The 108,897-nt window shown below is 46.7% G+C and overlaps 4 protein-coding genes across 5 annotated transcripts; 2 read left to right on the top strand and 2 right to left on the bottom strand.

Annotated features, from left to right (window-relative positions):
* Nucleotides 1-12,874: 12,874 nt before the first annotated feature.
* GOSR1 (golgi SNAP receptor complex member 1) lies at nucleotides 12,875-45,217 on the bottom strand. Of its 2 annotated transcripts, none has more exons than XM_051636208.1 (9): nucleotides 45,164-45,217; nucleotides 44,686-44,794; nucleotides 43,056-43,143; nucleotides 42,809-42,916; nucleotides 41,636-41,727; nucleotides 41,097-41,171; nucleotides 26,019-26,048; nucleotides 18,702-18,784; nucleotides 12,875-17,032 (listed from the first exon to the last, which is right to left on the bottom strand). In XM_051636208.1, the coding sequence occupies exons 1-9, from the start codon at nucleotides 45,192-45,194 to the stop codon at nucleotides 16,908-16,910; spliced, it is 741 nt and encodes a 246-aa protein (XP_051492168.1). In that variant the 5' UTR covers nucleotides 45,195-45,217; the 3' UTR covers nucleotides 12,875-16,907. The 2 variants fall into 2 exon arrangements, with proteins under 2 accessions (XP_051492168.1, XP_051492167.1); XM_051636207.1 differs by having other exon boundaries at nucleotides 44,680-44,794; nucleotides 45,164-45,216.
* Nucleotides 45,218-46,474: 1,257 nt separating this feature from the next.
* Nucleotides 46,475-73,282, bottom strand: CPD (carboxypeptidase D). The gene is made up of 21 exons (XM_051636206.1): nucleotides 72,609-73,282; nucleotides 69,916-70,163; nucleotides 62,117-62,259; nucleotides 61,222-61,391; nucleotides 60,264-60,631; nucleotides 59,655-59,846; nucleotides 58,602-58,769; nucleotides 57,323-57,432; nucleotides 56,936-57,038; nucleotides 56,339-56,481; nucleotides 55,598-55,767; nucleotides 54,722-55,033; nucleotides 53,348-53,543; nucleotides 52,943-53,078; nucleotides 52,011-52,160; nucleotides 51,503-51,598; nucleotides 51,350-51,414; nucleotides 51,056-51,187; nucleotides 50,515-50,700; nucleotides 50,098-50,197; nucleotides 46,475-49,455 (listed from the first exon to the last, which is right to left on the bottom strand). The coding sequence occupies exons 1-21, from the start codon at nucleotides 73,277-73,279 to the stop codon at nucleotides 49,229-49,231; spliced, it is 4,086 nt and encodes a 1,361-aa protein (XP_051492166.1). The 5' UTR covers nucleotides 73,280-73,282; the 3' UTR covers nucleotides 46,475-49,228.
* Nucleotides 73,283-80,510: 7,228 nt separating this feature from the next.
* TMIGD1 (transmembrane and immunoglobulin domain containing 1) lies at nucleotides 80,511-83,875 on the top strand. The gene is made up of 5 exons (XM_051636085.1): nucleotides 80,511-80,589; nucleotides 81,563-81,841; nucleotides 82,333-82,611; nucleotides 83,442-83,545; nucleotides 83,843-83,875. Exons 1-5 carry the CDS (start codon nucleotides 80,511-80,513, stop codon nucleotides 83,873-83,875), a joined length of 774 nt encoding a protein of 257 aa, XP_051492045.1.
* A 1,540-nt stretch (nucleotides 83,876-85,415) lies between these two features.
* BLMH (bleomycin hydrolase) lies at nucleotides 85,416-103,566 on the top strand. Its single transcript, XM_051635913.1, has 12 exons — nucleotides 85,416-85,519; nucleotides 85,753-85,950; nucleotides 86,333-86,442; nucleotides 87,001-87,142; nucleotides 88,369-88,457; nucleotides 89,702-89,794; nucleotides 93,573-93,728; nucleotides 94,203-94,361; nucleotides 94,452-94,519; nucleotides 94,807-94,924; nucleotides 97,195-97,261; nucleotides 102,562-103,566. Exons 1-12 carry the CDS (start codon nucleotides 85,507-85,509, stop codon nucleotides 102,711-102,713), a joined length of 1,365 nt encoding a protein of 454 aa, XP_051491873.1. The 5' UTR covers nucleotides 85,416-85,506; the 3' UTR covers nucleotides 102,714-103,566.
* Nucleotides 103,567-108,897: the final 5,331 nt, after the last annotated feature.

Here is a 108,897-nt window from a genome sequence, read left to right as displayed (position 1 = left end):
GGCTCATCTCCCTCACCCTGTCAGGCTTCAGTTTAGGGCCTTCCAGCAGAGGCACAGAGGAGTTTCAGTTCCTTGCACCCCTCACATGCTGTTCTGCATCTCTGAACATCTCGGGCATCCCTGGAGCTGGCTGGGGTCAGTTCCACAACACAAGTAGCATTATTTTTTAGTGTTTTATATTTAACATAACAAAAAAACTACCTGTGCTCCTCCCAGTCTGCCTATCCCTGCACCCTGCCACATCTTCCACAACATGCAGCTCCTCACCATTTCCCACAGGATCCCATCCCAACATGGTCCCTCAAGCCTCCAAGCAGCCCCATCCCCTCTTGCCCTTCTCCTTGCCACGGTTGTCCCTGGGGTTGGTCCCCTGCCTGGCCACCCAGACTATGCAAAGTTTCATGGCCTGTCATTTTATCCAGGCTTTGTAGATGGCTTCTGGCCATATCCATTGGCTCCATGTTGGCTGAGCCTCCCTCTTCCATCAAAATGTTGGGCACAATTACCTGACCTAGAGCAGCACTCCCAGTCTCGCTGTTGTCTCCAGCTGAGAGCCTGAAAACAGGGTCTTCCAGGACACTTCTGCTTCCTACCACCAATCTCCCAAAGAAACCCCCACAACCCACCTAGATCTTAGACCAAATGTTTCCAAGGGCTTGTCTACATGGAGAATCTACTGCACACCATCAAAACCATCACAACATGGTCACCACTTGGCACCAGCTCCTCTTCTGGAGCAGGTGTGGGGGTAGCACAGGGCAGGGGTGCTCTGGAAATCCACCCTGGAACTACCCTGCAGTAACTGATGGTCCAAGCCATGGGCAGCACTGGGAAAATTTTCTGGTCACTTCTTTGGTTGCTCCTCTTCAACGTGTCTTCTTTTACTAGACATTGTTTTCATCCAGGGGGAAGAAAGCCAAAACCCCTGGACACACTGTTAACATTTTTCTCTGCATCAAAAGGGATTCCAGGACCTCAGAGCAATACCAGATCACTACAGCACTTTCTTGGGCTCCATTCCCACCCAACCCTTTGCCAGCGCTTGGTTACAAACTGTTGGCTTCTAAAATGGACCAAAATTTGTCACTTTTCTTTGGCAATTAATTTTTTGTGAGCTTCAGGAAACAGAAGCCACTGAGCTCCCACCTGCAGCTGCTGCCAGGGTGGCCCTGGGCACCTCTTCTTCCCCAACTCACCACAAACCCTCCCTTGGAGATTCAAACTCTCATCTTACGGTTGATGAGATCCCATGAAATCCCCCAAATATTTCCTTTTTTTTTTTTAAATTAATTTCTTTTTAAATTAAACTAAATCCCCCAAACATTTCCTTCTTTAGTGCTTGAACCCCAAAGCTGCTTGTTGGGAAACACAAGGTGTTTTTTGCTGAGCTGGGTAGGGGCAGCTCTGCCTGTCCCTGCATCTTCTGCCCTTTGCTCTTTGAGCTGCTGAAATTCAGCTCAGGGGAAGAGCTGAGCAAGCTCTTCCTTGGGCAGGAAGAGCTGAGGTTCAGGGAAAACTGCTGCAGTGAGTAACAGCACATGAGAGCACCGAGTATGTATTAAGTAAGAATGTAAATGCTCATTTATCATTAGGTAAAGCCTTTGAGCTCAAGTGCTTCATGCATTTGAAGGCCTGATCCTCCCCACACCCCAGGAGGGGATGAGCAGGACACTGCTCCCACTGCACGGGTGGCAAAGCTGCTCAAGTCACACACCCTGTGCAGCTCCAGGAAGAAACTCGCTTTTCTTTCTCCCCCTTAATAGAGTCTCTGAGTATAAACCACACAAACCACACCTAATCCCTGTCTGAGGACAGATTTCCTTTGCATCTGATTTTTCCCAAGGCATCTAGGCCAACACACACTCCAGAATGGGCTGGGATACCTGCAGCCGTAGGAGCCAGGGGGTTTGTGAGGCAGCTGCAATGGTCCTCGCCAGGAGAAGCCCAAGGCTGGTGAAGCACAGAGCAGTGGAGGTACCAGGATTCATCTGAGTGCAGGAGAAGGCAGAAGCTTTCCTAAAAAAAACCCCATGGTGATGGTTTGTTGCATGCACCCAGACGTGGTTTGTGCCTCCTGCCACCAGGCTGCTGAGGCAACTGCTTCTCCTTTCACTAGTATCTATAATAAAAAAGAAAGAGCAAGACACCTTCCTTTCATTTCTAATCTTCTGATTAAATACAATTGCATGGCTCTGCACTCCTGTGTACAGCTTCTTGGTTCTTCTCCTGCACTTAAATCCAGGGGAGAGCCCCTGACAAAATATTTTCTCTCCCTGTAACCTGGACCTCTGAAGCTGGAGAAATAATCTCCCCAGGGTATCTGGCAAGTTTCTTCTCCCTGGTCACCCCCAACCTCCCTGTGCACTTCGCAGCCTGATGTTTTGCAAAGGTTTTGCCACGGGATCCTTGCTCTCCACATCCCACCCAGGTTATCCCAGCCCAGCTGCCTGTTTGGCCCTTTTGGGTGCATTACCTGGGATCTGCAAAGGGGGAAGCTGCAGACCCCCCAGTCCTGGATGCACACCTCACCTGTGATTGTGTTATGAGGAGTTGAATCATGGCAGAACTTCATCCTGAGGCCACCAGGTTCCTCCTTTGGTCTGCAGCTGGGGAACAGCAGCATCCCTTGTGATTCTTGGTTGACTTGTTCACCTGAGCACGTCTTGCTTTCCACAGCCAGGCCCAACCACTCCTCTCCTTAATTTGGTTTTTAGCACATGGGAGGGTGATCACAAAAAGTATGTCATGAAAAGCCTTTCCTCTCCATCCCCACAAACAAGCCCTATTGCTCATGTCACAGCTGCAGCCTCCTCCAAGCACACACGCCTGAGCTGAGTTTCATGAGTTCAAAACTCTAACAGCCACAAAATTCTCAGGGTCTGGCCAACTGCTACCCCCTGCTGAAGGACTGGTGAGAGATCCAAGCAATGTGGTGGCAATCCAGCCTTACCTGACAGCAAAGCTGAGCTGGTAGGAGGATGGCTTGCTGAAGAGATGGAGAAGGTGGGAAACATCTCTAAATCTAAGTTCAAGTAGGAGTGACGATCGACAAGTGTGAGGTCTTGGTGGGTTATAAATACATGGTTTGTGCTGCTTGGGAAGAGTCTGTGAGCAGACCTGGTGGCTGATGACACCTCTCTGGCTTTGGTGTCCCTGGGCTCCTCTCGCCAGGGTTTGGGGGAGAGGCAGGGCTCTGCAGGGCAGCAGCAAAGACCCCTTGCTGGGTGCAATGCCAGATCAAAGGCTTAAGCTGAACAGGGATCAGCTGCTGCCAGGCAGAGGAGCTGGCTGGGTGTCACAACAGCTCCTTGTGGGATGTGGTGACCAGTGGTCAGGAAAGGTCTAGCAGGAGTCAGCTGGTCACAGTGACACGCTGGCTGGTACCTGCCCAGGGGCCTGCAGAGGAGACCAAAGGGAGGAAAGAAAACAACAAAAGATTTGATTTCAGAGCTTGCTACGTGATGATGGGTTTGCTTTTTCTGGTTCCAATTTATCCCTCTCCCAGTCTGTGCCAGTTTAATGGGCTTTTCCATCAGCATTTCTCCTCTTAAAGCAATGCTGGAGTCTCTCAGGCTCTTCTCTTTAATCTGGGACAAGTCTTGTTGGCACCATGGCTGGGCTTTGCTGAAAGGGGTTGTGGAGGGGTGGGGAACTTGCCCCTCTAAGGCTCCAACCCCAGCAGGTACCCAGCAGCTGACCTTCCAGACCCAGACTTCTCCATGTAGACAAGGGGAGGAGAACCTGCCTTTTCTTATGTTCAAAACTCCATTTCCATTTGGTCTGAAGCCAGGGAGAGGCTGCAGAAATGCACCTGCTGGGCTGGTCCCACGGCTTTTTCTTTGTTTCCCCCTGACCCCCCCAACCTTGCCCTATCACCTGTCACTTAGCACAGCCCCAGCCAGGGCTCCACACTCCAGAGGAAACTATTTCAGATTGAAGGTGGATTTTCTTTCAGCAAACACCCTTGTGTTTTGGCAAAGACAATTAGGTTTGGACTGAAAACTCCTGTGCTTGGGCACAAGCCAAGGGGGGACGGGGAGGGGAGTGGGGAGGGGCAGCCTTTTCAAAGTGGGGATATTTGTAAAGCATTTGCTGACACCAGTAGGTAGCAAAATTCAAACCTATTAACGCCCATCCAGGATAAGAAACATCACAGAGGGAAGACGTGCAGGACTCACCAAGGCAGCCCTGACACCACTTCAGAGCAGGTGTCCTTGTCAGATGGTGCCCAGGAGACCCTTTCCATGGAGGTGCAGGGTTCATCCCCACTCCCCCCGGCCACAACCACCATCCATGCACTGGTTCCTCCTCTTTTGAAGCCCAACTGGAAGAGCCATGTGTCACCCCCAGCATGAGCACATCGGGGCGCTTCTCTTTGCTGATAAGTGTTTCTTTCTCTGCAGGATGGTGTGGTGTAGCTTCTATACTTTCTTTGTATTTCTTGGCATGAGAAAAAAAAAAATAATTAAAATGTAACATGCATGGTCACAGCTGAACTTGTTTCTTCTGTCTAAACGAGCAAAACAAAAATTCCAAACATCTCATTTCCCCACGAGCAGGATGGGATGGGGAGCAGCCACTCGTTGCTGGCCCCGCCACTGCAGTTTGGTCAAGTCCAAGAGAACAAATGCCAAATCTGCTCAAAAAAACAGAATTATTGGTAGAAACCATAGATTTCAAGTGTGAATAGCAGTATTTGGTCTCCACTCAACAAGCCTAAACTCAGGCTGCTCCTGGGAAGCAAGTGCTCTAAAGAAGCGTCTTAAGACAAGGCTTGAAAATCCAGCCATTACCAGACACGTGGGCATTAAGTTTTTTCTCAGAAGGAATTTTTCCAACCAGACTGGAAAGCTGTTGACTCTGTGTAATCACTCCCAGAGTCTGTTCCTGTGCAACTGCACACCAGTCAGCCAAGGCTGCTGAGCTGTACTGAAGATGAGTTTCACAACAACCTGGTCCAGCTGAACCCCACCAGCCTCCTCCCGCCACAGCCCCCGGGAATGAGCAGCAACACTCCCAGCCCTGCTCAGCTCAGAGAGAAGACTTGCCAAGCTGAAGATGAGGTAGTTGACTTACAGAGCTCTCGCCTCTGTAGTGATACGCTCAAGCTGCCCAAACTTCAGGGTAGGACTCTTGGAGCAAGCCCAGAGGAGGCCACAGAGATGATGGGAGGGCTGGAGCAGCTCTGCTCTGAGGACAGGCTGGGAGAGTTGGGGTGTTCAGCCTGGAGAAGACTCCAGGGAGACCTTAGAGCACCTTCCAGTAACCAAAGGGGCTACAGGAATGTTGGGGAGGGGCTTTTGACAAGGGGGAATGGATCAAAACTGGAAGAGAGGAGATTAATGAGACATGAGGAAGAAATTCTTACCTGTGAGGGTGGTGAGACCCTGGCCCAGGCTGCCCAGGGAAGCTGTGGCTGCCCCAATCCTGGCAGTGCTGAAGGGCAGGTTGGATGGGGCTTGGAGCAACCTGGTCTGGTGGGAGGTGTCCCTGCCCATGCAGGGGGGCTGGAATGAGATGGTCTTTAAAGTCCCTCCCAACCCAAACCAGCCTGTGATTCCATGACTCCAGGTAACACAGACCTGCAGCTTCCTTGAGGATGACTCCTTCCCCTCCCAGCACACACAGCATGAACATGGGCTGCAGGAGTCACCACCAGTAGCAGAGATCACAAATGAGACATTATGGCCCCAGAGCTGGTATCAGACACAGCAATTCCACTTTCATCTGTGTCCATGAGGGACAAAAGAGAGATGTAAACCCTGGGCAGGTTGGCAGCCCCGCTGGGTGAGGCAGCAACAAACATTCTGAACAGGCAGGCCAGGAGCGTGTCCTGCCGATGGGATTCCCTGCAAGGCAGGGGTGGTTGCTTGGCTTTGGAGTGGTCAGAGGCATCAAGGAGCACTGAGCCACCAGCAGAGCCAGGTGGAACCTGCTCCTCTGCACCCAGAGCAGCCCCAGGGACAATAACAGGGTGAAAAGATCACTCAAAACCACCTCTGGGGTCCAACCCCAAATCCTTTGGCCTGTGATGTGACACCGTGGAGCTTTGGCCTGCCTGTCACTCTCATTTTCCCTCTTCTCCTTTCCTAGGGATGCAAGCTGCAGGGCTTTTTGGGCAGCAAAAACCAAATAGGTGGGGAAACTCCCCAGGCACTCCAAGCCAGAGAGGATGCAGATTAAACATTTGCAAACTCCTGAAAAACAGACCTGGTTTCCTCGTGTGCATCTCAGAAAATGATCAAAGGAGCAGCAATTAGTTCTTCTAGACCTGCAGTTGCCCACAGCCCAACCCCTTCTGCCAGAGCTTGTCTCGATATTGAGTCTGTCCCTGAGGTTCCCAGGGTCCAGGTACATGGCATGGGGACAGCTCTGCCCCACAACCAGCTCTGCCCCACAACCAGCTCCCTGCAGACTGAGCTCTGCCTTCAAGAGCCACCAGCCATGAGCAGTTGCTCACAGCCCTGCAGGCCCAGACTTACACCACCCCACAGCTACTCCCCTTTGCTCTGAGGTCAGGCACTGGAGGAGACCCATGTTACTCAGCAACAGCATCTCCTTCCTGCCCCTGCTCACCAGGAGGGCCAGAGGCATCACTGGCTGCCCAAGAGCCCTTGGCAACACCAGCACGAGCACAGGAGAGGTCCAAAGGGCCACCTTTCTTTGTCCTGGTGCAGAAGCAAAACTTAAGAGGTTTAGAAAAATTTCAGTGAAACTTACTTTCCACTCTTCAGCAAAGGAATTTGTGGTTGTGATTGGTGGCACCCAGACCTGGTGGTCCTGGCAGGGAGAGCTTTCGAGGAACAGATGCAATTGCATCCCCACACCATGGCTGAGGTTGCTTTAACCCATCTTTGGCCTTCAGTGCCTACTGCTTCAAGAATTCAGCTGGTGAGAAGGCTGAGCAGGAAAGAGCAGGTTTTGCCCTGGAGGAGGAGAATTCTTCTGGCATGAAAGACCCCTGCACCATGGAGAGAGCTCCCTTCAGTGGCAAGATTCCCCTCAGAGCATCCTGACCATGTCACCAAAGCTGGGCAGATGCAAGCTCCAGGCTTCAAAAACTGAGGCTGACAGCCTCTCCTCTGATGTTTCACTAAAGAGCTGGGAGTGCCAAGTGCTTTAGCCTCCTGTTTTATTAATATGCTGCTCTGATGGGCTCATGTATTATGGATGGGCAGAGGAACAGCGAGAGGTTTACATCCAATTTCCATGTTGTGTGTGTTTTCTGCTAAACACCACAGGCTCTACCTCCACCTCCAAATGTTTGTCCTCACTGGTGAATTTGCATGAGCTTTGGGGTTGAAGCAAAGGACAAAAAGTTGGTCACCAGTTCCTTAACTGGTTTCCATGCAGGCAGGAGCTGTGCATTAAAAGCACATGGAAAATGTTTGCATTTTCTCTCTCCTTCCTAACACTGCTGCTGTGGAAGAGGGAGCAGCTAAAGGGCTTCCTCAGGCACCTCAAAGCCTCTTAGTCAGCTGTGTTTGAGGTGAGTGAGCCAGAGCCCTGGGCTGCAGCACCTACGTGGGCAGCAGCTTCATGCAGCTCCTCCAGGAGGGATCCGGGAAGGCTCTGGGTTGCAGAATTGCAACAGCAAGACCCAGAGATGAGGAACACTCCTGGCTCTGGTACAGCTCACTCTGGTCTGCAAGGACACAGGGGGCCTGTAGCCCAGCACTGGGCCCAAAAAAGGAATAGATTGCCCCCCAGACTTCTGTAGGGGTTAACAAAATATGAAATCAGGGTGTATGGAGGGAGCCTCCTTCACAACTTGGAGTTAACCAAACACAATCCTGGCAGGTTCCAGTAAAAAGCAGAGGAAAATGAAATCTGACTTGGAGAGGGTGCTGGAAGGCTCCACCTTCCTGTTGTCCTGCCCAGAACCTGCCTTCCTGAGAGCAGATGAAGCCTTCTCTGCAGCACAGCTCCTGCCTCCAGCTCAAAGCTGCTGCTGTTCCCCTGCAAGCACAGTCAGAGCGACACAGCAACAGCTCCCACGGCCAAGCAGCTCCTCAGGAGTCCTGCTGAGAAGGTAGATGTTTCTATCACACCTCAAACTCAGGTTTTTTTAACCAGACAAGACACATTCGACATACTGTGCAAGGTTAGGATTTGTACAAAGGCAAAGAGGAGATCCTGGCTTGCACACCTGGGCTTGAATTGCACCAGCAGATCAGGGCACTGCTCAAAATGAGGACCTCTCCTTGATGGTGGTTACTCTGCTGGATCCTTCAGAAGATAAAATCTCCCATCCTGCAATCTCTAAAATACCTAAAATAGAGGAACGGGGATTTCTCCCTGGGTTAAGCTACCTAGTTTATATGCTAAAAAAAAACCCCAACAACCCAAAAGACAACTGATGGCCCTTGTCTCCAGCTTAGCTGCAATGTTAGATGCTATTCTTGGCCAGGAGCTGCTGAAGCTTCTGCAGCTTGAGAAGTTGTTGCTTTAATAGCACACAGCACAGAACAAAGGGAAGAAGGAAATCTTCCCAGCAAAATGCCTCCTTCTGCTGAGCTGGCTGTACCTCCCTGCCTCTTGGAAATGTTTAATTACAGGCTGCAGGTTCTAAAGGGTTTTCTTCCAATTATTTGTTCTCAGGTCCAATTTCATAAAACCTGTATTTTATGCTCCCCTCCCAGCAAGGATCGATGCAAACAGATCACTTCATCAATGCCAGCTGGGCAGGAGAGCAGAGCAGCACCTCACCCACAGCCCTGGAACTCATTCTGGGGCTGAAGCAGCTGCCCCAGGCACACAGCAAACCACAATAAAATTAAAGGACCGTGGACAAGACCCAGTAGCTTTCAAGCTCTAAGGGATGCTCTCTACCTACCTCGATTTTTGACTGCAAAACACACAGAAGGTGTAAGCTGAGGCTTCCCAAGAAATGAGTTAACAACTGGAACAGGCTCCTCCTGCCCTGCCCAGGCCATGACTCGTCTTAGCCCCTCCTGCCCAGAGCTCCCAGACCATGGCCAGTCCAGCACTCACCACCCAAGAGGTGAACTTCTGCTCACAGAAGGGATTTCACTTCAGAGTCAAGGAACATCTTCCTTGGGAAGCACAGGAGCTCATTCCCCTGGGATGTGGCCCTGCCTGTGGTCAGCCCTGAGGCTGGTGGTGGTGCAGGCCATGGCCAAGCTCACAGGGCACTGCCAGCAGGGCCAGCTGCCCGCAGCAGCACCGGGTCACCAGAGGCCAAGCAGGTACACGTACCTGAATGAATAAGACCTGGATGCTGAAACCCCCACAGCAGTGTCCCTCACACCCCTCCCTTCCCCTCCCAGAGGCACCACAGCACATCTCGAGCTGAAGCCCCCCTGAAGTAGCACAAGAAAGGATGAACTGATCCCCAAAATGCTTGGGGGTTTTTTTTGGGTTTTGTTTGTTTTTAAAAAAACTTCATCTAAGCCTGAGCACAGGCTTGAAAATTATTTACGTTTTCTGAAACGTATGGAAATGCAGGAAGAAGAGGCCAGCAGATCCCCCCAGCCCTGCTGGGAGGTACAGACACAAGGTGCAGCTGCTGCCTGAACACAAAGAGCTGGTTTATCTCGGGGCAGGACCCCAAGGGCTGTGCCCCAGCCCTCCCGCCGCTGCCTCCTCCCAGCCTGCATCTCTTTACATAAGCAGTGCAGGCTTTTATAGACCTGACTCACAAACCTCTCCACCTCAGTAATATTTTAAAGTAAATTTAGCACTGGTGATACACGCCTGACCCAAAGGGAACTCCATTTATAGCCCAGCAGGGAAATACCCACGTATGCCCCCTCCTGCACTTGGCCTCTGCGCTCGGGCGCTTCTCTTGCAGCAAGGAGACAAAGCCCAGGCATCAGCTCAGAGAATCACAGGCTGGTTTGGCTTGAGAAGGGACCTTAAAGATCATCTTGTTCCAACCCCTCTGCATGGGCAGGGACATCTCCCACCAGCCCAGGTTTCTCCAAGCCCCATCCAACCTGCCCTTGAGCACACCCAGAGATGGGGCAGCCACAGCTTGTTTGGTCAAGCTGGGCCAGGGTCTCACCACAGGGAAGAAATTCTTCCTCATGTCTAACCTGAATCTTCCCTCTTCCAGTTTAAAACCATGCCCCTCATTGGTCTATCACCACATGCCCTTGTCAAAAGTGCCTCAGCCTCCTTGACACCAGGAGAGGTTCACAGGCTCTCTCCCTTCTTCAGCACCATGACACAGGTACCCACCAGCCCCCAGTGCTGACAAGGTCCTTGCACAGTCCAGTTACTTTTTAAAATCATAAACAATTGTTTGAGCTTTGACAGCCAGACCCACCAGGGCTGTCTGCTCAGCACTTCCACAGCTACTCACCATTTCTTTTTACACCTGCAAATATTCCTGAGCATCCTGCAGAGTTTTAAAAAGTTCCCTTAAAAACAACCCCACCAAAATCTGACATCTCAGCAATTTCACCCTGTGAGAAGCCAGCTCAGCACAAGTCTGAAGCCAGATGGGTCTGCAGCAGATGACACATGCAGGCACAGGTACCAGCAAACATCTTAAGTTCCCACTCTAGAGCCAGGAGCTCTGTGGGACTCTGCAACCTGCAGTGAGGAGCTTCTACTTTTCAGTGCACTTTTAGACAAAAGGTGAAGAATACTGTCCCCTCTTCCAAGAACCTTGCATCAGATGGATAGTATTGGCAAGGGAGACAGGGAAAACCAAAGCAACATCTGAAGGTATTAAATCCAAACTGTTTACAGCATCTGAGGAAGCACAAGCTGTGCTCCTGCACCTAAGAAGTTATCAGAGAATTGCCAGCAAGAGCTCCAGGTGTGGGTTCCATCCACAAGCTTCACATCACCCTGGGACAGCCTTTCTGCACTTCAAAGGAAGGACAGATATTTTTTTTTTAAAGAAATTAAAATGGTGAGACAAAAAAAATTGCAATGTCTGGTGGATGCCAAACAGGCAACAAGGGGGGAGAATCTGACAGGCAGCAAGTGAGCAAAGAAAGGGAAAATAACATAAGATAAAGGGACATGTTGGCAGCAGACCCCTCAAAATCACACCACTGACTGACAGAGGATTCACAGGGCATGAAGGTCAGAAGGTAACCAGAAAATAATCCCTCATGAGGACATTGTCAACACTGCTCCAAAAGGGACTTTGGCAGCCAGACCTCTCCTGCAGCACCATCAAAACTGGGTTAGCAAAACCTCAGGGTCCCATTAGGAAGAGAGAGCAAGGGGGGCTGCAGGGACAGGGAGACTGAACGAGGGACGAGCAGCAACACACACACTTGTCACCATCCCAAACAGCTTGCAAAAAAGGGAAGATGAAGGCAAGAGCAGGCTCTGAGCACTTCATGAGCACAGCCCTGACACCCAGGGACCAGCCCCAGCAGCCCAACTTGTGAGCCAGGACAGCCCTGCTTTGGATAAAGGGCTGCCATTCCAAAATGGAAACACCTGCTGCCAACATCCAGGTTTTCTATTAAAACATTCCGAGCTCCAGCCCGGGCAGCAGCGCATCTGCCACCTTCACAACAAAGACACTCCTGTCTCTCTGCCTGTGACTTTCTCAGAGAGTGCTCTGCTCCCTTTCAGCAGGAAATCTGCTCATGGAATTACACCAGGACCAAGGAGTGTGGCTCATCCATAATGCAGGAACACCCACTGAGCTGGAGCTTGTCAGGAAGGACAGCAGCTCAACATGAACAACAGGATTCTGGGAGGCGGATGGTTAAAAATATATCTTATGCCTGTGCCACTATAAATTATTGACTGCACAGGGAGCTGGAAAAAAGGATTCAGCTCCATTAATAATTTATTTTCTAATCCAACTGAAGATGGAATTTTATGCACCACTTATTACCAGCACTGCTGGTAACACTGGAAAAACTAACTGCACTTCCCACTGTCTGAAACCAGAATGGCCTTTCCATTTTCAAAAGAGTTTTTGAAGTTTCCTCTCTAAATTGAAGCACACAGTCCAAGCCCTCCCTTGAGGACACATATGGTCACTCCTGAATATTTAGTAGGTACATTAAGGGTACAGAAACCTCTCTCTGCTTTCAAGCAGCATTACAGGCACAGCACGACAGCTCTAAAATGAAGGGAACCACCTCTCTCCCCTCGGAGCCTTATGCAGACAGACAGGTATCACAGTGCCAGGCAGTGTTCTTCTTTGAGAAAATAAAACTGAGTGGCACTGGAAGATTTAGCAGCAATTGCACAAACACCAGCTAGATGGGTCCTTCAGGCACGACACTGCCTGAACACTGGAGGGTGGAGGTGGGTCAGACCACAGCATGGCTGGAAAACTGCAGGGTAGGACAGCAGCTCATGGGGTTTTTTTACAATTGCTTGTAGCACGATCAAAGTATCAGCTTATTTTTGGTGGTTTCGATTGGAGAAGGGGAAGAAAAGAAGGTTCCAAACTACTGAAAACTATATGAAAAACTGTGTTAAAAAAGGGGTGAGGCACCTTACGCTAAGAAGGCTCTTCAGATCATCAGCAGCTCTGGTCTTCACTTGAGAATTAAATGTCTTATACTATGGATATATATAGAAAACTTTTTAGAGCTTACCTGTAAAGAACACCATCCTTGCTCCATCTGTCAAAGAGCAGCAGGAACAGAGTCATTACTATATTCAGACCCTTCCAATCCGGATGCTTGAAACAGAAGGGGAGAAGAGGAGTCCAGGTCTGCACAGGCAGGCAGGAGGAACACATCCTGCCAAGCTCAGCACTTTGGGTCAGGAAATGCTCCATCACAGCTGACATTTGGTACAAAAACGGAGAACACACTAATGTGTATGTTCACTGACAATCCCAAACCAGGATGAATCTTCTCTGCATCCTCCAGGAAGTTTAAGTGGGCAAAGACTGTCATGGGGAAAGAATCAAGCACCCTGCTTAGAATTCTAATTTATTATTAAATTACATATCAAAGCTTTTTTTTTTTTTAAATACATACAGAGAATGCACAATTGGTGAGAACAAAAATAATTACAGGTACAATAAAGGAAGTGTCAAGAAGTTCTATGAAAAGCAAAACATCAGAAAGTGCAATCAGTAACTCATTTACAAGGGTCTGGACTGGGATATTTTGTGAGAGAGTTTTAATTTTTTGTCTTGAGTGTTTGTTTCAACTGCTTTCCTCACTCAGCAGCAGAGAGACCAACAACCATTTCTGTATTCAGATCTGGAAGCATCACCACTGGTTTCAACCACCCAGTCACCAGGAGAGACACAGGGCACCACTTGCAGATGTCACCTAGAACGTGGCTCAGTTTGGTCTCAGAATGAGACCACTGAACTCCCCTGTCCCCACATGGCTCTGCAGAACCACAGCTCTGCAGGCTTCCATAATCTGATGCTGTTATAAGGAGTTTCAGAATTATTTCCTCCTTCACAAGTGATACAGCTGCTCCCTCTCCTTCCTGTTTCAAACGAAAACTTCGGGGGGGGGGGGCAAGTAAAAATAGGAAAAAGATTACACATCAAGTGGTGTTGGGAAACAAGCTGCAAGGTTGAGAGTGAAAATAGTCCCAACTAAATGAGTTACTCAATCAGAAGTGGGGGACCTGACTTTGCTCCCTGAGTAGCACTTCTGGGGGAGCTTCATGAACCCAGCTCCTCAGAGGAGGCAGCCCCAGAGAACAAGCTGTCAACAAATTTATCTGAAACATCACCTAAAAATCTACTTTTGCTCTTTTGTTTTCAACATCCAGCAAGGAACTGACTCTTCTCACAGCACTCTTGAGGCAGTCCCAAAGAAAGGACTTCTAAAACTACTAGTAAAAAATTCTAGCTGGTTTTTCAGTGCAATGAATCCAGCAGGAATTTAAACCCCACTTTGATGTCTAAAAGCTCCCCAAACCAATATTAGTTAATAAAAGTATTGTGCCTTCCCAAGAAGAGCAACTCTCAGTGCTTGGTGCTACAGCCATGGAGGAGAGCAGAGCCCTGTCTCCATCCAGGTTCAGGGCTGGGGAGAAATCATGGCTCTGGCCACACAAACACTCACTATTAACTGAACACTCCATGCTGGGTGGTGCTCAAGGGCCATTCCTCTGCTCTAGCAACCAGTTCTGGAAAGTCAGATCAACGTGTAAAAAAATAGCCTGCAAAGAATAAAAACACTCATGTCCATGTGAAGAGGGGCATCGAAGGGTATCGCTACGATCCCTCATGTTCCAACCCCGAGCCAAGGGGTTGCTGGACAGGTTTAAAACAGGTGCTGGTGTATTGGCAACAATCAAGGAGAAATATTTTCAAAGGGTGTGTGGGAAAAGGTGCCCTGCAGAAATATGATGGATTTCTCACTTCATTTGTATGGCTTAGCAATCATTTTCTTAGCGCAATCCTGTTTGGTTGGGTTATGAAAGTGCAGCCTGGCCAGGAACTGCAGAAATGAGAATTCTTTAACCACTATTTTTTCCTTAGAGCAAGAGAAGCCACACAGAAATAAAACCTTAAGATATTTAGCAGCAGGAGACATATAAACCTGTATGTTAGGGTTTGAGATTAAATCCTACAATCCACTGCTGGGTCCATTTACAGTCCTTTGCCCTGACTACAGGTCCGTGTCACTGGGGATGTGCAGGAGAACCAGGAATTCTCTGCACACACCTCAGAGAGCAGAGCAGCAGTTCTGCTCACACTGCCAGAGGACCACAAGGAGATGATGAAGGGGAACCTACAAGGTTGATTAAATGTATTTTTCAACAACAAAAAAACATATGAATAAAAACCACGGAGGGGTAGCCAACACCAAAACCATTTCCAGTAAAGCTTTATCAGAGATAATTCAGCACATTTCCATTGCTTTATACTAAAATATATCAGTTCCTCCATAATATTTTCATAACATGAAAAATCAATTATGTTTACAGATTCATTATCATCTACATGTTTTCCATAGCAGCTTTGTCACACAGTAAGATTAAACAGATGCACCAAGTAATCGATTAAGTCCAGTAAAAAGACTTGTTATAAGATTAAATAAATGAATTTATTTATGGTACTGCAGCTCTTATATTGCCAACTATATAGCAACCAAATCCTACAAATCCTACACAGAAGCACAACTGCTGATCTGGGTCCCTTAGGGTGGTGGTGAAATCAAAGAAAAAGCATCAGGGAGAAGAGGTTTGATCTCTCAACACACAGGATTCAGTAACAAACCTCCTTTATCCATCACAGTTTTCCACAAACCCCTTTAATAAACACTCCATTTCAAACCAGCAACATTCCTAAATCAACCAAATCATCACCCTTTATTTCAAATGCAAGCCTGACAGTTTTACATGTACTAATAATTTCAAATGCTCTCTAATCCCAACGAGAAGATGACTGGTTAGAAGTCTTGGTCGACCTCTTGGCACAAAGTTATTAATCTGCAAACGAGCCTTCAAATTCATACAAACATTTTAGGTGCAAGAATGTGGTTTTTGCACAGTACACAGGCACAAGTCTCTATTCCCTCCAACAGGTACTTCACAGACACTATAAAAAGCAGTAAAAAATTGTGGTCATCCCTCTAGGCTCAGCTCCAGAGGAGACACTGGAGACTGTCTGACATTTGTGGGTACTGGCATATGTGAGATCTGTTAGGAGCACTGCAAATTCATTGTGAAAAGAGTTAATCAAGTTCTTAGAAAGGGATTTCAGTGCCTCAGTTTGAATGGGTTATGATATGACAGATGGAAAAGAGCTGTTGAAAGAGCAGAAAAATCTGTAATCAGTGAACCTGCAACACCAAAGCCATTCCTGACCTCAGCTTTGCTTAGAGACACAAACACATCAGGATTCATGTTGCATGTCTGGACAAAAAAGAAAACAACAATTTCCCTCCCCCAGATAATAGTAAATAATACTTGTTGTACATTCATACATTCAACTCTTTACAACGAGGAGTTATGTCCAGAACTTCTGCACACAGACACACCTGCCTCAGGTATAACCATCATCACTTCCAACTGACAGTTCAGATTATATCCTACTTACAGTGTAAAAATATTAATGTTATTAGAATAACTTTATCTAAATTACAATATAGACTTCTCAAACTGCTTATAAGGTCTTTTTATAAAGACCTTTCTGATGTCAGCCAAAATCAAAGTATTTACACCCAAAAGACTACTTTTAGGTGGACTCCTGTTTGGTCACTTTTAAGATGACTGAACACTACAGTAAACAGCTGCTAGGACCCCATGCTCCCTTTTTCCAAAGGAGAACTTGTTAGTTCCTTTAAAGCCACAAGAAACCTTACAGATCTTCCTCAGAGGGCAGTTTATTCATACTCTGTGCAAAAAGTGAACTGAACAATCCTTTTTTTTATTATTTTCTTTTTTAACTTTGAGGAATTTGTGTGAAGCACAATTTCCACAGCACAAATTATGCAGAAAGAACTTGTATCTCAACCAGGAGTTAAGAAAGAATTACAGAACATGGATTTAGTAGGGAAGCAAACTGATGGCTTAAAGCTGCAATATTCTTCTCACAGGGTGAAAGTGTTCAGTACTGTGCTTGGCCTAGAGTGGAAAATGGCTTCCAGGGGAGTTTCCACCTAAGCCAAGTGGTACAATCTTCTTCCACTCACCAGCCAACAACAAACCTCCCCAGCGCCGCTGAGCACAGAAACCGATCTGATGAGCTGTCCCATATTTACTTACCTTGCAGTGAGAAAGTGAATTAGAGACAAACAAATCCCATAAAATTTAACCAAAGGAAGATGGAACAGCAGGGAAGGAGAAACACTGCAGCTTCAACCCAGACCCAGCGTGGCAATCTACCATCAGAAGCTCCAGCCATGGTGCTGGTGCTCCCAGCCATGCCGAGCGGGCTGGTGAAGTCTGTCGCTTCCCCCCCTCACTTTGCTTTGCCTGGGGGGGCAGGGATGGTGGTGATGAGTTGAGCAGAGTCCATGGGGGAACATCCATCAATGAAAAGCATAGAGCAGCAGTAAGATGGTACAGATGCCAATAATGCCACCCAAGATGAGGGAATCTCGTCGTTTCCGAAGGTTGATGCGCTGGATCAGGCTGTTCACTGCTGGAAACCGATCTTGGAGGAGTCTGAGTTAAGGTGGCAGCAGCAAACAGCACCTTCACCAACCCCAATTCTGTAGGTGGAAACCCCACTACTGCAAGAAATGCAGAACTACTCCCAAGCTGGAGAAAGCAGATGCAGCAAAAAAAGAAACAAACCCTGACGGATAATTAGCAGGATTACAACCGTACTTCACTAATGACAATCAGAGACATGAGAACAGAACAGCTTTGAGTTCACATTTACTGATCACTCATGACCTGATCACCTAAATTCCCAGCATCTGATACACGTTAATCTCCAGTACGTGAGGCTTAGTTACTTTTCATCATTGTGCTTAAATGAGAATTAAGAAAAAAAATAAATGGGGCAGTTACATAAAACATCTGCAGAATTTATTTAATGAAATTCTGTGACTGGTGAAGGAAACAACCAAAGGCATTTGACTGAGAAAATCAAGCACGTTGCATGACTGTGCTCTGCTCAAGTACAGCACACAAGGAAGATCTACTGCTACTATAAAATCATAAAGCTGTAAATCCATCTTTAAATGTACAAAATACAATTGCCAACAAGATAATCAGTTTCAGAGCTTTGTGTCTTTGGAACCAAGAATCTTTTAAGGTCAAAACTTATTTAATCTTTTAAAGCTGAAGCTTATTTAATCTTTTTTTTTTTTTCTTGCCAGTTGCTAAGAACTGTAATGAAATTTATGGATTTCCAAGATACATGTCTTCAGGATGGAATCTGTAATCCAATGATGCTAATGTTGTTCTTTGGGCCCTTATGACAGAAAGGAAGGAACAACGGGATAAACTACAAAAATGCATGATCTGACAGTCTGGCACATCCCTCAGCCACGAGCAGAGAGTATGAGGAGAAACCAACAAGAAAATCTTCAGAGAGTCATAGAATCAGAGTGGTTTTGGTTGGAAGGGACCTTTAAGATCATCTAGATCCAGCCCCTCTGCATGGGCAGGGACACCTCCCACTAGACCAGGGTGCTTAAAGGCCTGTCCTACCCGGTCTTGAACACCTCCAGGTACAGGGCAGCCACTGCTTCTCTAGGCAACATGTTCAGTGTCTCACCACCCTCACAGGAAATAATTTCTGGAAGGTGCTATAAGGTCTCTTCAGAGCCCCAACTCTCTCAGCCTGTCTGCATAGGAGTGATACTCCAGCCCTTGGATCATCTTCGTGGCCCTTCTCTGGACTTGGTCCAAGAGCTCTGTGTCCTATCTTAACACCGACAAGACTGACAAACAAGAGGACACTCTGATCATGAATACTCTTAGCTGTGAATTGCCATAGGCAGCAGTGTATGCCAAGCTGCAGCTCTCGACACTCTTGAAAGCAAAAGTAAAATAAAATCACACTTATTTTACAAAAAACATAGAGCAGGGAAGGCCATAAAATGCTGTAGCAGATCTCCACCTGAAAATTAAGCTACCTTGATATATATGCAGTATTCAAATTTTAGTACAAACAACCTATTCACCACATAAAGATGCTGCAGTCAATTTATCAAGTGAGACTGGTTAAAAAATGGTCAGTTTGTCACTAATGACAATACAGGTCATGCAGCCACGGACATTGCAAAGCATTTCGACCCCCAAATGACTGTGACAAATTGTACTGTACCTCTTCTCATGCACTGGCAGCACAAATGTTTAGGAAAGGATACTAGCCAAGGTATTCATCTTGCTTTGTATTGACTTCAACATCCCTCTCTGGGAAGTCATATTTTCTTTAGTTGCCATGGCAATGCTGGAGAAAGGAGAAAAAAAAAATAAGAGCAGATCAAGTTGTTGGTGCTAAGAATAATCTCCAGCTAAAACAAGGGGAAAACAAGCAGGCAACATTTGGTTTGAGAACAATGAATGAGGTGAAGCAACATGAATGAAACCACATGTATTTTTTCTATTGGTATCTTTTACAATTAAACGACTTATGTTTTCTCTAAGCCACCAGCCACTGAACACCCTGTGATGCCTTCAAACAGGCAGGCTTTTGGCATGTCTCCTCTAGCCCAAATAAATAAAGGTACTACATCACAAGCAGACCTAAAGATACTCTTCTGGCTTAAGTTTTAAATTTAGAAAATGTGTTTAATCACAGAAGCCCCATGCACACACACAAGTTATATTGGCATATTTATTTATTAAACATAGAACTGGAGCTCCTGATGTTTTTATAACAAAGACCATTTGATACATTTTATTTCAAGTTTCTCCCTGGACAAAACAAGCACTGGCTTCCCCACCAGGACACCACAGCCACTAGCACAAGGATAGCTGGTATTTAGCAGAGCCAACATAACCACTGTACTTCATGACTTAAGAGCAAAAGGTACCACAGATCACAAACTTGAAGAAGGAACCAGCCCAGATCAATCATCCCTAAAGTATTTTTGGAGCAGTGAGTTCCTTTGGGCTCCCTTCCATTATATCTGCCTACTTCAGCTCCTTGATACAGAATCTTCAGTCTTCCTATGATGTGTCAGGCAAACTTTAAGAGGAAAAAAAAAAAAAAGGGAAAAAGAAGGGGGGGAAAAAAGAGAGAGAAAAAAAAAAAAAGACAAGTAAAAAATCTACTGCCACCTCTTCAGGTGAAGGCTGCCTTTTCTAACTCTGGTTTTGCTCATAAAAACTAGAAACTCATCAGGCCAAAGCCCAAGTGTTAGGAGGGGTATGACTTTGTTTTTAGCAGTAGCAGAACACCCTGCAGAGCCAGACAAGTTCACCACACAGATATAAGTGAGACAGGGGTGACAAGGGCCACCTGACAGCTCTTGCAGCTTTCAGGTCACAGAAAAGACTCTTCCAAAAGCTTTATCCAGCAATTTCTTTTAAATAGAACAATGTGAATTGGCAGGGCAGATCAATCTATGACTTTAAGGTTATATTAGCATTCTGTAAAACTGGATGTGCACTGGGAAACTGGAAGTTTATCAGTCATATAAAAGGAATATAAAGTTTGGTAACATGTAGGCAAACCCCTGACATTTTCAATCTGTAAGAACAGATTTAACCTTTAACTGAGAAGAACACTCAGGAAATTTTGAATTACTAGGAACCAATTTGAAAAAAAATACTTAAAAATGTCCTAGCTGTACACTGGAAAGGTTGCTCAGTAACCTAAAGCTTCTTATCTTACATCCCCATGCTGGCTTAATACTTGTCCAGATGAAGTTTTAATACAATATTTCTCAAAACACTCCTGAATTGAATCACATGTTTTCATAAGATGCATCCAATGGCTCATTAAGGCATCCACTAATTTACAAAAGTGAAAATACAAGATAACTGCCAGAATATAGTGTTCCTGAGACACTTCCAAAATACCTTTGGAGATGGTTCTTACAGATTATCATGGAATACAAGGTTCCTGGCTCTAATACCTGAGTGAAACTGTCCACTTAATATAAAAAAACCCCCATGTTTAAGTTTACAGATTCAAAGATTGGAATCCTCTTCATTTCTTTTATCCAGTATTTTGAAAAAGAATTAGCTCAATGGATTTTACTGAAAAGCTCTGAATAAAAACAATGGCCATGATTACCATTTTGAATATGATACAGTCCAGTAATGAAATGTAATTGTGATATCCATGAACAAGAGTTTAACTGGATTCTAGCTACCATTAACAAGTCAAAAGGCAAGTAAAAAGTTCTTCATGTATAATTTCATCACTCAAAACAGGAGCCGGTTTATCTAAATGCAAATGAGACTATGAAATGTAAGCCCTACCAGAGCACACACAGCTCCTGGGGACTAGTCTGGTGACTGGTCTGAATATCCCAGATTCCTCACCTCCTTCATTACACAGTTTTGGTTTCATTCCCATCCCCAACATATGCTCACTGACTTACTGTTGCCATTTCTCCACTGACAAACGCATTTTAAAAAATACTGTTAATCATATTCTTCCCATTCACAATATTGGCCCCATTTAGTTAATCAGCACCAAAACTTGCCCAGATCAAGGCTACATCTTTTTTTACATTTCAAAGCTTGTATACAACATTTAAGATACAAGATTAAGTGCTTGTTACTGGAATCAAGATGACCCTGATTTACTGTTTCATTTGGAAAGGAGCATGAACTATTCTCAGTGCTGCACTGGCTTGAACTACCAGAGTTGGGTGTAAACCAAGTTTCTAAAACCAGATGGCATTGTGCTCTGTGTAGTTAATAGTAAAGCACTGCTGAAGTACAAGGTTCCAGACTGCTGCATTATGAGTTCAACCTCTTCTAGGTAATCCCAAGGTCACAGCCACAAAGAGCCCACCCATCTCTGCCACAAATCAGCAGGAGTATCTCAAATTCCTCTGCTTGCAGCCTTATTTCCTCAAAATTTCACTTCTATTTGAAGCTTGTCCTTGAAGGCTCAGCAGGGCTGGGGGTATGCAAGCAACCACATTTCTCTTCAAAAGTAAAATAACTGATAACTACAGATAGTTTGCAGTTGGACTAGATTATTTTAAAGGTCTTTTCCAACCAGAACAATTCTGTGGTTTTCATTGACATGAAGAAGTACAGAGTAACAAACACTTCCAGCCCTTATCATAGTCAAACTGCCCTAAAATAGAGAGATACTTTTAATGCTGCTTGGCTTGGAAACAAAGTGCTTTGCTTAGACCAGTGGGGTATTTTCACCCCACAAAGCAGCCATCCACATGCAGTGCCTTATCAAGTGCAAAGTACCAAAAAGTCAACTCATTGCTGAGACAGCTCAGCCAAATAAGTTCAACTCAGAACCAAAACAAAGCTCTAAAGGAACGAGACATGTTTGAAAAATCAAGAAATTCATGTATTACTGGAACTTCTGCTTCATTCTGTACTCCATGAATCATACTTGCTCATTTAAATTCATGACAACATCTATGAGCAAGGGAATGGACTCTGTGACTCTGCATAGAAATGCAAGATCAGGTTGGAAATTGGTAAAAATTCTGATCATATCACTTTTTCTATGCACATACATATGTACAGAGGTATCTGTATCTATAAACACACACGTGTCTGTGTGTATGCACACACACACACACACACTTTCAGTCCCCTTCATTGTGTCTTTTGATGAAGGCCAAGATGAAAACAAAAGGAACATTTTCCCAGAAATGCAAGTGGTTTTGCCTGGACACTCTGACAAGGTTCTTCTGAAAAGGAGCCAAGACTCAAAATCCAATCCATGCCTTTCCATTGTGTAAAGTCAAGACTCAATGCAAGTGAATTTTCCCCTTTTATTTAATCCTGATTATTACCTAAATAAATGCCTCAAATATATAAGGAGACAGGTATTTTAAAATTAAAGGTATGGCTTTAGTCTGGCTTAAGAGTGGAACTGGAGTAGTCCAATCTATTAATATACAAACACTGTCAAATCAGCCTATGAAACAATCTTACAATAAACCCCTAATAACTTCTCACACTGTACATGCAAACCTATAAAAAAATTCAAACTGAGCCAATCTAAAAATACAAGTTGTTGGAAAACAAGAAATAAATGGTTTGCTATTTTGGAGAAGTGATACTGTTTGAAAATGAAAACTCGAGAACACCAAACATATTAAGCAAAATTTATGCTTGTATTTAAATCTGGCCAAGAGAAGTGAACACTGTTCCAACAGAACTGCAGTACAAAGTATCACATCCCACTCATTTCTGGAAAGAAATCTGCTGCAGTAAGAACCCATCTCATAGAATTTGTTTAAAAATTGTTTTAAAAGTTTAGTACTAACAAAACATCTGGAATGGCAGCCCTGGTCCTCACTTCAGTTACTGCATCATAGAATCATTAAATGGTTTGGTTTGAGAGGGACCTTAAAGATCATTTAGTTCTAACCCCCCTGCATGGGCAGGGACACCTCCCACCAGACCAGGTTGCTCCAAGCCCCATCCAACCTGCCCTTCAACACTGCCAGGGATGGGGCAGCCACAGCTTCCCTGGGCAGCCTGGGCCAGGGTCTCACCACCCTCACAGGAAATAATTTCCTCCTAATGTCTAACCTAAATCTCCCCTTTTCCAGTTTTGATCCATTAACTCTTGTCCTCTCACTACAGGCCCTTGAAAAAAGCCCCTCCCCAGCTTTCCTGTAGCCCCTTCAGGTGTCCTCGTGCACGTCTGTCTGCTCCCGTGGAGAAACCACACACAGGAAGAGTCAAGCTCTGCACTTCTGTGGTCTCTTCTCTACTGCAAATTAGAGCAAGGGTTTCACAACTACTGCTAACTGCAGTCTCTGGCAATGGGGTCACTGGTGTGCAGCCTGACAACAAAAGCCTCCGCACGCACAGAAAAATGCTTCCAGTGTTTAGAATTGCTGCTTAATAACAATGCCTAAAAAAATACAAAGTCATGTCTTGACTTCCTGAATTACACCCAAATAATGAGTAACAAGCTACAGCAGATGTAAACCTTGAAGACAGAGTAGTGCTAGCAGCCAGAAAAAGCTAATTACATCTCACTTCACTCAGGAATTTGCATTCAAACAGCTCCCCTTGCACAACTCCCTCTTTTCTTGGTTTACAACAGATAAAGCAATAGAGAAATTTACCCAATTTCTGATTATACCTAGTAAATTCACTTGAAATGCAGCAGGGTTCACCACCAATTAAAATCAAACCTGAACACTTGGCAATTACAGGGAATAACAGGAGTATAACAAAAAAAATTCACCCTGTTTCCAACAGTGTCAGGATGGAATTATAATGACATAAATGAAATCACATTTCCTACTCAACGTTGTTACCGAAACAACCTCTTCTTCTACACAAAGACAGGTAGAACATTTTTGGCAACAACTGCAAGTTAATTTACTACAGATAATAAATGGTGTGACAAGGAGTGCTGAAATCCAGCCTCTTAAAAATCAAAGTTCATTTATTATCAGAAGGAATGCTGCCAGCAGAGAGCACCAAGGAGCTCTGAGCCCAGCGGGGCGGCAGGGATCGCTGCGGGACACGCGCTCACTGCGCAGACACTCCATTTGTTGTCACCCATGGGACTGCAGCTCATGCCAAAGAAACTCAAACCAGTTTTAAACTCACCAGGACACCCCCTAATGGCACCGTGGAGCTCCTCAGTAGAATCATGGGTTTGGGTTGGAAGGGACCTTAAAGATCAGTTAGTTCCAACCTCCTGCATGGGCAGGGACACCTCCCACCAGACCAGGCTGCTCCAAGCCCCATCCAACCTGCCCTTCAACACTGCCAGGATTGGGGCAGCCACAGCTTCCCTGGGCAACCTGGGCCAGGGTCTCACCACCCTCACAGGTAAGAATTTCTTCCTCATGTCTCATTAATCTCCTCTCTTCCAGTTTTGATCCATTCCCCCTTGTCAAAAGCCCCTCCCCAACATTCCTGGAGCCCCTTCCGTTACTGGAAGGTGCTCTAAGGTCTCCCTGGAGTCTTCTCCAGGCTGAACACCCCAACTCTCCCAGCCTGTCCTTAGAGCAGAGCTGCTCCAGCCCTCCCATCATCTCTGTGGCCTCCTCTGGGCTTGCTCCAAGAGTCCTACCCTGAAGTTTGGGCAGCTTGAGCGTATCACTACAGAGGCGAGAGCTCTGTAAGTCAACTACCTCATCTTCAGCTTGGCAAGTCTTCTCTCTGAGCTGAGCAGGGCTGGCAGTGTTGCTGCTCATTCCTGGGGGCTGCGGCTGGAGGAGGCTGGTGGGGAACCTGGGCGAGTGTTGAGGTAGCTGCCCTGTTGTGAGCTCACCCCTCCCTTGACTCCATTCCCTTGCACAGGGTAAATCATCACATCGGGTCACTGATCACATCAACACAGACTCTCAATTTCTCTGATCACACATAATCAGGAGGTGAGAGCACAAATGACAAAATACAAGCCATTTTGTAGGACATTAAGCTTAATAAATCACCATATGCTGTTAAACGCTCTAGTTACTGGAGTGGCAGCAAAAAGAGATTTAACAAACGTTGAGCATTTTTATGAGATGGAAAAGTAGGGCTACAAGCATGGGAATAAAGGAGAGGAGTTTTAATCAGGAAAGGACTAGAACCCAAAGGAAAACAAATATTCACAAGAATTGTGCTACATTTGCCAAATATCTTTACAAGGCTGCGGTGAGGTTATACCCATATTTTCAGACATTATTGTGCTGACCACTTCTGGTTCATCACTTGCACATGAATGTGGTTTAACACATTCTTCCACCATGTTAATTATACTGGGCCCACTGTATATACTTAAGCCAGCCAGCCCTTAATGGACTCAGAGCCCTGCTGCAACTCTAATTACTCTTCGTGATCACTTATGCCAGTACATGCATTATCTGAAAGCCTATCTTGCTTGCTTTCTTTTTTTTTTTTTAAAAAAAGCAATAATCTAAAATTTAAAAGCATTAAATTGGCCACTCTGACTTATTGTTTGCAAAATCCCAGAGCCCAGTAGAAGATTGGGAAGGGCACAAGATGATACCAGTAATTTTTGATGCTACGGTTCTAAAATTTCTAGATCAGTTAGAGAAGGTATCATTCAAGTATTCAAACCACATTAAAAAAAAAACAAGATAAATAACTATCCAACAGCAATAATCTCTCACATCCTTGTGGAAAAAGCCCATATCTGTACCAGCTGCACACTAGGGTGCTGTATATATTGAAAGATTACAGAAAATCATGCTGTGGAAGAGTGATACAGTGAGAAGAAACAGCTTGACTACTGGAATAACCCTCAACAGCTCAACATGAGATTCACTCTGCTCCACCATCCCCTTTGTTTTTGCAGGGCCTGTTCACCTCGGAACAGAAACCTGAATTTTCCAAGCTAGGATAAATTAAAACCTTACACAACACTATTATGTCAATATTGAATGGAAACAAAAAGACAAAACCCACCACCACTTCACTGTGGCACTGCCTGTGAGTGGCAAACAATACAGCTATTGTGTGAGTAAAATGACTGATATCTTTGGACACAATTCAACATAAACACTGATTGTAGAGAAAATAACAAAAATTAATAAATTAATCCCTACCTTATTGTTTCTTCTATCAGTCGATCTGAGCTGAAAGCCAAAAGAAAAAAATATGAAGTTAAAAAAGTAATAAGCACTATGATTTTAGATTATTAAATCAATGATTGCCATCATACAAACCTTAATGAATCTGCCCTTAAAATGTCCTATTTCAGGGTGTTGTCAGTTTTGCTACTGCACAGACTTACCTGGTAGATACAATGAAAGACTTTGGAGAAGCTGCACACAGTGTCCTCCAGAGCAGCATCTTCTAACTCTTTGCCAGGGCAAATGCTCAGGAGAACACAAAGTACCAAGAAGGCCCAGAAAGTGGAATGTGCTCCATGATCCATGGCCAATTAATGTGAACTGAGCCCAATATGTGTACCAAGTACCCAGGACAGTTTGGAAATGAGTATTAGAGAAGGACGTACCTAATTTTTTTACACTTTAATCCTGGCCATTCCTGCCCACCCTTCAGAAGAAGCAATTAAAAACAAAAGCTGAGGCTTAGTTCCAGGTAATAAAATCTCAAAACACTGTTTCAGGGCTAGTTTACCAAATGCTGCTTCATGGTGGTTAACGAGGCAAGTTCCTTCTACAGTCATACCAGTTGGATGAGAATAAAGTGATGCTTAAGGGAAAGGGAATCCACACCATCTGTAGGAGAAAGACCTTGATACTATGTGTCCTTCCCCCTCCCTGCCACCCATTAATGGAGCTTCTGTGTAGCATGGCCAGGAAACAGAGGATCTAAAGCACCACATCACAGAGGGAACATTTCATCTACTAAAACAGCGTGCAAGATTCAGATGACAAACAAGAGCCTCAGAAGACTTGAGCAATTTCTCTTTTTCTGTGCTCAGCTTGTTACAGAGAAGGTTTTTAATCACTATTTTACAGACAATTATAAAATCCCAGGAAAATATTTTCTTTTTGCAGCAATCACTGTCTCAAATGTACCACTGACATGGAATAGGCGACTGCATCCCTGCTTCCCATCCTGCAGAAACAAGGAGGCATCCCTGCAGCTGCTCCCCTTACCCCCCCCACGCACACAAACTCTTGTAGAATAACTGAAAAAAACCCAAGTGAGTTTGCAGTTCAAAAAGGACATCAATCTGACAGAAAGACACTGACAGGGCATGACTGTCTTCATCTTCCATCCTCCCTGTTCCAAGTGTTTTTGCCACCTCAGAGGGAAGGTACCAACAGCCTCCGGTGCGGCACAGTCTGCTCTGACTCAGCCCGAGCTGCCCAATTTGGAACTTTTCCTCTACCCACAGGAATTCTGGAGATCCCCCCCAGCTGGGAGCCTGGGAAGGAGCACGCTGGGCAGTGTGCACACACGTGTGTAAACTGCATGGGGGGGGTGGGGGGAGATGTTAACAGAATGTCCTTGTTTGTCTGTGAAGAGGAGTGAAAACATGAAGGTTGCTATTTTGGTCTAGTCCATGGCTTGAAATATGGAGACAGCACAGAGAGCACTAAAAATATTTTTGCCCACTTTTGAAGTTGAGAGGGATGCAACTGGGGCAGCAAACACTGAAAGCACTGGAACTGGAACATTTCTTTCTGCTCCCTAAACAAAGCCCCACTCCAAAGATTCACATCAGTTGTGAGTACTTTGGTTTAAACAAATAAAATCAGTTTCATTCACTCCACGGTGTTTATAACCACTGGCACCGAGAAGGAAACCACCATGGCTGTGTATGGAATGATGGAAGCATTCTCAGGTCTCACAGGATCTGACCATGTCCCCAGGGGCAGGCAAAAAAGTGATGCATTAAAGATTTCTGTAACCATTGATTCTCAAAGATGTAAAATTAAACTGCAAATGGGCCCTTTGGACGTATCATCTCTCCCAGACAAGTGTATGAGGTGGGCAGTGGATAGCAAGAAACAAACTGTAAAAACATCAGAAAATGGACTGAAAAGCAAGAATGGTGCCCAAGGATGCACCATTTTCAAAAAGATTTTGTTTCTTTAAGAAGTATTAATAACAAAAAAATACTGGGATCCTGACTGGAAATCAGTTACACTTAAAAAAAATCTGTGGAATAAAACCTAGTAAAAAAAACCTACCCTGAAAAAAATCATCCCCAGCATTACTAGCTCTTTGTCCATTTAACTGATGAAATTACAGTATTTTCATGATGATGAACTGAAGATGACAGGGAAGTTGAACACGTTTAGAGACCTTAAGTGAACTAGGATGTTCTCCAAGGTTTTCAGAGCACAAAAATGAAGCTTGCCAGTTTTTAGCAGAGACATGAACTGCTTTTTATGTTAGAGAAAACTCCAGTTAGGCTGTTTTATTACTTAATCAGACATAAACACAGAAAGTATTAAAAAGCTTCAGACTCAATTATGATATAATGCATTATTTTTAATCTATGTATTCACACATATAAATATAAACCCTGGAAAAGTATCTGTCTGTAAAATGATGACAGGCAGAATAGGAATGTATAAACCCAGTAACAAACACTCCTCAATACAAAAAAACAAGGACATCAGATGCAAATGCCAACACAAGGTATTTAACTAGCATCTGAATTCACAAGATCAATGTTCCTCAACATACAGGGAGGTCATCCCAACTATTTAGAAGGATGAGATGCAGATGAATTTCCTTCAGGACTGATGTACAGGTACAGGCAGACCAAAGTAAATCTTTTAAATACACAGCTGGGAAGCACAGAGGTTTACTAATCACAACTTCCAGTATGTTCTTCCCACTCCAAGGATCATCATCTTTTAATACCCCTGAAAGGATTTCCAGAAATGTCTCTACCCATGAGCCTCCAGCAGCTGAACAGACCCAGCAGCAAATGGCAATGCCAGGCACTGAAATTTGGGTAAGGGCAGCATGAGCAGGGACATTTTCTGGTACAAATCTGCCCATTAGAATTCCTCGGAGTTCTATTAAGTTTAGTACTTCTTGCAAAAGGTCCCAAGGGAAGTTTTGCAGATCTCTATTAATAACCTGTTTTACACAAACAGAAGTTGTTCTCACAATTATGAATAATGTTCATTTCAACTGTTTAAAAGAATAAAAAAAAACTTGCACATTTAAAACGCTACAAAAAGAAGCTCTTACAAAGGGGAAAAAAAAAAAATCTATTGACTTTGTTCTCCTGCTTTCCAAACACTGAACACAAAACCAGTGGATTTACCTTCCAAGCAAGCAAATACTGGTTATGAGCAACATTAATCTGATTTGCCATCTGTTTCTATAAGCTTTGCATTTTCACCTGTCGAGACAGACGGTGCTTTGACAAAGGCATTTAAAAATACTATCAGAAACAGTGGAAGGTGCTGAGGCAACCACCCCCTGTCATACATGGCAGGACTCCAGCAGTACCACTCATGCCTACAAAATAATCAGGCCTCTGTGCAACTGCTGCCTGCAGAAAAGACTGCACTGCACAGCTTGTCATTTAAATATGCAGATAGGTAAATTAATCCAAAGGAAAAATTTAGTTTAAATATGCCCCTAGCACAGAAAGGAAGCCTGGACATCATGTCAAGCTCTTATAGCTCAAGAAATTATCTTATTTTCTTTGTTACCTTTTTTTTTTTTTAAAAGTAAACCTCTATGCCAGTAGTTAAAATTCAGTAATACAGATGATGACTTAGGTGAGGAATTGGCTTCTTCCATATCCATGCATTTTGTGGCTGACTTATCAGCTCAAGACCCAATACCAGCACTTGTCAGAGAAAAAGATCAGAGCAGCAAGACTCCCCTGCACACAACTCATTTCACAAAACACTTGATCCTTCAGATAAAATAAAGGGCAATATTGTCAGGAAGAATGAGCTAAAAGGGTTAGGGAAAAACCGTCTATAATAAACTAATAGAGCCCTTGATAAACATTTTCTTACTTTCTTAAAGAATAATTACAGAAATAATAATTACACATTGTTCTTTCTCTTAACTGCAAGACTAATCAAGGGTTTCAGCTCTTTCAAACTGCCTGCACTAAACCTTTTGTGTTTTCAGCCCTGAGCTTCCAGGAATACAAGTATTGTAAAACATACTTAATATTCTAATACAAATATACAGATTATACTGAAGCAAATCAGACTTACAGTTATTTCCATCATAAAAATCAGTCCTAACATGAATGAAAGACACATTGTGCACACAAACACCAAAAAACCCAGCTCCAATTTATTTTTTCTGCTTGCCATCAGGATAACCCAGCATTTAAAAGAATTATGAAGACCATGAAGCTCTTCACAAACTTAAGTAGAAAAACATAAAGCAGGACACTTTTTCCCCAGATTTTAAAAGACTCATCTCATGCTTGATTCAATTCATTGTCAAAGAGGGAACTGCACTGGATCTGCTTAGCTAGATTGGACAGTCTCCCAGAGTTGCTAATGAAGACAAGGTCTGGTGTAGGTGCCTGCTCACTGACTGGGACCCAACACAAGAGAATGGTGAGAAAGTTTATAATAGAAAAATGATAATAGAGGACTGTGTAGACACTCAAAATTTGCTCCTGTGTTTTTACAGAAGAGCAGACTGCTCTGCCATGACTGCACAGCATGCACCAGCACAGGGAGGAAAAGCAAAGCACCAAGCTCACATTTCCAGCATGAGAAGAGCTGGCTGGCCAAAAACAGAGCTGGGAGGTAAAACAGGCATTACCTTATCAGGGATGAGCAGTCTGCCCACAGACACCATTCCAAAAGCAGAGAAAGGTTCAAAATCTGATGGAAAATGCTATTTAATGTGGGTTCCCTTTTATACGTTAATGAAAGTTTCTATCTGGCTGCTGAGGAGATGCAGGGTTTTCACACTTCCTATAGCAGTGGGCTAAATGAAATGAGAGCCTATACCAATCAAACACAAAAAATAGCACAAACATGAGCATTAAGTCAAGGGATGGATTTGCTCCAAAGGAACAATACCTGATTAACAACATCACACTTACAAACTCTGAACATGTAAGTAAAGCTTATTTCTGCAGAGCATTCTGCTGGATAGTCTGACACTCAGTAGTCACTTCCAGCAAGAATGAGAAAGGGTTGTAAAATGGGAAAAGAAACACAGTAGCACAACACATTGCTTTTAACCAAAGCAAGCTATTTGTTAACTCCAGAAGGAAAGGCACTGGAACACAACCCATTGCTCTAGGCAGGAGTTAACCAATGTTATTTAGTGCTGAATTTCTTTCCAGATGGTTCACATGCACCTTGTGTATCAGAAAAAAACCATGCAGGAGACATGCTTTTCACTGTAGGGAACAATCTGCCAAAGGATTTCCACCAAAATTAACTGGTTGTCCTTGGTGGGGAAAACTACTCTCTCCAACCTGCAATCCTATGACACAAAATTCACTAAAAATTTGACTCTTAGCTACCTCACCAAGTAAATATCTCAATAGCTTATCAATTCCAGCAATCTGGACTTAGGACAAGCCAACCTAAGTACTTTCTTTGCACCTAACATCTGCAAACAGGTCTACATAAGCACCACAACCAATAAAAAAGATTAGTTGTTCTAACTTTGTTTAAAGAACAATTTAATGGATGCAAGCAAACACCAAGAGATGCTCTCCCTTTGCAGAGAGATCCTTGAACCCAGGGATCCACCTTCACATGGCTGAGAACACCAACAGGTTATCTTTCCTGGATTTCCATAGGACACAGTCTGCACCTCCACTGAACTCCATGGACATGCCTGGGAACTGCCAACAAAGTGAAAGAAATGTTTCTGCAAAAAGAGGAGTTAGCCAAGAAAGCTCTTTGGCACATAGAAAAAAACTGCTGGGGAGAGTGCCTGATGCTTCAAGGTCCCAAGAGGGTCAGCAACAGCAATACTCCTTCCTTTACAGCTAATCTATAAGGAAATAAGAGCCTTCTCAAGCACCTGCAGTATACAGTTTACCTAAAGAATGCAGTTAAAAACTTAAACCAAACCCAGCTCCTGTTGCCTAAAAGAAGTGCAGCAGCTGGTTGCCTACTAGCACACACAAACCTGAAGCCAGGATGGCACCACCAGCCACATCATGAGGTTTCTGGAGGCTCTCTCTTCATGGTTGTGAAAGTTCCTGGAGAGATTGACCCTGCCATATAATTGCTCCATATTACCCATAAGAACAAAGTTAAATGAAGCGAGGAGGGCAGGTCTTACTGTAAGTCATTATCAGTAACCACAACTGTCAGAACAATTCCAGTAACTTACTAATGGACTCTATCGGCATTTCCTCAAATTTTACACGCTGCACACAGACCTGGCACTGAGCAGGAATGCTGCTTTCATTACCCTGTCTGGTTTAAAACACAGAATTTAGATTATACCTTTAACTAAAGGGGAAAACCCCTCAAAAACCAAGGAACACAGCCTTTGATATCCACATCGGATCAGGCAAAAAGTGAGCTCTGTCAAGACAAGCTGCACACACAGACAAGACAGATGCACAACTTACAAGAAACACAAGACATTGATCATCTGCACTGAAATAAAAATATTTGTGGCACTTTTCTCGCTCAGTGGTTTCTGACTAAAGCTAGAAAAATTGTCCTACTACTCACATACTTGTAAGTAACCAAGAATAAAGGCAAGGGGAATGTCTGCCAAGAGCTTCATCCCATAAACAACTTGGTAATTAATATCTTTTTAATTTCCAGTGAAACTAACAAAGAAATGGAGTCAGAGTTATCCCTGTGATAACAACCCAATTTTAATTTTGTATGAACACCTAAAATACCCACTGATAGAATGATATTCTGCTGCTTAACTGCATTCTCACCTGCTGTAGTTTTGAGGGTTTGTTTGGTAGATACAGAAAGCTACCTGGCTTCCAGCCAGGACTTGGCCAAGTACCTAATGCTCCAACTATCTACCTGCCTGTTCATTAAGTTTCAGAAAAAGATTCTTGAAATTGCATCGCTCACTATACAATATAATGAACACCTGTGGTTCAAAATTTAAAGTGCACACTGCATTTAAACCACCTACAATCCCAATTCAGGATACAACTCATTAATGGGTGAAGATCTCAACATTTTTCTTCTGACCCTGTGTTCTTGGGCTTGTCTTTTTAACTAAGGCTGAACAAGCTGCACCCTTCCAGAACTCAGACTCTACTCCGTATAAACAAGCCTCTCAAGTGAGAGGAAAACACTCTGTATCTTTCACTTGACAACAAAACTAAGGTCCTTGAAACATTCTAAGCAAAATTGTATTATCAGGCTGAAACAGGTATGTTTTAGTGGGAATTTGGATCTAGTTCTGCTTACCATCATGGATTTGGTAGAAAGGATGTATCCTCAGCAGATGGGAGTCGATGCTTTTTATCAAACCACTGGGAAGACATTTGCACAGCCTGCCAGTCAGCAGCCAAGAATGATGAGAACCTCCTTCTGATGCATTAGTGCAGAGGTTCAAATTAAATCAAGTCAAGAATGACATTTATACAGTAATATAATAACCTTCCAGAGGTACACTCTGTATTTCAGAGAAATGGAAATAGTCACTATTTAACCTGTCCATACACATCAAATGAAATTCAACAGCTTGTTTGTACTGGAGGTTCCAGTAGTAAGCACTTCTGACCTGGAAGAATAATGCAGCACACAACCATGCTGACCAAAAAACTGACATGTTGCATTAGAATAGTAAGTGGTTCTCAGATTCCACAAGATAAATCCTATAAAACTCCACATTTGTTGATTCTGTTGAAAAGATGCACCTACTTTTCAGAACCAACCCATGTAAGAAGGATTTCAGCACTTGCCTAAGTCCTAATTTCAATACAGACCTGGGGGGGAGGGGGGAAGCTGTCCTAGTTAAGAAACAGTGTTGAAAGCTAAAAACAAATAAAATATGCACTGACTTGTTTATTTCTGAAACCAGCAAGAAACTTCAGAAGCAAACACAGGGCTCTGAAGTTTGAAGTGTGGTTTTACATCCCTCCTTCTCCCCAAATCAAGGGCATTGTCTTGCTTCTAAGGTCAAGCCCAGAGTTGTAGTCCCAGCCACCCTTTTCCCAGGCTACACCCAGGCAATCTTTCACACTGTGCTGTCAAGAGTTTGTCCTTCCGTTTCTGCAGATGTTCATACAGACCCAGGAGAGCTTCTGGAGCCTCTTTCCTGGGGGTGTGTGGAAGATCATGCATAACCCTTCAGATTTTACACAGATGAAAAGCAAACAATGAGTCTGTGGTTTTTAATGCCAGCATCTGTGTGACTGTCACCTTTGTCACCAGGAAAATTCAGTTTTGTGCCAGAAGTTCCAAAGGCAGCCCTCAAACTCTGTTTGGTGCATGTGTGTGATGGGTTCATTGTTTTTTTTCTTTGCCCCCCCCCCGCCTTCAAATATAATTAATTTTAGACATTCTGAACTATAAAAGTATCACAACAGCCACCAATGTCATGAGTATTATTGATTACAGTAGTTTTTTAAGCAACCCAACTATAAGGAAAGCATGCAGATAAACCTTGCGGGACAAATATAATCTTTGGTTTAGTGTTTTGGGGTAGGTTGGGTTTTTTTAAGTCCTAAATGCAGCACAGGAAGATGAAAAGCACTAGTTGATTTTACTCTAATGAAGCTCAAGCTATTTTTAGAGGGAAAACCTCTTAAATCCTGAAGTGCTTGGCTGATTTTCACATTCTTTTATTAAGTTATTTATAAGTAATAATGATACCCAGGAGAGCATCTCCCTTCATTGCCTGCAAGCTTTGAACCTCACCAAATTCTCATTAAACTACTTCAATAACTTGCTCTCACAGTCATATAATTACAGGCACATAAAAGGCAGTGAAGTTTTTGTGGTTTTTTTTCAGAAGACATGAGCTGTCCCCCTCACTGAGTAGTATTTACTATTAAAATAAGAGAACAGTTAAGTTGTGCTCAGTCTGGTGTTGTATTTAAGTATATGATAAGTTCCAGCCTTATATTCATTCTGAGACAGTTACAGGGGAAGCTGATCCAGCCACTCAGGAAGTGGCCTCATGTCATTCTGCCATAAATCTTCAGGGGACAGAGGCTCTGCCAGCAGGCTTGGAGATAAAACCCATTCAGTTCCATGAAGCCATAAGGCTCAAGGAAGGAATCATTGATGCATAACTGCAATCAAGAAAACTCTGCAGCAATAGGAGACAGAGCAGAAAGAGAAAACAGGATTGTATTTTGAACCAGGATTGCAGCACAAGTCGTTATGCATCTCCAAGCAAGCTTTTGCAATACCAAAAGCCTTCCTTTCTTCAAATCTGTTCCCTGAAAACCATTTCACTTGTGCTGCTGCTCAGACAGAGCATAGAGCCCTGCCCAAAAAGTCCATATCATGGATACCCAGTGGTGAGGCAGGCAGAGGAGATACTGCAGTCCTTCTGACTGGCTAGCTGAGGCCCTGCCATGCATTCCCAATGCAACAGTTTCCCAAACTTCCTTATTCCAGAACCAAAGAAAACAAGTCAGTGTCTTTACCAGTGGCAACTATTGCCAGAGCTCTTGCAATGAATGGCCAGCAGAGAAACACTGTAACCCAGATTCTTCAATCCCTCCTTGCTGCATCTTCCAGCTCAATAAACAAAGTGCTGCAGCCTCCCACTTCAGCCTGTAGCCAAATCACACCGTATTCCTGCTGCCTGGCAAACAGGCCAAGCCAAGGCCACAGAGGCTGTCCCTTCCTAGCAGATCTGCTTTGTTCTTTCACAACTGCTCTAAAGCAAATCATTCATTACCAAGTGCTGTTTCAGTAAAAAGCTGTATTAAAATTAAGGGAATGGAACAACAAGAACACCACATTCCGCTTGACAGGGACAAAACCTAAGTTTGATTTAGAGGCAAGTTTTGCAATTAAAAAAAAACCAAAGAACTCAACCCTTACTGGGCCTGACTGAAGAGGAGCTCAGCAGTTGTGAGGCTGCAGATCAGGCAGCCAGGGAAGGGGCTCATCACACTCCTCCTTCCCTGCTGCTTCCTCAACCAACCACCTTGGGAAAGAAACAGGAATTGATGGATTAGCCGTTTTTCCTACAGCCTCCTCCTTTCCAAGAGAAGATGAAGATGATGCAGTGGAAAACCCAGTGTCAGCTGGAGCAGTTACTGCCCAGGCATCTGTGTGTGTGTCCATCTGTAAAGAAAGGTGATGGAAGGAATGGAAGGGGAGACAACAGCAGTTCTCTAGAAGGTCCACTGCAATGCACAGGAACCTGAGCAGCAACAGCAGTGAATGGAAATCAGGGGGTGCAGAGCAGAGAACAGGGATAAGAAAGAAAAGGAAATTAAGTTAAGGTAGAAAACTGGTAGCTTTTCCCCAAAAGATCAACACATCTATGATCAAAAACCCTGCGAAGCATCTCAGCATCTCCCCGAGCTGACTAATCCGTGCAAATCAGTACTGAAGTGATAATTTGTAAACAACATCAATATTTAGAGTAAAAGCAGTCAACAAGTCACTCCCTCCATTAAGATCTGGACTGTTTTAAGACCAAAGTTTGAAAGCAGTTTCCTGCTGATTATTCTCTGCTGAACGTGGCCATTTCAGCCCAAGCAACTACAGGAAATTTGAAAGAGTTCTGGCCAAAAATGAAATACAATAATAACAGACATAAAAAGATGTAGTACTCCAGAATACCTCACATATATGAAGTACTGCATGAACACTCACTTATCCTAATCATCTCCATGAATCAGATATGTATTATTAATAGCACCATTATGCAACTGCTGCAGATTCCTGTTATTTCATTGCTCACTCCTCTTATTCCTCTTTTCTCTTCCACTTGCAGCACACAAGCCTCTCCCATTTGTTTGCTCTTCATTTTCTCCTTCAAATGTTACCATCCACTTGCTCCAACACCCCTGCCCTCTCTCTCTTCCCAGTGCTAACTTGGAGCAGATTGATCTCCTCTCCCTGCATCCCTTACACCTGCTACTCTATTTCAGCTGTAACTTTTTGACTGGATAAACTGACAGCCTGCACAGCAACACTCACCAGAAACATGCAGTCATCTGACAACAATTAAAATTACAGCTAATGATTTCTGCACCAGCACAGGCACCTGCTTCACTACCAGCCCCTTTTTTTGGAAAGGAGCAAATATCTATAATTTTTGAGCACTGGGGCTGAGTAATAAAGCAATGGCCCTACAATGGCAGAACAAATCTACCACAGCAACTGCTGGCAAGCACTAAGTGGTTTAGTTTTCATCTAGTTTTACAAAGAATTCATCATAGATAATAAAATCTGTAATTTCCATCTGAATCTTGGAAGCCTTCATCAATTTTTACACAAATCCATCAGTATCACTTGGTATATCATTCACACACAATGCAAGTACTAGCACAAGGGAAATTTTCAGTCACACACACAATATTGCAAATTTAATCAAACACATTAGTCCCTTCTCTGCTGACTTAGGCCATAACTCATCAAAAACTGCAGAACTTCCCAGGGCAAACACTAAGTTGACAGGACTCTTTCCCCTGAGGCAGCACTTTTCAGTTTGAAAAATGCTAAGGTAGATCTATTCATCAAAATTGTTTTCTTTAGATGGAAAACAGTATTACAAGAAAAAGGATGACTTGTTTACCTCCCTGGCCAAGAGCACATTAACAGAAAAGATGAGACAAACACCTTTAGTGAATGGCACAGACCCGAGAAAACAAGCATTCACAAACCAACTGCAAGCATGACTGAGCCAGATTTGGTGCTTCTTTAAGCATCTGACACCCCAAAAGATCTGAGGCATTAGGTAGAAATATTAACAGAGCACTGATATTCAACTAGACCTGTCTTCCAGCCCCATTTTAATTAACAGGTGTCAACATTTTTATTAAAAAAACCCAACAAATAGGCATTATTGGTTTTCTTTCCAGAGGCTGATAAAAAAAAGATATCCTTGCATTATCTGTATAGAATTTCAGTAGGAAACCGAGTGACTTGGAAGCTTTATGCCTCCTATCCACACAGTCCATAACATTTCTAGACAAATCTCCTTTCCCAATAAAACTCAGAAACAGCTGATCTACAAAATGAACCAGCAGCAAAGCTTTCAGTCCAAGAGAAGAGGAGGGGAGGCTCTGACCCTGCCAGGAGGGGGCTGTGGCAGTGCAGAGCCCCTGCCCCCAGCCCAGGAGTGCCCAGGCAGCACCCTGATCCCTGCAGGTGCACAAGCCACTTGTGCCAGCAGCACTGACACAGCAGCCAGCCCCACCCAGGGAAAGTGAATCCAAATGGATGCAGGATCCTTGGGGTTAATGGATAGCAGCTTTCTGTATTAGACAGAGCAGTCTGCTCAGCACTTCTTCAGCTGCTGTACCTCCCTAACACATGTTGGATCCTTTAATTCCTCAAAATTTTGTACTCGGGTGCTTTGTTTCCCCTTCTGTGATGACCAACATTTCAAACATTAACACAGACTCATTCACCTTCACTCTTAGTCCTTCCAGAAGAGATGATGTTCAAAATGTGACAGAAAAATAAAAAGGGAGATTTATTGTCTTATTCCCAAGTGAGCTCCCCCCACCAACAATACTGCCCCAGGCTCCCAACGTGCTTTTTTAAAGAGCATCCATGGAAAATCAAACCAAGAGTAAACTCAGGTTTCTGCTTTATCCTGCCTCACATGGCAGTGCTTAAAGAGAAAGGCTGACAGATGAGTCTGGTACTCAGCAGTGGGGAACAGCTCATATAGGCTTCATTATCAGATCATGGAATAAATGTGTAGTAGATTAAATTACTTAATCCCATAAATTAAGCAGAGTTAAACCAAGTGAACCCTCCAATATCCAGTATGAATCTACCACTCCTGGGACATTATTTCATGACTTTGCAGTATATAACAATACACTTGCAACGTTTACGTTCCCAGCTCCATTTATCAAGCTCTTGTCACAGGTTCCACAACTCCACAAAAAATACATTTGAAATTTTACTCCTGTATCTTTGTGACACAAAAGTTGTGGCTGCCCCATCCCTGGCAGTGTTGAAGGGCAGGTTGGACAGGGCTCTGAGCAACCTGGTGTAGTGGGAGATGTCCCTGCCCATGCAGGGGGGCTGGAACTAAATGATCTTTAAGGTCCCTTCCAACCCAAATCATTCCATGATTCTATGATGACCATGTGTATCTCCTAGTCCCACAGTTCTGCCCATTAGCACCACAATATACCACACTGCAAATAAGCAGCACCAAGACTCACACAAAGCCCCTCAGCTTCTCCTAGGAGCATCTTTGGTGTAACCTGCCAGCTCCTAGTGATTCCTTGGGACCTTTTGCTTTTACAGCTTTTGTCATTAATAACTCATTAACTGCTTTCTCTGAAGTTTCTCTTCAATCACTTCCCCTGCCAGTATCTCTTTCTGAGCTTACTGATTCTGGATTCAAATGTTTTGAACATCTTGCAGGCTTTGACTTCTTGCCAAGGTTGTCTTCTGCTACACCAGATTTCTCCATACACCTTACAGTTATCTCCTCCTTGCAGCAGTATTCCATGCTCAGATTTGGGCCTGCTTCCTAAAGATCCCTAACTCCCACTTATTTCTTGTTTACTTTCTCCCAGTGTCACAGCTTGTTTGTTTTTTTTTAAAGTCTTGACATTTCCAAATAATTCCCCAGAAGATGGTTTAATTGTTTCTCCAACTGCTTTATCTATTTTTCATGCATTTTTATCCTATAAATATACTGAAGGGTTGAACATGTTTAAAGAGATCAAATTAATCGATGCCTCAAGGAATGCAAGGCTCAAATTTTGAACACATCTGCCAGACAACATTTACAAAATGGTTTAATTTCTTCTCTTTCCATTGATTCAAACTTTTCAAAACAGTGTATTCACGGGAACATCAGGTTCTTAGTACATTTTACAACTCCAGAAATATTTTATCTGTAGCCTTCTTCAATACTAAATGTGTAAAAGTATTTAGCACCCCTCCAATAAAAAAAAAACCCACACAACAAACCAAAAAACTTCAAAACACAACATCTAGAAAGCATCAGGTTTACTTAGATTAACTGACTTGGATGCTTCAAAGTACATTTCAGGTCACATCCAACTCCAAAAATATTAAGATTGAGGGTTTTTTTCCTGGAAACTATTTCCTGATCATGTGTGTTTAATGATCAATTCAACCTAACAACAGTTGTAATTCAAGCTTTAAATAAATTAATTTCTAAGTTTTAAAGATATTAAAGAAAACCAAGGATGAAGTGGTGACAAACCACAACCAAAAAAATCTGGTTTTACTTCCCTGTAAAAGCTTTTTGTGCAGGTCTGGTGAGAAATTTTAAGTTATCTTTCAAAAAAAAAAAAAAAGGCCACTTGAGAAAGCCACAGGTCATTTTGTATTTCTTTCATTTTCCAAATGAGAGCCTGCCCTCTTGTGTGAGACTGAGGTTCAGCACCACACAGAGGCAGGAAGACCAGCCCTGCTTCTGGCTACTTAGCAAACATGAACCTTCCAGTGCTTTTTTTTATTGGATTGTGCAGCTTCTGCTGAACAAGGAACACATAAAGCAGCTCCCTAATCTAATGCCCTCTCTGCAACATGAATAAAGTGATTTCTAGTTTGCTTGTTATCTTGGTCTATAAATTAAGAGTCAATTTGGAAATATTTAAGTGCAAAGGGAAGCAACCAATTCCAAAATTACATCACCTTTTGGACAAACCCAGAGATAACATAACAAAGAGGGTTCTTCTCTGCCCGACTGTGACAAATAAAGGAGAAAATGAAAAACAGGGAATTCACTGGGACTTTCTGTTTTGTTTTTAGCCCTTACCCCAGTTAGTGAACTCTACTTTCTTAAGAGAGGAGGCCAAGCACATCTGAGTCACAAGTAACTTGTGAAAGCCACTGATGTCACTTAGTTTTGTCAAGATCCAGAAATGAAACCCACTCAAACCCATCCTGCCTCCTGCCCACAACAGGCACTTCACAGCCAGCACAAGCTGGAAATGTTAATCCAGCTGCCCCAGCAGCAGCACTGCCACAGAACACCCAGGGCAAGGCATTCCCTGTGGATACCCACAGCCAGAAAGGGACAAGCTTTCAGGTGTCTTTGAAATTCAGAAGGTTTCATCCCCCAGACCAGCAAGGCCCCTCAGACCCAGACAAATAACCAGTAACACCTACTTTCGAAGGTGCTCGTGTTCCTTCAGGAATAGTTCTGTTCTTCTGTTATTCACACCAGACCCACTTTTATATGACCTGAAATGTAAAAAAAACCCAAACAGTAAGTATTGGAAAATGTTTTTTTCTTGAGACATAGATTAATCATTAGATCAATCACAGCATCATAAACAGGTTCAGGTTGGAAGGGACCTCAAAGATCATCAGGATCCAACCTCAGTGTGTTTCTTAACTGATGTAGATATCTAACATGCTTTGTTACTCCCAAGTGACCACACAGAAAAGTTCCAGACCGTTTTCATGTGATTTGCCATAGCTTAACAGCTTTTCTTTAAAACCATTCCTTTCTTTTCAGTGAGTAAAACCAAACCAAAACAGAATCTTATCAGGACTTTAAGAAAAGCCATCAATTCCAGTAACTTTTTCCTTCATTTGGAGTGCAGATCAATAAGCTCTGCCAGGTGTTCTCCTGCAGGAGGGTTTCCACCTTCTCCCTCTGAGGACAGTCCCATCCCATGGCTGTAACACACACCACAACTTACTCTATATCTTTTCTTACTGATCCCAACAGGTTCTCCCTTTCTCTTATTGCCAGGAAGTTTGCTTTGGTTTTGTGGAATTCGTGTGTATAATCCTGTAATAAAACAATTATTCCAAACTTAGGATCCCGAGTTCAATTTAACAACACAATATACTCAAATAAGATCCAACCATCTATTGAAATGCTTGCTGCTTTCCAACACAATGTGCAAAACCAGGGAATTAACATAAAAAAGGCATGGAAGTTCATGCAAAGAATTTTTAAAGCTCTCTGCTCTTCCAGTAGGTGTTCACTTTTGCTAGCTAAGGCCACAGAGTGAAAGCCACTGTAATTCCTTCTCCCAGTTTCACACATCTTCACCTTATTTGGCATGGTGAAGAAGTTTATTTTTTGTTAAGTAACACCAGATGAAAAAGGAGTATTTCCTGAACTATGAAAATGACCTTATAATTTTCAAGTTGCAATTTTACATGTGAAAAATTTCAGGCAGCTAATGCTGCTTGAAAAGCAGTTTAACTGGCAACTAGTGTGCACCAAAAATCACTGTGAACATTCAGCACCATTTTCCACATGAATACCATGGCTCTTACCAAACACTAAGCTTTTTACTTTGTGTTCTGCACAGATATGAAGCAGAAACCCAACTGTGTATAACCAGTCAGATAAAATATGCATTTTTAACATTACTATGCCATGAAAACACCACCAGCTTGAAACACAGTTGATTTATAACACTAACTAGTAGCTTTAGCATCACATTCCCTTCAGCTCCCTCTAGCTGTTTAGGTAGTTTGACAAACATGTTTTCTTATCTTAAATGTGATGTTTCCTCTCCTATTGCTACATCACAGCCCACGCACGTAGTAATTAATTTAATTCAATAATTCAAAATAATTCATGAGTCCCTCTCATGTATTAAAAACACCTACATAAGACCATCTGCTTTACTGCTGATTCTCAGTTAGGTGCCAGTCACCAATACCACCATGAAAAATGCTACTTTTTCAACTCCAGAGATCACTTCTTGGGGCGCCCGGAGAGCAGAAAAGCGAGGTGGGATGGGTGGCATTTACATCTTCTGGTAAGATATTTAAGGACACTGTGATACCAGCACTGGTCATAATTCTTCCAAACAAAGGAACAAACTGCCAGGAAGAAGGGCACGTGTCTGTACCTGCAGGATGTCTCTGTGGCGCTGCAAGGTGTGCATCAGAGCAGCATTCAGGGAGGGAACTCCTGCACTGTTTGTGTATTCTGCCATTTTGTCATTTATTCCAGTCAGCTGGAGGGAGGGAAAAACACAACAAACCCATGAAATGGATTGTTCTTTGTGAGAGAGCTACAATGCCCAAGTATCTCCTCCCATTCCTCACAAAACCTGCAGGGTAGTTTTTTCCTGAAGTAAAAATCACTTGAATTACCTTTCCCAGGAGTTGTTCAATCTCCACAGCCATGGTCTCAAACATTCTGTCCTGGCTTGATCCATTTAAGAGAGGAGTTGTGTCAGAGCTAAAGAAAAAGAGGAGGAGCAGTCACTGAAAAGCACATTAGCTTCTCATGAATGCAAGAAATCAGGACATATTAAGGTCAGGTGTTGGCAAGCTCCACTACCCAGGTTTCCTAAAGAGATTAATTAAGCTCAGAAAAAAGTACATTTCCTTATCACACAGGCCTTTAGCTCTTATCTGAGCTAACGAGACAGTATCAGTCAGGGAAAACAGAATCTCTCCTTGGAAAAGATTTGTCTACTACCAGCACACAAGTAGCACCAATGCTTCCAGAACCAGAAATTAATGGAAAGGTTCAAAAATTGATTCAACCCTTAAATTTAATAAATAATCAACACACACACCCCCTCTCCCCAGCTTCTAAGCTTGATTTATCTATGGGCAGGAGGGAGCACTGCACTATTAGCACATTTCACCACCCACATAATTACACCTTAATTACACAACCCACTGACCTATTCAGCAGTCAGGGCTCTGCAGAGCAATGCAAACCATCCCATTTATCACAGTTTCATCCAGCACACCTGCCCTCTGTGCTTTTTAAGATAAACTAAAACCACAATGAAAAGCTCCAGCTGAGCAACAGAACAGAAGCACAACACAGGGCAGGCCACCCTGCAGAAGTGTGGCAACTAGCCCCTCTCAGAGGCTACTCTTTGCTTTGGGAAACTACTACACCTAGAGTAGACAGTAAAAGTAACTAAAATAATGAGACTATGCAGCAGGTAATACCATACAGAGCCAGAGATGAGAGACTAGGACACTGATTCAAGAGTAACGTGATCGTTCATTCCTAAGGCTCTCTCAGGCTTCCTGAACCAGCAATTCATGGAAAGGTTCAAAAATTGGTTCCATCATTGAACTAAAAAAATACTAATTACAGAATACCAACATCCATACACACAGCAGTCACAGCTGATACACAGTGTTGTGACCCACAGTCCAGAAGCAAAGGCTGGCAGTTTTCAAAGTTTGTGCACAGAGACAGAGAAGTTGATAATTAGTGCTGTGGAACTGCAGGGAAGACCTCAACTCTTGACAAGTTTTATCCTACTCATTCTTCAGTCAAGCACAAACCTGTCTAAAGCAAACAGGAACTATTCACATGCACACATTCAGGTGTACACAGATTCGGTTCAGGTATGTAAAAACATCTATAGAGTTCTCACTACTAGTACTTATCTCAGCAGAAAGCCAGACAGCAGCAGCTGCCCCTCCCGCAGGAAGGGCTGGTCACCTGCACAACCCTGCAGCAGTCACAGCTGCTCAGGGCTCCACTTCCCTGCTCCCCTGATACTGAAGTCCCTGAACACTCCCCGCTAGTTTAATAAAACTTAAAAATTGGACAATAAGCCGATATAATGTGCATTCAAAAGTCGGATCGCTATTGCACCAAGACCAACGCCAGCATCAAGAAGTGCAGAAAGGAGCTTCCTCAGAAGCTCAGCAGAAAAGCCACAGGTGGGACCAAGCATCCAGCACAACACGAACCCAGGAGCACAAGCGGCGTTTAAAACAGAAAGAAACGGGCTAGTACCTATACCTGTCGCGCCTTCCGTCTCGGCTGCTGCTGTAGCTGGTGCAGAGTTTGCTGAAGGAGACCAGCTTCAGGTCCAGCTCGTTCTCCAGCTGCCTTGCCTGCTTCCTGAGATCTGCAGGGGCGGCCGAGAGCGGGGACCAGTCACGAACCCGCACCCCGACCCCGCGGGGACGCGATTTCCCGGGGGGGGGGTTTCCCGGGGAAGCGGCGCAGACGGCTCAGGAGCCCCGGCGAGGGGAACCCCGCGGGGAAAGGGGGGGAATGAGGTGAGCAAACAGAAAGCACCCGGGGCCGAACGCCCTGTCCCACAGCACCGGCCGGGGCCGCCCCCCTCCCCGCTCCCCCCGCGTCCTCCCCGCAACCGGCGCCTCGCGGCTGAGGGGCCTGAGGGCAGCGCCGGCCTCGCGGCGGCGGGCAGCGGGGCCCCGGCGGCAGCCCCAGCCCGCCCGGGAGGGCCCCGCCGCCCCCAGGCCCCACTCGCCTTCCCAGTAGTTGCTGCTCCCCGCCGCCATCTTTGTTGTCCGACGTCAGCCGCGGCACGGCGAGCCCGCGCGGGGCCTGGCCAGAGCGTCTTCCCGAGAGCGCGGCGCCCCCCCCCCTCCGCGCGGCGGGCGGACCTCCCGCTGCGGCGCCCCCTGGCGGCCGGGCGGTGCCGCGCCACGGCGGGGGCTGGGCCCGATCCTGGGGCGGGGCTGGGCTGGGCTGGGGCTGGGCTGGGCACCCTCCTGGGGCTGGGCTGGGCTGGGCTGGGCTGGGGCTGGGGCTGGGGCTGGGCTGGGCTGGGCTGGGCTGGGGCTGGGCTGGGGCTGGACACCCCTCCTGGGGCTGGGCGGGGCTGGGCTGGGCTGGACACCCTCCTGGGGCTGGGCTGGACACCCTCCTGGGGCTGGGCTGGACACCCTCCTGGGGCTGGGCTGGACACCCTCCTGGGGCTGGGCTGGGCTGGGCTGGGGCTGGGGCTGGACACCCCTCCTGGGGCTGGGCGGGGCTGGGCTGGGCTGGGCTGGGCTGGGCTGGGCTGGGGCTGGGCTGGGGCTGGGCTGGACACCCCTCCTGAGCCTGGGCTGGGCTGGGCTGGGCACCCTCCTGGGGCTGAACACCCCTCTTGGGGCTGGGCTGGGCACCCCTCCTGGGGCTGGCGCAGGCACCTGGCGTAAAACACACCTTGTACATGTATAAAGCAGCACCACTAACACTGGGCAAGGGCGCCCCGCGAGAGCCAGGCCTTGAAGGCAGCCATTCATTAAGGTCTCATGTAAATCACACCTTGAGGTGCATACAGATAATTGGACATTGTGAATGCACAAGGTGATAAAGAACCACAAACTAGAAGATCAACAGCTAAACCAGTCTTGGGCAGTGAGAGCTGTAGAACTTGGTATTGTGTCCTTTAGAACTTAGCTCATTATAATGTCATTATAATACTAAAAATCACACCCCCAGGTCAAAAAGACCCCTGCCCAGGTGACGACCCTTCTCCTGAGCATGGGTGGTAGCAGAAATACAGATGTAACCCTATTATAATGATATGTAAATCACTAACTGATCACTGTGAGGAGGAGGGACTTGGAAACTTACTAACTCTATAGTTTTGTGTATAAATGTGTCATGAAAAATCACCTTTGGTGTGCTGGATGTGTGGGAAAGCACCAGGCACTAAATAACAATGTCTCCTTCCTAAATGTAGCCTCTTTGTCTGCATTTTGGGAGCCAGCATAAAAGCTAAGAGCTCCACTCCCCTCTCAGCCTCGAGCTCCAACTCTCCCTTGGAAGAAGAACGACACAACCCAGGTGGACATCAAAATAGCTTTATACAGATTATTGGATCTCAGTATACAGGTAAAAAACAGAGGGCCTGGCTGAGGGCAGGGCCAGGCCTCACCTCCCACCACCCCGTCCCGCTTCCCGGGGAAGGAGATTCAAGTCCCTTTTAAAAATGTACATTTGAAGGCACAGTGCAAGGACCGACACGCTCTGGGGACCAGCTCCTCACCAGAACCAGCTGGGGCAGGGCTGTGGGTGGACAGACAGACAGACAGAGGGCAAGGGGAGGTCGTCCTGCCCCCCAAGACTGGCCACAAACAGCCCCCGGGCCTGGCTCTGAGCACAGAGCCAGACACCCCCACCTGGTCCTGCTGCGTAGAAAAGTCTCACACATGTGCAAAACATCTCAAATCCACTCACCTTAAAAATACACACCTACTCCAAGCTAATTGCAAAATGCCCTCCGAGAGGGACAGGGCTGGCTCCTAACAAGACTTATTGCTAGTGGGACAAAGCAAGGCCAGCTCAGTCCATTACCTGCTGCCAGTGCAAACCAAGCCCAAACAGAGCCCCAAGACCTGTTTGCAAACTCAACTTTAACATGAAACCCCAGCTGTGTTTCTTGTTAGAGCCCCCAGAAGCAGGCAAAGTTGGGAGATGAGGCAGAGTTAATGCTCTTGTGTGCTGCAGCCCCTTACACGTGGAAAAGGGTCACGGACTGGGCTAGAACCCATCCCCTGCTTGGCATGATGAGCTGGGAGCAGCCACGGGGATGCTCATGGCTCCTGCAGAACAGAGGCAGCAAGAGCAGCTCTTTCACACCACAGGAAGGTGGAGCAGGAGCACTGGAAATGCTCAGACTCATCTCCCTGTTCCCAGCACCCTTCCCCAGCCAGACCTTGTCACATGTTTCTTGCAATGAATTCCCTGTGGAACAGAGGGGGTGGTGTACTGGTGTCTGAGGGTTCCCTTTGTCCCCCCAGATGGCCAAGATGACTAGCGTGGCAGCCTGGGCCCACCCAAGGGATGAGGAACAGCTCCATCCTCAGGTGACATGGCCCAACAGCCTTCAGCAGGGAATCTGCTGCATTGTTCCCCCAGAGGAGACCAGGTCAGAGCCCTGCAGAACAGACCCCATCACACATCCGGGTGCAAACCATGATCAGGTTTCACTAGTGGACCTCCCTGGGCTGCTGAAGAACAGATCAGCACAGGGCAGATGCCAAAGATGCTGCACCAGGTTCCTGCAGCCCAGAGCAGGGGTTAGTGGGGTAAGAATTCGAAAAGAAATGAGCAGCAAGAAAATAAGTGCCTATTCTAACCCCAGGCTTCTGCCCAGAAAGCAGAGGATGTCAGAAATACATAAAGGCTTTGGAAATCAAACATTTCAGCCATTCTTCCCTTCTGGACATCCCTTCTACTCCCCACAAATCTAATGCGTCTTGGGGATGCACACTGCAGCTCCTACCCAACGTCCTGCCAAGTGCTACAGAACAGAATTTGGCTGCTTTCCCCTTCTCCCTCAGCTCAGCCCTCCAGCCCTGCCCCCAGGCCCCGCAGCAGGGACACAACTGCAGAGACACAAGCAGGTGGAGCTCTTGCTCCACCTTCAGGGATGCTGCAGCAGCAGAAGAGCCAAGCCCGCAGGCTGATCTGATGTGTCTACCATCCCAGAGCCTTATTGAGGTGTTTCCAAAGTGCTCTGATCACTCAATGGTATTAGGTGGACAATGGCAAATGGTGCAGCTTGTCTTCAAAAATCTAAGACTGAAATTGGGCCATGGATACTCCCATGACCTCTCCCTGCTCCTCCAATAACGCTCAAGTGGTCAGATGTTACTGTTTCGTCCAGAACAGTGGTGGACTTGAGCAAACCAGATCAGGTGGAGTCAGTAAACCATCTTTTTTCTACAGTATCCACCACGATCAGTTTATCCAGTTGCTCAGAACAACCTTCAGTTGCTCCTTCAGTCATGGTGCTGTTGTACTGCTGGCAGGAGACCTCAAAAACCAAGACTACTACACAAACGAGAATTAACTGGGGGTGATGGGGATGTTTTTTTTCCCCAGAAGTGAGGAACAGCAGTACTGCAGAGCTGGCAAGACACTGAACTTTGTCAGAGTTCCCTGACATTTGCTCCTTTCTCCCGCTCACGTCAAGAATGGATGTCATCTCCCCCAGCTTTCAGAATGCCTGAAACTAGCAACACATTAGAGGTGCTTCACAACCACTGCAGACCATAGCAGGCCCCAGCACCTCATGGTGGGGAGAAGCTCCAAGGGAGCAGCTGAGAACCAAGTACAGTATTTTTCCAAGGGCTGCTCTGCAGAACGTGGAGTCAAGTGAAGGGTCTAGGCTTCCCCCCAGTAGAGAGTGGGAAACATGAAATCAAAACAGGTAGAGAAACTGCTTTGGACTGTTGTACCTATGACCTCATGCAGGTCTTGGGGCACTTCCCCACCATCTGCTCACTGTGCTGAGATGCTGGGGAAGTGCTGGGAACTCTGCCGGCCACCCTGTTAAGCTGCCTCTCAAACATCATGTGAACCTCCAGATGACCTAAAAATGTAACAAGCCACGTCCTCAGCCTGAACACAACCTCCTCCACCCACTGATTTGCAGGTAGGTAGGAACAGAGCAAATAGCAGAGGGCAGTGGGGAAGGAGCTCCACACCTCTGGAGGACACATCCTGCAAGCCGATGTTTCAAAACTGAACCACAGGGATCGCCCCCCACCACCAGGTCTGGTCCATGGGAACCTCCTGTCATGCCCTGGAGGTGTCAGTGTTTGCTGGAGTACAATGTTTCTTCTTCAGTGTCCGTTTCATCCTGAAATTCATGGCTCAGGAGGGACTTCTTGGAGCTGGTGGACATCATGCGGATTTCGTCCTCGTAGTCGTCGTGGTGCTGGCGGAGGCGGTGGAATCCGTCCTTGTGTCTGTTGGACTTGATGGAGCAGACACACCAGATGATACAAGCCGTGAGGACCAGAGCAGACATGCTTGCAGCTGCCAGAAAGGAGACATTAATGCCCTGCTCCTCCACCCCAGAGGCTCACAGCCTTGCCACCATCTCTCTTCCCAGTCACAGCTGCTTTCCTCACTTCTCCGTGTCCCTCCTCCTTCCTCCTTGGCCACAGGCAGACGTGCCACAAAGAGCTGCTCCAAGAGCAGGACTGCAGTAGCTTTGTTTTCTGTGCTCACTATCTAGGGTGGCATCACTGAGCTCCTCTGCAGACCACTGGGTAGAAACTCTGGCCTCCCCAGCAGCTGCCCCCTCAACAACAAAAAAATATAATCTCTTGATGCTGACCTGGTGCCACTTCATTCCAAGAAACCCTGAGGAAGAAGCACGACCTCCTAGCTTCCAGCTCCACTCAAAAACAGGCTCTCTCCATTCCAGGCATCTCAAAGCCCACCCAGAACCCTGTAGACCCCTGCCACATTCTCCACTTTCTTCCCTCCACCCTCTCTCCTGCCAGCCCAAGGGTTGTTGGACCAGTTTGCCTGGACAAGCACGTGTTCAGAAGGGAAAGCAGGAGATGGCTGAAGTCCACAGGCTGCTTTTCCAGATCAGTGAAGAGAAGGGCCATTGTCAGCACAAACCACTAAGAAAGCAAAGCTCAGAGCTTTGATCAAGTGTCACTTTACCTGCAACAGTTACAATGAGCTCCCTTGGCAGACCAAATATCCTGTTCTCCATGTCAAATACGATGAGGACAGAGCTAGGTGCATCCTCACGTACAAAGACCTGCAGAAAGATACCAGAGCTCAGACTGTCTCAGAGCTTGCACCTCTCTTAGGTGTCCAGTCAACAGAGGTAACTTGCTGATCAGGGCAGGACCAGGTGGATGCCACAGACAAGTGCAATGGAGAGAAAAGTTACTGCTCAAAATAACCCTGCTAAGCTGGGAAATTCTTCTCCCTCCAGTGTAACAAGGCAGAAAAGAGCCTCCCTGGGCATGTAATCAGCAGCTAAACAGCCAAGGAGGCAGAGCCCAAACCCAAGGGGGTGCCTTTATAGGGCAGGGAGGGTAGAAAAGATCCCCAATACAGACATTCACATACCTTGACATGTTTCTGCTGGTACCCATCAGCTTTTGCATAGATGCTGTACAAACCTGGAGCCAAGAGCACATGGAAATAGCCACCTTCTTTAGTGGAGACCTTTAGACCATCATTAAGAACAATAGTAGCTTTAGAAATTGCCTTGCCACTCTTGTCTTGGACAAAGCCATGGATTCCCTTATGAACCTGAAATAAAGCATTTCAAACACTTCACATTCTGATCCAAGTGTTAGGATCTAACCCACCCCTCCGAATGTAGCCCTTTCTCCACCCCCAACCCCCACAATAAATAAAAGGGCACAGCACTGCAAGGGCTGCTCATGAGGCAACACTGCACAGATGTTTAACTCATGTCAACATGTCCTGGCCACTTGCTGCCTCTGTTCAATCCGTTCCTCACACAATCTATGACCATCTGTAATTACAGAGCAGTGACAGAAACACCAAGACTCCACCACCCTGATCCCTTCTTCTCCTGCTCCCCACCCAGCCCCACTGCCTTTGCTCCTTGCCAGAATTCCCTCCCACAGACTCAGCTCACCTCCACCAACATGCTCAGGAGAGATTTCCTGTGGTCTGCCCACAGGCTGGGAAGCTGCCCTGCACTGGGGAAGTAACAGCAGCTGGTGTAAACAGTGATCTCAGGACAGTGACCAAACATAACGCTGAAATCCTGCAAAAATAAACCAAACAAAGCCACAGCTGGAGAGCTGGTGTTTAAAAAGCTTTGCAAAGTGCAGCGGGAGGTGGGGAAGTTTTGCCCAGACATCAGAACAAATATGCTTTTTAATGCTTGCTTAGCAGAGGTGGAAAGCCTCGTGCTGTGCCAAAGTACCTTCATGCTTCCCAGGTGACTGTGCCACTCGGAGCCACGGATCACGCCGCCAGGAATGTTCTCATCTGTGAGGGCAGGAATGCAAAGTCAAATTTGCTCCTAGCAGGGTCTAGCACAAGCTGATGAGGGGTTAAAGGATTCAACCAAACATACCTGACTTATTTGGACAGCCCGGCTGGCCCAAATGCATCACTGGATGGTTGTTTGCATACAGAGAGGCCAAATGCTTCAGTGTTTCTTTGTTCTCCACTACAAAGAGAAAAGCAAGACTTTGAGAGCGTGACCCCCATTCACCGGAGGGGCAGATTCCCATCCCATCCCCAGGATCATGCATTAAACAGTGACACACATTGTCTTGGGGGCATTCCAGATTTTCTCTAACCCTGAGAGGTGGTATCACAAGCTTTATATCACCATTGGCCAAGTTGAAATACTGCTGTAGGAACAGAAATGGTCAATGTTCTGATCCCTAGCTGAACCCTCTGAGCTTTACAGCTTTACTTAACAGACTGTCAGCTCCAGGTGCCAAGGGCTGAACACAACAGGAGGCCACAGAGCACCACCAGCACAAGAAGCTCTCACACCACATGGTCACATCAACTTCTGCAGAGACAGCCCGAGGGTAACTGTGTGTGCAAGGCTCTGGAGGGGTTAGTCATACCTGTCTGTGCTGGCTTGTCGTATGGGTAAGTGACAAGCAAAGATCCTCCATCTAGTGCAACAGAGAGGCTGAAATCCTGCTTCAGTATCAAGTTCTCTATGATGGCTTTGGTCTCAGGCTCTCGTGTCGCCGAGTACCGGGAGTAATTGCCTGTAAATCAGAACAACAAATGGAAAATGGAATTGGCAACAGCTTCCTCTGCTATTGGAGAGGCCAGCAAAAGCACATTCTTTATGTCTGAAATTATGTCTGCTGCATGTATGAAAAGGTATATGTTAAATCTCAGCAGATGCTGATAGATCAAGTAAAGCACCCAGTCTACACTACCCATGGGGGGAATTCATCCGCAAAGCTAAACACAAGGGACAGGTTATTTCCCCAAGCTACTTCATGCTGTGATGCAGAGAGTGTCTCGTGTGTTTGCTCTCCTCAATGTCACTGGAGTGACATTTTCTTAAGAAAGCGCTTGGAATGATCCCAGCCAAGCCTGGCCAGAGAAAACACCTCCTCCTCAGGAAGGGTGGGCACAGCACTGAGCCAGTGCTATGGTAGTTTCAGGGGAACCAGCAAAGCATGGAAAAAGAAGCCTGTTTCCAAGGAGCATGAACAGAGCGGATTTTCCAGAAATGAGGGGTTGAAAGAAATCAATTAACAGGAAAAATACATGAGGTGTTACCCAACCTCTGGACTATTCCTAAAAAGCTCTGCTTCTTCTTTTCCTTGCAAATAAATGACTGCAAATTACCATCTGTAAGGGGGATGCAAGCTTGAGAAGCTTCCCAGCAGCTGTGCTGCCCAGGCCCTGGGGCAGGAGTGCTGCTCCTTTTCCAGCTAGACCCAAATGACTACACCCACCCCCAGAGCAGCCAGCAAAAGACTTCTACAGCAGCCTGCACCTTCTAGAGGCACACTACACATCTAGTTTGCTTTACTTGTGAAGTCTGTGTCCAGATCTCTGCCGTGAGCGTTGGTCCAGCCTATCCTGGAGGTGCAGCCTCTCTCCTGCGCCACCTCCCGCCCGTCGGGGTTCAGGGAAGGCACAATCACAATCCGTGTTCGGTCGATCAGCTGAGCAGAGGGAGGAGAAGCAGCACATCAAGCACAATTAGCAGGGTTCAATTCTCTGTACATTTCGTCCACCTGCATCTCATCCCAGGAACTGCCGACTCAATTGGTGCCAGCGGTCGGAAGTTCCCACTGGTCCCATGGATTTCCTCCCCAGGACATGCTGGGTCACTGCCACCCCCTGCTCACAAGACAAGTCTCTCCCAGTGAGCATGGTCTTCCCAGGAGTCAACTGGAGGGCTCCAAGATGGTCCCCTGCATTGGTTTCTCACCTTTGTAACTGCAGCATTCTTCTTGTAGTTCATACAAAGAAATTCTGCCAGTGCCAGGAGCAGCTCTGTACCAACGGGAGCATTTCCATGAATACCAGCAACAAAGCGGATCTTTGGCTCTTCAGGCTCAGACTGGTTGGGCTTGTTGGAGATTTCGAGGGACCAGATCTGACGGAACTCAACGCTCTGACCCAAACTGCCAAGAGATGAGAAACCAGAGCTCAGAAACAGAGCCTGGAGAAATCCCAGGGTGAAAAGGAACTGCTGCCAACCCCCACGAGGAGGCTGCAAAGACAAGTGACACACAAAACACAACCACATCACGAGAGAAGATTTGCAGCAGCACTGAACCAAATTCACAATCCGGTTTGTGAAACACAAGCATCTGGGTAAGAACGTAGCCAAGTCCAGATGTACAGCACACCCAATGCTCCTTATATCTCTGTATATCCTACAACATCTCATGAATGTGGAACTCTTAAATGCTTCTGTGCATCCAGTATTTTTTTTTGTTTGTTGGGCTTTTCTTCCTTCAGAGCAGGATACATCTGGACATCAAACGAATGTATAAAGCACCCAGCCCAGAGGACAAAAGCAGGCCTGTTTCCAGCCATGCAGACGTTGTTGCTACAGTCCTGCCATGAAGTTAGCAAACTGAATGCAAGCAGAGCAGGGAACACAATCAGGGCTGATGCAACTGGACAGACAATAGAGGCTACAGATCAGAAAAGCAGCTTTGGCACCAGCAGGGACAGCACATGAGCACGTTGTGCCTGGTAACAACAAGCAAATGAGGTCCCAGGACAAAGAGATTTGTGCTTTCTAAAGCTGACAGAGGGTAAGCACTGCAGGTCACAAAGGAGAGCAGAGGGCTGCAGACAGCTGGTCTGCTGCAGGAGGGCAGAGACCTTGGCTCAGGGGCAAGCTATTGAATTAAAATCTAAAGGCAGCCAGAAAAAAAAAAAAAGAAGGATAATTTAAGATTTGTAAAGTTAAACTTGATCACTTTTGCTGAAGACTCTTTAGTAGGGTGGATGTCAGACAGGATTTGGAAAATGGAGGAAATAAAGAAACAGGTACTTGCAGAAGCCTGGGGTATCAATGCCAGGAATATCACCAGGCAGCCCTGGGGAACGAAGAGCACCCCAGGTTTAGGCCAGTAAAAGGACATCTCAGGGAAAAGCAGAGAGATGCACCTGTGAGTCCCTGCAGGCTGCTCTGCCTGCACAGCCGGGGCTCCCTGGAACTAGGGGGCCACAGGGGAAGGAGGGACAAGCTCCCCAGCTCTGCACCGAGGCCACGGCTCCTCATCTCACTGCTTCCCTGCCACAGGGAGCTCGGGAGGAGCTGAGCACTGCTGCTGGGAGTGGTCACCTGGTGAGATTCGTGATGTGCGGGTAGTTCAGGTAGAGACCTCGGAGGAACTCGGAGAGGTCCTTGTAGGGGCGGTAGCGGTAGGGAGAGACGTCCCCCGAGGAGGCAAGCAGGAGGTGTTCCAGGCCGTTCTCAGCAGAAAGGTCTTTGATGAGGGTCTCAAACTCCTTCTCGTTGGGGTCGCTGGTGTCTGGGGTGTTCAGGACTGTCACCTTCCCCTCTTCCACTTTGGCGTCTGTCCGTGAAAGGCTGAAGTTGACTTGCACCCCACCTTTGCTGCCAACTTCCACCATCTTGGTGACTGGATCATAGCTACCCAGGGGAGAGAAGGCAAAAGGAAACGTCAGGGATTTAAGGTCTCACACTACAAGCCACCCCTCTGCCTGACTAGACACTCGCAGGGAACTGCTATTGCTCCCCAGCCAAAAGTGAGAAGCATAAAAACAAAGAGCAAGAGCACTTGAAAGGCAGAGGAATGGCAGGACAGGGAGCAGGTCAGGGCCCAGCAGAGCTGCTTTCAGCTCAGGTGGTGCAGGGTTACGTGGCAGACTGGCAGGCCAACAAGTCAGGCTGCTTTAACCCAAAGGTTTTGGCAGCAGTTGAAGTGATGAAGTCACTTCTGTGGGCAGCTGCCTGCAAGAGAATTTCCCCTAAAGACACTCAGTTATCAGGTCCTTCCAAACAAGGGAAGATTTGGGTTGTACAAAGCACCAGGTGAGTGGTCTTGACATCAGGGTAGCACCACACGGCTAACTCTGCAGAGGCCAGAGGGCAGGAGAAACACCCATGCCTGCACCTGCAGCAGGCAAAGGTGATGGGACTGCTCCTGACTGGGAAGTCACTCATGCAGCTGTTTGCTCCTCGTGTCACACTCACCCTCGAGCAGATGCTGTGATTTTGTAGATTCCCTGGACCAAGAGGCGCCAGTAGTCTCCATCCTTGTAGGTGGTCACGGGGTGGTTGATGTCAGCAACACTGACGGTGGCGTTGAGGATGCCCCTTCCATCCACAGCATCCAGCACAAACCCCGAGACACCACGATGAATCTGTGCATGGACCCAGAGCTCTGCTGAGCACCCATCCTGGCTCCACCTCCCACCACACACATGACCATGGGATCATCCACACCCAGTTCCCAGCCCAGAAGCACAGTGTTTCCAGAGGAGCAACATGTTCCAAAAAGGTTCAGGTTAGACTGGCCAGCAGCTGGTGTGGACAAAGATCACCTGACAAGTACAATGAGTAATTGTCTGGCCCAGGGTGCCACCACAGCACTCTCTGCTCCACACCTTTGTTTGCATGCCCCAGGTGCACAGCACCACCACCAGCCCCAACTCAGATGGGAACAGCACATAAAGGCCACTCCAGCCTAGGGAAAACCACAACAGTGGTAAATAAAAAGCCCACATCACCTGGCTGTTGTTTCCATAAAGATCTCTGGTATGCTAAGAAGGAGGGGAGCAGAACTGCCAAGACATGTTCTCATGGGGATGATTTCTGTGGAGCAGGTATCCAGTCTGGCCAGGAAGCAGCACTCACTTCAGCCCACAGATTAACCTGTTCATTCTGGCAGATCTAATGCCAACCCCACAACTGCTCAGGGTCAAAGTGTCTCACCTGCTTCATGAACTGGAGGAGCGACCGACGGTTCTGCTCCCAGTACTTGGGCAGCTCCTCAGCTCTTGGATATTTGACACAGCCCAACTCAATGGTCACTTCAAAGCAGTTGGTATGCAAGTAATTCCAGTCTTGCATCCCACCTACAATGGGAATGTGCAAAAAGTTTTGACAAGGTCTTCCAAAGGGAACTGTACTACAGCTCAAAATGAAATCACATGGTAGAGAAAGATGAAGTCAAAAACCCACCACCTGCATTTCATAGCTGAAGAGAAGAGGCTTTCACACAGAGCAAGAGTCAGGCTTCAAAGGGATGCCAAAACAGCAGACAAATAACCATCCTTCTTGTAAATACCTTTCATGCTAATACACTGCTGTAAAATTTTATGAAACCATTTTGCCAGAAAAACTAGGCTATAAATTCCTTCCCCCAGGAATAACTTTATCTGGGTACATTATTTAAAAGGTTATAAAAGCAACCTGAGTGCAGTTATCCAGGCTGACCAAACCAGACTCCATGACTGAATAGAAATTCTTTAGGCTGCAGAAATGTTAACTTGGAGACAAACAGTGCAAGAGATTTAAGGTCTATTTTACCTGGAACGTTGTACCACTGAGCCCCATTAGTGATGCCATGTGGGAAGTACTCAGTGGGGTACATATCCTTGCAAGGGCTTCCCTGATACATCTTCCTGTTTTCCTAAAAAACAGGATGCAACATGTGAAGCTGAGTCTCTGCACTTTGCTGGCACTTCTGTTCTAACATTACTCACACACATGGGGTGATCAAACAGAGGTTCAGGCAGGCGTGCAGCACAAACAGGTTGCACCCACACCCCACCCCATGGACACCCTTGTTCTCACCCTCATGGACACCAGGTGCCCATAGCACCTGCACCCTCCTCCACTGGCCACTCAGGAGGCCCCCAACATCATCAGGAGTTAACCCAGCAGGATGTGCCTGTTTTCCTGTTAGAGCTTTACCTTGGAGTAGGAAAGTGCCAACTGCTGAAACACAGCATCGTCTGGGGACTCACTGTATATGGCTATTCCTTGTTCATCATCATCAAAGGGGTAATTAACCACCAGAGAACCTGCAGGGGAAACAAGTTTTGACTCGTACTTGCATGATTCCCAGATGATCCCTCACTCTAACTGGGAAAGTTTTCCTTTGTCTCCAAAGAGTGCCAAGACTTCTGTTTCTCAAGAACTTGGCATTAAACAAAGCATTAAGCCCAGTAGCTGGAAGTGACAACAAAAGCACAGGAAGAGATAAGACCACACCCTGTTAGGAAGGTGAACCCAAGGCATGACACATCAAGAGTTTGGCTCTAACTTGCAGGAGGGATGAGCACAACCTCCTAACAACCCCTTTCACAGAGGAGAGAAAGCGAGGGGAGGGATTTCCTAGGACATACATGGTGCCCTTGGCTGTTGTTTTTCAGCCTCCTGGAGTTCATTGTGCTGGCAGATGACAACATCTTTGGCTTACTGGAGCTTTCCCCAAGCACATTGTACTAACAGTAGCACTGTGGAACCCCAGACACCACCACTGCAGGAGACTTGCCAGCTCCCTCATACCCACACACAGTTACTTGTGCACTGCAACATCACACATGAGAGCACAAAGCAACCACCTGCAAGTTACCACAGCTACAAGGCAGCAGACCAACTGTCTGGGGAATACGCTGTAATGCAGAGACTTAATTTAGATCACTCCAAAAAGATAATTAAATTACAGCAAGTTTCATAGTTCCATCAGGCAGTTCAAGGCAGGGAACCCTCAGGATTAGATCTCATTCCCTTTATTTTATAAATACCATGGAGCCTCCAACAGCTAGAGCATTATATCACATCCCTGCCCCAGCTGCTGAGCAGCCACTGACAAGAGCACACTGCCACCTCCCACCAGGCCATGAGCCAGCTGCTCCCCAGCACATGTGCTCCCTTCGGAGAGGTGGTTGTGAATCCTCCAGGCAGCCTCTGCAATTCCCTGCAAATGTACCTGGGGACACAGTTTTCACCCTCTATTTTCAGCTTCGGATCCATCCTCCAGAAACATCAACAAACAAAAGGTTTGGTTCACTCTTTGTGTGGGGCCATTGGAGATGGCCTTGGTTCCTGCTGCAGGAACCCGGCTGCCTCCACTTCTGCCATCTCACAGCAATGCCAAGGGCAGAGAGCTCTGCCAGAGCCCCTCAGCTCACACCTGACACCCCTGCAGCCTCAGGGCAGAGGAAGGAGCTGGGTCTGGCTGCCCTACCTCCGTGCAGGTTTGCTGAGAGCACAAACGGGTAAGTCTTTAACCAGGCCATGACCGCGAGGGTTTCTGGCTGTGGAGGGTCGGACACATGGAAGAACTGATCCGGGAAGTTCCGGTTCAGGTCGTAGTTGTTGCTGTTGTTTCTGCCAACGGTACCTCCTCTGTCTCCTGAAAATTAAACACATGTTCAAGCTTGCACCCTATGCGAGTTCCCACGTCAGTGCAGAGGCTTCATCATCTTAACCACAGAGCTTATAACTACCAATTCATGGAAAACAGCAGAGAACACAACAGCGCTGGTGTCCCACACCCAGAGCGACAGGACCCCCACTCTCCTTCAGGGACAGGCCTGCTCTGTGCACAGGGCTGTCCCAGGGCCCTTCCAGCCCGTGTCTCAGTGCCAGCCAGACCACAGCCTGCAGGAAGGCAGTGAACCATGAACCAGCAGCCGGATGTCACGACCGCAGAAACCTCAGAGCTCACCTTCTCAAACCAGCTGGACAAGTTCTTTGTTAAACCCAAGCAGAGCTCTGCTTCCAGAAAATCCTTCTGGACAGGCTTTATTCTGCCAATCCACAAGAGCCACGCCATTTTAAGGACTCCCATGAAGGATATTTTTGCCAATTTCAACATCACAATAAAAGTTCATATTATCCTTGGACAAGTGCTCTGCAGACAGCCTGGCTCCCACATCACATGTTGCTAAGAGCATGGACCAAAGCACAGCACATATGAGCTGTGTCAAAGGAATGTCTTTTTTTTAAAAAATAAGCCTAGGAATAGCCACAAACCATAAGGGGACCCAAAGAGGGGCAGCATATAGCTCTGCTGAAGCATAGGAGCTCTCTCTCCAACAGCTTCAAGCACCAGTTGACCATCCACATCCTGCAGTGTGGGGTCTGCCCACTTGTCCCACAGGACACACCAAGCCCCTTCCCAGCCTCCCTGTGTGGAGACCACATCTGCTCCAGATTTCTCAGAGAGCACCATGAACTCAGAGGCTTGTTCTCAAAGCTAGAAACCCCCTAGATGTTTCAGCAGAGACAGCAATACCTTCCTGGGACTTCTCGTAGCCATCAGGGTTCATGGATGGCATGATGTGGATCCGTGTGTTCTGGACCAAGTCAGTCACTTCAGGATCTGTGCCAAAGTTCTTGCAGAGGTACTCAATGAGGTTCAGGAGAAGCTCTCGCCCCACAACTTCATTCCCATGCATGTTACCAATGTACTTGAACTCTGGCTCACCTGAGGACACAAGGAGACCATTATAACCAGTACATTAAAGCTTGGAGACATCTCACCACTCTGAGCATTGCTCTCAGGCCTTTCTACAGGCTGGAGGGCATTAACCTAGAATTTACTCTTCTGTTCCCACAACACCAATGACCCCAACAAGGATGAACATTGTTGCAGGGAAGTTCCTTGGCCCTTCTGTCCCAGAGCTTCCCAACCAGTGTAGCTGTCCCCAGCAAAGCTCTTTAATTCACACTACTGCCACACACTTCACCTGCTCCGTTTAGAACGGACGCTGCAAGGAGCAGCAGTTTCTCCTCAGACAGGTGCCAGCTCCACGCTCCTTTTAGCTCTGCCCATGGAGCCTCCCAACACAAAGGGTCTGTCACTTCCATTTGTGCTTCACTAAAGAGGATGTCCCCAGGTTACCTGCTTCGTGGACACCAGGGTTGTCTGAGATCTCCATCACGTAGAGCTCCCGCAGCTCCACGGACTTGCCGGCAGAGTAGAGGCGGGTGATGGTGGGATACTGGCTGGCGTGGCGCCGCAGGAAGATCTCCATGTCGGAGAAGTGGTGGTGCCGGAAGTCCACGGGCTGGATGGGTTGATGGAGAGAGGTTGGGCTTGGGGCCTCTGCCTGCACAGGGGTAGGGGTGACGGTAGAAACAGGAGCGGGTGTTGCTGTGAGCGGCGTGACATTGAGAGCTGGTGGCACCAGGGTTGGCTGCAAGGAGAAATCCACTTCTGTTGCAGCTCCCTCCTTCACCTCGATGTTCTCTTTGGTTACTGGTGTGTACCTGTAATAAAAACAACTGGCTTCAGCAAGGGGGCTCTGCAGAACAGAGGCCAAAACCCCCTGCAGCCTCTGCGCCCCTCCAAGCTACTCCTCCCAGCCCAAACGCACTGGGGCGTTAATGACTATGGAAAGATTCACTAGTGAAGAAGCCGACGGGATTCATCCCATCCCACTGCCACCAGACCCATCCATGCTGCTGCCACAAAGGCATGAGCTCCTGTTCACAGACTCAGCAGGGAAGGTGCCACAGGGCTAGCCCCGGGGCAAGCTACACATTCACACACAGGCTTGAAACAACACAAACTCTTGCCAAGGTGACCCTACTACACTTTCTCCCTTTGCCCAAAAAGTAAGATGCAGTTTGATACAAGGAATCAAAGAAAGGTGACAGAAATGCTGTGCATGCAGCAGCACCCTGCTGCAGCAGGACATGGGGTGAACAAACTGCTGCAGCTCTAAGCTGGAGTCCTTCACTGCTGCAGCTTCCAGCCAAACCCCTTAAATACACAACAAGATGCCTTGAGGGAAGAAACCAAGTGAAGGAACACAAGCAGTTGGCAGTGTGGACACAGGCTGCCACAGAGACATTACCCCATCACAACTGCAGTCACATTGTAGGTCCCAGGCACGAGCAGCCGGTGGTAATCACCAAATTTGCCTGCTGTGATGTTATGAGCAATACCAGCCACAACAATGGTCGCGTTCTCCAGGCCAGCTTCAGTGACTGCGTCCCTGACAAAGCCTTTCACACCAATGTGCACCTGAGGAAAACAAGGCAAGAGCCTGGCTGAAGACAGGCAACATCAGGGGAACCGTGTCCTCACCCTGCCCTTCCCCAGAGGCACAGGAGAGCTGCCAGGCAAAGACATCCAAGGGCCTGTGATCCAGACAGTGCTTGGCCAGATGGCAAGGGCAGGAATTCCGGCACTGCACTGGGAACACACCAAGATCCCAGAACTGGTCCTACCTAACAAATCCTGCACTTCATCAATGTGGGCACACAACACCACCAACTTAGCAGGGTTACAGGCCATACTGAGGCACAAAATGCAGCTGCCTCCCTTCCTAGCCTAAACTGTCCTCTCCTCAACTCGTACACATCTGGACATCTGGAGACAGCCTGGCAGAGCACTCTGCAAGACAAGGGCTCTGCAGTGCTCACGCTTTTGAACATCAGTGGAGATGCACAGCACAGAGGTCTCAGAGGGACTCTGCATAGTGACAACTGCACTGATCAGTCCCTCTGTTTAACACTGAACCCCAGGGGTTCCTTGGAGCACAGCTCTGCTGTCCTGGAGGATGTGGGAACTGCGGCAGAACCACAGAGACACACAGCAGCTTTGTAGCCACCAACCTCTGCGCAGCAACTGCAGCAGTTGTGTTACCACAGGCAGCAAACAAAGCCACAAGTGCAACTGAACCTGGTGCTCTCAGCCCACCAGGGGTTTCAAGGCTCCTACCCCACGCCCATCCCAGCCAGCACTACCTTCTCAATGAAAGCAAGAAGGGACTCCCGGTTGTTCTCCCACTCCTGCTGAAGCTCAGAGGTCGGCGGGTACTTGCAGCAGGACAGCTCCAAAGTGATCTCGAAGCAGTTGGCCCACACGTAGTTGTAATCCTGCATCCCACCTGAGAAAACGAGGCAGAGACATGTCCTAAGAGCAATACACAGACACCTCTCCACAAGACGCAGTTTCCCTGTCCTTCAGATCCTCTGGCATCTCACCTCGATGCCCCCCGAGCTCCAGAGTGAACAACCTAAGGAGAAAAGTCAGATCAGATCATGGTGAGAGTCTCTGCTGGGAAGACTGAGCTGTTTCTCCCAGTAACTGGCACTCTGGGCCATTCAAATCAGTCACAGACACTCCAGAGATGACAGTCCCTTCAGTCTCACTGCTCTGCCAGCTGAACTCAGCAACACAGCACTTGGAAATTCATTCGGGCTCATTGGACAGTGAAGACATTTTCCAGACCCTACAAATCCTGGATGGGAGGGCAGGGACACCAGAGGCTGAACATCTCTGCTGCCAACTCCTTTGCTCTGTACTCCAAGACAACTTTAGATTTGGGAGGTTTTCCTGCAAGTTACTCTACTCAAAATGAGTTTCAGGCCCTGATGTAACAGGGCACACCAAACTATCAGCCTGGGAGGTGGCAGCTGAAATCTGCCTGCAGGATCAGTTCCAAGGACCACACAGCTGTTCTCCAAAAGAAAACCAACCCTCTTAGCAAACTCTAAACAAGATGAGGGCAGTGCTTCCTCAGCTTCTCTTTTCTTCCAATTCCTTATCTGAAGCTCTCCATTTACCTGATGTTTAGAGCAGCTCTAGCATAAAATCTGACAGGGTGACAGCACACAGTGAACTATGGCAAGTCACCATCAGAGAGCTCTCCTCTTGATCTGGGAGGGCAGTGATGCCTCCCTCACTGCTGAGGACTCCTGTGAGGAGTCCTGCAAGATGAGAACAGGACACAGGAACCTCCAACTGGGAAACTTGCTCTTTTCACTAAGCCCTGTAGCCAAGTCACCAGCCTCCTCCCACATTTCCTCTTACACACCACAGTTTCGATTATTTTAAGGCTGTTGCAGCACCTGGGGACATCTTGCCAGCTTAGTGTAAAACCAGCCCAACCTCCAGCAGTACACAGAACTGTTTCCCAGTATTAAGCTCATCTTGCTCTTCCCTTCAGAGAAACCACAGCCACTGCTAGGAATCAAAAAGGTCACTTTGTTCCAGCAAACGTCCTGACCCCATTTGCTGAACTTTACATTCAACCCTCAGCAAGCAAACCTGTTTCTCAAACAGGAACAAACCACGTACCAGCAGGACCCAAGGTCCACAGGTATCAACGCTCACAATCTGGAGCTCAGGCTTCAGCATATTGCTGAAGACTGCAAATGTTCAGCCCTCTCAACACTCCCAGGAATCTTCAAGAGCAAAAAAGGACATTCCAAAACCACCACAAGCCTGTGAAACAGGTTTCAGATTCACCCTGACAAATCCCACCACATGACTGTAGCCAGATGTCGTGACCACATAAGAGGCTTGTTCCCACCACCACCAGCAGAACAGGCAGATGTGTCAGTATGGAAAACACACCACTCTAAGTTTTCTGCATACTGATGGTATCTTCTGCATTATACAACCTTATACAGCTACAATCCAGGCAGCCTGACATGCCACAGCCTGGGCCACTCCTTCCTAGACAGCTCCATCCCAACCTGCCCACCAGCACCCAGGACCACTCAGCCCAGAGACGTCCACAAACTGTCTGAATAACTGCCACCAGTGTCAGCTGGACACAAGGGTCCAGGCAATGGGTCTCTTCTGGATGAATCGAGGAAGTCAAACCATTTTCTCAGAAGCCTGTCTGGCACAGAACAGCTGCTCATTTGCCCCTCAGGAAGCAGCTGCAAACTTCAGGAGGAAGGAAAATCGAAGACAGGCTGTGGCACATGTCATGCCCCAGCCTGCAGGACCCCAGCAGGCAAGTCTGTAAGAAACACACCCTTTGTTCTCCCACCAAAGTGCTACATTAGTGCCATGCTAATAATGCACTTGCATTATCTGAGCAGCTTCCCAATCATTCTGAAGCTCCTTCAAGAGAGGGACCCTCCGTGGTGCTGGCCAATTAACCGGCCAGAATGGATCGATACTACGATGCAAATGCACTACCTGGCATTTGCAGAGGTTGTTAATGCAGGGCCAGGAAAAGCTGGCAGGAGCATTCCACCAAGCAGAGGAGCCTTGTAATTAATGTGCTGGCTGTGAGCATTCAGTCCCAAAAGGTGGGGGACTGCTGCTCTGAATTCAACAGCCTCACCGCACTCAGCTCACGCAGAGATGAACTGACAGCATAAAGTAGGATTTAGAAGAACAGACCCCTGGGAGGATGTGTGGGATGGTACCAGACCAAAGATGTCCCAGTTCCTCTCGATTCTTCTGGGAGCCTGCTGCTAAGGGAATGCAGAGCTTTTCCTGTAACAAACCAAATGTCACTTGCTGCCCGAAAGAGAGCACTGCAGCCTGTGCATGGGCTGAGATCAAAACAGGAAAGAGACTTTTCTGTCCAGCACAAGGGGCCAAAAAGCATTTGAGGACGTAAAAACTCTCCAACTCAGTTCAAGAGGTTAGAGCAACAAGGCCTGCAAATCTGATACACACTCAGTTCTGTTCAGCTCCTGTTACCAGGCTCCAGGAACCCCCAGTAGGCTGCTCCTCACCAGTAAACACCAGGGTGAGTGGAATGATTTCCCAGCCTGTAACCATCTGCTCCTAGCAGGATGCTAATGCATTTGAAAACACCCATACATAAACCAAAGCCATTATGAAGCATATTTAGTGCTTCATCTGCCATTCAAGCAAATTCAGGACAGATGCTCACCCTGTAATAGTGCAGCAATGGACCAAATTAGAGCTTGGTACCTCATTTCCCATAAAACTGTCTCTTCCAGAAAGTAGTCCACTGCAGGCTTGAAAATTTGGATTGTATCTGCTGCACATATTTGGCCTTCACATGGCCCTGTTGCAGAGCAGGACAGTTATTTTTACAGCATGTGGAATAATGTATTTCTCCATATACCATCTGCACAGCCTCTCCTGGCTAGGCAGAGGATCTGGAGGTGTAAAAAGACCTGTACACAGCCCAGCATTAGCAGAACACTAGATTCAAGAAGCAGAGCAGAAAAAGCACTCCCAAGGCTGAGGACTGTCAGACTAGAGTGCTTCTACTCTGCCCATCTCTTTGGGTTATATCTGGAATAACTTGCTGGATTTATTCCAGGATTTTTTAATCACAGTGTCTTTTGGCCCACACTGCATAAGGCTTCAGCCTCCCAAGGAAACACATCTGTTTTACTGGCGAGGAAAGCAAAGCAAAAGGTGAGCAGGTTACAGTCACAGCAAGTCAGTCCTTGGATGGCAGCAGGTCACAAAAACACTCAGAACAAACCACTCTCCTGCTCTGTCCCACTCCTTGAGTGTCAGGACCTCAGGCAAGGATCCCAGACCTCTTGCAGCACAAGCACTGCAGAGCTCAGGCTGACAAACATCCCTCTGCTCCCTGCCAAGCTCCACACCAGGCAGGCAGGAGAATGCAGCTCTCTAGAGTCAAGCCCAGCGATCCAGATACCATAAATAAACCACGTGCCAGGAAAAGGCTTCCAGGCCAGCCAGGAAGACCTCTATTTTCAAACTGCCCTATGCAGAAACTTCTTTTATTCCAGCTCTCACTGGAGCAGACATTAGGAGATAAGAGACCTGCAGCTAAGTTAAAGCAGAGAAACGATCGTGTCTGCTCTGCAGAAAGAGCAGATGGAGCAAAGCAAGCTGGAGATGTGATTGAATACGTGGCACAACTCTCTGGACAGAAACAATTGTCTCGTAGCATGAGACCAGGGCAAGCTCCAGCAGCACCAGAGAGGCAGAGGAATGCTTTGGTCCATTAGTCTGCAATCATTAAAACTCAGAGGAGGTGAGGTTTGAATCCCCGAGTCCAGCAGCTGCAGCACCCAGCCCAGGGCAGCACAGCCCTGCAGGCTTCCCAGGGCTCCCTCCAAGAGGACAGAGCCTTCCCAGGATCTGCACCACCACAGCACTGCCCAGCAGTTCATGTGAGACGTGAAGAGGCCTCAGAACCTCAAACCGTGAAGCCAATACCTTTCTCAAGAAGAAAGATTTGCAGTAAGAATTTTAAGAAAACAAACACATCAGGGCAGCTGTGTCTACCCCAGAAAGACAAGGCTGAAGTGTTCTAGCAGAGCTCACACTGTGCAACCACCTTCTGCCATGCCCAGGAAAGAGGCCACCCAAAATGATGCCATGAGCACCCACTGTTCTCAGCACTCATTTTAACTGCTCTGAATTTGATGCCACTAGAAGCTGTTTGGCAGCGCAGTGTGGCTAGTAACCACAGTCAAAACAACCAAGTTAGCACACATGTCACCTAAATACACTTTCAAGCTGAGAAGTGCCTTCCAGTAGGCAACAGAAACACCTCAAACAATTGGATATCAGAGTCTCAAACTAGCAATCTAAACAACTTTCAGGAAGGAACTACAAATAACAAGACCTTCCAAGGCCACCCACAAAATACCCTATTGAACATAATGTTGAATTTAACTTCCGAATACGGCTCTTCACAAAATGAAGGCATGTCCTTCCCACAGATAAGCAGTTTCTCAACCACTTTCAAAGCATCACCTGGACCATACAGCAGCCCAGACACACACTATTTCCTAGATCTGAACCCACCACTCGGTAGTTAAAAGCCCCAGAGGTTAAAAAGGAAGGAAGAGTAAGAGCATGTACAGCAGAGATAGGCTCTAAAAACGTCCCCAGTCACAGACATGCTTATCTATAGCAGCTGGAATGCAGAAGCCAAATGCTGGCAGAGAGCCATCTTTCTCTGTGCACACTTGACCTTTGCAATTACTCCCATGGTTTATACTTGCCACCTCAATTTGACACACGTAAGAGGTTGTTTGCAAACTCAACTGAAAGTTAATGGGGTCTGGCACCAGCATGAACCTGAGCTGGTAACTCTGGGACAATGAATCCTGCAGCAGTTGGCTTTCCCACATATTTGATTTTGCATGATAAAATGTGGCAGAAAAATTTCCACCTGTTGAGACATTATGTTCTCATTTCTCTGCTTTTCCTGGCTTCAGCTTTGAAGCTCCTGGCTTGGAGCCTGCAGGCTCGCCTGGCACAACCTGATCCACAGGCCACTACCTTGTTCATAGAACTTTGGTTATCTCCAGAGGTTAGCATAGCACAGGGAGCTCCCACAGGGTTCTGGGGTTTCCCCAGCCTCATTTTACCACACATTTAAATTTTGCAATCATTGGGAAAAGCCTCCTGGTCCAAATATGAGCCTCAGCAGCCCCTTGGCCAAGAGCTGAGCGAGTCAAATGACTCAACACAGCCACCATGGTGGCTTTACTACTTGTGTCACACATGGCATACACCTGACTGTCCTTTGCTTGCTCCTCACACACTACTAAAAAGAAATGTTAACACCTAAAACCCCAGAGGGAAACAGTAACTTCACACAACACCAAAATGCCCGTGTACATCAGTACCTGTTAGTTCACCCGTGCTCTCCCCTGATCTCAGCTCCCATGGGTTACACTTTACGTGAACTCCTCAGCCAGGGAGGTGCTTCAAGGGCTGCCAACATCCTCCATGTCAGCATCTTTAACAGCAGTAGGATGCAAATGAACACTGTGGGGAGAAACCACACGGGTCTGCCACCCTTAGCAACTCTGCACTCAGAGCTGGTGTCAGTGCCCATTCCCTGCAGTCTCTGCCCGTGAGTCGCCCACAGCCACCAGCACGGAGCCCCAGCCTGAGGCTTGTCACAGCAGAAGGGGTTGTTCCCACAGAGGCTGGATGCTGGAGGCTACTGGTCATAAAATAAATCACAGCAATGGCAGCACAGAGCAAATGGGTCTTCAGTTCACATCTCACCATTTCCTGTGAGGGGAAAGTAGGAGAAAGCTCTGCTCGCTGGCAAGCCCCAAAGGCTCATGCCCCAGCACCACAGCCACTAGTCCAGCATCTCACATCCCCAGCAGGAGGGTGAAGTTAACACTGCAGCAAAAAATGCTGCTCCGTGTGGGCAGGGGAACTCAGGCCCCACACTCTGGAACCACCAGAGCACACCCATCCCACTTCAGCACCAGGGCAGAAAACCTCAGAGCTGCAGCTGACAAACCTCCCCACCAAGATGTTTGCCGGCAACGACTGCCACCAGACCATCCAGGATATCCTGTTCCCTTGCAAACACATGCACCAGATTACACAAACCTTCCTCCTGCTGGATTTTTCACAGCAGCAGAGTGAACCTTGAGCCAGCAAACACCAGGGCTGGTGTGCTTGACAGGGTGGAGGGAAGGACAGCTGCTGGAGAAGGTAAAGCTACAACTTACTTGAACACGACATCTTATTTGATCAGTGAAATCCTAGGGAGTGATTCAGCTGTGGCTGAAATCAAGACTTCCTCTTCCAGGTAACGTGTTCAGGCCCAATACTGGATCCCTCTCCCTCCTTCCCAAGAACAGTGGATGCAGGGTTAAGAGAAGACTCAGCTCAGAAGCCCATGCTTTGGAAAGACACTTATTTGTACGTGTTAAGCTGCAAGCTCTGAAGGATAAACAACACCTGATTTCACTGCTTGCTCAGCACTCCTGCCATCTGCCCGAGCACGAGGGAAAGCAGAGCAGTCCAGGCACGGCAAAACAACACAACTTCTTGGGATCATTTCTGCAAGGTTTTTATTGTGTCCTCACCACAGAGTTTCTGCACTGCCTGGCGAGGCTGTGGTTGTACAACAGCCGTGGAGGGGACACGGCGATGGCGCAACTTCTACTGACAGGGCCAAGATTTCTCTTCCCACCAGCCCACAGAGCCTCTCTAGGAGAGCATCTCATCACATCAACTGCCCTTTAAGTCCCATTTTCAACAACACTGACACACACAGAGCAGCCCACCACGTGTCTGAGCCAGGCCAGCTGCCTCCACACCAGCAGAGTGGTGGCACCAGGAAGGAATTTCCTTATGTCCAGATCACCTCTAAAGCAGCTGCCTAATGGAGGGAACAGGAGCTCTCCTAGAAGACCTAACAGACCAAACTTTGGGTTCCCTCTAGATCCCGCTGCACTGGTGGGCAAGAACAGGCTATGCTGGTTGTCCCCTCTGCACAAGTCTAGCAGCAGAGCAGCTCTCAGAAAAGCTTCCTACCTCATTGCTAGCGAGAGCAGCTGGGTTAACTATCAACATTTTAGATAGTTTCACAGCAGCTTATTCTACAATAGTGTAAAAAATGACAAGTCTGGAGGTTAAAAAGCCTGACAGAATATTAATATTGGTTTCACCCCTTTAAGAATAGTTTCCTCTTTCCTTTATCAAAGTTAGTAACCATCTGGAGACCTAATGATGGTTCAATCTGCAAACAAGGCCTCCTGCATGCAGGACAACTCTCCAGAACCTAACAGGTAAAGGAAGAACCCTCCAGTTTATTTTGATCTCTTCCCTACAAACATCTCCCAAGCTGTGATTCATCAAGCACTCACCAGTGTGCCTGTGATGCCATTTCCCTTCACTTCAAGCACTAGAACATATTCCAAGTTAAAAATAGCACCTCATCCACCAGCCTTTCCTCTGTGATAATCACCACTGGTTTGGATGTCACTTCTCAGTGGCAGCAAGAGATTATTTCTGTAAGACAGTCTGTTAGGGGATCCAAACAGCAGAGTCAGAGCAGCTCACCAGCACAGCTTACCTTCTACATCATACCACTGGGCACCATTTGTGATGCCATCCTTGAAGGTCTCTTCCTCCTCGTTAGGACAATTGGGTTTGCCAGTTCTCATGATGGGGTGATGTGAGGCATAAGCTTTTGCCAAATACTTGAACACTTCATCATCAGCTGATTTGCTGTAGACTCCTGTGGCCTTATGTGTGGGAGAGTCATCGTAGGGATAGCTTGCAACCACTGAGCCACCATGAAGGTTGCCAGAGAGCAGAAACCTGGAGTTGGAAAGAAGAAGCAAAAGACGACAGAGTTACGCTGGAACAATTTCAACAGGGAGCCAGCTACAGCCACACAACCAGTTATTCTCCTGCCTTCCCACCCAAACCGTGGTCTCAGGAGCCTCCAGAGTCTACCTGGGATCAGTGAGGCAAAATGCAACCACTGGACAAGCTGCCCAGTAGTAACTACACTTAGGAGGAGGAAGCAATCAGATCCTGCTCCACCAGCCTCACACAGGGAGGACAGCCGGGAGCTGCAGCTACACCAAGGTTATGATAACAGATACAAGCTTATCTGACACCAAGTTGGCTACTGTTAGACAAAAAGATAGTCTCCTGGGAGAGGTATGTCCTCCTGTTAATGCAGCCTCCAACACAGCAAGCAGGATGGTCAGAGGGTCTGAACACTGGGAGCATGGTGGGGAAATCACCAGATTTTTGCAATAAACCGACTCTCAGGACTGGTTTGTTCACTCCCCAAACTGACATCTGGCATTACTGCAGATGAAACAAGTTTCTTGCTGCAGGCCATGACAGAGCTCTCAAAGCTGGTGGCAGCCAAGCAGTGCCCTGCACATGTAGGGGTGTACAGACCTCTTGGTCAGGCTGTGAGCAACACTCAGTACATACAACAGAACTGACCTGCCTAAATGGGATCTGGATGTGTGACAGAGCTGCTAAAAACCCAAGTCAGAAAACACAGCACAGCATGGCCTGCATCCCACTTCACTTTGACCACAGGGAGCATAAGCATTTCCATGAGTTCCGAAGGTAATTGTCTCTGCTTTTCCTTGTTCCATCAGCTTGAGCACTGAGGGGAAAAGGAGCCCTCCTTCTCTCTCAGTCACATGGGATTTTGTTTCTGAGCAGAGGTAACGTGACCAATACCTTTGCCTTGCTCAAAATAGCACACACGAATTGTGTTACACCCACTATCTCTGCTTTTCATCAGGCACTTCTGTTTACCCATTCATTTTTGTATCAGCAGTTATGTTAACCTAACAACTGTATCTGCGTTAACTGGCACTGCCAGGCAGAGGGATGCACAAAGCACCACGTTCTTCCTGTCTCACCCTGCAAATCACACCTCAAACACTTGCAAAAAAAAAAAAAAAAAGAAAGTAAAAACCCCAAATTTTCAAAATGTTATCAAGAACGTGCTTGAGTTTCCATAGGAACTAATTTTGAATAGAATCAGAGGAGGGATTTTAGGGCAAACTGCTGCACCAGAGCTGTCCTAAAGGATCCTTAGGACAAGAAATTAACTGTGCAGGTCATGAAATTCCTCTAGAGCATTAATCCCCACAGGCACCCCTGTCTGTCAAGTTTTAATAGTTTGTCCAAGCAATTTTTTGTCCCTAAAATCAAGCAAATGTTACACAATGCTGAATGTTGGCTGCAACCAACAGCCCTACGGTGCCCTGTGGCCATCTGCCACCCCCTGGCCACTCCTTTATCCCCATTTTGGGAAGAGGGACACAGCTTCTTTCTGATCAGACTTTGCACTCTGGCTTTCTCTGCACAACTTCACACGGCTGGTTGGACTGACCTTAGAGGTCTGGACCTTCCACAGTTCTCTAAACAGCTTACAGCAAATGAAGAGACAGTGCTCAGGGTCCCAAACTGGAGCTGAGCTTCACAGGCACCATCTCCCCTCCCAGCTGCCCCACTCCAGGCACAGCAGCTTCCCACTGTTCAGCCCCTTGGAGGGCAAGAGCCCAACAGGTGAGCAGGGGTGCTTAAGGCTCAGTCCTGGGTGCCTGGACAGGAACAAATGGAGAAGAGGGACACAGGAGGACCTGCATTTGGAAACACTGCTGCAGACCCTGATTGCTAAATCCAGGGAATTTTCCACGAAACACAAAGCTGGGGGGAAGCCCCGTTCAGCACCACTCCCTGTTAACGTTTGTACACAGACCACTGCACTCCAAATATTTTAAGCTTCCCACAGTTCATGGTGAAGGCATTTTCAGTCCCAAGAAAGACCCACAGACAGGCTCAGGAGGAAGCAGACAAGACGTTCCCAGCTGCAGGCTCCCAAAGAAGGGATTAGCAGAGATGGGCAGGGAGGCTGGGGCTGCCCAGGTGCGTGCTGGGCTCAGGGTGTGGCAAGCGGGGCTAGTGGGACTAAGGGGGCCAGGAGGGCTCCTTGGCAGGTGCTCAGCGAACTGTGGCCACTGAACCAGTCTCCGCACACGCTGCCCAGGACACGGGTCACCCCGGGTGCAGGATTGTCCCTGGCTGCGAAAAATGGCCAACCCAGAGGCCAGGAAGCAGAAACAGGTGGGAAAGGGCTTTCGCCTCCACCCCCTCCCCGCAAGCCCTGCTGGGAAGCACTGGGAAAAGCTGGAAGCGAGCTAAAGAGCGCAGGGAGCGGCGCCGAGGGTCTCGCTCCCCCGGAGCAGGGCTGGGAGCGCAGGGCCCGGCACGTCCCGCACTCACTTGTTGCGGCTCATCCAGGCGATGAGGGCTCGCACCTCGGGCACGGACTCCAGGTCGGGCTCGGCGGCCCCGAACTGGTCGGGGAAGCTGCGGTTGAGGTCGCGGCCGCGGCTGTTCTCCCGGCCGCCCCCGGCGCCCCCGCCGCAATCGCCTTCACGGGCGCGCTCGAAGCCGTCGGGGTTGAGGCTGGGCAGCAGGTAGAGGTCGGTGGTGTTGAGGAGGCGGCCGATGCGCTCGTCGCCGCCGGCCCAGCCCCGCACCAGCTCCCGGGCCAGGCGCAGCAGCAGCGGCCGGGCCAGCGGCTCGTCCCCGTGCATGTTCCCCACCAGCTTCACCTGCGGCCGGCCGGGCAGGGCCGCTCCGCCCAGCTCCTCGCCGGCCCGCTCCGGCCCCTGCCCCGCCGTGAGCCGCAGCACCCACAGCGGCCGCCCCTCCACCGAATCGCCGATGCTGAAGAGCCGCGCCAGGCCCGGGGGAGCCGCGTCCACCAGCGCCCGCAGCGCCTCGCCCAGCTCGGCCGAGTGCAGGTACCGCAGCGCCTCGCCGGGCTCCGCCGCCTCCGCCTTCTTGATGTGGACGGCGCGGGCCGGGCCCGGCAGCAGCGCGCAGAGCAGCGGGAGCAGCAGCAGCCGCCGCCAGCCCCGGCCGAGCCCCCGCGCCGCGCCCGCCATGGCCCCGCTCCCCGGCCCCGCCGCTCGCCGGGCTGCCCCGGCGCCGCCGCTGGCCCCGCCCTCGGGCGGGCGCTCCTGCCGGCCCCGCCAATCAGCGGCCGCCGCGGGGGAGGAGCCGCTGGGGCCGGGCGGCGCGGGGCCAATGAGAGGCGGCAGCGAGCGCTGCGTCACCCGCGGGGTGCGCGGCGGGGAACTCTGGCGCCCCCTGCGGGCCCCGCCGCGGTACCGGCCCCGGGGCTGAGCACGGCGCGCCGAGAGGCGTGAGAACCCACCCGAGGAGGCGGGTTTTCCTCCCGCCCCCAGGAGCGAGCAGCCTGCGCTGCCCACGCTCCGCGCCCCCCAGCCCCTGAGCCCCGCCGGGGCCCGGTCTGCCGGTGCAGCAGATGACAACGCAAAACGGAGCTACCACGGGCAAGGGGACAAAGGCCAGGCCTGGCGATGCTCCCCGCGCCGCGCAGGGGTCACCACTCGCTGTCGCTGCAGAACCCCCTCCAAACAAACACCTAAACACGAAGCCAGGGGCGGGGGACCTGCCGCGCGAGGAAGGGCTGGGAGGTGGGGTTGTTCTGCCTCCGGGAAAGGAGCTTCAGGGAGACCTCATCACCACCTTCCGTACTTGAGGGGTGGCTACAAAGAAGACGGAGACTCCCTCCTTACAAGGAGCCACGTGGAAAGGATGAGGGGTGATGGGTGCAAGTTACTCCTGGGGAGATTCCAGCTGGACACAAGTAGAAAATTTTGCAAAATGAGAACAGTTCAGACATTGGAATAATCTCCCCAGGGAAGTGGTGGATTCCCCAACATGAGGCACTTCTAAGACTCAGCTGGACGCGGCGCTGGGCCATTGTGTCTAGACTCTGCTTCTGCCAAGAAAGGCTGGATCCTTGAGGTCCCTTCCAACCTGGTATTCTGTGGTTCTATGCAGACACATGGCTGGGGTGGAAGGAGCAGGGCGGCCTCTTGCCTTGGCACAGCAACAAGCTGTGGTTCACAGGGGCCAAAGTGTGGCTCCCGGGGCCTTTCTTCCTGCAGGGAATCACCTGTGACCTGCCCTGACTGTGCTGCCAGCTCAGACCCGACCCCCGGGGGATAAGAGACATTTGAACACATTTTAATACTGTGTGCCTAAGAAGATATATAAATAGTATTTGGGGGTTTCCTCCATTCAGATCTTTGCTCATCCCTGTTTTGAGGCAGGTGGGATGATAAGGAAAACCAAGCAGAGCAGCTCACTCTGCAAAAAGTGCCTTGCAATCCGTCAAACACGGGAAGTGTCCCTCTCTGACAGCAGGTCTTGGCAATTCCTGTTTAACTTCTCGGTATCTCATGCACAGATCTGCTTCCCAAGTCTGGCATTTCCTGCTGGAGACACAAGCTGCAAGCCTAGCACATAAAACTGACTGTTGTGGAACCACCAGTGGTGTGACTCCTTCATCTTGCTGCTTTCTGGGATCCTTTGTGTGAGAGATCAGATGATGCCAACTTTTGTGTAAGTCAAGTACAGCATCAAAAAGGTCGTGAGGAGAAGGAGAGTAAATTGGCTTCTCTTTCTTGGGGCTCTTCTGTGCTGCACAGTCATTAGGAGAGGGACAAGTAGGGAACAGGGATTTTCCAACAAAAAGATGCCTCAGATCTAATTAAACTGGAAAAGCCAAAAGACTTTGGTCATCAGGATGTTCTTAAACCAAAAGGGAGAAGGAACATCCAGAGGGAATTTGGCTGTCTCAAAAGTGATCCCCATTACATAGGATTAAGTCTACAAATAAATTGCTCTGGATTTACACAGAGTAACTGAGCTCATTTCCCTTTTTAGCTGATAAAAGCCCTGTTGTCTGGAATTTCAACAAACCAATTGTAAAAGAAGGATGTGGCAGAAGACAGATGAGTCATCTGCTCATTTCTCAGCAGCCAGTAACAACAAAACCTTCTCACTGGGCCAACCTAAGAGTTCTCTGCCTTCCGGATCCCTGGGTGGGCAAGTCCATAGATGAGGGATTGATCTGCAAGAAGCCACCTCCTCCTCCTCCTTGGCCTGCAAGAAGCTACGTCCTCCTCCTCGTTTTCCTCCTCAGCTCTGCCCTGTGCTTGTGCTTGCTGAAGAGTTGCAGCCCTGGCACTTGAGAAGGTGTTCAGGGGCTGTGGATTTTGCCTTATAACATTCTGCAGTGGTTCCAGACATGGAGGAGTGTGGTTTCCTCCTGAAGATTGGGCAGCAAATGGTTCCTCATGAACTGGAAAGATGGAGCAGCTCAGTCTTTGCAGATTCCTCAGAGCAGGAATGAGGGATGACGCCACAGCAGGGAAGTTAAAACTGCTAATATTGTTTGGCAGCACTTCACAAGATCAAATCAGCACTTGGTTTTCCAGCAGAGCACTTCCAAGAAATCCCACTGGTGATGAAAGTTCCTAGGTAGACAAGAATGTCTGAGGTCCAGGCTGTAGAGCAGCCACAGCAGAATACAGTCTTAAAAGAGAAGCAGATCTGGGAATAGTGCTAGACAGTGTCCTGTACTGGCCATCAGGGAGCAGCTAAATCAGGCAAGAAACAGGCACCCACCCAGCTTAGCATTATCCACCACCATTTTTGTTTCCCAGAGGAGACAAAACCCTCTTAAAATCCAGCCCACCAGTGGCAGAGGCATGTTTTCTGTCCAGAAAAAGAACAGAGTCCTGGGAACCTGGCAGATCTCTGCTATGACAGAGTCTTACCCTGTGGCTGAGGCAGGAGAGCCTTGCAAGTTGGTTTGATCAGGCTGAAGATGGAGTTTCACGGGTGGATGATGCAAAGTAAAGACTAATAGTATTGATTTCCCTGATTGCTGCTAGGTGTGAAAGCTGAAAGCTCCCAACCAAGATTCCCTAGATGGGAAATGACAAGAACCAGCCTTCTAATGCAGATGAGTCACTTTTATCCCCTGCAGGGGACCTATACTGCTAATTTAATGCCAAGTTCCTTTTGCATTTCCTTTTATTTGGGACTGTATTTCTTGGAGTAGGATATCAACAGCCACACTAGTGCACTATCTTTAGTCTCCTAAGCCAAGACTGGTGACTGCAGGCACCCACCAGTGCTGGCTGAAACCCAGAGCAGCTTGGAAAGCAGGACAGCTGTACTGAGTGCTGGCAGCAGCCAGCTGTGCCTACTGCACTGCAGCAGCTTGGTGGGACCTCCATGCACAGCCCTAAGAGTTTCCACAGCCCTAGGAGTTTCCACAGCCCTAAGACTTTCCACAGCCCCTGGCTGCTCTCCTCCCTGCACAGGAAACATTGGCAAGTGTCTCAATGCTCTTGATTAAAGGTTAGACATGCCCTCCTGGAACGTGGTTCTGCTTCTTGCACTCACTTTGAAGTGAGAGTTCAAAAGATCCAGGACCACTTGTTTAAAGCCATGACTGAGGTTGTCCAAGCCTAATTTACTCACACTTCTGAAAGAGAAGTGTGAGTCCAGTGAAACCAGCAAAAGCCCAGGATTTGGTTGCCTGCTGCGTCACCAGGAGCGCAGACTCCGCAGGGGATTCCCACAGTGCAGATGAAAACCACAAGGGGAATCACCATCCCAGAAACACATCCTCCTCCTCTTCCTCCTCTGAGCCCAAAGATCTCACAGACCTGGCCATGATGATGACATTGCTTTAGCCTCCCTCTCTTTAGAGGCAGGATTTACTGCCTTGAGCTCCTGCTGTGGTGATCACAAGGACCCCATCCTGTTTCCAGGACTTCCAGGAGGTGATTTTCCTCCCTCCCAAACACACCACAGGGCTGCCAGGTCCTGAGGGTGGGTACCCAGCAGATGGCATCTGTGTCCAACACTTGTGCTGGAGCTTCACTTCCTGTAGGCTTCTCTTGTGCTTTATTTATCTTTCGGGGTCTGTTTCTTCATGAATCCCTACTTTTAATTTGAATGTTTAATCCCCTCTGAGCAATTTATTTTAAAATTTCAAAATATGCACTGGATTAGTGCTTTTTAGCTATTATTCCTACCCAAGAATAAGAATCACTCATAATTCCTTTGTGTTCAATCAGACCTTTTACGGAAGGACTATCATAAAATAGAATTATTAACAAAATTATGATTAAAATACTTTAGATCTGTCCACCTGAACAGTGGAAAATATGTGGGGTGTGGGCTGGGAGACTGAGAAATCAGGGCATATAACCATAATCTTAATAACTGGGGAAAAATAGGTTTTGTGGGAGGGAAGAGGAGTGCTAAGTAAGTCCAAGTAGCATTCCCTGACAGCCTGCTTTTCCAGGCCAGGCATCTGGAGAGTGGAGACAGTGGTCTTGGGTGTTTGTCCAACCATGGAGTGTTGGAAAACATGTAGTGCCTCATATTAAAAAGGGATCAGGAGTGAGGAACCACAATGAGTAAGAAGACAGGAACAGCCTCTGAGCAGAGTCTCAGGCACTGTGGTAGAAACATGCTTTCTGGAGCAGGATTACAGCCCTGTTGCAGGCCCTGTTTACCTGACCACCCAACCCATAGATATCATTCCACAGGTCTGTGCAGATCCTGCTGTGCTCCAGGCTCTAAGAGCAACTTCAGCCCTCACAACATTGCTGAATACACCCCGAGTTCTCCGCATCTGCCAGTGAAAATGCAGGGGATGAGGAGTTGTGCCCCAGCCCTGCAGGCACTGAGGACAGCCAAGTGGACCCCAAACTGCTGGGAAGTTTGGAGCCAGAGGTTAAGAGACCCAGTGGAAAAGAAACTTCTGCCTTATCTCTATCATGTTCCAAATCTTCTCTTCTCAGGTTTCTAAGGCTTGGATTACACCCAGGAACAGACGGGTGTTCATTAATTAATTGCCTTTGGGGCTGCTCAGAGATACATTTAACAACAGTCTTATTCTTGGGTGTGTTGCCACTGCTGCCATCAGGATGACAAGCAGCAACCAGTCTGGTGGGTTACTCTGGACCTAGCCCCTGGTCTGCCTAATCCAGCCTTGGCAGTGCCTGATCCAAACACCTCAACGAGAGGGCTGGATCCTTTGCCGTAGGGAGTTACAGAGTATCTGTCTCTCTGAAGAGGTTCTTCCCAGTTTGAGGCATTGGTGGCTGATTTACATTCTGGAACATGAGGTTTACATCCCCCCTAAAACATCATGGAAAGGTGGATCATGCAACCCACAGAACTCTAGACCTCAGTAATTAGACACCCACAAGATAATTACGCCCTGTATCAAAAGAAAATTGTAAAAAGTCATTGTGACAGTAATTGTTGTCAGTTTACAAATTGTGCCTTCCAGTGCCTCTGGTCAATTAACACCTGGCTCTTCTAGTCTCTCTTCTTTCAGATCTCAAAGCCCATTGCACAAGAGGACATTGCCATTAGCAATTCACCTGAGCTCACCTGGCTGCCTGTCACAGACCGGCTGCAAACCTGGGACAGAATTTTGCCCAGGTCCCACTTGATGCTGTGCCTTGCATCATGACAAACCCACCACGAAGCAGCTGTTGGCTGACAATCTCTTCCCTTACTTTCCTTTCTAGACTGAAAAAAAACACCCCAAAACTCCATACTTTTGTTCTTTACATCTTTACATCCGAACACCTCCTTCCTCTCCAGGACTACCACTGCAACAAGCTCAGACCTCCCCGTGCTCCCTGGCCTTTGGCTCACATCCTGGCAGGAGCACACGAGCCATTTCCCAGCCAGTTCCTTTGCCCTCTCTAGTTCAACTCATTTAATACCAAACCACAAAGCTCACTTTATTCTTAGGAAGAGCATTTTGAGTGACGTTCGTGCTGGATCATAAGCCAAGATTTATTCAAGTGCTGCAAGGACAGGACATAAAACTTCCTAAAAACGGTGGAAGGAGCTAAATGTATTTCTTAAAATTTCTTAAATTGAGTTGGAAGTTAAAAATTGAGTTAAAGGTTGGACACTAATTTCTAGCACAACAGTTTTCCAGAAGGCAGGCCAAGTACTGTCCCTTTAAGGGACTTCTGTGCAGTTATTTTTTTAACTGAAAATTATTCCCTCTTAGTTTAAAGGGTAAATCAGTGAACACAGAGTAAGTTACATTAAGAACCACTCAGAGGTGACCCAGCCCCACAAATAAACAGTCCTGTTTGCTCCTGTGGTCTCTGTGCAGCCAGTCCCCACTGCCCACCTCTGCTCTGCTGGGCTGGGCCCCTGTGTCTACAGGCAAAGAAAATGCCCAGGAGGTGTCCCAGGCTCCTCCTGCTCATGAAATGCACTTTATGGCTCTGCTGAGCCTGAGGAGGGACATGCCCTGTGCCTGTGGGGACACTGACAGTGGGAACACATCCTGCCCGCTGCAAAGACCCCGTCCCAGTCATCCTGCTGAAGAATAAACTGCTGATTCCAGACACTGCTTCCCAGTGCTCCAGGTGTGCCCTCTGCAGACACACAGCCACGCACACAGCTGTCCCAGCAGAGCAGGGACCCTCACTCCACATCAGGGGGTGCCCAGGACTGAGCTAACCACAGGAGTACCCCAGGGGTACATACCAGTGAGCAGGACACTGTCTCTGCTCTCTCCTCTGCCAGCTAGTAGTTCAAAGTCAGAATTGGTGCATTTTCTCATTTTTCAGTCAAAGGAGGACATGGTGACACAGTTTCAGGCAGGAAGGGGCAACTGGGAGCATACTGGTGCTCTAGGATAATCTAGGATAAACTTCCTATGGCTTGAAACACTGTGGTGAACAACCAGAAAGCTGAGAGAGAAAAGGTACAATTTTTGGCTGGAGGTCTTTATAGCTGCTGCAGGAACTCTCCTTAGTTACTCATTGCCTGGCAAGTCTCATAAAACAGACAGAGCCCAGCAAATACTTTTCTTCAGTGCTCTTGGAGCTCAGAAATCCAGGAATTGAAAGAGGCCTTGAACCCATTTTATGGACTCAATTCTAACTGAGCTACCATAAAATATTAAAATTCAGACCTTATAAATAAGGAGGGGAAAGAGCTGTGCATTTCTTAGCAGAAACAGCCTCTCCAGAGACTCTTCCCAAGGTAAGCCTGGTGCTACAGGTCCCAGAAACAGGTTCCCTTCATAGGTGGGTGGTTGGAGACAATGAACTGATGGAACAGAGACTAGAGACATAAACCCCCTTGATTCTGCTCTGCACTGGGAAAGGTCCTGCAACAAATGGACTTAGTTTGTTTTCCGGGGGAGAAGCAATTAACCCCCTGTGAGCCCGGAGCAGAGGCAGCAGCACTGTGACCCTCTCTCCAACAGGCAGAGGCCAGCTGGGCTCCTCCGAGATGGTGCTGAGCAGCAGCCCCGTGCTCCCCCAGGAAGTGCCCATCCTTGCCCTCTGCTTTTTGGCCAGCCTAACCACAGGTAAGCCCTGGGGACACAATCCAGCTTTGCCTGAGCCCCATCATGCTGAGCAGGGCAGGGCAGTGCCTGGGGTGCTGTGCCACATCTGCATCCCAGCCTTCAGGAGTTCTGGAGGTCATTCCCAGAGGAGTGCCTGGAGGCTGGTCTCTGATTAGCGTTCAGGAGAAGGGACTGGGGAAGCTTCAGTGCTTTCCAGTGTTACTGCAGCAGTTGCACAGGGACAATGACACCACTGTGCTCAAACCTGCTCCAAGAAGTGAACAGTCTGAGAGCTTTGGCCACCTGGGAGCACCAGGGAGGAGACAGGGAGCTTCAGGCTTTTTTATATTCACAGGACTGCAGTGCCTCTATATTCTGAGCTGTACTTTCAGTTCACTGATCTCTGACATAGGCCACAGCAGCAAGTCTCAGCCTATCACAAAAATTAATTTCCGATACTGGTTCTTCACTTAATGTGTCCTGAGGTTTGTACATGAGACAAACAGCAACTCTCCAGCAGCTGGACCCAGACTGGCCAGAGTACAGCTGAGAGGCTCACTGACTACTTTGTGCTCTCAAGTGGATTTAGCTCTAAGCAAAAACCAGCTCATCCAGCTGTGGGCACAAAACCAGAGGGCACAGGTATGGGATCTGCAGCAAGAGGGTGAGCAGGACTGAAGGAATGGGGATGATCTTCTGCTCTGTGTGTTAGATGGTCACTACTAGTCTTCAGACCCCATGACAGGTCAGGCTTTGGCTCTCTTGCAGTCAGTTGCAAAAGCCTGGCTTCGAGTTTCAATCCCTGTGAAGGGAGCTTTGTGATGAAGACAACTTCTTGTCTCAAAAGCTAAAAGTCCCACCTGCCAACAGCTATTGGACTGAAGCCTGAAACTCAGTCCCTCCTCCAAGGTGGAGGCCTGGAGAAGCTATCAGGGCAGCTTTTGTGGGAAAGGTACAGCTCAGGATGTTTACTGCCCCCATTCTCCTTTTGCAGGTTTGGAGCTGTCTGTAAATAACCAAGCTGCTGATTTCTCCCTGTCTCCGTCACTTGGCTCTTCCCTCTCCCTCTCCTGCCTAGTACAGAACAGCAGCCAGGCTGAGGAGCTGCTCTGGTACCGAGGAGATGGGCAGGTGGATCTGAAGGATGGGAATAAAGTGAACGTCAGTAACATCTGCATAGAGCCAGTCAGTGAGGCTGACAATGGAGTCACCTTCTCATGCAAGCTGGCACGGGACAAGTCTGTCCAGGTGTCTGTGATCCTGGATGTTCAGTGTGAGTTGCAGCTGGGGGTACCTGTGCAGAGTGGCTGGGGTGGGATGAAATCGTGGGCTGAGTCCCTGGGGGTCTGGGCCAGGTGAGGGCAGGGTGTTCTGCAGCCTGTATGCTGTCCTCACCAAGAAAAAATGCATTTAGGAGGAGACAACTCACGTGATAAGACACTCCCTTTCCTTAGTGGTGCTTATGGCCTGATCTAATGCCTCTTTTATAGGGAGTGGGTGGGCCCTTAAGCAAGATGTTCTGGATATCTCCCTGTCTCCACCTAGATTCTTTCTCAAGGATACAAGTCAGGGCAGAGGAGTCACAGGAGTGACTGACCCTGCCACTGATGGCCCTGCTGATTTCCAGAACCAATAAAGGCTGCACAGGTTTGAGGTGTCACACCACTGGGCCCAGTGCATGAGGAGTGTGTAAAGGGACCCTCTGTTGTGTTACACAGTGAGCAGCATTATTAACAACCTGCTGACCTGTGTCACTGTGAACAGTTCCTCCCCGGCTGATGGGAGAAGAGTCCCTCCAAATTGAAGAAGGCAAAGATGTCACTCTGTCCTGCAACACCAAATCCAACCCTCAAGGCCAACCAGCTTGGTACAAGAACAACACCGCCTTGACCCTACAGCAGAACCATCACCAGCTGTACCAGACCAGTGAGGTCTTTCAGCTCTCCATCACAAAAGTACAAAAGTCTGACAATGGGACGTACACCTGCAAGGTGAAGTACTTTCTTGAAGAGTGGACAAAGGATTTCCACCTGACAGTTGAAGGTAACAAGGCTGCTGATAACCAATTAGCTTTACAATTAACTCTCCATTCTCTTTTATAATTGTAGCCATCCTTTTATATTATGAAGTGTAAGTGGAATGCAGTCAATTCCCCATGTTACCTTCTGAGGGCACAGCAACAGCAAGGAGCTCCCCTTGCTTCTGTGCCTGGGACCACAGCACCAGGAAAGGCCTTTCCTGCCCTACCTGTTTTGAAAAGCTTTTGGCAAGTGTGACCTGAGGCAGCCTCATCCCACTGCCTCACTTCCCACATAGACAGGGCACACTCAAGAGTGATTTAAAGCACCTTTGGTCTTACCTGAAGCTCTTTACCCCAACCACAGCATTCTGTCATCCTGAAAAGCTCCTTATGGCAGGAGAGAGTAGCTGTTCTCCAGAAGGGACTCTAGCCCTGTGGTCAGCAGGGAGGTGGAGGTCTTGCTGGTTGCTCAGGTCTCAGAGAGGTGACACCACCAGGCATCCATTTCCCACCCAGTCTGGGTCCCTGTCACTTCTGAATTCTTGGAACAGGGAGGAAAGCAGCCCTGGCTGTGGTACCCTTATTTCCGTGTGTAACCCTTAACCATGCCTTCAGGATCTTCTTCTTCAGGGACTGACACTTCCACTCTTCCTTCAGTTTGCTAAAACACAGGCTTGGCTCCTGTTGCTCCAGGGGACTCGTGCACACAGCCAGCCAAGAGGGCAACGACTCAAATCAGCAGTGACAGCCAGGGGAAGAGAAATATGTCTCTCCACTCTGGCAGGGAATTTTGTTCTGGTTTGTATGACTGTACCAATCCACCACATAGCCAAGCTCCTCTCCCTCTTGACAGATAAGAAGCCTGTTTTCCCCAAGGAGGCTGTTATTGCTGCTGTGGTGGTGGTGACACTCACGATACTTTTTGGAATCGTGGCTCGGAAAGATAAAATTTGTAAGGTATGAAATGCTCAAGTTTCCTAGAAAAAAATATAATATTGTTTTGGTGCAGTGCCCTGGGTTTTTGTACCTTCTCTATGCTGCTTTGAGGTGTTGCTGTCCTCTGCTAGAGAGGTGACCTATGCTATAAACAACCTCTGAACTACGCTATGAACTGCTACGAACAACCTCCTGCTTTAAAACTACCAGTAGATAAATCAAATATTAGATATTTTAAGGAATGCACTAGGATACTAGGAACAATATCCCTATGGCCAGGAAAGAAAAACAATGACAAGGCTGTTTCTTTATTTTCAGTGCTTCAAAAGATCAAGTGAAACAGCACTGTAAGTATTTGGCTGCTTATTCCTGCAGCCTGCAAGTGAACCCCCTTCCTTAAGCCCTGGTAGAACTTGGGAAACAAAAGAGTGCTCAGCCACTCAGCCCAGCCCTGCTGAGCTGTGGAGCTGGTGTTCTGGCTGGCCAGCCTGAGCCTGCACCTTCTCTCCCAGTAGAGAATGGTCCATGGGAACAGGGTAGGACACAGGCAGATCCCACCTGGCTCCTGCCTTTCTCCTGGCCATCCCAGGCTCCTGGCTGTGCTGGTGTGGAAGCAATGGGGAAAAACCAGCACATCCCCAGGCTGCTGAAAGCTTCTGGAGTTGAATACAGCCCAGGTGAATTCAACTCACTTGTTTTTTTTCCCATAGGAGGTGATTTTTGATCTCTTCTTTTCATTTTGCTGCAGGTAAAGCCCTCGAGGTTCCAGAGCATACCCAGAACCACCATTTCCAGAGGTGGAACAGAAGTCTTTGTGGGACATGATGAGATAAAGCACTGAAACAAGTTTTTTGGGGTCAAGTTTATACGGTCTTCTCAAAACAGAATTGGGTCTTTGTGTCTGTTCATTCCAACCTACTGCTGGGAGCACCACCAGAGGGGTGGGCTGCCTGAGCTGCTGCCAGCTCTTGCCCTCCGGGCTTGTCCCCAAAAGGTGGGCACATGCCATCAGGCCCGCAGGCTGTTGACCAATCCACACGGGAATCCCTGCGGAGCTGCCACAGATCCCGATGCTGCTGTACAGGCAGGTGTTGAGCTGGCAACTGCTCTCTTGGCCCTGTCCTACAGCACCATTCCACAGGGCGCTGGGCTGGTGGCCACCCGACTTGCTGCCCCTCCATGGGGGCATCCTGGCTTCTGCTGCCCAAGAAGGCTGCCTGGCCCTGCGCTCGGCCACCCCTCCTGCCATCGCCCTGGGGCGCAGCAGCTCTCAGGGCAGCCCCGAGCACAACACCAACAGGAAACCCTCTCCGTCCATCTCTCCCCCAGCAAAGACACCACTCAGGCGTTTTGCTCAGGGTCCTGGCAAGCTCTGGAGGCCTCACGGTGCACTGGAGCGGCACAACCGCCCTCACTGAACTCCGGGCGCTGCACATCAGTCCAGCCAGGGCCGAGGCAGCCTGGCAGGCGGCCTGACCCACGGACCGTCCGTGCCTGACGCTCCCAGAAGGGCTGTCACGGTGCGGTGCCCGCCCCAGCTCGCACTCCGGGCCTGGACACGCTGCCCCGGGGCAGGGGCTGATGCTGCGGGGCCGAGCCCGGGCGGGACGCTCCGACCTCATGGCCGCCCCTCACCTCCGGGCCGGGCCCGGGCCGCACTCCTCTGCCTCGGGAGCCGCTCGGAACGTTCTGGAAGGCGGGACGGGGGAGGGGGATGAGGAGACCGAGCCCCCGGCGCCCCCGCGCGGCCCGGGCCGCAGCGCCGCGCGCAGCCGCCACAAGCTTGTCCCTCGCGGCGGCCCGTCCGGCCCCGCCGCCCCCGCCCCGCCACCGGGCCGGCCCCCCCCCGCTCCGGCGCGGGGACCCCGCTTCCTGCTTCCGGTGCCGGGGCTATAAGAGCCGCTTCCGCCGGAGCCAGCGACCCGAGGGGTGCCCGGTGGTGCAGCCGCGCGTCACGTCCCGGAGCCCGCACCGGCTGTGCCATGAACGCCCGCGGTGAGGGGCGGGGCCCGGTCCTCACCGGGGGGGTATAATTACCGGGGGGTGTGTGGGGGGGTAGCACATCGTATACCTGGGGGAGGGGTGACGGGTGCGGGGGGAGGGGGCTGCGCAGGGGAGGGGGCTGCCGGGGGGGGAGGAATTTACTTGAGGGGGGTGGTTACCGGGGGGGGTGCTGAGGGGGGGGTCCCCGGGGGGGGTCCCCGGGGCTGACGGCGCCGTGTCCGCAGGGCTGTGCACGGAGAAGGCCGCCGCCTTCACCCGGCGGCTGCGGGCCGAGCCCCAGTTCCTGCTGGCGCAGAACGTGGCGACCTGCAGCGACCCGCTGGAGGTGTGTCTGCAGCGGCAGGTGGTGCAGGACACGGTGCAGGTTTTCCAGCACGCTGTGCCCGCCGAGGGGAAGCCCGTCACCAACCAGAAGAACTCCGGTAAGGGCGGGGGGGGGGTGGCGGGGTCCCGCTCCCGGGGCGTTTGGGGGGCCGGGGGATGCGCTGCCCGTGCTGCTGCCGCGGGGAGCCCTTGGGTCAGGCTGGGAGCCGAGTCCCTGCAGCGTCCTCTTGAGCTACCACCGGTCTTTGGACTCGCAGCACCCGCGTGCTTCCCCGTCCATATAAGCAAAGCCAAAAATCAGATGAGACCTGTCTCTGCAGCAGCAGATTCCTTGATCTCTTTGTTGGTGTTTCACAGGCTCGGGCAGAAGAGTGGCCGAAGGCTGGAGGCAGAACAGTGTCATCCATCTGTGTTTGAAACAAAACATCTTACGCAGCTCTTAAACATTCCAGTTTAATCCTTGTTCCTTTGATCTCTCAGGGAGATGTTGGATCTTCTCCTGTCTCAACGCGATGCGTCTTCCTTTCATGAAGAAATACAACATTGAGGAGTTTGAGTTCAGCCAGTCTTATCTCTTTTTTTGGGACAAGGTACAATCCTGCAGGTTGTGTTCAGGGTTGGGACAGAACATACCTGAGGAGAAACTTCAAAAGGTCTTTAAATGTGTGTTTTCAGTGTGAGTTGAGCAAAGTGGACTTGGGAAGAAAGTTGTGAAGATGTTAAAGTTCAGGAATAGTAAAAGTCTGTTTTTCAGGTGTTGTGGTTGTTTCAGGAGTTACTTGTAGGAGGCTCACAGGAAACCCAGCTGGAACTTCCTCGTGAACTTTCAGTCCTGCTTGTGACCTGCAGAGCTGTGTGCCTGCCTCCTTCCCCTCAGAGGAGCAGAGAAAATCTAGTGCTAGTTTGGGCCAGCTTAGTATCCTATTCCCTTGCCCCCCAGCTCTGTGCAGCTCCTAAATATTTGGTCTGTGACAGAAATAAGTTTATAGGATAAGCCCTGGAATGCTAGAGGGGAAATGAGAACATTGGTAGATGAGCAGATGGTGGATTCACCTAGTTAGGACTTCTGAAGAACTGAATACTCAGCAATGAATTATTGCACAAATGTCACACATCAAATACCTGCTTTTCCTCTCTGTCCATTCCAGGTTGAACGTTGTTACTACTTTTTAAATGCGTTTGTGGAAACAGCTCAGAAGAAGGAGCCTGTGGAAGGAAGGCTGGTGCAGTTCCTGCTCTCCAACCCCACGAATGATGGTGGACAGTGGGATATGCTGGTTAACATTATTGGTGAGAGGATTGGTCACTGGGAGCCCTCCCTCTAGTTGCACACTGGTTTGGGAGATGAGGAATGGAAAGAGAAGAGTTTAAGGCTTGGAAGTTTGCTAAAGAATGTGATGCCATTGGCAGCTGTTTTTTAATCAACCATCTGTTCCTGCCAGTGTATCAACATTAGGCTTAAATCTTGTCTGGGATCTTCCCCCTGCATATTGCTGCTGATAGAGGCTCAGATGATCAACAGGAGTAATCAGGTGTCTCACTTTCCATACAGTAAAAAGGTTCATTCCCCTTTCTATTCAGTCATCAACATCATTTATTTATATCCATGTACACACTTTTTTGGTCAGGAAAACAACATTGCTAGACTGGGGTGTGTCTACCAGGTAGAAGCAAAACTACTTAAGAGAGTTGGAGCCTGAAGAAAGATGATATAAAGATCAGTGAGAGGGAAATGATGTGGAATGTGGCAATGCTGGTCTTGCAAAATCCAGCCCAAGTGGGATCTTTCTTGCCCTGATGAAGCAGATACTTCTCTGTGTCTGAATTACACCAGCATTTGCTTTCCTTTGTGTTAGGAAACAATGTGATGCCTTTGTAAATCAACAAGCCAATAATGTAAGTTTAGAATCACAAAAGGAATCTGTTGATTTGAAGCCTGGAGGTTATTTTTTTCTCATCCAATTCAGGCAGAGAATGTTTTGGATGCTGCTGTAGCATCCAGAGCCTTGTGTGGTGTGATCTTTGATTGGTACCAGAAAGTAGGAAGCAATTGAGCTGTTGCTGGTGTGTTATAAATAAATGTTAAGGTGGAAAGGGACCTGGGAACTTCATTGATTAACCTTTGATAAAATACATGGAATAATTGAGAAAAGGCCTGATTCTTCAGAAGATATTTCAAAAGCTTAATTTCAACTAATCAGGCCTTTTTTGTTCTGGTGAAAAGAGCTTCTTAAAAAGCACTAGTTAGTGTAAAGCTAACTAGTGTATGGGATTAAATGCCACTGAGCAGTTCAGGGCTTGCACCTTTTATGGAATGCTGATCAGAGGTCAAGGTTCAGTCACAAATTAAGATGTTAACTTTGAATACTTATAATTTTTAAATAAGGAACTTCGCTCTGAAATCTCTGTGCAAAACCCAATGATATTGAGTTTTTACAGGGCTATAGGCAGAAGCAGTAGGATCTACTGTGTGCAAAAGACAGTTATTAACACAGAGCTTTGTTAATTTATTTTAGAGAAGTATGGTGTTGTCCCCAAGAAATACTTCCCTGAGTCTCATACCACAGAGGCCACTAGAAGGATGAATGAGATCTTGAATCATAAGGTAAAACTGATTTAGATTATACATTTAAGGGGAGGGTGTGGGATGAATCCACTCCAAATGTTCCAAGCCACCTGAACTTCTTTGTTGACCAAAGCATTAAGTGCATCTCAGCAATTTAACTTGCTTTTATTTAAAAAGCAGCCTGAAGTCTCAAAGTCTGATGTTAATCCTGAAACAGGGAGCAGGAAGATGTATTTATGGAAGGTGGCCACTGCCAGGCTTCAGTAGCTTGAAATTACCTCACGTGGTACTTTCCTAGTTGTTCCTAATCCTCACATTTCCAAAAAGTTCATTCTTGATGTGTGGCTGATTAAGTTTCTTTCTGCAAAACTAGCACTTTGCATCTAGGTGGCTTTTTTCTGTTCCCTCAGTATTTCATCTACCAGTATGCCAAGGTTTCTAGAGATTACTGCCAAATGAGATGGAAAAGATGACAAATGTATTTTCAAAACATTAAACCTTAAAAATCAGCTTTCAGTGCAGAAGTGTGCAGCTCTGTCTGAAGGAAGGTGTAGGGGTGCTCCCTGAGCTACAGAAATAAACTGATCTGGGAAGATGCTAATGTAGGCAGAGACAAAGGCAATCCAAGCCTTTTTTATAGTGAGCTTGATGTTTTTCCAGCTCATATGTTACATGTTCAGGGAAAACTGCCTGCTGAAATCCACATTAAAAATGTAAAATGTGCTGAAATGAGCTTAGACATAATGAAGGTGCTGGTGTTTTTCTCATCCTGACCACTGCAAACCAGCTGCTCTTGTGGGAGCCCCACTCTCTCCTCCTGGCCTTATGGATGTGACAGGAATGGGAAGAGTGTGCTCTTCCTGCTGCAGTTGTGCATGCAGGGGGAAGTGCTCCCTTCAATTGTGCATTAAATTGCAAAAATAATTCCACAGCATGAAGACAGGCTGTTCTGTGTGAGTCACAGAGGTGCTAATGAGATGGATGTTGCATCATCAGTTACTGCACCAATAGAAAGCACTCCTTAAGAAAAGCTAAAGGCTGAGAGCACCAAGTGCTTGGAAAACAGTAATTGAGTTGCACTCATTTGTTAATTTGATTTTGTTATCTTTTAATTCAGTTTTCTTGGAATTTTTCTAAAGGCTCAGTATCTACCAAAGCCTTTGGAAAGGGACTTTCATTTTGAAAACACATGATGAATAAAATAGGAGCTTGAGACAACCAGATAAATCCTGAAAACTGTTGAGGTTTATCTTCCATAACAAAATGACTTTCTCTTTAAACAGATGAGAGAATACTGCATGAGGCTCAGAAATATGGTGGAAAGTGGAACAATGAAAGGTGAAGTTTGTGCTGCCATGGACACTATGATAGAAGAGGTAAATATACTTGTGTGACAGGAATAATCATGGAACATGAGGTTGGAATGGATGAGATTTCCTGCTTACTGTTGTTCTACAGCTACTGGGTCAGCCCAACAAGAGGCTTTTGTTTACTTGGGAATGTTTTGGATGGCAACCTGCTTGGAGGTATTCAAGTGAATGTGTTTGAAAAGGTTTGTTGCTTATTTCTGTCTGAATTTTCCCAATACATTCAGACAAATATCTTAAATTTCTAGATTTCAGAACTGTGACATTTTGAGTCTGTCCCTTTCTATAGGAAAGCAGCATTTTGTATCTTGAGAGATCAAGACAGTGGCCTATCAGGCTTTTATAAATAGCAGGAAAGAGGAAGGTTGAAAATTGCATTCTGATGGGTTTGGCTGTAAAAATCTTACAGCAGGAGTGTTGTTGCAGAAATCCCCCACAAGAGAGCAGGAAAGAACAACAAAAGGGAGTTCTCTGCATTGTGGAAAAGATGTGGCTGAAGACAGGGCTGAATCCAGCGCTGGTGGGACACCGGGGGGCAGCAGAGGAGGAATCACAGCATCTATTTCTGGCTGTGAGAATTAACTGCAAATCAAATAGGTTGGCACATCTGCAGGGTGCAGTGTGTGGGGTGTCTGGCCCTCTGCTCACACTGAATATCACAGTGATGTGTTTCATTTTTTTCCTCACCAGTCCTCATACTTCATTCTTAAACATCCAAAAGTAATTCTAAAAGTTCAGGCTGTTTTTAGTTTGAAGTGCATACATTGAAAAATAAGTACATATTTCATGTGCTTCCCAGACATACAGGGCAAAGTGGCCCAGTGGTTTTAGTGTCTGTCTAGAGATGATTCAAGAAATCATGTTTTGGTTACATGTGGTTTTTTGCAGCCCAGTAAACATCAGTGTTGAGCAGAACTCACCTTGGGCTATTTCTGTACAGCTTCAGGCAGTCCCACTGATGTGCAATTATTGAGTAATATGTCCGTTTGGTTTTTGGAAATTCATTTTTGTTCTTGTATGTGAATTTCTGTAGCTGCTTTTAATCTAATTTTAAGGTTAGATTAAAAAAGAAAACTGATTTGTGTTGCTTGGGTTATATTACTGAAAGGAAAACTTATTTAATGTATGTCTTAAGATCAGGAGTAATTCTGTGCTTTGAGCCTAACCCAGCATGTTGCCAGTCAGCACTTAGTTCAAAAGTGAATTAATAGAACTTAGATCCAGTGTGTGTCCAAAAGCCCTTGGAGGATTTTACAGCAGTCATCAAAAGCTTCCCAGAGATGTTATTTTTTAGTGCAATTACAGTTCAGTGCAAAATGTCTCTTCATTTGTAGAGCCTCTTGCACTCTCACAGGGGAGCCTGGAACTAGCATAAAAGGCTCATTAACTGATTGCAATTTGTTCTGTAAAAAGGTTAAGCTTAATTCTCTGAAGTTAACAGTGTTTTCTTCTGTAGTAGTAATAGTGGTTTGCAAGTTAAGTGGTTTTATTTTCAATAGAATTGTAGCTGAAATGTGCAATTGCACCTATCTTGTATACTTGAAAAACACTTAAAGGTTTGAGATGACTCTTGTATTTCATGTGTTTATATGTATTTAAGTGGTTTGCATCTCTTATTGTGTGTGGCAAAGCAGAACTTGGTTTTGTTCTGTGAGGTTTTATTTGCATAGCAAGTGGTGGTGTGCTGGGAGGGAGTGCTCCAGCTACAAGGGGTAGTTCTGCAGGAACACAGGATTAAATACTCACTCCAGAACTGTATAAACATTCTTCTTATCAAACCAGTGCACAGTAGGTCAGAGGTTGAAATCAGTGCAGTGCATGTGACTGAGTTTTTCTTATTTTACTGTTCTCCTTTGTAGACTCTTCCTTATCAGAAGTGTCCTTCTTTCCCCTCCTTGTTCATTTTGGTTTTTAGCACAAGCCACTGTATCTTTGTCTTATCTTGGTCTAGTTGTGGCTAGAGTGATGTAAGCCACCTTTTAGTTGAAATTTGTCTGCTTATTTATTGATAGAGGAAGCTTGTGAGATACTAAGAGGTGGCCTATGATGGGTGTGGTGGCAAAACAATTGAGGGAGGCCATTCCCAGGCTCCACTGCCTCTGCCAGCCTGGGACTTCTGTCTCTATTTCCCTTCCTTTGGCTGGAGGCTGCTTGCTCCTTGGTCTCCTTTTAGGCATTTTTCTTTCTTATTTTGTGTTTATAGCCTCATCTCTCACCACTTGGGGTTATCTGAGGTAATGTGGGTGTACCCACAGCAAGGCTTCCTTTTGTGCAGTCTGTGTAAAATTAAATATTTATAGTCGTGCAGGGATTTGCATTTGCTCTATAGCATATTTATTGAGAAATGTGTCAGTTCCTCCACTTAAGCCCACACCCATGTTTCAACCCATAATTAATCTCTTGATTTGTTTTGTTAAATTGCTTGGAGCCAGAACACCTTTGTGTTTTGTGCACAGCCAAACAAGTGTTGCGTAGCAGAACATTGTACTCATTTTGCCGTCAGCACAAGGTGCACATGAGCACAAACCTCCTCCTGAGGAGCCCTGGGATCCACATAGATCAGCTCAGCTGGCTCCAGAAGGAGTGAGTCAGCTTTGGGAAAGGTCCTGTCTGCTCTCCTCAAGAGTGTGAAGACTGCCAGCCTGGGAAGGCTGGCACAAACCACAGGGATTGGATCCTAATGCAGAAGCTGCCATTGAGATTTTTACTCCACTTTCTCTTATTTAAAATAGCCTCTTAGTTCCTTGCAAGGAAGAGACTTGTGCTCAGGACACAGCTGAGGCAGACCAGTGTCAGCTGAAGTAAAACAGATTTAAATAAGATTTGATTCTCTGTCCCCAGAGTGCCTGTGGCAGGTCCTGCTAAATATCCCTAAAGCACTCATCTGGTCACACTGCCTGCCAGTTAGCTCATTTTAAGATGAGCCCTGTGAGAAGGTGCAGTAGTGATTCTGAAGTGCTGCTTCATATTCTGATTTATAGGGACACTGGTGACTTGAAATCTGGTCAACTTGTGCTGGAAATCAGTAGAAAGCTGCCAGCTGCACAGGAGGGCACAGCAGGCAGGGATCTTGAATTGCATTATATAAGGTGTCAGCTCTACCCTAAGCAGAGACATTGTTAAATGTATTAAACCAGATGAGATTATCATTTGCTTTTGAAAAAAAGCAAAGACATCTTTGAAAGCCAAATTAACATTACTGGAAAAAAAGGAATTAGTACAGGGGAAGCACTGGGATAAAATGCTGTGTGTTTGAGGGTCTGGTTTCTGTCTGCATGGGGCAAACCCCCTGGTAGAACAGGTGATGCTGAATGCTTGAGCCTTCCTGGAATCAGATGGATAAGGTTTCTCTTGCACTGGGAAAGTATCATCTTGGAGAAGCTTCAGAATTACTTATGAAATATTGGAATGAGACTGGGCAGTATATTGGCTTTTGCTTTTGGCTGCTGCATTCCTAGTATAACCTGGAATTTATATGTTCAACCTTAAGCTTCTGGTTTGCCTGATGGTTTCCCTGGGAACGTGGTGTGACAATGGAGAGAGATTCAATTGATTTTCCTGGGGCCTTTCAGCTTGGTTTTGAACTGTTGAAACCTGGAGACTTCCAGAGCTGAAGGCAAATAATCCGTGTGTGCGTTGACTCCTGTTCTTCAGAGGTGACTGTTAAGATCACAGTTCTCCAGTTGGTTCTCACATGGAGAAATCCATTCATCAGTGGCATTGCTGTGGTAGGAGAAGCAGACCTGCATGTTTCAGCAAGCTCACAGCTGTTTGCTTCTCTGGGCAGGTGTTCAGAATAGTAAGTACCTGCCTGGGCAACCCTCCAGAGACCTTCTGCTGGGAGTTCCGGGATAAGGAGAAGAACTACCACAAGTATGGCCCTATGACACCAGTCCAGTTCTACAGTGAGCATGTGAAGCCTTACTTCAACATGGAGGACAAGGTTGGGCTTGCTGAAAGGCATTACCTTCCCAAGACCTTTTTGTTTCCTAAGCCACTTACTTTCCACTGTTCCAAGTGTGCTGCCCACCCCAGGAACTGCACCAGATGGGTGCTGCTCCCATAAGCCAAAGACAGCCCTGTGTTTATTCTTCTCATTATCCTGTTTGTGTTCTACCCTCAATTAGCTGTGATCTCCCGTGATGATTTTGTAATGATAAAATATGTAATGATTAAATCAGTCATAAAATGCCATAAGAGCCATTAGAGAGCAGGGATAACATGCAAAGCTGCTATGCTACCATTATGAGGTAAACTTAAAAAAAAAACAACCTTAGAAAACCCTACTATTTCAGCCAAGTGGCTTGTTTACTGAAGGGTCAGCTGGAGTAAAAGCAGTTCTCTAAAATCCATCTAGTCACTTCTCAATTATTTCAGGGAACTTGCACTTCAATTTCACATCTTGTTTTTTTGGCAGATTTGCCTGGTGAATGATCCTCGCCCTCAAAACCCCTACAACAGGCTGTACACTGTGGAGTACCTGGGCAACATGGCAGGAGGGAGGAAAACACTCTATAACAACCAGCCTGTTGATGTCTTGAAAAAATTGGCTGCAGCATCTATTAAGGATGGCGAGGTTGGTTTGGTTTCTCTCCATGGACAGCAACTCTGGTAATGCAAACTTGCTGGGATGTGGCCTAGATGTGACTCTTCCTTCTGTCTGTAGGCCGTGTGGTTTGGTTGTGATGTTGCAAAGCACTTCTATGGCAAGCTGGGAATCAATGACCTGAATATGTAAGTAGGAAAGCTAAACAGAATTTGGGATGCTTGGTTAGAACATCATCTTTGAAAGATGCACTATGAGCTGTTGGTAAATATTCTTACTCATTTCAGTTGTTCAGTATCTGGTGAGAGAAACTCCCAAAGGAATCAGTGTTTGCATTTATTCTGACACTAAATATAGTTGGACTTGTGTGCCTGTGCACTGGCTCCTGGGACAGTGAATTATATTGATTCCCTGATTTCCTAGTGGCAATTCTCCCTGCATCCCTTTTGATGTTGCTGACGTGGCTTTCCTACAGATTTAATCATGAGCTGGTGTTCGGCGTCTCTGTCAAGAACATGAACAAAGCAGAACGATTAATCTTTGGAGAATCAATGATGACCCATGCCATGGTCCTGACAGCTGTCACTGAGAAGGTAGAGTCTCCCTCCTGAAGTTCTGATGCTTTCAGGAATGTGTTGGAATATTCTGGTAGCTTCTGTGTTCTGGACTCCCTGAGTCAGCTGCTCTGCTGGAGTCAGCAAGTGTGTCCCAACACCCTGGTGCACAAGGCCTGGGTTGACTGTTCTTCTCTTTGTGTCTGAGTGTTCAGAACTAAAAATACTGAACAAGGAGGGAAGAATTTTAGACAAGTCAAGGCTTCTTTCCTTCTACCTACACTTTTTTTTGGAGAAAGGGAAAGAAATCTTCTATTTTTAAGCTACTAAAGTACAGATTCTGATTAACTTGTTGAGTAAGAAACTTAGCATGAGAGCAGGTATTTCCAACCATGTCCCACTGAATGAGTTAGTTCAGTCCACATTTTATAGCATGAAACTTCTGTTAAAATGCCATTAGGAGGCATGTCAACAGTCTCAACTTCCTGCAACTCACTTGCATGTGATCTCTTTGACCCCCTCATAATTAGGAAGGAAAATGGTGTCTGAAATAGCTCTGTGGCAGACAGTAGCCTGAGATGAATCCACAACTAAATATGCTCCTGGCAGCATAACAAAGCACATATGAAGTAAAAAGAATCATGTGAAAATTTACAACTCAGGGTTATCTGCAGTGTTGATGTTTTCCATTTATTTCCAGAACTTGTCATTAAATTTTCTTTGAAGTGATCTCTTCCTGTCCAATGTGACCTTGGCTTGAGAACTAACAGCTTGCAGATAACTGAAACAGTTTGAGCTCTGGAGTTCTGAGGATTTGAGGTGGAATTGCTGAGTCATAAGAAATTGAGTTACTTTTTACAACTCAGTATATTTTCCCTGTTGTGTTCTGCATTCTGAGCTCTGAACACTTCTATTTGTGTATCAGATGAACACATCTTTAAATATCCAACTGAAAAACAATTAGAAGTATCAATTTTAACAAATCTCTAGTGTTTAATACCTGCTTGTCTCTTCACAAGTGAAGTGCGTGGCTACACATCATTGGCAGCTCTAGTCTCTGGTGTGTATTTTTAAATTCTTTTGCAAGCCTGAATGTATAGTTGCATAAAGTGGGATTAAATGTGACCTGATTTCTTAAAGAAAAAGATGTGCAGAAGATCAGGACATGATGGATGGTATCTCTAAAACCAAAAAATTGTTTAAAACAAATTATTCTAGAACAAGTTCAGCTTTTAGAGGCTTTTCCACATTCAAAATGGACTTAAGTTGTTTAAACATGTTGCTTTATATTAAACCTTACCTTAATCTAAAGGAGCTTTGATAAACTGAGTTGTAAAATGTAATACTTTGGATTTACCTACTTCATAAAAGCTTTGAAGACTTAAATTGATGTAGATTAAATGCAGCCCTTGGTTAAAAAACTTCATGTACATAAACATGTTTATCCCAGTTTCTGTCTGACAGCACCAGGATTGACTGATCCTCAGCCTGGTGGCTCTTGAGTGTCTCATTCTAAGGATTACTCTGTTTTTTCAAGTGAGAATAGAATGCATACAACAATATTCCACTGAATATTAAAAATGGATTTATGTGGAGTTTTGCTTTTTAGTTTTTTTCTATTAAAGAAATGCAGTAGCAAAAGAAACTATTCTTTGGTTTCCTCCTGAGGCTGCTTGGAGAAGCAGCAGCTCCCAGTGGCCCAGGCAGCCTGAGCTGTTTGTGCCTTTGTCTGCTTGGTGATTTGAACCAGACTTCAGATTTACACAGAGCAGGTGAAAATACTGCACACTTCTGGATATGAAGTCAAATGTACTCAGGCTTGTTTGAAGCCCTGGGTATCTTTCAAAGCACCAGAGATGAAGAATTCAGGTGAAGGATACAGCTCCAAGTGCTTGCACTTGCTCTTGCTGATACTGTTCTGAATTATGGCAGTTACTACTTTGTTCCTGTTCCTTCCAAGCAAGTTGTGCATTCAGCATTTCAGAAGGCCCTCCTGCCCTGACAGAGGACAAGGAAAGCTTATGAAATTCTATCTGTCAAGTCCAATCTTGACTTTATTTAAATGTAAGCTTACTGGTGAAGTATTGCAGGCTGTCTTCTTGACCACATTTCCTCATGTTTTATGGAAGTGGATAGACAAGTAGTTCAGAAAATTACATTTTCCCAATCATAAGCAAGAAACCATTATCTGAAACTTGCCAATGCCTGTAGACTTTTGGGAGTGGAGCTCTGTGGTTTGCTGGTGCTGGATTTAGACTTGGATGGTTTGTCATTCACTACTGAATAGCCATTAACTTGTTTTGTCACAGGATGGGCAAGAAGGATTTGAAAAATGGAGAGTGGAAAACTCCTGGGGTGAAGACCGTGGTAATAAAGGTAATTTATAATTACAGGAACAAAAAGCTGAACTTAGTGCTTGGCAATAAGGAGGTGGAAGGGGGGGATGTGCTCTGTGCCCTTCACCAGGACTGGCATGAACAAGCCTGCAAACAGCATGTGGATCACTGGGTATGACACTGTATTCCTGGTGGCAAACATTCTTCACTTAGGTGATTTACGTCTAAGTAAATGAAATGTAAACATTGAATGGAGAGGCAGTATTAATCTGGGAGGGTGGTAGTATTTCTCCTGAAACACCAAGAATTCCAGTGGGCATGTAAACTCATAATAAAGGGACATTAGATAGGAAATGCTTTGCATATCAAACAAGATAGGATCATTTCCACCAAGTGCACTGTATGGAAATGCTTTCTTTAGCATGAAAGCAGAAGTAAAGACTCCCCTGCAGTACTTCACAGTGTACTAAAGCTTAAATCTGTACACTACAGCTGTCTCATTTGTGGGACCTCATGCTTGCTGTGGCTGATATTACTAAAATAATCTTCCTGAGTCATATGTGATACCTAAGTGGTTTATATTTTCTTAAGTACTGCTTACCAATCACTGCAAACCTTTGCCTACTGGTTTGGAAATGAGGAAATGGCTGGTTTCAGGTTGTGCTGTGAACAGCTGTAATGTAAAGTGTTCTAGCTCAAACACCTGCTTAGAAAAATGTTTTTAAATCATAATTCTGGTTGCCTTTCTGAAGATGTGCTGAAAACATGACCTGTGGCACCTCTGTTCCTCTCTGGTATGAGCAGCACTAGCAACAACAGCCCCAGCCAACATGCAGTTCTGCTGGTGCCAGGCTTTCTGCATGAACTGGCCTTCCTGTTGAGGACTGTCCCAGCCTGCACTATTGTTCTTTAAAAAGGTTTTGGAAGTGCTGGAGGGCTGTGAATGTGCCAGGCCAGCATGGCACATAGGCAGGCAGTGAGGAGGGAAGGGTGAGTCACAGCTCAGTGCTGGTTTAGGAAGTTTCTTCAAGCTGCCTCTGCTCAGCCTGGGAATGACCAAGGAGGTCAGCTCTGAGGCTGGCTCTGACCTTCCCTGACCCTGGGGGTGTGGGGCTGATGCTGTGAGTATTTCTTCTTTGCTCTGCCAAGGCCTGCAGTCAGCCAGCTTCTCCTAAGTGATGGGACTGGAGTGAGATCTGTGATTTTTGTCATGTCCTGTGTGAGACAGGCTGGATAGTGACCTAGCTGTGGCACGAGAAGCTCACTGAGCTGGCCAGGCTCAGTGTGTCCCAGGGAGTTACCCAAGAGTCATTGCTGGCCATGTGTTTCTGGTGCACATTAATCCCAAATGAGATTTGGTATGGCTGAAATGTCCCAGAATGTTTGGGGTTTCTTCTGAGAATAGACTCTTTCCAAAAAATTTGAGGATGTGGTCTTGTTCATGAGCTTTTGCTCTCTGATGCATGAACAGCCAACTACAACACAGAATATTCTTGGAACAGTGTCTTCGTTTATGTTCTGGCCCCTTGGTCTTGCAGCAGTGTCTGTCCTGAGTTAGCTGTACACATCTACAGCAAAGTATCCCAACAAAAACCTTTAGTCTGCACAAAACAATGCAACTGTTGATGTTCAGCCTTCAAGGTTCATCAGTGTGACAGTAGAAAAATGTACTTTGAATACTGGGTTAAGTAAAGAAGCCAAATCAATGCTAAAATAACATCAGAACTTTTGTCTCCAGATACAAACTAGTAACTATTCTGTTAAGCACCTTTATGTAGAATAGAGAATATAAAATAAAAAAAAATGCCTGGCTGTGCTTCATCAGACCCCTTTGTTTTGAGACTCTCCAGATGCTTGGTTTGTGATGTTAGATGCTGCTGGTGTTGGAGGAATGTTTTCAGGAAAGAAGAGCCTTACTCAGCTTGCTTTACAACTGCTCAGTGAGGACTTTGGTCAATGTTCCAACCAGCCTGGAGTTTATAGGTGTCTGTCAGCAGTTTTGATGGTGTTAGTTGTATATGCTCCTTAGCCAAGGTTCAGACTTTTTAGAGCTGGGAAAGGTTGGGCTCAGTTTCAGGATTTTGGCTCTTCCTCCCAAGCCTCAGTGCAGCAGGCTGAAGCCTGACACTGCTGGTGACTGTTGTACCTGTTGAGCTGTGACTGGAGAGTAGCAGTTCTGTGCTCAGGTTACTGGGCTGGAGCACCAGGGCGTGCCTGTGATGGATTGTGTGGGGAGCCACGTGCAGCTTTGGCTTTCTTCACTTTGAGCATGTAATCCAAAACAAAACAAACAAACTACAGCAACTGGAAATGAAAGAAGTGCTGTGCCTCAGGCTTTAGGTTAGAAACAACATTAACCCCGTTGCCTGGTTGTCTTTGAATATTACTTTGAACTTGTTTGTCAGCTTTGTAAGGTTAGCTTGCTGCTTGGTTTGCAGTAACAGCTTAACCTCACTAGACACTCTCTCAAATTTGGATTCACTGTTCAAGAGTAAGTTCTTCTAGAGCCATGAAGAGGATTTAGTTGTTCCTTTGAAATAGGAAGCCAGAGTGACTTGAATAAGCCCTGCCCATACCTCCTGTGCACGTGTTGTGTGCAGACCATCTGTGTGAACTTGCCTAAGTGAGTCACTGTCACTTATCTGCTTTGTAGTGGTAGAACCCAGGGTCTCTGGAAAGTTTTGCTCATTGTATTTTTTTGGTTAGGGAGTTGCCTGGAAAAGTGCAGTGACAGAAAATCCCAACAGAACTAGGAAGCTTGACTCTATTTTGGACTAGTTTTGGGGAGGTGAATTCCTGACTGACTTTCTTAGCTATGACTAAACAACCCACTGAGCTAAAGGCAGTTGGACAGAGCTGCCTTCAGAGCTCATTCTCAAATGTTGAAGAAGTAACTTGACAGGGTTTCTTCCCCTTCCTCCTGTCCTGCTTTTTCACTCCAGTGCCCAGCACTAGTTGGTGTAGGAGGGTGAAGATTTACAAGTTGTCCCAGCTCCCTTGTCATGCCACTGAGTCTGGCAGTGATTTTTATCTGCCTTAAGGCACTGTGAAACTGTGCTTGGGTAAGTCCAGTGCAGAGAACCAGAATCCACAGCAGTAAAGAGGCAGCCAAAAATGATGTTAAACTTGGCACATCCCATTTGAGGCCCAGTTGGGTGTGGGGGATACAAGTAAGCCCCAACTTTGTTATTTCTTGGACAGGATGATAAAAGGTACAGCCTGCAACAAAACACCAGAGACTGGACTTTGAGTCACTAAAAAACAAGTTACTTATCACTGGTAGGAAATGGAAGTGTTTTTTCATATGGGGTCCCTCTTGCTTTTCTGGGAGTACAAGTCTGAGGTGCCAGAGAACACTTGTTTCCTCAGGCTTGGATGGTGCAGGGCTGGAAAGGCTGTGACTCCTGGTCAGGGTATTATGGGATGAAGGTAGTTACATGTTCTCTGGAGTGGCAGAACTGAATTCTTGTGGTAGTGCTTGTCCCAGAGAAAGGGAAGCCCTGGGAACAGCCTAGCACTGCCTCCTAAATATTCAGTAATTACATCCATATCTGTTGTAAAAGTGTTTCTTGGAATCCTGTCTGTTTATCTTCAAGGAATGAACACAGCTGCTAACAAATAGTGCTTGTTTTTTGAGGCAAAAAAGTCACTTCCCAGTGAAATATTTCCTTTCTGTTTTTCATTGGCACTTTGTCAGCCATACAGGCAAGTTTAATTATTCTGCTTACTCTTTTGTTCTGGAGACAGTACATTATTACCTAACTTTGAACCCAGCTTATCCCATCGGATATTTTTTATACAAGCAAGCAGGAGGGGAACACTAAATCACATGATGGCATCTATTTGATAGGGGTCCCTCTGTTTGCTTTGGCACAAAGAAAACTTTCTTGTGGTACATCTCCAGCTAGGAGTCACCTCCCTTTTGACTTTTTTAATCTCTTGTACTGACTGTTGGATACTTAAAAGACATTTTAAGAATTTAACTGTAGACACTTGGTGTCTGTATTCTTATATCATCCTGTAAGTTCACTGACAGACTCTAAATTTGTTCTCCTTGTGGAGGAGTCGGGCACAAGCACAAGGGGGTTTGTATGAGGTCCTTTGGGAACTTTTCAAGGACACTTTCAGGTGTCCAAGCTGTAGGCTGTGCAGTATCTTGCAGACTGTTCATCCTTGCCCTCTCCCTGGCCAGCAGCTTGTCAGTGTTAAAATGCTTTGTGTTGAGGTTTTCCTTTGGAAGTGTTAGAGAAATGTGGAGCAGTCTCATGTGCAGAGGCTTGCAGGTCTGTAGCCAGGTGCTGTGCTGTTGCAGCAAGGTGATCCTGTGCCAAGCTCTTTATTGGAGCCTTTACTTACAAATGGTTTGAGTAGGAGCAATAGATGAATTGCCTGAGGTAAAACTGCATTGTGCATCCTGCCCAGAAATGCCATAAACTTTTCTTTTCCACTTCTGCCTGTTACCTGGATGGGATGCAGAGCTCAGAGCTGCCTTAGGCAGGCTCTTGGGTTCATGTATTGCTGGATCTAAAGTGTCTCCTTTTAATGAAGAAATGGATAATGGCTTTCATTGTGGCACTGGGAACAGGTTTTCTCCAAGAGCGACCTTACTTATTTGCATGTTCTGAAGTTCTGCTTGATGCTTCCTCCTTGTTCAGACACTGTGATCCTAATCAGCTCTGTCAGGCTGGGAGATACAGGATGTCAGAAGCAGAGTTCATTATCCTCTCAGGGTGCAATTACTTGCACTCACTCTTGGGAGTGAGAGGTTTTTGTGTGTCCCAAGAATTCATATCCTGAAGAGAGAATAATCAAGGCAGCTCCCTTTGGCAGTGATTCCAAAATGGCTTCTAGCTCGGATTACAGTTGATAGGGTTTTTAATTTATGGGAATTATCTGATCTCTTGCTTTAGAAACAAGATGGTGTAGATAGGTTCGTTTATTGTCCATATTCTTTGGACATTTTCTTGTTTCATTTGATTGTGTGATGATACTGTACAAGGACATGAGGGACTTTATTACATAAAGCCTTCTCATCTGTCTTCTGAACGCTTGCTTTCTCCCTGCCACTTATTTTCAGTTCACCTTGTATGGCTTGTTTCCAGCAGTAGCTGTCTAAAACCTGTGATACTCTAAATGTGGCACCCCCTGCTCCCCCCTGAGTTCAAAGGCTGCTCACAGAAATTCTCTGCAACAATTACATTAAGGAAGAAAATGAAGATTTAGTGTGACTTAGATGGCTGCATGTTTGAGGAAAGCAGCCTCTACCTACAAGAACTAAACCAGCAAAGTTCTCACTGTATTGGTCATGGTTGTGTTGTAATGAACTGTTTTCATCTCCAGGTTACCTGATCATGACTGATGACTGGTTTTCTGAGTACGTGTATGAAGTGGTGGTGGATAAGAAGCATGTACCAGACGACATCTTGGCAGTGATGCAGCAGGAACCAATTGTTTTGCCAGCCTGGGACCCAATGGGGGCTTTAGCCAAGTGAACTACAGAGTATTTGCCTCTTAATGGTGAACCAGAAGTAGATGCAATAGAGAATTCCAGTGGTTGGAAGCCATAGCCAAATGATGATGTGACCAAGCACTCAGCCTGGTCCATATTCTTGAAATGTAAGTTAAGGATCTTTGGGAAATAGCGCTTCCCTGAAGTGGCTGCATCAGGCTCTGACAGGCTGCTCCTCAGAACTAAAAAGGGAAAAAACTCATCATGGAAATGTATTACAAGTGCTGTCACAGGCACTTGGATTTTACCTTAATTTTTTAATCAAAATTGGCATAGTAACTTAGTAGAATTATTTTGACCAGTGTTTTCCCTGGCAAAGATGGCCATAAAAGGCCCCGCTTTAGAAGGAACAGCCAGGTGATTGTGAGAATACATCAAGGTACTTAGAAATAACCATCCATGGTCTGACTCATGCCATCAAAGAATGCCCAAAGTATTTTATGTATTTACATTTTAGTTTTGCTGAAGTTCTGGAGGGGCCATAAGAATTGAAACTGCTAAAAACTACTTTTTAGAAAATTCTCTTCAAGCAGATTTTTTTTGGGGGGTGAACTGTTTCCTTGAGGGTTCCAGTTTCACTTGTTTTTATTCTTCCATGATGGAGCTGGGACTGGATCACCCATCTCAAGGCCCAGGGCCATGTCTGTGCACAGAAGCGCTATTTTTCAGTTACATTAGCAAGAACAACCATAAAATACATTCACAGGTGGAGTTAGTGTCATGCTTAACGGAAAAAGAACCCAACATTTTAATTGCTGCATTTTATTTGGATGTTTTAAAAAAACAAACAACAAGATGGTGCTATGAAGCTTTTGAATAAACACTTTCTAAGGTGACTGGTGCGATTCTGTGGTTTTTTCTTTAAATGAGCCCTGTGGAACTAATGAAATGGAAAGATATTGGTGACTTATGGACAGATCTAAGTGAGCCAGGATGTGAACATCTCAGGAACACATGCTGCTTTATGTTCTCAGTAATCAAAGATGCTCCTCTCACTGAACAAGGGCAAACACAGTAACTCATGCACTACAGACACTCATAGTTTGAGCACAATACTAACCCTTCCATTGAAATTGTGCCCCAATAGTGGCTGGCTGTGTGTACCCTGACAGTTTTCCTGTTGTGTGTTGGCTTTAGTCACACAAAGGTAAGTGAGGCTAAAGAACCAATCTGAAGCACAACTACCAGCTGCCATGGGTAGATGTTGCTTAAGTGCAGGCAAAAAAAGGCTGTTTGGTACAGCCATGGAGCTCTGCCATTGGTTTGACTTTCATTTGGACTAGAGAGGTAGAAAGTTAAATTATTATGAAAGTGTCTCTTATTCTAGTTATACAAATGTGTGTGTATGTACATGTATTAAAATGCCAAGCTGAGTCATGGCTGCATGTCTGCTAAGCTAAATCCAGATCAGGGTTTGCCTTGGAGTCATCCAAGATGATTCAACTTGCTGTGATTAATGTTTCCTGCAGTGGGCAGGAGTGCAGGTAAGATAAGAGAATTTGGTGTGGACCAGCAGCAGGAGTTACTTGTACTGGCCTGGAGGGATGGGTTTTCAGGGTGTCTGCCCTTTGCAGTATTTTCTGCTATGGTAACAAAAGAGTTCTGGAGATGTCCAGTGTGTATCTCAGCTGTGCAGTGATACTAGATTTTATTCTCTTCAAGTGAAATTCAGCTTGTGTTATCCTGGGCTTGTGTCAAAAGGTTTTCTGTCATCTTGAGACCTGTGAGGGTACAGATGCAAATGCTTTTTCCAGTAGCAATGGTCAGGAGCAATAGCACAACTTTAGCTTCTACATTTTCCATATCTGGCAGACATCCAGTTCCATGCTCAGGTCTCTCCGTGGCTCAGGTCAGGCAGTGACCTGTTGTGCTTTCTGCAGTGTTGGCAGAAGTGTCCATCCAGGCAGTTACCTTCTGTGGAATTTTGAGCATACCCTTTAGTTATTGGGATAATGTTGAATTGTTGATTTGTCAAATGTTTAATTACCAAGTTGTCAAATATTTTGTCACCATTTCTGATCTATACTCTGTGCTTATCAAAACATGATCTCTATCAACCCAGGCAAGTGTAAGTTATGTATGAATCATTGCCTAGCCAGGAGTAACTGATGTGCAAACAGAATGTGCTGGACAAGTGTGAACTATGTTTGAGTGGTGTGGAAAAAACAAAATTGAAGTATCATGGTTGGTCACATGCTGTTGTAGAAAAAAGTAATGTAATATTGGGGTGCATAAAGAGGGAAATAGCCTCCAATATACATAAAGTTACTCAACTCTGCCTAAGGCCCTTGGGGAGTGAGCTGGAGTGCAGCATCCAGGTTAGGAGACAGCACCTCAGGGAAGATGCAAACCAAAATGAGTATGGAGAAAGATCAGAGGACTTGAAACTGTGACTAGTAAAAGGCTGAAAGAGCCATGGTGTTTAGTCAGAGAAAAAGGGCTGCATCATGTTCTTTTAATTCATGAATGGATGGCTTAAAGAAGCAGATTTTGTACCCACTGCTCATGATAAATTGATCAAAAAGTCAGTCTTCAGTTGCAGCAAGATTTACTGAGATTAGGAAAAGCTTTTGGTGATAAAAATAGTAAAGTGGGACAATGCCTGAGGATGTGATGCCTCCACTGTTAGATAGATTTAAGAACAGGTTACAGAAGAACATGTCAGAAATAGTATTGGAGGAGTTGATCCTCCCTTTTGGCAAAGGGATGGACCAGAAGATCATCTGAGGTCCCTTTTGGCTTTAGGGGTCTGTGATGCAGAGCCCCTCACACTGTTACTTGCATCAGGACAAGTAAACAGCCTTTCTTCCACTTAATGCTGAGCCCTGGTGGCTCTGAAACAAAGCCAGGTCTCTTGGGAAGCTGTAATATGCACAATATTTTGATTATGACTAATACATGTGGTGGTTTGGGGGCTTTTTTCTTCCAAAAGGTCAGTATTTTAGTCTTTCAAAAACCTTTCTGCCTATGACATGACACCAGTTCTTCTATTTCCTCTATGATAACTCTTTGACTGCCACCTCCTCTCATAGATAACTTTTTATTTGGAATTTAACACTTTTGTTGCCCATGGCAGCACTGATGAGGATTGAGTTTGACAAATTAAAAACTGTTTCCAAGCCAGTTTTTCCTAATTTGAGTATTTCAAAGTATTGTCCAGCATGTGCTTATCTCGGCAGCCCTTGCTCAGATACTTTCCTGCACAGCTCATACAATAGTGGGGTTTTTCCTTTCCTTCAAATAAGCACTGAAAATGCACATGGCTAAAACAGGTTATAGGAAATGAAGCCAATCTCACAAACAGTTGTGCTTTTATGCCCAGCAGTTTAAGAAGTTCTTTGTAAGAAGGAATGGGGAAGAGGAGGGGAAATAGGTAAAGCAAAGCAGGAGCTGAGTTTCTTCTGCTTTAAGGCAGTTGAACAAATAGTTCTAAGGTTCATGCTAATGACACTAATTAAGACTGGGGCCATGTCAGGTCGGATGTTCTCTGCTTTGCCTGTGTGGTAACAGCCATGAAAACCCATCCGGTGTGTTTGGGAAGGATCAGTATCTGAGCAGTCTTTGCTAAGTAGTTGCCTTTGTTAACCACAAAACCCATCATCTCTTTCAGGCAATGGGGCTTGTTTTTAAAAAGCAGATTGAGATGTGAATAAAATCAGTGTGTATAAAACGATTTTCCATTACAGCTCCTGGTGATGGGATGTTTACTGGATCACTCTGCACTTTTGTCCTAAAGGAAAAATCACTAATGTGATCAGCAGCCCTTGACTGGGGGAGTAACAATGGACCCAGCTGAGGAGATGATTGAGAGGCCACATGTTCCACAGAGGCTGAGGAGGGTCTCAGTGTCCTGCATAGCAGGAGGCACAGCTGGATCCAAGAGAATCTCAGTCTCTTCTCAAGTGCATGGAAGTCTGAGTATAGAGCAGTGCAGCAGCATGTAAATGAGGAAAAGACTCCTTCACTGCTGTCAGTTCACAGGAAATGGTTCAGAGGTGATCAAAAATTAAAACTTCCAAGTGATGGAATAGAAATCCTGTGGGAATAAGCCTAGCTGGCTGCAGGGTTAGTATCTTGGCAAGTAAAGTCCTGTGCCTTATGAACTGTAAACCTGGATTACAAAATTAACATCCAACTGATAAAAAGATGCTTAGGTTAGAATAAAACCCCAAAACTAATTAATCTTCTTTGTTTCAGTTTTCATGTGATAAATCAAAGACAGTTCCTCAGACAGGTGGAAAATCCTGACCACTATCAATTATGTCAGATTCAATCAGAAGTCAGAAAATAATAACCACTGGTAACTAAGGAAAGGAAGAGGCAGGAGGAGAGATTCTGTATAGTGACAGTTTATAGGTTTTCAGAATCAGATTTCTCCACCCAAATGCTCTCTCAAAAACAGTTGTAGTGGAAATAGCAAAACCTCTCCAAACCCCATCTAATTCCCAGATGAATATCCCAGCACACTCAGCTTAGAAAATAGCAGGGAAGGACAATCAGAATTTCTTTTATCCCAAAGCCAGTCTTAATAGCTTCTAAATGTGGTCTGATTCCTAACTGAGCAAAATATGGATAAATAAATATTTTAGTATTTGTTTTGTGTTATTTGGAAAGTTGTTTCTATCCTCTTACTGGCAGTCAGACATGCTTGCAGAATTATTATTAATCTCTTAGTACAGCTGGTACTATTGTTGTTAGGTAATTTGATTGATGCTTCTCATTCTTGGAATTGGAATCTACAGTTGCTTTATCTGTGGAGAACTGTGGAAGTGTCTGAAATTTTGTTTTGTGTAAAGTCTTTTCCTTCCTCTTGTTTTTTCATACTTTACCTAAATCATTTGGATTTTGCCCACTGATGCACAGAAGATTTAATGAAATTCTGGAACTGACTCAGTACAGGACCTGAAAGTTTTTCACATATGAGGTAAATAAGTGTCAAAGTTGAGGGGTCTGCCTGGAACCTCAAATCTGTTATTTATATTATGCCCCAAAGGCTCCAGACTGTTTGGCAAGAAATGAAAAAAAAAAAGCTCATGCTGCTGCAGAAGACATTCATGAGGGAAAAAAATAATAATCATCTGAACAGAACGGCCAGGATAAGTCATGAAAGGTGGTTTTGTGTTCTTAATATGCTGGTTTTCACATTACAGCTTTGTGTGCCCTACAAAAACAACTAAATGCTGACATTGGGTCCCACTGATGTGAGCAGATGAAAGCCATTTAACGGCAAGGGTTGACCAAGATGAATGGTAGGTAAGAATGCTTCAGAACTTGTGAAAAAACCTACTTTGAGCAGAGACTAAGACTGAGAAAAACCTCAGACAAAGGTCATAAAGACTCTAAACCTTTTTAAAAAGGTATGGAATTATGTAAAGGGCAGAGGGACCCAAAGTCTGAAGTAGAGAGAATTTATTTCTTGTAAGAGGGTAGAAAAAGTGAGTTTGGAAAATCCATTCCAGTCTCCCTGCAGTGGTGAGCTGGAAATCTGTATGAAAGGGAAGGCACAAATTACTTGTCCCATCTGTGCTCCCCCCGTCCCCAGACAGAAGAGGCTGCTGCCACAGCTTGGGCTCAGCCTCAGCTGGATCCTTACCCCTTCAAACGTTGTTACCTGCTGGAGCTTTGTGAAGATGTGGTGGGTGAGGCCAAGTAGCATCTGTCCTTACAAGCCCTTCACGACAGGCCAGCCCAAGGAAGGCTGTGAATGATCACAACATGCAAGGGCATCAACTTGTGGGGTTTTTTCCTGCCAGCAGCTGACCAGAGATGAACACAACCCAAAGTGTTTGTTTTGGAAAGAAGAGTGCAGGGATTCAGCAGGGCAGAGAGCAGCCGAGGCTCACTAATGAACAATGAGCCTCTAAGATAAGTGAAGGCAACAAGCTTAATTTGACAAATCATTTCTAATATAACGCCCACAAGAATGAATGGGAAAGCAAAAACGGTTTTAAGAGAAGTCTCCTTGATGTTGCCGAGTGCAGTAGCTGAGCTGTCCCGCAGATGGTGCCGGTGACCCGCTGCTGGCTGAGCCCGCCCGGGGACCAGGAGGCAGAAAAAGGGAAATGCTCATTTTATCCCTGTACTTTGCAGTTTTCAGAGTTTGTTTTCTTTTCAATGGTTTGGAACAACTCTCTGAAAACTGGCAGCCGCTGACAGCAGAACCGCTG

Source organism: Apus apus, chromosome 18 (genome assembly GCF_020740795.1).
Source record: "Apus apus isolate bApuApu2 chromosome 18, bApuApu2.pri.cur, whole genome shotgun sequence".
NCBI lineage: Eukaryota > Metazoa > Chordata > Aves > Apodiformes > Apodidae > Apus > Apus apus.
The sequence above is the reverse complement of the archived record's forward strand: the minus strand, read 5'-3'. Positions and strand labels throughout refer to the sequence as shown.

Excerpts from the sequence above, each read along its gene's own strand:
- GOSR1 (XM_051636207.1), bottom strand. The coding sequence starts at position 45,194 with ATGGCGGCGGGGAGCAGCAACTACTGGGAAG. Across the intron at positions 43,144-44,679 it reads GGAAGGCGCGACAGGTATAG|CTCTGACACAACTCCTCTCT; the intron begins GTACTAGCCCGT and ends CTTTTTCTTTAG. Across the intron at positions 42,917-43,055 it reads TTGAACAACTCCTGGGAAAG|CTGACTGGAATAAATGACAA; the intron begins GTAATTCAAGTG and ends CCCTCCCTCCAG.
- CPD (XM_051636206.1), bottom strand. The coding sequence starts at position 73,279 with ATGGCGGGCGCGGCGCGGGGGCTCGGCCGGGGCTGGCGGCGGCTGCTG. Across the intron at positions 58,770-59,654 it reads CTACGAGAAGTCCCAGGAAG|GAGACAGAGGAGGTACCGTT; the intron begins GTATTGCTGTCT and ends TTTAATTTTCAG. Across the intron at positions 56,482-56,935 it reads TCAGTGGTACAACGTTCCAG|GTGGGATGCAAGACTGGAAT; the intron begins GTAAAATAGACC and ends TTCCCATTGTAG.
- TMIGD1 (XM_051636085.1), top strand. The coding sequence starts at position 80,511 with ATGGTGCTGAGCAGCAGCCCCGTGCTCCCCCAGGAAGTGCCCATCCTT. Across the intron at positions 82,612-83,441 it reads TTTCCACCTGACAGTTGAAG|ATAAGAAGCCTGTTTTCCCC; the intron begins GTAACAAGGCTG and ends CCCTCTTGACAG. Across the intron at positions 83,546-83,842 it reads GGAAAGATAAAATTTGTAAG|TGCTTCAAAAGATCAAGTGA; the intron begins GTATGAAATGCT and ends CTTTATTTTCAG.
- BLMH (XM_051635913.1), top strand. Across the intron at positions 94,925-97,194 it reads TGACAGCTGTCACTGAGAAG|GATGGGCAAGAAGGATTTGA; the intron begins GTAGAGTCTCCC and ends GTTTTGTCACAG. Across the intron at positions 97,262-102,561 it reads TGAAGACCGTGGTAATAAAG|GTTACCTGATCATGACTGAT; the intron begins GTAATTTATAAT and ends TTTCATCTCCAG.